The sequence below is a fragment of the Pinus tabuliformis genome, chromosome J, assembly GCF_031772625.1.
Source record: "Pinus tabuliformis cultivar Carrire ecotype Pingquan chromosome J, CPIR1, whole genome shotgun sequence".
Taxonomy (NCBI): domain Eukaryota; kingdom Viridiplantae; phylum Streptophyta; class Pinopsida; order Pinales; family Pinaceae; genus Pinus; species Pinus tabuliformis.
This window is the reverse complement of record NC_142295.1, coordinates 319,250,292-319,394,470: the sequence shown is the minus strand read 5'-3', so window position 1 is coordinate 319,394,470 and position 144,179 is coordinate 319,250,292. Positions and strand designations below refer to the sequence as shown.

At 36.4% G+C, this 144,179-nt stretch overlaps 1 pseudogene; it reads right to left on the bottom strand.

The window, feature by feature from the left end:
• Window positions 1-71,183: 71,183 nt before the first annotated feature.
• LOC149227033 (transcription elongation factor TFIIS pseudogene) lies at window positions 71,184-113,033 on the bottom strand (annotated as a pseudogene).
• Between the last annotated feature and the right edge of the window lie 31,146 nt (window positions 113,034-144,179).

Sequence of the window (144,179 nt, the reverse complement as noted above, 5' to 3'; positions counted from 1 at the left end):
TGATCTATCTTTTCTATCTTTTCTTGAGCTGGTTTCATAACATTTGGTATCAGAGCTTTGGATTCTAGGGTTTCGCTGCTCCAAACAGGTCATCGTGGCATTTTCGCTATTTTTTTTTTCTGTGACGTTTAAGAAGTCACAAAAAAAACCCATTTGAGAAGACATCGTGCTAAATCTTGGGTCCAAATTTCAGATCTTTTTTCACTATATTTACAGAGTTATGATCTGAGGAAGTTGGTCTTTTTGAAGACTCCTGAATTACATTCCAAACAGGTGACCTGGGGAAAATTGTCACAACTTTCTCTCTGGGGATCGGATTGAAATTTCGTAAGAAGGTGCAAAAATAAAATGAACTGTAGTTTCTTGTATGCATTTTTTAGATCCAAACGTTGAAACAGTGACGCGTGGCATGTCGTACAAGTTTTCTCTACTGAACTAGTCTATAATCAAGTCAATATGGGAGATTTCGCATAACTCTTCCTTGGAGAATCCAATTTGGGTCAGACTTGTGGCATTGGAAAGAGGACATAGAGGGCTACTACAGCTCACAAGTTTAGAACTAGATGATTGGAAGGTATAGAGATACATCAGAGGCAATATCGAGCTCCTACAAAGTGAAAAAAGGTGTGTAGATTTTCTTAAATTTTTGCTTAAGCTTGGTTTGAAAATTTATTTTAAAGGAATTAAAAGGGCATAGTAGAGAATTATTATCAGTAACTGATGCCTCGAAAGAAAATGCAAACACCTAGTAAGGAAACTGAAAGCTCTAGCATGACTCATGAAGAAGAGGAAGAAATGCAACATGATATATCAAAATTACAAGACCAAGTGCAACAACTATCCCTTACACAAAAAGGAACAGAATCTAAGATGGATGGTTTAAAGAAAGGTGTAGAAGCTAAGATGGACTATTTAAACAAAGGCATAGAAGCTAAGATGATTGATGTGGAAGCTAAGATGGATGATTTGAAGATAGATTTGAAGACAGACATGGACGAATTGAAGATAAATGTGAATAAGTTGGTACAAGAAATGGGCACTAAGGGTGAAAGGGTACTAAAGAAAACTCATGATGGGAATAAAAAAAATGTTAATCATGATTCCATAGATGCTAACGTTGGATCGAAGACTCACCATATTCCAAAAATCGATATGAGGAAGTTTGATGGCAAGGATCCTGCCACATGGATATTACAGATGGAGCAATTCTTCGATCTCAATAATATGCAAAACACACAAAAGGTACGTATGACAACTTTATATTTGGAACCAAATCAGTTTGTATGGTATCAATGGCTTTGCTCTCGTAAGCAATTTATCACTCAGCAATTTTTACAAAAGAATTGGTAGCACATTATGAGGATACAAAAAGCAACCATTTTTTTAGCCAATTAATAAGTCTCAAACAAAAGGGTTTAATAATGGAGCACATTGAGGAGTTCCAAAAATTGAACATAAGGGTAAAAGATATTCTAGAGGAGCATAGGATTGATGTGTTCATAGGGTCTTTAAAGGATAATATCCAACATGATGTTCGCCTTTGGGAACCTGGTTCATTAGAGAAGGCATTCAGGTTAGCAAGAGAAATGGAAAGCAAAATTATGGCAACCAGGAAGCATACCACTCACAACTATAAAGATGGAAGTGTTGTTGCCCCTAGTCTTCCACAACCTATAAGGTTGACACCACAACAATTGGAAGAAAAAATAGCAAAAGGGCTTTGTTACAGTTGTGATAGCAAATACACTAAAGGTCATAAGTGTGCTGAGAAGAAATTATTCTACATAGATTGTGAAGAGGAAGAAGAAAAGGAGCAAGAAAGGTCAAAAGAAGAGGATATACTCCAGGAACAAAGCCTAGGTGAAGAACAAATAAATCCGACCATATCTTGTAATGCATTGGCGGGAATTACCACTCCTCAAACCATCAAGATAGAAGGACAAATCAAGAAGAAAAAGGTAATAGTTTTGATTGATTCAGGAAGCACCCACAATTTTATTCATTGTAAGGTAGCAAAAGAATTGAATTGCTTCCTATATCCAGCACCAAAGTGTCAAGTGATGATTGCAAATGGAGGAACAATAAATTGCTCTGGAAAGTGCCATAATATCAAGCTATCCATGGGAGAATATGTATTGACTAGCCCAATGCTTTCTATTCCAATGGGAGGTGCTAATGTTGTACTAGGAGTCCAATGGCTACAATCCCTGGGTACAATAGCCTTTAATTTTCAAGAACTTTTCATGAAATTTTCTGCAGAAGGAAAGGAAGTTGAATTAAGGGGTATTGCAGGGAAACCAGGAAATATAATCAGCTCTAATGGTATGACAAAGCTTCTTAAAACGGAGCAAAGAGGTGTAATTGCACAATTATGCTCGCTAGATGTTTCCACATCGGAATCATCTATTTCTCCAGATCTCCAAAAAGTCCTGGACAATCATTCCAAGGTATTTGAGACTCCCAAAGGTCTCCCACCTATGCGTGATCATGATCATGCTATTCATCTAGTTCCAGGAAGTGTTCCTCCAAACATCAGGCCATACAGATATCCCTATGTCCAAAAGAGTGAAATTGAACGTATGGTTGCAGAAATGCTCGAGGCTGGTATAATTCAACCGAGTCAAAGTTCTTTCTCTGCTCCAGTAGTATTGGTGCACAAGAAGGATGGATCATGGCGCATGTGTCCGGATTATAGGGAGCTCAACAAGCTCACTATTAAAGATAAGTTCCCGATTCCTGTCATTGATGAATTACTGGATGAATTGCATGGATCAATTTACTTCACCAAGTTGGATCTTCGTTCAAGATATCATCAAATCAGAATGAAGATTGAAGACATTCCGAAAACAACATTTAGAACTCATGAGGGTCATTATGAATTTTTGGTCATGCCTTTTGGCCTTACCAATGCACCTTCAACATTTCAAGGTTTGATGAATTCAATTTTCAAACCATTCCTTAGAAAATATGTGTTAGTATTTTTTGATGATATACTAATCTACAGCAAGTCTTGGAAGGATCATGTTGAACATGTTGATAGGGTGCTACAACTATTGAAAGAGAAACAATTATATGCAAAAAGATCCAAATGTTTATTTGGAGTCCAGGAAGTGGAATATTTGGGTCATATTGTATCTCATGAAGGAGTTAAGGTAGACCCTAGAAAAATTAAAGCCATTAAGGAATGGAAAATCCCCACATCCATAAAGCATCTTTGAGGATTTCTCAGGTTGACTGGGTATTATCGCAAGTTTGTTAAGAATTATGGGAGAATAGCAGCACCTCTAACAACATTATTGAGGAAAGATGCATTTTCATGGACTCCGGAAGCAACAAAGGCCTTTGAACATCTTAAAGAGGCAATGTGCCAAGCACCGGTCTTAGCTACACCGGACTTCACGAAAACCTTTATTATGGAATGTGATGCTTTAGGAAATGGAATTGGTGTTATTCTAATGCAAGATGAAAGAACCATTGCTTTTGAAAGTCGTCCAATCAAGGGAAAGTTTTTAAGCAAAGCTATTTATGAGAAGGAAATGTTGGCAATACTCCATGCACTTAAGAAATGGCGACCCTACCTAATGGGAAGACACTTCAAGGTAAAAACGGATCATGATAGCCTTAAATACTTTTTAGAACAAATATTATCCTCTGAAGAGCAACAAAAGTGGGTCACAAATATGTTGGGTTATGACTTTGAAATCATCTACAAAAAAGGGAAGCAAAATGTGGTGGCAGATGCACTCTTAAGAAAGGATGAGGATGTGGAAGCATTGTTGTGCGCCATTTCTATTATCCAACCAGATTGGATAAACGAAGCAAGGGAGGAATGGAAGAATGACGAAGAAGTGTGGGCACTTATTCAAAAGTTACAACAAGATTCCAGTACGTCTGATACATTTAGCTGGCAAAATTATTCGTTATGGTACAAAGATCACTTATAACTTTGTAAGAATTCCCAGCTAAAACAAAAGATTCTTATGGAATTGCACGCTTCTCCCTTAGGAGGGCACTCAGGATTTTTTAAAACTTACCACAGGGTTAAGAAGGAATTTTTTTGGGATGGCCTTAAATCAGATATTCAAAAGTTTGTGGCGGAATGTTTGGTTTGCCAACAAAATAAAGTTGAAACAATTAAGACACTAGGTCTATTACAACCTTTATCCGTTCCATGCCAAGTCTGAGGGAAAGAGTGTCATCATGGTGGTAGTTGACAGAATTACCAAGTATGCACACTTTTGTGCATTATCACATCCATTTAAAGCCAGTACAGTTTCTACTGCATTTATGGAAACAATTCAAAAGCTACATGGAAACCCAAAGATTATTGTAAGTGACAGAGATCCCATTTTCACTGGAAACTTTTGGACAGAATTATTTTCTTGTCTTGGTACTCAGTTAGCTCATAGCTCATCTTATCATCCTCAATCTGATGGGAAAACTGAGATAGTAAACAAATGTTTGGAAGGATATCTTCGTTGTTTTGTATCTGATAAACGAACACAATGGGTCAAATGGTTGCCTCTGGCTGAATGGTGGTATAACTCTTCCTTCCATAGAACAACAAAAATTACCCCATTTATGGCACTTTATGGGTATCAACCACCATCCATCACATCATATTTAAGAGAAAATTCTAAGGTTCAAGTAGTGGAACATCACATCGAACATCAACAACAAGTCCTCCAACTCTTAAAGGATAACCTCGTGTTGGCACAGAATAGAATGAAACAACAGGCAGATCAACATCGCAGTGAAAGAATTTTTGATGTAGGTGATTGGGTATTCCTAAGGCTACAACCATATAAGCAAATGTCCCTCAAGCAAGATAAGAAGGATAATAAATTATCACCAAAGTATTATCGTCCGTATAAGGTGTTGCAAAAGATTGGTACTATGGCATACAAATTGGAGCTTCCTGCAGCTTCTCGATTGCACCCAGTTTTCCATGTTTCATGTTTAAAGAAGGTTATATGCGACAAGCTCCCAGTTCAAGCAATATTGCCAGAACTTGACGAGGAAGGAAAAATTATATTGGAACCGGAAGCAGTCACAGAAACAAGAACTTGACAACTACAAAATCGTTCAATTTCAGAGTATCTTATCAAGTGGAAGAACTTATCCACTGAAGATTCCACATGGGAGGATGAGAATTTTATGCAGAAGCATCCAGAACTACTCAAGCGTTGAGGACAACACTTTTTTGAAGGAGAGGGGCATGTTGGGTCCCTATAATACTAGTGATTACGCCATTACTATTGTAGTTATACCCCTTATTAATATTGTTGTGCCCCTATTACCCCTATATTGTTACTACTGTGCCCCATAGAATCCCTCTATTATTATTTTTGTGGCTTTATATTATTATTGTTAGGTCGGCTGGATTATATTGTGACTCCTTAGACTCCTATATATAGAAAGGAGGTTTTGTCATTTGAATCATCCAAGAATTTTTCATTTATGTAATGTAAAGGAGGTTGCCCCCTAGAAGAGGCTGAATTCTAAGGCGTTGATCTATCTTTCCTATCTTTTCTTGAGCTAGTTTCATAACAGAAGTCCATCAGATGGATGTTAAATCTGCCTTCTTACATGGGGACTTGCATGAAGAAATCTATATGGAACAACCTATTGGCTTTATAAAAACAGACTCCAGCCTTGTATGTCAACTTAAGAAATCCCTTTATGGTCTCAAGCAAGCTCTTCGAGCTTGGCATGCCAAAATGGATAGCTTTCATTTAGAATCTGGCTTTTCTAGGTGTCATTCTAACAATACTGTCTACACCAAGAAAGTGGGCAAGTCTCTTATCATTCTTGTTCTTTATGTTGATGATCTTATCCTTACCGTTAGTGATCCCAACCTTATAAACCATGTGAAGTCTAACCTTAAAAAGAAATTTGAAATGACAGACTTAGGACACTTACATTATTTTCTTGATCTTCAAGTCTTACAATCCAAGGAGGGTATTTCCCTTTCCTAGTCCAAGTATGCCTGTTATATTCTACGCCATTTTCACATGGAAGACTGTAAGCCAACCCCTTCGCCCTTTCAGTCTGGAGTCAAACTTTCAGTCACCTGTACTTCTCCTGAAGTTGATGCTACCTTATACCGTCAACTTGTAGGAAAACTTTTGTATCTAACCCATACTCGTCCTGACCTTTCCTTTGCTCTTGGCCTTGTTGCTCAGTTTATGCAAAAACCACATGAAAGTCATTGGAAAGTAGCTAAAAGAATACTTTGTTATGTTCGAGGTACAGTTCAGTTTGGGATTCATTACAGTGCCGAAACAGCTTCTCTATTGGTTGGTTTCACTGATTCTGATTGGGCTGGTGACCCTGATGATCGGAAGTCTACTGCCGGTTATGTGTTCACTCTTGGTTCAGGACCTATTATATGGGCTTGCAAGAAACAGGGTGCCATTTCTCTTTCTTCAGCAGAAACAGAATATCGTGGTGCCGTAGAAGCTAGTAAGGAAGCCTTGTGGCTTCGTCAGATCCTGTCAGAGTTTGGCTTTCAGCAGCAGCATCCTACTACACTTTGGTGTGATAATCAAAGTGCCATTCAACTATGCAAAGATCCAGTCCAACATCAGCGCAGCAAACACATTGAACTGCACATGCACTTCATCAGAAAGCTCATTCACGACCATATTCTTGAAGTGCAATATTGTTCAACAGATGATCAAGTTGTAGACATCTTTACAAAGGCTCTCACAGAGGCGAAGTTCACTAAACTTCGATTCATGGTTGGAGTTCAGGAAGTTGTCACTAAGGGGGGATAGGCTCTAGTGCCTCCTTCCTTCTCCTATTGTTTCATATTTGTAAATCCTTCAATCCTATCCCAAGTTGTTCTTAAGGGGGGATGTTAGGATATTCCGACACATAGGAAATAGTTAAGTACAACTTGGTCTAGTATATGGTTAGGTAAAGTGTGTTTCTTTACTATGTTTATTTTGTAACTTACAATCCAACGGTCATGATATGTAGTGATCCGACGGTTCATTCTCTCCTCGGTATTACCGACACTTGATCCGTGGCTTAACACCCGATTGGTCCACGATTTCTATTTAAAGCGCATGGAGGGTCAATTGTAGAGTAATCCATCTATGAGAGAAGCTTATGTAAATTTTCATTATTTTATTAATAAATTGCTTGAAGTGGCCGTGTTGGCTCAGGCCATGGATTGTTTCCCTCTTTGAGGGTTTTAACCACGTCAAAAATACTGGTGTATTGATCTGTGATCTGGTTGTGAGTGGTGTCCTTTGGTGTTCTGTCTGAGGAACTTACCCTGTAAATTCCTACAACCCCACCCCCCGATGGTAAAGTTCAGATGGTGAGGGGGGGGGGGGGGGGGGGGCGAAATGTATTGTGGGCTGTCAGATGCTTAGAGGTGGGCATGGATGAGGGGAGAAGTGACAGGATTTTAATGTGATATGATAGGGCATATGGTGGGGTCGAGAAATATATTTAATGCATAGCAGGGGAATGATTGGAGTGTATGGCGGGGTAGGGGAGTGGACGAAATAGATAGCGAAGGAATATTTTTGGGTTAATGAAACTTACGAATAGGAAATAATATATCGAATATCACCTGATACATCAAAGTTTAGTGTCAAACTCTAATTCCTATGCTTTTTCTTATACACATGAAAATAATATTTAACATTTGACATAGGATAAAATCTTCATGCTTTTCCTCTAATGCTGCATTTCATTTTGCAAGCATATTTTTTTATTTTTCTTAAGGTTTTGACCTTTTTGGAAATAATTTACAATATGGAATATTATTTGCAATATCCAAAAAACAATAATGATCAGCTACAATCAATAAATCCTATAAAAATTATAGGACCCTAACAATGGCTCCAGCTAGGGATGGTACTTCCTGCTGTAGTGTCAAGAACATCGTAGACTAGTAGCCTGATCCATTGGGTTGATCCCAAATATGCAAGATGCTCTTCCATAAAATCTCTGTTACTAAAAAACTCTCAAACTGAAATCAAAACCATTCTGCACATTGAAATCTGAAATATCCACTGAACTGAAAGTTGTACTGCAATCTGAAACTGAAACTGGAAAGAATGTGTTTGAAAAACAAAAATGCTCAAAGTATTGAGATTATTTTCACTCTTCTACATACTTTAATCTGATAAAATGACTGCCATATCAAGTGATAACAAACATCCAGTGCAACCATTCAATCAAATCAATACTTAACTAGAGTTTGCATTCCACCTCTTTAGGTGGAAAAGTAAATTCAAAAAATGGCAACTCAACTTTTCCACTGGATCCAATAGTTGCATTGATGAATCTATAAAATTCTCCCTTCACCAATGAATGCAATAAACTGACCAAAGGATCTTCAAAAACGTGCAACATAAGATCTTCATCGTGTAAATCTAATTAGTCTTTAATCACTAAAGAAAACACTACTTCTTGAAAATGTTCTTGTGGATCAAGAGGATTAAGCTCTCTTGGTTCTTCTTTCGGATCAAAAGACTGTTGTAAATCAACAAATTAATGTTCAACAATATACTCAATTACCTTTACTTGTTGATTAATACAAGCAATTTGTTCTTTAATTTGATCTTTTGCATTTGAGACAACCATAATGTTAATGTGTTCATCCATGGTATCTAAAGTATCTTGTTGATTTTCATTGTTGTCCTCTTCTTGATTAGGTTCAAGCTGTTGAATTTCTTCCTTTACCTCTGGCTGATCAGTTTGTCGTGGTGCTGCAAGAATTATTTCCTGTGGGGAATCTTCATGAACATATAGACAACATACATCCTCTTTTTCTTCTTGAGGGGAAGACAATTCAAGCAAGACTTCTAGTTTTTGTTCATAATGTTGAAAATTATTTCCATCTAAAGCCTCTAGTATTTCATCATTTTTGAACTAATCACCATCATAGTAATATTCTAGATATTGAAAAAAAAATTCAAAATGATCATAGCAGTTTTGAATCAGCAACAAAGATGGATAATCCCCTATGTATTTCTCACAAAAAACAATATGAAAATGATTTAATGAACATATACTAGTAGCAAACAAAATTTCATACCAAGATCTACCCTTTTCCTCCAAAGTTGACATAAAATTTTTCATAATACAATATTCATGATATTTTATTTTCAGCTTATGGATGTGTATATGAAACCTCAATAAATGTACAACAACATCATCTCCTTTTTTATCTTTAAACAATGGAAGATACGTTAACCAATCACTAATGGGCATGGGATTTGGAAAACCTGGAATTTTTTATCTGTCCATAGGAGCATACCTGCGCTGTATTATTGAACTCATTTTTAAAACAAACAACAATGGAATGGGGTCACCATAAGTTCTTTACATTTCTGGATTCTTTGATAGTGGAATCACCCTGAAAACTTTGAAGCTCTGGATACTTTGAACATGGAGTCGCCAGGTGAATAATTTAGCCTTCTTGTGTCTGATCATTATTCATGATCAATAATCAGATCTGGAACTTGATACACTTTTCTAAGGAAGATAATTTTCCTTCCCCAGTTTGGTCACCATTATGTTATCATTCTGTAATTTCAAGGCTGGAGAATAAGCCATGAAGCCAACATCAAAACCACTTTCGAGTTTAGGATCTATACCTCTTAAACTTAGAGAGAGATCTCTCTGTGAGATTTAGCTTTGTTTACTGGGATTTCCCAGGCTAGTTATTGGGCTGAGAGTTGATTTTGAAAATGGTTTGGTTGGAAGATCAAGAGGAATTCATTGGGAAATGGGGTCAAATAAAGTTGGATGTTGCCTCAAAAGTTCAAAGGAGTAATCACAGGGCAAGCTAGCTACATTTATTGGACCTTTAAATTGAATTATGGAATCGAGAAAAGGTGTGATTCATCGGGGATTGAGAAACATTCAAGAATTTCTCAATTAGACTTCAGAAGAAAACATAAATATTGTAGACACAGTCCAAATAGGGTGTTCAAAAACATATCCTATCTCCTGTTTTACAATTAGATTTCAGATGATAAACATACAAAAAATAACAATGGAAACACAATTACACTAAGGAAAACATCACTAATATATTGCAACACAAGTATCTTGTAAAGAGTCTTTGTATTATTGATCAACTCGTTTGAGCTCAATGAACAAATTTACATTGGATAATAGATTTCTTCATACAAACGCCAACATCTATTACTTCAAATGATGGAGTATTTATACAAATTCTAAACTAAAATATCTTGAGAAAAATCTCAAGATCTTTTTACAAATATCCTAAATTGTTTTACACAAATAGAAATGAAATGTAGAACATTAAAAACTAATGCATCTACTTGGCACTATCATTATGGATTTATGTTGACAAAGAAGAGAAATTCAAATTTGATTGCAACTCTTAGTTGATGAGGTGGCTAACTGTCTTTGAGCATTTTCCTCTTGAAATTCTACAAAATAGGGTCTAGTCATCCATTTGTATATCTCAATCTGATATATCTCTGTAAAACATGAGAGAATTTATTGTAGATAAATATGTTCTTGAGATAAACCTCTCAAAGTGTCCCAAAATGAAGCTCCAATTGTTCCCAATATTCTCTGCAAAACAATGTCTAAAACAGGACTTTGCACAGTTCAAAACATAGGATGTAAAGATGTAAATGTATCTCTCATTATGTAATAGATATGTAAAATATGAAGTAGTTATTTTACTTTTTCATCATAGGAACACAAACCTCCTCCATTTTGTTATAGACATTTTTGTGCCTTATAGCAATAAGCATGAAATGTCCATAATCCAAGGGATCCAAAGTCCCTAAACATGTTGTTCCTACCCCTAGAGGAACAAGGCCAACAAACCACAGCAATTCACAAAAGTTCTCCACCAGAAACTGCTCAAAAACAGGTCAATTCAGGATCAATTCAGAAGCTCCACTAGCTGCCTGCGTTGAAATGCAGAGGTTACACTGGCTAGTTGCATTGCAACGCAGGTAGAAGCACTACCAGGGTGCGCTGAGCGGGAAGTGACAAATGTCAGGGTCTCTTGTGAAAGGTGTCAAGACTGTGGAAGCTTCCAGAATCTTCCTCCATGACACTTGCCTTGATGAGTTCGACTAAGTGATGAGTAAGAGGCTCTTAGCCTCCAAGTGGAAGTAAGAACTGACAGAGAGAGAGGACACTAGTCAGATCACAAGCTGACTCATCTTCACTCCAAACATCTATATATAGATCTCTTCTCCATGGGATCTAGAGGCTGGAATTTTGTTATTGCAAAGAATTGTTGTTGGTTTGAGACTAGAATCATTGGGTGCTTAATGCTTTGAAGGGAGGTGAAGATAGGAATTTCATTTGCTGGGAAGGAGATGCTGGATTGGACCTCTCTGGGTTGTATCTCCTCCTGAACCTTGTTATTCATCAATAAATATATCTTGGTTTCTCCTATATACTGATGTGTCTTTGATGTATGATTGCATTAGTGTATTTGGTTTATTTCTAATCCTGAACTAGTTATGAATGTGAATATCTGTCTTTGTGTAGTGTTCTTCTCTTGTGATCTTGCAGGAACCTGTTGAAGCTGGGCGAGCAAGAAGACAAGTAGCTGTGAACTCCCGAAGAGAAGAGAAACCAGATCGAGGGACAAACGGAAGACACCGGTAAGTCCATCTATTTCTCTTCATTCTCATTTCATAAAGGAAGAATACTAGAATAACTATCGTTGTTTGTTGCTAAGGCACTGTCACACCTTAGGTGGATAGGATCGTCCTGCATAGGCATTTTTCCCCACAACAAATTGGCGACTCCACTGGGGATATTTGTTTAGTCATTTTATTTGTGTTTCTATCATTGTTTGTTTCATAGACTCAACAGCAGCAATCGAACTGCATCTGCTATTCTCAGATGCAAAGTAGACAGCTGCTGCTTTGATCCAATCACTGGATTTGTCTATGATCTGAATGATGGACTCACAAATGATTTGATGATCCTTTGTGATAGATCTTAGTCCTCCCTCAAAGCATCCCTTTGATTGCACCTTGCTTGTTGCTTTTATTTGGCCTGAAACTGTAGATTAAATAGCAAACCGTGACCCAGAACCCAGAGAAACAACTCTCGTTTCTTCAGCGCAGGCTCTGTGAAGAGACTCTGCATTTCAACGCAGTTCCCGTGAAGGCTACCTGCGCTGAAATTCAGTTTCCCTTCTATACAGGTGCGCTGATCCAGTTTTTCCTTGTGCAGCTGGGGTTCTCTGCTCTGTTTTGCCTTGTTTTGATCTCTGATTTTTGCAGCCTGTAACCAGCATAGGTACCAGTCTGATAACCCCTTTTCTCTGCTTAAATTCCGCCTCCTTTTGTACAAAAGACTGTGAGTGTTTTTATGTGTTTGTGGCGTCATTTACAGTCTCCTTTTGCATGAGTGAAATAGTCATCCTGTAGCCCTTGATTCAGATCTGTTGATTGTGATCTTAGGAGAGAGTTCATTGGCTGTTTACAGATTGGTTATACATTCATTTTTGCTTTTGGTTTGAGTTTGTCTCTTTTAAGTGTCAAAACAAGTAGTTCATTTCGAAAATCGTTAAGTATTGTAATCTCTTCTACCCTTTCTGATTTCGAAAAAGTAAACTTGTTTGTAGTGATCTTTTAAAAGCAAATTCAAAGTTGTGCAAAAAGCTTTCTTTTTAGGCATCAATATTAAGAAAGCGGAAAACAAACACTTGCATTGTGCATTTGCATCTTGATAGTTTGCATGTTTGATTTAGGAAAAGTGCATTTTAGAGTGTGTTGATTGCTCTTTGAGAAAAGATGGTGTCTTTCTTTTCCCTTTGTAGCTAGGATTTTCATTGTTGAAAAAGAGATAAAAAATGCTTATCATCTTTTAGATTGCATTTAGGAAGTTGTTTATACATCTCGTGGTGAACCTCAAAAGGCAAACTTCTAAGAAAGATCAACATAAAATAAACTGAATGAACTTAATAACGCTTTGTAACATAACGCACAACATAGAGGTCTAGGATAGAGACGTGTTCCGGCATCGTAAAACCGGGTATCTATTGGCCTCGCTGATGGTGGGTGATTCCTCCTAAGGGACCAAAAGTGCCAGTACGGATTGTGCTCCCACGTACCGTCGCATATATATTGGGAGACCCCTATAGGCTTAAAACCTTTATCCTTAGGAAGCCGTGTCGACCGCCCTACTGATCGCAATGCACCGAACACAGCATTCGGGAAGATCGACTGCCGTACCGTAAAACGTATTCTGCAGTTTTGTGATTGGTTTGGCACACCCTCTCCTAGATCTCCAGAGCAGTTCCTTTTGGCCTTTTTCAGACTCTATAACAGAAAAAGTCCATCCGAACATTTGTCACTTCGGGCTCGTTAAAACATCGAAGGCGACTAGAGTCATCTTTAGCTTTTTCTTGACTCTTTAAAACTGAAAAAGCAGGTTGTGTCTAAAGCGTCATTAAAATTTTTTTTAATGGAATAACCAATCACCCTTATTCCCACGTTGATCTTTCAGTTGAGAAAATGGAGCCCTCCAACCAAGGAATTCCCCTTGGTGGAAATCCTAGTCCCTTCTCCTCTTGGGGAGATGTTGGAGCACCCCATATGGCCACATTGTCGCTTCCAGGACTGACAATAGGCTTGCCTGTCTGGCTCTTCTCAACTAATGTTGTTCAAAACACCACTACTCCTGAACAATCGAATCAGCAGTTAGACCAGTCTAGAGCTGCCCACCAGCCTTCTACTTCCTATAACTCTTCCTCTCCTCCTTCCTCTTCGCATGATGGAGCTGGCAAAGCCAAAAGCCAAGCTCCTAAGGAGAAGAAGGAGAAGAAGAAGAAAGAGAAGAAGAAGAAGGAGCCAAAAGCGACTGGGGGCAAGCGAATGGCATCTAATGAAAATCCACACACTGCACTGACTAGGCCTAAATCGCCATGTGTCATATGCAAGGGAGACCACTTTCACAGAGATTGTCCCTGCATCCCTCGGATACTAAGGGACTGGTCTCCCCGCTTGCACAATTCGGTTGCGTCAACCTCTGATAGCCATGTTGACAGCACACCGTCAACTAGTGAAAGTGAAGCCACAGGACAGAGAGGGAAAGCTAGATTTCCCTGCAAACTGTGTGAAGGCAACCATGCCATCCACCGTTGTCCCTTCTTAGACGAGGCTAAGAGAGTTTTGGAAGATCGCCCGATTTTACGAGCGCAACTTCCTCCTGGATATCAAAAACTCCTGCCAAATCCTTCACCAGTTGAGAATCTGGCTGGCCCGCCCAGGTGGTCAGCCGAAGCACCTATCATTGAGGATGAACCGTCTGAATCCATACCTGACGAAAGTCAAAAGGTTGAGGCGGCAGTTGACCCAGTTTTGCCTTCAGAGGCTCTCTCCTCGAATGATACCATCACATAAGAGAATAAAGACGACACCGTCCAAATTCTCTTCATCAACACAGACTCCGACGAACAAGGGGGCAATGTGCCCATTCCTTTATCGCAGGAAGGAACTTCGTCAGGGTCATACCCGGCCGTATATTCGGTCCCACCACCAAGCAACCTAGTTGTGTCCTTCAACTGGAACCAACTAGGCAAACCCCGGTTGCCAACAGCCATACCATTCAGAATTATAGTCCAAATATACAGAATGGTAATGGTTGGCACTATCATTGATGAAGGGGCATCTGTGAGTATCCTTTCCTCTATTGCTTGGAAAGCGCTTGGTTCGCCAGCGCTTTTGCCTGAAATGAGAAATCTGACAGGCTTCGATAAAGGAACCAGTCGACCTTTAGGGATCCTCCCCAATGTGCCCATAACATTGAAAGGGAAGATCATTCAAATGAACTTGATGGTCGTTCAAGGACCCTTGGATTATAACCTACTCCTTGGACGAGACTATATATATTGCATGAGAGCCATCGTCTCATCACTCTTTAGAGTAATGTGTTTTCCGCATGAAGGAAGAATGGTCAAGCTCGTGGACCAACTTTCATTCCCCGGATCACGCATCGCAAATAGTCATATACCATCCCTAAATGGTCTCTTCACTCAAGAAATGTCTCAACCCACGGTCCGTCCTCCTGATGAGTGCGAGTAATCCAGGAGGATATGACTGGAACCCAGGGGGCATGCGTCCTGGTCTGCTTCGGCAGGAAAACTTTGGGTATAAGGTAGGTTTCCGCGGGAGAATATGACTAGTCTGTACCCCGTCCGTCTAGGAAGAGGGGTTATTCTAGAATAGGATTCTTTTGTCAAAGTTACGTGTTTGGCGCCAAAGTCATTCACCTTTGTCTATCTCGGTAGACACCACCGAAGAAGTGTTTTGTTTGGAAGGCAAACGGAACTATCTTTGGGTAGCCTGAAAGAGGTAAGCCTCTCTCGGTAAAACATTTGTTTTGGCGAAAAGGAAGTAGAGGTAACCTTGAAACTCTGTTTTATACCTGGGGGCATGCAAACCTTTTGGAGTGCAAGCAAGGGCGGCTATTTATTTTTTTAAATTTTTAGGTCCTCCCTTTAAACCTGTAGGTCTAACCCTTTAAACTCGTAGGATTAGTCGTTTCCAAACTTGCATAAAGAAAGGATCTAGATCAAAGCTTCGTAAGATGAAGCTCCATAAAAAATAGAATCTTAATGAGACATTCTTACCTTATGACTGGATAATCGAGCAGTTTTAGCACACAGTTCATGCTCGTTAAAAAATAAACGCAAGATCCGAGCAGTTTTAGCGCATAGTTCATGCTCGTTAAAAAATAAACATAAGATCGAGCAAATGTTTCCACCCGCGTTTAAGCTCGTTAAAAAATGAACTATTCCGGTAAATAACCACCGTGAATGTAGCGACAATCAGCCATTAAAGCCTTGGTCGTGTTTGCCCATCACCTCCACTTTTCCATTGGCCGATCATTCACCTCCATATGATTGTTTACCCATTTTGAGGAACAGCTGCGAAGAGTGATTTCACTAGCCATCCTTGTGACACTGCCATGATTTAGAAATTCCAATCCTTCCCTGGAATCAGCTGCTACCCCTGTTTATCACTCGTTCCTCAAAAGACGAGTCTTCTTTAAGCTCTTTTCATCTGACTCGTAAAATATGAAAAGGTTGCCGAGTTTTGGCCTTCTAGCTCGTTAAAGTGACTGGAAGAGCTATCCCTCCTCTAGATTTTAATCTTTTTGGACCTGAGGGATTATTGCACAAAAAGATCGAGCGCTTGTTTTATTCGGCTCGTTAAAAAAGATCGAAAATTCATCCCTTCTGTATTGTTTTATACTTTTTCGGACTTAAGGGATTAGATGATGAAAAAGGACCTTTGGAGTTAACTTTATGTACCTATTCAGACTCTGTAAAAATGAAAAGGACCGAGTTATCCTTGTCGTTAGACTCGTTAAATGCATTAAATAGCGACAAACTTATCTTTAGACGAGAACGAGTTTCCCTATCGCTAGGCTCGTTAAAACATAGCGATGGGCTTGCACGAAGGGTAGGTTATAGAACAAGCATATGTTATCCTCCTCAAGCTTGACAAAAATAAAGAGGTACTGGTCAGCAATGACTGGGGAAAAATTGGGAGAAACTAAAGAAAACTTTGATGGTAGCAAGTCGCTCTTGAACATGAAACTTTTCCTCCGTACCACAATCGGGTTGGGTTGTTTCATTCACCGGTCACATCACCATGGTCTCGCCATACCATCCATATTTGGGGTAATGCTACCGATCCATTGCATCAGTGTCGCCTTATGTTCAAGAGAAGTCGTTCAGAGAAGTCACCTGTGTCCCATCCACTACCATACATTATACTCTTTCATGACCGCCACCCTGAATCATATATCATCAGATCGTTTTCACCTCCATCAAAATCATTAGCTCCGTTCCGTGTCATTGATGTGGGATTCATTAAGGCCCTCCTTTGACGGATCGCTTCTTGTCGACATCAGTTCATTATCCAAGAAGTTGATCTAGGAACACCCCCTTCAGTACTTTGAAGCTTGCATGCCTCAATGGCAAGTTTCTCACTTCCGGCGACAGGTATACATCAATGACCTTTGACCGAAATATTTTGCGTGGTATTCGACGCCAAGTCCTCTATTCACACCACGTGAATTGTACTGCAATACCTTGAGGGTCATCATCATTATCGGTGATTCCTCTCGCACTTGTTAACAGTTTACATCATTGACTGGTAATCAAGCGATGTCTTTCCATGTTCGACTTCAGAGAAATTCTCACATGGATTGACATGTACTTAGAGTGAAGATCGGACAAGATTGAAGACCTCGGATCTAGTTTCATCTATCCGAGCTGCGATATATATTCGGAAAAAATAAAGACATTGACATGTACAGCATTGCAGCAGATAATCATCCTACTAAAAGGATGATGATTTCATCAAAATCATCAGTCTACCATCAGACGATTGTCTATTCTATGTACAGAAAAATGAATTTATAAAGCTGAGCATGGGAATGCCCGCTTCAGCTAGATCATGAAAAAAGTATGAAAATAATGTATTGTATTGTATTGTATTACAGGTCTCCTCCCAGCATTGAATGAACTTCGGATCCTCCTAATAAAGCATTTCACCCGATAAACGGCCTCATACTTTAGGGGGCAACTGTTATAGACATTTTTGTGCCTTACAGCAATAAGCATGAAATGTCCATAATCCAAGGGATCCAAAGTCCCTAAACATGTTGTTCCTACCCCTAGAGGAACAAGGCCAACAAACCACAGCAATTCACAGAAGTTCTCCACCAGAAACTGCTCAAAAACAGGTCAATTCAGGATCAATTCAGAAGCTCCACTAGCTGTCTGCGTTGAAATGCAGAGGTTACACTGGCCAGTTGCATTGCAATGCAGGTAGAAGCACTACCAAGGTGCTCTGAGCGGGAAGTGACAAATGTCAGGGTCTCTTGTGAAAGGTGTCAAGACTGTAGAAGCTTCCAGAATCTTCCTCCATGACACTTGCCTTGATGAGTTCGACTAAGTGATGAGTAAGAGGCTCTTAGCCTCCAAGTGGAAGTAAGAACTGACAGAGAGAGAGGACACTAGTCAGATCACATGCTGACTCATCTTCACTCCAAACATCTATATATAGATCTCTTCTCCATGGGATCTAGAGGCTGGAATTTTGTTATTGCAAAGAATTGCTGTTGGTTTGAGACTAGAATCATTGGGTGCTTAATGCTTTGAAGGGAGGTGAAGATAGGAATTTCATTTGCTGGGAAAGAGATGCTGGATTGGACCTCTCTGGGTTGTATCTCCTCTTGAACCTTGTTATTCATCAATAAAGCTATCTTGGTTTCTCCTATATACTGATGTGTCTTTGATGTATGATTGCATTAGTGTATTTGGTTTATTTCTAATCCTGAACTAGTTATGAATGTGAATATCTGTCTTTGTGTAGTGTTATTCTCTTGTGATCTTGCAGGAACCTGTTGAAGCTGGGCGAGCAAGAAGACAAGTAGTTGTGAACTCCTGAAGAGAAGAGAAACCGGATCGAGGGACAAACGGAAGACACCGGTAAGTCCATCTATTTCTCTTCATTCTCATTTCATAAAGGAAGAATACTAGAATAGCTGTCTTTGTTTGTTGCTAAGGCACTGTCACACCTTAGGTGGATAGGATCGTCCTGCATAGGCATTTTTCCCCACAACACATTTTCTCAAGAGTCATCTTTGATTGGCCACAATTTGTTCTTTAAAAGTATGACTAAATAGGAAAATTTGGGAAAACATGCTTGCAAATATTTATCCGAATATCCCAAACCATAATAGTTGTTACAAAACAGAGAGAGGTTTTTGTAATTTATTATCTGAGGAACAAAAACCTTCTCAATTTTCCAAAAATTCATCCTTGACTATCCACAATAGTTTCTACAAAAAGGTGACAAAAAATAGGAAATTTCTAGAATATATGCCTTTCAAGAATTATTAGCATCTCCCAAACCATAACCATTGTTACAGAATGGAGAGGGTTGTTTGTGTATAAGGATGTTAGAAAAAAAAACCTCTTTCATTTTATGAAAATATGTTCTCAGTTGTCTCTAAACCACGTTTGAAATTACTGTGTTGTATGGGGAAAAACATATTTTTAATGACCATGAAACGAACGTATGACATGGAGGCGTGAATTTTCATGGAGGCACATGGTTGGTAGAAATGTGATTAGGTGGCCAAATAGGAGTGGAAGATGAGGAGGGACATGGAGAGTGGACGTTGGCATGGGAGTAATGGGCAGAGGATACGTGGCTGAATAGGAGTGGTGGAGGTGATGAAGTGGGGATATGGTAAGCGGATAGGAAAGAGGTATCATTTGGTGGAGAAACCACTTTTTGGAGGGGGGGAGGAGGTTAATGGTTTCGGTCGAGGGGGGTTCGAAATCATGGAATGGTGGCACGTTGTGGTGGGAACAGGTTTGAATACCGCTCATTTTGGACCCCCTCCCCCGACGGTAAAGTTTGGATGGTGAGAGGGGGCTGAAACGTACTTTGGTCTGTCGAATGCTAAGAGGTGGGTGCAGATGAGGGGAGAAGTGACAAGATGTTAATGTGATATGACAGGATGTATGGTGGGGTCGGGAAATATATTTAATGCATAGCGAGGGAATGATTGGAGTGTATGGTGGGGTAGGAGAGTGAACGAAATAGATAGCAAAGGAAGAGTTTCAGGTTAGTGAAACTTAGGAATAGGGAATAATACATCAAATATCACCAGATACATCGAAATTTAGAGTCAAACTCTAATGCCTTTGATTTTTCTTCCGCACATGAAAATAATATTTAACATTTGACTTAGGATAAAATCTTCATGTTTTTCCTCTAATGCTGCATTTCATCTTGCAAGCATAGTTTTTTTAATTTTCTTAAGGTTTTAACCTTTTTGGAAATAATTTACAATATGGAATATTATTTACAATATCTGAAAATAATAATGATCAGTGATAATCAAGCAATCCTATAAAAATTATAGGACCCTAACAATGTTATTTTGGGTTTGTCTATTAGTCTCTAGTAGGGCCGAGATGCTATAGGAAGGCACCCACAAGGTTCAGGTCAGTTAAGGAGATATGTTGGGGCTGCTTTATATGGAATCCATCTTCTTCTAGTGGGCCACAACCCTAGGAGGAAAATCTAGCTAGGTTGCAGGCCTCATTCTTCATGTTTGATGGGTGATATTATTTAGTAGGAAGCCACTATTCTGAAGAGGTTAATCAGAGAAAGTCATAAGGTTGTTTTTATGCCTAGAAGGAGGTTTGATTGCCAAATATTGAAGCATCTTGCAAAGGAAGAAGCACCATTTTTATTGATATCTAACCTAGGCTAACCTGGGATCTATATTCACAAGCCCTAACTACATAAATTTAACTATTGAGTCCCGCATCTCATCAATCTGATTTAACTAATATTTCTTGGACTATTTTGGGCTTATTCTATTCGACAAAGGAGGCCATATTACCTGATCCAAAATCAAGCTCCTTTAGGAGGATATTATGCAGTAACTTTATCTTCTTCTGATCTCTGGTTTGGGCATAATTTGTCCTCTGCTATTTGAAGGCAGATTGAATTCTTTCCTAGGCAGTTTCCTTGACATTTGGACAGTAATAGAAGTCATCACTTTGGAAAGTCATTTCTAACTTTGATTTTACTCTCTCTCTCTTTCTTTGTTGAGCATTCAATTATAATAATAAGAAGAATTAATAAAGGGTTTTCCCCATCGTGGGTCTTTTCCCTGGCTTGAGCCCATTTATGTGTTCTCTTATCTTGGCTTGTCCTCTCGACATGATATTTTATTTCTTCAGTTCTATCAATGTGAAAATAGTTTATGTGATTGCTAAAAAAAAGCATTGGAAATGAAAATGATTTTTTGTAGAATATTGAAGAAATTGACCAAAGAAAAAGATGATGTTATCTTATCCTAAAATTAACATCCCTCTACCTCAAGGAAAAGACCTTGTGGCTCAAAAATACTCTCGAAGATGCTAAAAGACATATTTCTCCAAGAGGGACATTCCATTTTATGAGTATTATTGTTCAATATGAGCCATGTACGTTCCAAGAAGTCATAAAGCACAAAGTCTAGAAGGATGCGATGAATGAGGAATATGAATTTATCATGAAAAATGATGTATGGAATGTGGTGCCTAGACTAAAGGACAATTCCTTAGTCACCTCAAAATGGCTATACAAAATCAAACATGGACCATATGGGGGTGTTGAGAAATTCAAGTCTAGGTTCGTTGCTCAAGGCTTCTCTCAAAAACCTAGAACGAGTGGATTATGATGAGATATTTTCACCGGTTTCCTGATATACCACTATTTGATCTATTTTTTCTCTAGCTGCCACTTAAGGATGAAGCCTACATCAAATGGACGTTAAGACAACTTTCTTGCATGCCTCACTTAAGGAGGAAGTTTACTTGGAACAACCTCAGGGGTTCGAAGTACAATATTGAAGGACACATGTATGTAGGTTGAATAAATATCGTTATGGGTTGAAGCAAGCCCCTAGGGCTTGGTATGAGTGGATTGACAATTATCTTATGAAGCTTGGATTTACGAGGAGCGATGTTGATCCTAACCTATACTTCAAGGTTCAAAAGGACATGCCTCTCATCTTGGTCCTTTATGTAGATGATCTCTTTTTGACAAGTGCAGACCCTCTCATTTATTAATGCAAGAGGGAGTTGGCTTCCGAGTTCGAGATGAAGGACCTAGGATGGGTGCACTACTTCTTAGGCCTAGAGGTCTAGCAAAAGCCAGGTGAGATTTAACTTTCTCAAGGAAAATACATTGTGAAGATACTTGAGAGATATGGTATGGTGGATTGCAAGTTTGTGTCTACTCCAATGGAACTCAACTTCAAGAAGCTATAGCGTAGTGTTGCTGGGCTCACATTGGTAAACCCTTCTCAATATAGACAACTTGTGGGGGCCCTGATGTTCTTGGTAAACTCTCATCCACACATATTCTTCATTGTGAATACATTATTCCAATTAATGGTTGAGCCTCATCACACATATTGGATTGCTACTAAGAATATTTTAAGATATCTCTGTGACAAAATCAATAATGGATTGAGATACAATGTCAGGAATTTGAGGCTACATGGATATATGGATGTTGAATGGGTTACAAGTGTGGTGGATTGAAAGAGAACATCAGGATGTTTCTTCTCATTAGTGTCTGCTTCAATTTCATGGACGGGCAGGGTGTAGAAATCGATTGCTCTAAGCACCATCGAGACTAAAATACATTGCAGATAGTATGACCTGTTGTGAAGCTGTTTCGTTGAGGAAGCTCTTCAATGATCTATTTGACCTGTTAGATACCACCGATATTTTCTGCTGGTATTCTCCTTTCAGAGAATCTCGTGTTCCATGACCACTCCAAGCACATTCATATCAGGTACCACCTTATCCGGGATATGGTACAATAGGGAATAATAAGGATCCAACACATCAGGACTAATGAGCAAGTCGCAAACATCCTCATGAAGCCCTTAGGGAAGGTCATGTTCTTAGCCTTCTGAGAGAAAATTGGAGTCGTGGAAAGAACCTCCCATGAGGGTCTCGCTTGAGTTGGACATTGAGCTCTAGGAACTCTTGGGGACTTAGGGTACTTCTTGGAGCTATGAGCAATCATACGGTGAGTGGTTCACCTTCCCCTATTGGTGCACTTTGTATAGAGTGAGTGGTTCACCTTCACTTGTGACACTTCATGATGGCTGACATGTGTGTAGGGTGAGTGGTTCACCTTCACCTGCGATTGATGGCACATGTGTGTAGGGTGAGTGGTTCACCTTCACCTATGATTGATGACACGTGTGTAGGGTGAGTAATTCACCTTCCCCTACAATTGAAATATGCATAGGATGAGTGGTTCACCTTCTCCTATGGCATATGAGTACGATGAGTGGTTCACCTTCTCCTGCTGGTGCCCCAACATACATCCTACCCATGTACTCCAGAACTCATGGGAAGTACCTCTCATTTGGCCAATGAATTGAGAAAAGTGGTTAGGGACCATAACACTATCGATGGACACATCATGTACTATCATACTCCCTATGAATAGGAAGCATGGTGTTCAAAAACTTGATCTAGGATCAGGTATGATTGAGGTTCTACCTCTGGACTGACTTTTTTCAGTGGAGAGTGGTAAGGTCTTGCAACTCACTCTTGATCGATTCTTCATCATTATTCATATCAGTGTTTAGTAGAGCAGAGATGAGGTGAGATATAAATATGGTTCATGATGACAGGATGGCATGATGATCGATGATGATGGATGGATTGACAGGTGGAATTCTCCCTAATTGAGAGGGAGTGTTAAATTGGCAACTAGGGCCAAATTCCACGTTGGTACAGCTCATTTGATGGAGATGATGATTGAATTTAATTCCTCTTTTCGAGAGGACCAAAATTGATATAAATATCATCTAATTTGGACAAGAATAAGTGTGTTTTTTAATTTATGCCCACACATGTGTAATTGTTCATGTCGACCACATCATCATGTAGGCTCATGAAGCCCAATGGACATGTGCCTTCACACTCAATGACTTATATAAATACAAGTGACCTCTCACCTCATTTGCCATCATCATCACTCACACATTCTTCTCTCTTCTCCTCTCATTAGTTCATACAACTATTGGGCATTCTCTCTCTCTCACACATGTGACACAAGGAGGTCGAATTTCTGGACAAAATTGTAGGGCCGAAAATTTCAGGAGTTGATCAAGTTTGACCAACGTTGATCAGCGACTCTTTGATCAGTTTTGAATGTGATTTTTGGAGGATTATTTTTGTTACTCTAGGCTGCATTGCTGAGCATGGAAATCAAGAAAATATGGCAACTTTGACTAGCATTGAGTTTAGGATTGGCTGCAACTTTCACTGCATAAAATTACAACATACTTTCTCTCTCCTTTGACTGAATTTGATAGGATTTTGAAGGACTGTTGTGGACTGACTTTGACTAGAACAGAAAGCTAAATTTGACTAGGTTTTACCAAGTTCCAAGTGGACTATTTGACTATTGTGTTTCCCATCTTTGACTTTCTAGTTAAGGTTGAGTTTGATTGCAATTGAGTGCATATTTTTCAGGGTTGTTTTGACTTTGATTTGGCAAGTCAACTTTGTCTTTGTACTCTCTCTCTTTGGTAAACGTTTGATATAATAATAAGAATTGATCAAATGGTTTTCCCTACATTGGGGTTTCTCCCTGGCATCCACGAAATCCGGTGTCCTTTTGCCTTGTCTTGTCTTCTGCATTTTTATTGTATGTTCTATCTATAGTTACTGCCAATGTGATTTATGGTTAATGTGATTAGTATTGGAAACTAATTTGGAAATTGCCATTGGGATGCTAAAAAGTACATTGAAGCAATTGTGCTAAGCATATAACATACCATTGTTATCTAAATTTAACACTGTAGCACCTCCCCCCAGCCCTAGAATCAATGTCCCTTGCCTCAACCCTTACTCCTATAATTTTATCTTTCAAATTTTACAGTCTTATATGGTGAAAAAAGATAATTTGGGGTTGTCACATGTAGACTACTTGGTTTGAGTGGGGTTTCTTTCCTACCAGGTCAGAGGTTCAAACCTCATGGGGAGGGGTTGAGGATGGAAGCCACTTTGGGGGAATTAAAATTCCCAAGGGTTGTCAAAGCTTGATCAAGACTCGCACAATCCTGGTGATAAGCATCCCATTGTGGATAGATCAGTCTTCTTCCATCCAATAAATGGGCTAGCCCTATCCTAGGCTTAGCCTAGTCACAAAATAAAATAAAATCATATTCTCTTATTTTCTATTTGTAGACCAATAACTTGAGAATAATCAAACTCATTTCATGACCCTCTTTGTAAGTCATTTTTTTCTTATCCCAAGGGTCTTGATAACAAATTTGGGGTACCTTTCGAATCTCCATCTAGTGCACCACATTTATCTCCTTTTCGACGAGTGGTTGTCATTATGTTATTCTTTCAAGTGAGGGCCAAACTTGAGGTATTTTTTTTCTAATGGTAATCAATCATCACTGACTCTCTTACATTTACTTCCCAAATAAAGGTCTAAATCGTACAACCTAGAGTATATGGATGCTTTGTCTAATCTTGCCACCATCACCCCTCTCCTTGTCTAGTGTCTCTTCCTCATATTTTCTCTTTGTTTTCTATTACCTCTTGAATCTTCACTTTCAATGGTAATTCCATATATTACAATTACAACCTTGGGGGAGCATAGATGGGTTTCCAACTATCACCACATTAGCTCGCTCTCTCATTAGGCCGACTCACATCCAACACAGTGTGGATAATTCTAGAATATAAATGATAAACTTTAGATTGTAAGTCGATGGTGGGTTGTTAAGACCAATGCCAATCTAAGAGTTATGGAGTCAAATAATACAAACAAATAGGGCTTGAAGATATTGGAAAATCAAAGGCAACATAATTATATGTTGATTTCCTTTGCTTGATCATTATTTGTTGGATTTGTTGGCTTCTTATTAATTTCTTTGTGTTCCATTCCTTCATCAAACAATTACAAATATAAACATGAATATCACAAGAGACAATAAACATAAGATATAGGCTCCATGCCAGGGGAAAATCCCACAACTTGGGGAAAAACGGAACAATCCACTTCTTATAGAATTAGATCCAAAACGAGACCTCCAGGACCCAAATACAAAAGTAAAAAACCCTTCCAAGCACCAAGTCAGCCCTGAACAAGATCACTTCCAACAAAATGAAATACTTCGAAAACCAATGATGATCAAACCCTTCTCAAATTTCCCCAAACAAGGTCTGGGTGCTACAACTATGGTCCTGCAATCAAGTCTGCAATCTTTGGTCCTGCAATCTATCTAGAATCCCTAGATTCTTGTATGTGAGAGCATTAATATGCCTAATTTTAGACTTCCTTTCTTCTCTTCACCTTCCGTCTTTCTTCGTAGACCTTTGTACTTCCTTTTCTCACCCTCGTACTTCAAATTGAACTTTAGTGTGTAAGTCTCTGAAATGAGTCAAATTCTTCTTCTATTTATAGTATTTTGGAGGGTTAGATAGGCCTCTACAGGGCTGACTTAATGCTTGGAGGTTTCATTGACTTTCTAAACTCGACAATTAAATCATTTAAATGATATATCTTTCCCAAAAGGTTCATTTACACAATGACATAGTCCTTGACTCATGACAAAAACCTAGAAGCACTGAATGGGTGCTTTGACCTATTGACAAATATCTTTGAGCATGAAAACCATGCTTAATAAATATTTTTCTTTTTCTTTTTTTGACAAATAAATAATAATTATATAATGGCATAAGTACAAAGAGAAATATGAAGACCAAACCTAGCTACTTTTCGAACACTCCCTCTTGACTAGGGAGGTATTCATAATGACTCAACAAGTCCATCTCAAGTGGAAATATTCTCATAATAAGGGATCTAGATTGATAAGCATCAAATCACCAGAGTTGACATTTCTCATTACCAAGGCCTTGATAGGTACACTCTATCTATCACAATATCAGAGCACAATTCTAGGAGGCATTTCACGGGACACCACATCACCTCACCAAGGTACATACTCCACCTAGGATACCTAGAGAATATCTACCACCAGACCATTTTCCTCAAGGAAATTTCTATCCATTGGACCATTCTCATCCAATTCCATGTGACTTAGGATCTCCATCCTAATCCATCGTAGTAAATGACTCAATAATGTTTGTTCAATATGCTCATCAATCAATCATTCTACTTATCCATGTCCATGTACCTGACTTTGGATATCATTCCTAATCCATCACAGTACCTAACACAAGCATAACCTAGCTAAATCAAATCATAATTATCCCTATCCATGATGCATGTAGTAGAATTATGGCTATAAGTACTGGCCTAGTACATGACACAGGGAGAACTAATGTCCAACCATACTCACTCTCAACTTAAACAAGAAATCCTTGCTCACTCCCTCTCAGCTAGGGAGAATTCATAAACAAGCCTTAGTTTGTGTAAATATTACTCTTACCTCTCTTGCATCAACTACTTGTAGTTGTATCTTTCCTCTTACTAGCCCTCTTTCTACTAAATATTGCTCACCTTGCAATTTCAAGGGCTCCAACTCTGCCTCGTAACAAATAATTACCCTAGACTTGAGGTCTTCACCCGCATCATCTTTAAATGTGATCTCCACTAATTCCTGCATTGTATTCAAGCATTGAATACAATCCATTACACAATTATTTCAATACATTGATTATCACAAGGTCATCCAATCCACAACTTGGTTGACCTTTCCAATTAATATTCATCAGTCAACACAAATTCATGGTCATAAATAATCCTACCCTATAGCTTCTGTCCTGCTCCTTCAAGATTTCCAACTCATAGGGTCTTCAACTGGTTGCCCCAAATGACTGATATGCTACTCCAAATCACAGAACTAGGGTTTTTAGTGCTGCCTTCATGCAGTCCAACAATCTAATTGCTTTAAAGGATCTACCCTATAACTTTGATATTTTAAAACAAGGACTTGCAATTGTATCCTTCAACAATACTTATATCGTTACAAGATATATTGTTCATAGGATAGCCTGGAAATGTCTTTACATGGTGACAAGACTACTCCTTTGTCCCACAAATTAAGGCATCATCAATAGCTCATACAATACTAAATAACTTCCACATTCAATGTGCTTAGGGAATTCACACATGTTCCCATACAACAAAGTTGAATTCTAGAAATCAATGTCCTTATGGCTTCATAATAGTTTCCTTATAATAGTGACTTAAGTCTTCAAACATCATTGTACTTGGGCCTTTCAATAGTCCACAAGTGCTTTTCAACAACCATTCATTAACAAACAAACCAATCTATTAGAGAAACATACCTTGTTTCTCAACTTCCTGTTGTCCTTCTTGTTCTTAGTTTTGTGTTCTTGCTTCAAAAACCAGTCCTCTAATTAGGGCATATTGTAACCAGTATTACAATCCTTCCAACTCAGCTTCCACTGCTCAAGGGATTGCGACTACCCTTCTTCTAACAAATCTTTCCATATGTTGGTTTGTAAGACACCTTGTAGCCTACTGTTGCACCCATTTGGTCCTCAAAAGGGTACCTATAGTAGTTTGGTTTCCTACATATATTTGCAAAGATATTCCTCCACAGATTTCAACACAAAAATACTTGTGATGTTTCACACTTTGGATGATATTCAAACTCCTGCTCCAGCTCTTTTAGGAACAATGTTCCAACATAGTAGACTTCCTCTACGAACCAAGCACCCTTGCAACTTTAACAATATCCTTATTTGCCTTCATCCCTCTCTGATAACATCACTCTACCCAGGTATTTATGCAGCCTGCTAACCTGCATTCAAACCAAGCACAAGAACCCTACAACAACCCTATTGCAACTTGGTCCTACACTATATTATCTCTATATTTTCAGCCCTAATTTTAGTCAAGGAACATAGATAAGGATGGCCTAACAACTTGGTGATATGAAAAAAATCATCATTTCATGTTAGAGATATAAACTCAACTTCCTGGTCCAGCAGTTAGGCTCTTAACTCGAATGATTTTCCTCTAACCTGTCCCAAACTAGTATAAAAAAAACAAAGGAATAAAACTCATTCTTACTTCTATTCTTGTTTAGTTCTTCTCATCTGAGGTATGCAAGGTTCTCTTGAGGAGAGATTTACTCTTGTCGGATGTATAATATTATACTCTTCTTATTAGATTGTCTTTTCAAGATTAACCCAAAGATCATTGTTATGGTCTAGCTCAAAGAAATTAATTTGAGTAGTCATGCATATGATTTGTCTTAGAGACATTACATATCAAAGTTTTTTCCTTTGCAACAAGAAAAAGTCTCCAACTTTGGGTCATTGTATAAATGTAGTGTTTCATCATTAATTATTTCTTTCTAGATTTTGCATTTTCGCCATATCTTTGAAGAGTCGTCATATTAAATAAGAAAGCTAACTGTGGTCTTGAATTATAGCTCCACAATTCTCACCTCAAAATTTTTGATTCCAAACCTTGCATATATTTTTATTATCTTTAATCCCTTCAAAGCATTTCTCTTTGGAATGTTTGTAATTTGATCCTTCAATTTGTAGAACAAAAGTAGACCTTTGAAGAATAGAATGTAACTCTTGTGGAGAACCTCATACTACTTCAATCACATTACTTTATTTGAATGCTTTCCAAAATCTTCTATAGTAAGTCATTTTATCTATTTTCCATTGGAGGTATCTTCAACTTATGACAACATCAGTGATCTTCAATCCTTCTTCTGTCAACCTTAGCTATGATACCATGTTGGAAAATCAAAGGCAATGTAATTATATGTTGATTTCCCTCAGCTTGAGAATTATTTGTGAACTTTGTTGACTTCATATTAATTTATTTGTGTTTCTTATCTTCATCAAACAATTACCAATATAAACATGAATATCAAAAGAGACAATAGACACAAGATATGGGCTCCACGCTAGGTAAAAACCCCACATCTTCGAGAAAACCCGAACAATCCACTTCTTATAGAATTAGATCCAAAATGAGACCTCCAAAACCCAAAGACTAAAGTCAAAAACCCTTCCAAGCACCAAGTCAGCCCTCAACAAGATCACTTCCAACCAAGTGAAAGTGTTCCAAAATAAATGATGATCAAACCCTTTTGAAACTGCCACAAACAAGGTCTTGGTCCTGCAACTATGGATCTACAATTAGGTTTGCAATCTTTGGTCCTACAAATTGTCTAGAAACCCTAGATTCTTGTACGTGGGAGCATTAATAAGACTAATTTCATACTTCCTTTCTTCGCTTGACCTTCCTTCTTGTTTCATTGACCTTTGTACTTCCTTTTCTCACCCTCACACTTTATATCAAACTTTAATATGTATGTCCCTCAAATGATTTGAGTTCATTTTTAATTTATAGTCTTTTGGAGGGTCGAATAGGCCTCTATAGGGCCAACTTATTCCAAAAAGGGATGATTTAATGCTTGGAGGTTTCATTGACTTTCTATACTCAACAATTACATTATTTACATGTTATATCGTGTCCAAATGGGTCATTTACAGAATGACATAGTCCTTGACTCATGACAAAAACCTAGAAGCACTCAATGGATGCTTTGACATATTGACAAATATCTTTGGGCATGAAACCCATGCTTAAAAAATATTTTTATTTTCTTCTTTTGAAGAATACATAAGAATTATGTAATGAAATGAGTACAACGACAAAAAAATATGAAGACCAAACCTAGTTACTTTTCCAATAGAAGGTATGTGAATAAGATGTAGTCAAGCCAAACATTGAAGTGACATGACTAGTCCAAATGAATTTTAGGTTATATGAGAGTGAGTAAGCTCCCTAGAAATAGATTCACCATTGTAATGAATATGTTAAAGTCAAAATACTGTGCAACACAAAGAATATGTTAAAGTCAAAATAAAGTACAACCAAAATAGTAAAGGAATAACCATGAGATGACAAAGGAAAGGTCCAAGAAAGACAACCTTAAAATAAATGGACAACCCAAGCAACAAGTCACATTTTCATTAACCATCTCCTAGGATTAAAAGTGTCATTAACCTATGCCTTTTTTTATTAAAACATAAATCTTCCCCAATATAAACATTATAGCAAGGGCTAAGGAAGGACAAAATCAACATAGTTAGTCTCCTCTCATTGGTAAAGACTTGTCTTCAAAGAGGCCATTTCCAACAATAACAACACCAACTACTCGACATAAAACCCAAAATATCCAAGAGAAAATATCCAAACAACAAGTCACATTTTCAATAACCATCTCATAGGAATTAAAGGGCCATTAACATGTGCCCTCTTTTTTCCTTTGTCCCCATATTTATTTCTACTATTTTCTGAGGGGTTGAGCATATTGTTACTAAACACAAAGGAAAGAAGGATGTTGGTGGGTGTATTGGTTGACAGACATGTTTTAATGACACATATTATTTATCAATTATATTATTCTTTTTTGTTCTATAAATCCTTGCAAAATTTGAAAGGTGATGGATATTTTAAACCTATATTGTTTGATTATAGGATGGAGGTGAACAAACATAAGTCGATAGCTTATGTTTTTTCTCTGGATGACAATCTTTTGGCTTAGCTAGAGGTCGTAGTACGCGATGCTCGAGGAAATCCAAAAGAAGGGATAAGATATCTTGGCTTTAATATCCATCCAAATAACTATAAGAAAGATAATTAGCACTAGTTGGTTGGTCAAGTTGGAAAAAGGATTCATTTTCGGTGCAATAAGCAGTCACCTTGACTAGGTAGGTTGGTATTGATCAAATCATTTCTAGAATCTCTACCAATTTATTAGCACCTATTAATGTACATACCGAAAGATATCTTAGAAAAGATAAGGAAGTTATGTTTTAATTATATTTGGAGAGGTAATGAGGAGTATAGAGGGTTTCATTTGGCCAACTAGAAAAGGATTGGCCTTCCAAGAGGATGAGGACTTGGGAGGATGGGACCTAAAGCACGCCCATATTTTCGAAGAGTCACTTATAGCTCGATCCTTTGGAATTTCGTTTTTAAGTCAAGCTTATGGAGGCAGATCATCCAAGTACATTTCCCCTGACTCAATGATTTATTAGGTAAGACAGATGTTACCTACAAAAATGGGTAAACCCCATAGGGGAAATTTATCCCAACCAACAACTTTACACATTGTTCATTAACGATGATATGCCATTTTTCTCCACCATCTGCACCAATCATGTACCTCTCAACATCCAAAATTCCTCTTGAATAATGATGGGCTACCACTCGACAAATACTTTTACCATTATGCAATCGAGTACTTTTACTTCATATTTTGGGCATTTTTACACAGATAAAGGAGTGATAAGGATAATTGGCCACTCTTGACTGTAAACTTGTCCTCTCACCTTACCAAGGGGGTTAATTTTTATCCCTAGTCCAATGAGACCTCTAACGCCTTAGGATCAAGGGGGGGACACTACTTGGGAAACTTGGATTAAATTAGTGTGTCCATTACCCTTTCCATACTTAACACCTTCCATATCACATAATTTCTTTGATAGCATCTCCACCCTTTAGGTTAACTATCATAGGTTCATTGGGATTTGGCACTCCAATATCCACATCCTTGAGTTTGACCAAGACACTTTTCCCTTAAGGTTGATGCAGCTAAAAGAATGAAGAATCACAAGATGGTCAAAAGAAAATGAAAATTTAAAATGAAAAATATGGTCGAGACAAAAGTTAGCATGTGGGAAAAATCCTAACATGATCTCTATCCTCCTTATTATCCATCACCTGGTTTCTGAGCACGTGATGTACCATCTCGTCATAAGGAACTCTTGCATGTCCCAACCCTGATGAGAGAGAAGTTGACTCATCTTAAGGGGTAAAATAAATGATATATCATAAAGAGCAAGCCTTCATCATTGAGCTATGAACCATTAAAAAGCATTATGAAAAAAAGAAAATGTGCACGAAAGGGGTGGAAAAATAATGTCGAGATGGGTAACCCATGCCTCCATGATTTCTCCGTCCATTACATCTATACAATTGGGATGTGGACTCTCACTAGTTGGTCCCTTGATCATGGCACTTTCAAATGAAGTCTTTCTCCGCCATTGCCACCTATTCTCACTAACACATATGGATTTAAGGGTTGACCTTGGAAATGCCACCTCCCCTTAGGGGTTGCAAGCACCTAATAGGGTTGATCACTTAACCACCCCTACAAAGGTAGGAAACACTTTTATGAGGAATTTTTCTTGTTAATTAGATATTTGAAGGTAATCATGATTTGAAGTATTAGTATGCCCTTAACACTTAAGTATGGTCCACCTAGATGCATCTATTTTGTGGTCTCTAATGAATGGTTTCTTTCACTTGAGTTTGAGATGGTTTTGTTAGGTGGTTCCAAAGTAGTTGAGGCCTTTTATGACACATACTCCACATGATGCCCAATCCATACTACACTTCTAGAGAGAATGATAATCTTGTGAATGTATTGTTTTCCTTTTTTAGGAGATAAATGGGCTTTTAGATCATTTTGGAAATTGGTGGACACCCCAAAGCACCCTTAGATGCCAAAACATTGAGCTTCTCTTGCTTAAGTACTCTTGATGATGTACAAGTGGACCCAACATGCCCCCAGTTTGGCCTTAACTCTACTTGATGGGTAGGCATTGATCCAAAGTCGAGATGAGGATTGTTTTCCCCTTAGAATCTTGAGGGGGGCTTGTTGCACCTAATGGAACCCCAAGGCTAGAGAGAGAGTACACTACATTGTCTACTTAGCACTAATAGAGATGACACAAGGCACCCACAACTGGTTGTTGGACACATGGAGATGCTTTGAGGCTTGATTTGAGGACCCTTCCTCAAATTGAGGTTGATCATGATGCTTGGAGACTCTTCAGCCCTTCCAATGACCTTTTGGAGGACCTTGAACCCTAAAAAGGCACAATTTCATGTTTTCTAGAGGCTTATAACTTACACATGTAGGCATTTATTGACATATTTTATTGTTGAGCTAGTGGGTTAACTTGTAACCGAATTTTTCTTTATGTTCACTCAAATTAAAATTGTCTTGTAGTCTTTAGTGGATTATTAGATTTGATAGACTTCATATAAAAAGAGAATCAACTCTTTTCATGTTAGGTCACTATAATACTAGTGTAGCCCCTTTATTGTTATTTTTAGTGTAGCCCCATGAAGTTATTGTTGTGCCCCATAGAAGCCCACTATTGTTATTGTTGTGTCCTTACATTATTATTTTTATGTAGGTGGTGCTCTATTATCCAATTATATTGTGACCAGTCATATATATACCAAGGAGGTCTACTCATTTGTATCATCCAAGAATTGTTCATTTATGTGTTGTAAAGGAGGTTTCTCCCTCGAAGAGGTTAATTTAAAAGCCATTGAACTTTCTTTTCTTCTATTTAGTGATCTAGTTGCATAACATTTGGTATCAGAGAAATTTATAGTTCCTCCATTTGCAACCATCACTTGACACTCTGGTGATGGATATAGAAAGAAATTTGATTCCTTGGTTATATCACAATGAATAAAATTATGGGTACTACTTGAATTAATCAACACTATCACATTTTTCTTCTTGATATATCCTTCTATCTTAAGCATTTGAGGAGTGGTAATTCCCACAAATGCATTACAAGATATGGTCAGATTCATTTCTTCTTTATTTAGGGTTGGTTCCCAGTGTATATCCTCCTCTTTTGATGTTTCTTGTTCCTTTTCTTCCTCATCTTCACAATCTATGTAAACTAATTTTTTCTTAGCACACTTATTACCTTTAGTGTATTTTTTATCACAACTGTAACAAATCCCTTTTGCTCTTTTTTCCTCTAATTGTTGTGGTGTCAACCTTGTAGGTTGTGGAAGGCTAAGGGAAACAACAATTCAATATTTATATTTGTGAGTGGTAGACATCCTTGTTGCCATAATTTTTCTTTCAACATTTCTTGCCACCCTAAATGCCTTCTCCAATGAATCAAGTTCCCAAAGGCGAACCTCATGTTGGTTGTTATCCTTTAATGTCCCTATGAAGACATCTAACCTATGCTCCTCTAGAATATTAGTTACTCTGAATATATCATACATCTAAATCTAGTACAGTTGCTACTGCATTTATGGAAACAATTCAAAAGCCACATTGAAACCCAAAGATTATTGTAAGTGACAGAGATCTCATTTTCACTGGAACTTTCTGGATGGAATTGTTTTCTTGCCTTGGTACTCAATTAGGTCTAATACATCTTATCATCCTCAATCTGATGGGAAAACAAAGATAGTAAACAAATGTTTGGAAGGATATCTTCATTTCTTTACATCTGATAAACAAACACAATGGGTCAAGTGGTTACCTCTCACTAAATGGTGGTATAACACTTCCTTCCACACTACAACAAAAATGGCCTCATTTATGGAAATTTATGGATATTGTCCACCATCCATCACATCATCTTGAAGGGAAAATACTAATATTCAAGTAGTGAAAGATCACATCAAGCATCAACAACAATTTCTCCAACTCTTAAACGATAACCTCACTATAGCATAGAATTGAATGGAACAATAGGCCAATCAGTACCACAGTTAAAGAAGTTTTGATGTAGGTTATTGGGTAATTTTAGGACTACAACCATACAAACAAATTTCACTCAAGAAAGCTAATAAGGATAATAAATTATCACCAAAGTACTATGGTCCTTACAAGGTGTTGCAAAAGATTGGTACTATGACATAAAAATTGGTGTTGCCTACATCTTCCTTAGTACACCCAATTTTCCATGTTTCATGCTTAAACAAGGTTATCAGTGACGACCTCCCAGTTCAAACAATATTGCTAGAACTTGACGAAGAAGGAAAAATCATATTGGATCCTGAATAAGTCATGGGAACAAGAACCCGAAAGCTACAAAATCGATCAATTATTTCAGAGTATCTCATTAGGTGGAAGAACTTACCTACTGAATATTCCAGATGGGGGGATGAGAATTTTATACAGAATCATGTAGAACTACTCAAGGGTTGAGGATAACAATTTTTGGAAGGACAAGGGCATGTTAGGTCCTTATAATATTAGTGTAGCCCCTTTTATTGTTATTGTTAGCGTAGGCCCCTATTATTATTGTTGTGTCCTTATAGCCTCCATATTGCTATTTTTGTGACCCATAAAAACCCATTATTTTTATTGTTGTTTCCTTACATTATTATTTTTATGTAGGCTCTAATTATATTGTCACCCCTTAGACTCCTAAATATATCAAGGAGGTATAGTCATTTGTATCATCCAGGAATTGTTCATTTATGTGTTGTAACAGAGGTTTCCCCCTCGAAGAGGCTATCTTTCAAGTCATTGAACTATTTTTTCTTTTGTTTTATGATCTAGTTGCATAACATTTCACTTTTTATCATCACACTTGTGGATTTTCATCTTTCCAAGAGAGCTTGACTTAGCCTAGCCACACTTCACTACTTGAGGATATGTAACCTTATGCACATTTTGGCTATTGGAGACTAGCTTTTGTTGTGGAGACATCCTTTTGGGATTGAAATAAGGCATGTTCTTAGATAATTTATGACTGTTCTATTGCATGTATTTTATGGTTTACATGTAATGAAATATTTCTAGGGTTTTTATTTTGTTCATTATCTAAATGCAAACATTTATTGGAAATTCTCGATAAATTGATGCATGTTAAATATGTTATCCTTGAACTCCCTATAAAACCTCATAGTGAGCCCTCTTTTACTTTTTTCTCATAAAATGATAACTCAGTTTTTCCCTCTTAATCCATGAAAAAATATTATATCTCTATGGTTAATATTTCTAAGACTCCATTACCCAAGTAGGGAATAGATACTAGTCTGTCTTTTGATGATCAAAACCTTGAAAAATTTACCTTTATCCTCTCTCTTGTACTTATAGTAAGGCATCATTAGATCTCATTGGACATTATTTTACCTTGTTTGACCTCATGACCTAAAAATCTAGCTTTTCCCTTGGTGAAAATTAACTTTTAGCATTGACATCATCAACTTTAGGCAATTTAGGGCCTCTTGAGAACCCTAGTTCAACAAAAAGGCTTTAACTTAGGGCTTGTTAAAGGTTTTCCATTCCATATTGTTCATAATACCCTTAAATAAAACTTTTTCCTTATGCTTGTATGACTAGATGCATTGTTATTGAATCTTGTTTTGAAACCCTGGGCTTCAAGTGCTCTTATCTATGCTTCTTCATTTGTGCATTGTTCCTTTGCATAAAGAATAGTGCCTTACTCCAAGTAATACATACCTTGATCAGTTAATCTTACATCACCTTGATCCTATTGACTTAGTATACCTTTAGGTGATATATACTAGGAAGCCTCTTGTGTGTTAAAATTCCACCAAAGAGCAAGAGGTGGAGTGTTAAGGTGACAGTGGAAACCACCTCATTCTTGCATCATAGTCTATTTATTGCCTTGTAAGGCATCTCACAAGGCTTGTTATATTTTGAGGCAACACAATAAATCACAGGGATTTGAACCTCAAACCTCATACTTTCCATAAGACTTCATATCATTTACATCACCAATCAAGTTGCCCCTTGGGAAAAAGTGAATATTGATACTAATGTCCTACCAAGTTCATAATTTGAGAATGCAAGGGCCTAGGGTCACACATAATTTCCTAATGGGATAATCTAATGAGAGAGAGAGAAATGAAACACCAAAGAGAGCAACAATATAATTTAACTAAAAGAGGTAGCAACAACTATACAATTTAATAGATAGAAAAAGAAAGTGAATACACTTATCAAGTTAGGCTCGGTTAGTTTGGAAGTTGGGATAGTTGTGATATAGCATCCATAACTATATTTTATGCATTATCATATAGGTCAAACCTCTTTCATAGGATACACATGTAAGAAACACATTTTAAACTTATATATGACTTGTAAATGTAATCAAACCTCTATTTTAGGCACTAAAAGAGGCCTCTCCCACATGGGTATTTAGGAATCACATTTTCATGACTTAGTAGCACAAACTAAACTGTGGACAAAATCAAATTAATTGTTGGGCACACGCATGACATATTTAATTATTATTATATGTGAAGGTTAATGGCATGTGATAACTTATTACATGCTTTATGTTTTTGCATAGATTTCCTAGGAAAATCTACAGGGCACTTCCCCCCATTCCAAGGATGGTACTCAAGGTAAATTGGATTCTACAGAAGCTCAAAGTTTTGACATGTCACATATGGGGAAAAAACCCAAGTGGAGAGAATAGCACTCAATCACACAATCACTCAAGCTAAACCCAATTGATTAGTACATGTTGCTATAGCAACTAGTTAGACCCTTAAATACTCTTTTAAAATTTTCAAAAATATTAAGAAAAAAAAATAGAAATTAATGTAAATGACATCACAAAGTATAAAAACAAAATCCAATAATGAAATCTTTAAGAGAATTTATATGTAATGAAAAATGCTAAAGAAATATGCAAATAAAATGTATTAACATGTACAATAAAATATTTTTTCAAATTAATTTTCTATATAAAAACCAACCAATAATTAAACCCTTTAGTGTAACTTTTCATTCATCATCTATAATTTGAGAAAAAATATTAAATGTTTGAACTTTTAAAATAACTAAATATAACTTTTAATAAAATAAAAAATAAAAGATATATTGAATGTATCTCGTAAAGATACACCAAAGTTTCATACTATGTTTAAATTTCTTACATGTACACAAATGTTTCATGCTATATCCAAATATGTGGCTAGTGTAAAGAATTATTTATTACTAATTTTCATTAATAAATAAGTACGTACATGATAATATCCCACCTTAGTCATGTAAGCCCATCACATTAATACTAATAAATAATTAGAGTAGAAAAATAAAATTATTAATCAAATTTACTCTTATGTAAAATAAAATAAATGTTTGGTTATGTGTGGGTGGGGTGGGGTAATGTGTACTTACCATGACGCACTTAGGAGGGATAGAAAAACGATGGTGAGAGGAGTCCCAGACTTGGTTTTGTCTTTCAATTAATTGCATGATTTATCCCACTGCCACACACAAAAATGGTTGAACTACACTGTGGGAAAATAAAATTACATTATATTAATTTAATCTTTAGTATCTAATTTGCAATAGAAAACGTTACAGTTTAAAGTCACATTTAATTCAATTATCAAAACAATAAATTCTTGTAAAATAGTGGAGTCGACATTTGCAGGGGCTACTTTTAATACATCAAACTAAACTATGGGAGAAAAAAGCCATACAAGACTATGAAATGATGTTTGCAATAACAATTCAAACAACATCCAAGGAAGCCAACACGATAAAAATTTAATCAATACCTAAAGAAACCATTAATTAGAAAGGCGTTAAAAAGGCTATTCCATGTGCCACTTTCCCTAGCCTATAAAATGAAACAATTAAAAAAGAATTATTAAAAACAAATCAATATCTTATCATTGGTGTTATAATTTATAATTCATCATACATTAATTTTGAAAGCACTCAAAATATTAGTTACATAGTGTCTACATTCTGATTTCGATAGTGGATTTTATAAGATATATACAACGACAATGTTCTACTTTTGGTGGTGGACCCTATAAGATATATACAATGACAATGTTCAAATCTTGGTGGTGGCATGTCTTATCAGTGTCATAAGCAACAAAGAGCATGAAGGATTGTCTCATGAAAACAAGATAAATGAAGAAATGTGGCATCCTAGAAAAGAAGGAATCGAAAACTATGACTAGACAAAAAATACATAAGGAGGAGTACAATGAATTGTGGACCAAATAGAGGAGAGGATAGTGACAAACATCTTGGAGGTAATATTGTGTCTATTTTGTCAAGGTATTGGTATTAATCATCTAAATATCTATAAGAAGAGATTCAAGGGTTTTACTCTCAGGAGGAGAGGGCTTTCCCTGTCTTGGAGCCAACATCTTGTGTTCTTGTCTCTTTGTTATGATAGCGATTTAATGAGCTAAAGAAGACACTAAGATTAAAATATATGCTAATAACCTAAACATTAATAGTTATCATGCTAGGAATAATCTCATGAGATCAATGCCCTAGATTATTCAACAGGTAGCACAGGCAAGCCTGCAATGACCAACCAAGATAAGAAAACCGACAAACTCAACATTCATTCCAAATCATATTCCCTGAAATAAAAGCTCAAAAAAATACACAATAAATCATATACTGCTATGTATCATTTCTCATTACAGATACAAAAAAACTCATCTCCATGGGAAACTAATCCCCTAACAAATGATATAGTTGACCAAGTCAAAGAACCATTTTAGGTAGAAGCACCTGTTTAAGCATCAAAGCCACTAGCGATAGGAAAGCAAGCACTAGTAGTACCTAGAGTATCAGAACCATGACCTTGCCTTACATCCTTTCCAGATTCTATTGCTTATGGAATTCATGGCTTGGATGTTGCTGGTGCTACTCAATCTCATGTTTTTAGATCCAAATCTCCAATGAATGCAACTAGATATGTTTGCTTGTTGTTATTTTCCCTGGAAAATCTCCCTGTGAGTCTTTGATGATTTGAAACTCCACTGATATTTGAACCTCCTCAAATTCCTCTTTGAAACCCTCCTTTGATAGAAAGTCCCACAATATTTTCTATAGAAAGTATGTAGAGTACCAAACCAAATTTAGCCCAACCTCCTTAAATTCCCAATTCCCATTTCTTTAGACAACATTCTCTAATCTCTTGCCTTGACAAAAAACTCTTGTCCAAACTTTGGTGCTTGGACAGCAGGCTCCTGTAGAAAAGCCACAGAATAACACATGGTACGATCCGCCAAATAACATGTCTTAAATGGATGACCCTGAAGAAACCCACTCTCTAGCTATGTTTCTTAAACTCACGACAACCCAAATTAGCCCACGCCCTCCCAGAATATCTTGGAATTCTCTTTTGAAATCCACAATGTTGTGCCCGTTATCATCCTGCGGCCCCTGTGCATTTCCAAATTCTATCCCCTATGGAATTCATGGCTTCGATGCTGCTAGTGGGACTCGATCTCATGTTGTTTGATTCGGATCTCTAATGAATGAAACTAGATATGTTTGTTTGCTACTATTTTCCTTGGAAAATCTTCCTATGAGTCTCTGATGCTTTGAAAATCCACTAATATTTGAACATCCTCAAATTCCTCTTTAAAAACCTCCTTCGATAGAAAATCCCACAATGTTTTTTGTAGAAAGTTTGTAGAGTACGAGACCGACTTTAGCCCAACCTCCTTAAATTTCCAATTCCCATTGCTTTAGATGACGTTCTAAAATCTCCTACCTTGACAGCAAACTCACGTGCAAACTGTAGTGCTTGGGCAACGGGCTCCTGCAAAAAATCCACAAAATAACACATGGTAAGAGCCACCGAATAACATGTCTTAAATCCATGACCCTGAAGTAACCCACTCTCTAGCTTTGTTTCTTAAACTCGTGACACCCCAAATGATCCCAGGCCCTCCCAAAACTTCTTGGAATTCTCTTTTTAAATCCATGACACCATGCCCTATATCATCCCACGGCCCCTATCGCCATTTCTAGATTCTATTCCTTATGGAATTCATGGCTTGGATGCTGCTAGTGAGACTCTATATCATGTTGTTCAATCCATATTTCCAATTAATGCAACTGGATATGTTTGCTTGCTATTATTTTCCCTAGACAATCTTCCTATGAGTATCTGACGCTTTGAAACTCCACTGATATATGAACATCCTCAAATTCCTCTTTCAAACCCTCCTTTGATAGAAAATCCCACAATATTTTCTGTAGAAAGTTTGCAGAGTACTGGACCAACTTTAGACCAACCTTCTTAAATTCCCAATTCCCATTTCTTCAGATGGCATTCTTTAATCTCCTACCTCGACAACAAACTCATGTGCAAATTGTGGTGCTTGGACAACATGCTCCTGCAGAAAAGACAAAGAATAACACATGGTAAGATCCATTGAATAGTGTCTCAAATCCAAGAACCTGAAGTAGCCTACTCTCTGGATCAGAGGATCTATTTCTTAAACTTGTGACAACCCAAATCAACCCACACCCTCCTAAAATTTCTCAGAATTCTCTTTTTGAATCCACAATTCATGCCATGTATCATCCCACGGCCCCTGTTGCCATTTCCAGACTCTATTGCTTATGGAATTCATGTCTTGGATTCTCATGGTGAGACTCGACCTCATGTTGTTCGATCCGGATCTCCAATGAATGCAATTGGATATGTTTTCTTGCCGTTATTTTCCCTAGACAATCTTCCTATGAGTCTATAATGCTTTGAAACTCCACTGATATTTGAACATCCTCAAATTCCTCTTTCAAACTGTCATTTGATAGAAAATCCCACAATAATTTCTGTATAAAGTATTCAGAGTACCAGAAAAACTTTAGCCCAACCTCCTTAAATTCCCAATTCTCATTTCCTTAAACGATGTTCTCTAATCTCCTACCTCAACTACAAACTCATGTGAAAATTGTGGTGCTTGGACAATAAGCTCCTGTAAAAAATCCACAGAATAACACATGGAAATAGTCACCGAATAACATGTATTAAATCCATGACCCTGAAGCAACCCACTCTCTAGATCAATTTGTTAAACTCACGACAACCCAAATTAGTCTATGCCCTCCCAGAATTTCTCGAAATTCTCTTTTTAAATCCACGACGTCACACCCTTTATCATCCCGCGGCCCCTATCGCCATTTCCATGTTCTTTTCCTTATGGAATTCATGGCTTGGATGCTACTAGTGACACTCAATATCATGATGATTGATACAGATCTCCAATGAATACAAATGGATATGTTTTCTTGTTTTAATTTTCCCTGGACAATCTTCCTGTGAATTTCTAATGCTTTGAAACACCACTGATATTTTAACATCCTAAAATTCATCTTTGAAACACTCCTTCGATAGAAAATCCCTCAATATTTTTTGTAGGAAATTTTTCGAGTACCAGACGGAATTTAGCCCAACCTCCTTAAATTTCCAATTCCCATTTCTTTAGATGACATTCTCTAATCTCCTGTCTCGAAAGAGAGCTCCTGTGCAAACTGTTGTGCCTGGAAAACGGGCTCCTACAGAAAATCCACATAACAACACGTCTTAAATCCACAACCTTGAAGAAACACACTCTTTGGCTCTATTTCTTAAACTCGCGACAACCCAAATAATCCCACACCCTCCAATAATTTCTCAGAATTCTCTTTTTAAATCCATGACGTCGCACCCCGTATCATCCTGCAACCCTTGTCACCATTTCCAAATTCTATTACTTATGGAATTCATGGCTTAGATGTTGTTGGTGAGACTCGATCTCATGATGTTTGATCCAAATCTCCAATGAATTCAACTATATATTTTTGCTTGCTATTATTTTCCCTTGACAATATTCTCGTGACTTTATAACGCTTTGAAACTCCACTAATATTTTAACATTCTCAAATTCCTCTTTCAAACCCTCCTTCTATAGAGTCTATAGAGTACTGGACTGAATTTATCCCAACCTCCTTAAATTCCCAATTCCCATTGCTTCAGACGGCACTCTCTAATCTCTTGCCTCGATAGAAAACTCTTATGCAAACTGTGGTGCTTGGACAAGAGGCTCATGCAAAAAAGCCACAAACTAACACATGGTAAGAGATGTCGAATAACATGTCCTAAATGAAATACCCTAAAGTCGCCCACTCTTTGGCTCTATTTCTTAAACTCACAAAATCCCAAATCAGCCCATGCCCTCCTAGAATTTCTCGTAATTCTCTTTTGAAGTCCATGACGTCATGTCCCGTATCATTCATGGCCACTGTCGCCATTTACAGATACTATTCCTTATGGAATTCATGGCTTGGATGCTACTGGTGAGACTCAATCTCATGTTGTTTGATCGATATCTCGAATGAGCGCAACTGGATATGTTTACTTGCTATTGTTTTCCTTGGACAATCTTCTTGTGAGTCACTAACGCTTTGAAACTCCACTGATATTTGAACATCCTCTAATTCCTCTTTCAATCCCTCCTTCGATAGAAAATCCCACAATATTTTTTGTAGAAAGTTTGTGGAGTACCAAACTAAATTTAGCCCAACCTCCTTAAATTCCCAATTCCCATTGCTTCAGATGACATTCTCTAATCTCCTGCACTAACTAACAAAACCCTATGCTGCTGGACCTTTCGGCAACAACCCGCATAGTGCAGGCTGCAGTCTCGCCCGAAGCAGTATGAGGGGATGCAAGAACCAAGTTTCTACATCTAGAGACTAGTGTGATGTCCTTCAGTGCCTTCGATCTTCTCTCCTATAGATCAATAAAATTCTAGGGCACGTTACTATAACTCAACTAAAGCAGCCTTCAGAACTTCATGAAGGTCCACGATCAATCCTTTCCAACCTTTAACAGTTGATTCACCTACTTATGTGCATCAAAAATAAACCCTAAATTGGAATTCGAAGAGATATACTCAATTCGCTAGAAAACATAAGAGAAATCACTAGAATCTTCACGAATGTGGCTAAACATTCATTTCATACATGATGAAGATAGATTCAAGATAATCGCATAGTATTCAATCAATAATCCTTAAAACATGTCATTCATCAGTCGCATATAACATTAACATATATAAACATAAATACTCAGGAATTATTCAGAAAATCATCTTTATTGATCTCAATTCATAGATTACAGACTCAGTTGCCCCACGAACATAGTTGCAAGGGTCTATGCACTCAACTTCGGACTCTACCTAGGCCTTTGTGCACTCAAATGTAGAGCCTTTCCTTCTATACCTAAGCATAGGAAGCAGCGTCTTCTATCCTTAACCCAATGCTCTATCCAAAATTTTGTCCAAACTTACTTCTTCTAGTTATTTCTTCCTTTTTCTAAGACTTAAATATTTATAAACATTTTCATACAATGCCATGGTCTTGGACCATGGTTGAATCTCAAAAACTGACTCAAAACTTATCCAAAACAAGGGGCTAATCCCCTTTGACTCCTATTCATCTACGAGTTCTACATCCACAAATCATGGATACTTTCCATTTTTTTACAAAATTGTACCAAAATTTTGGTTTATTAACCCCAACTAACCTCGGGAACCCCATCCCAATAGGACCCCAACACAAATATCATGACTCGCCCTCCATTCACTCTATTGGCACCAAAATCTTACTACGAAGATCCCCCAGCTCTTCCTCGATCGCTGCAACTTCAACAAGGCTCTGTGTTGCTACCTGTCGAACCTCCTTAACCAATTTTTCAGTTGCTAGTCCTTCTACTGCCAACCTCATCATACACTGCATCTGATGTGGTCCCTTAAGCTTATCTTGAATGGAGATCGTGAACTGATAAGCCTCCTCAAACCAAGGCTGCAACCTAGCCTTTAGCAAGGCTTCTTTTTTCTGCACTTCCTCTACCTATGCCAGTAGGTGCTTTCCTTCCTATAACATGGCAAGGCGCAACGCTGGTGCTAAGGTGTGTGCAGTAACCATGACCTCATTATAATAGAGTTGTATCTCCCTTACCTCTTTTTTCAATGTTTGTAGGGTTGTATCCTCCTATTGATTAGTTAATAGCTCCATAGCTTGCTCAAACATTTCCGCACAGTCAGTGACTATGGTATCCAATGTAGCCATGCCCTCCTTAATTGTGATTCCATGCTACTCTTAGACCTTAGGCAGAGTCATGGGCTACAACTTCGATTATAGCTTTGAAATCTTCATGTTGAAATCGAAATTTACTCATCCAACTTCTACTCTAGCCTCACACACACCAGCAACTAATTTTCTGATTTTGGCTTCAAGATGTGCATCCTCCGTGATGCAAAGTTTAGGCATTGTCTTACAGGCCTCTACTACTGCTAACTCCAGACTTGAACTATACACCTGTAGTGCCTCCTTTTCCTGTAGAGCCTGTGTATTCTCAACAAACATTTGTTCATTGTTGACTTTTTACTCACTTATGAGGTTGAGGGCACGCTGCTCCCTCATTATCAACTCATCTGTCAGCCCCTTATGAAGCACATGGAGGGTTTTGTGGGAGAGCACCGCTATCTTTAGTGCTATATCTTTGACCATACTAACTACAATATGATCCTCTGTTAATTCTACGCGAAGGGACCCATCTGGCAATGGTATAGTTCTGAGATCCAGGGTCCTGATTAGCTATGCTTCTTGGCTTGTCCCATTGTTAGGCTCACTTTCTTCATGCTTGCTTGTCTAACACCCCCCTATTTTCTACTCGTTTGGATCTACGGTCATGCAGATCCTTCTGGATGCTCCCAGCATCTACATGTATTGTCGCTCAAACTACTGCAACACTTTTGTCATTGTATCACTTACTTTATCGCCGATCTCATCGAGATCACTTTCTGTCAATACCATGGGATCAACCTGGGATTTATCATATTTATGCTTTTTTTGTGCTCCACCCTTCTGCTCCTTGCCACATTTTTTCAAAATAAAGAGTGTGATCTGCCCCTCATCACCCCCTCCACCTTGGTCCAAAATTTCCTCCTCCTCTGTGTTTGATGAAGGTGATTTATCAACTTTCCACGACTCATGCTACTCTTTTTCTGCCCGCTCCTTAGCAATGCACTCTTGCTCAACGCGAGCCTTTTCTGCATCTTCTTTTTTCTATTTTGTTAAAGTATGTGCAACTTTTTGAGTGGCCTCCTTTATTTTCTACGCTACCAAACTTTCCGTGCCCATGCTTATTCCAACACATAATTTTTACAGGGCACATCACGATGTAGGACATAATCCTAAGATCTCCTGCACATCCTTTTCTGACACCAAATCGGGAAACTGGTGCAATTTCTACTCTGGATCCTTCTGTGCTTGGATATAGACTCTGTGGAAGTCAGCCTTGAACAACGTGTAGGCTAAATCTGCGTGAACAAGGTTGGGGACAACCTTCGATGTTGATTGATTGCCATATGGAGATCCATTTCCATAAAAGTCCAAAATATCTTTGTTTCTGTAATCCGCTCGACATCCTTCATAGACCATAAAGAGGTGAATTATGCGGTCTTCAGCAGTCCTTCCTCGAGAGGAATTAATTGGCTATCCTCCAACAATCTCCATGCAATGATCACAATTGATAGTAGCAACCAAGTATAGTGGAACGAATTGGTTTCCTCCTGGACCTCTCGACAGTTCGCTAGGAACTGATGAAAAAGGTACCTGACCCAATTAAATTGTATGTCTTTCGTACACTACACAGTAAGTGAAACTATTGGCACCAGAACTTCATCCACGCAACATTTTCTCATAACCTTTCATGCTAAAATCTGAGTAGCAAATTGAACTGCCTGGTCTGAAATAGAGACAATGGAATACCCTCGCGACTTTTTGAGGAGACCATATTCCTTCTTCATCTTGTTTGCAAGATCTTTCTCCCCAGTCTTCCCTGCAAACTCCTTGGCAAAGTTCTCGCCTTTGTAAGGTATCTGCATAATTTTGTGAATGAACATGTCCGTGATGGGGATCGTCTCTCCTAGCCATAAGCACCCATCATGCACCAGCGTGAGGAGCTGACACACACATGGTATTGATGTTAAAGAGGTGATAATGTGGCACTAGTAGCATGTTCAACAATCCCAACTGCTTAACTCTACGAACCCATTCCATCAGTTCCATCGGGTCCTTCATTACGTTTTCTTTTCCCTTCCACAGAGGGACATACTTTGACAACCTCATCATGGATTCGATCCCCTCGCCATCCACATCCTCAACACTTTGGAATTATTCTTCCACAAGGTCCACCACCTGTTCAGGCTACTTATCCTTTTTCTCTGGGTTCTTTGTTGACAACATCCTCACCGGCACCTTCTTCTGCTTCCCCTTCACGGATTGTTTTGGCTTAGCTAGTTGTTCTTCTCTGGTATGGGTGTTCTTCGGCCTAGGTGACCTCAGCGCCATAGGCACAACAACTGGATCTTCCATACTTACAACTTCTAGGGCTACTCTATCAGAGACAATAGCATCGCCACTAATAGATTCAATAGGGTTTGTTGCAAACCTTTGCTCAAGAATAAGCTTACGGTTTATCTCAGGCAATTCAGAAAACACTGGGCTCGCAACTAAATCATCCCAAAATGCTCAACTCGTAGGCAACAGATAGTGAAATTCAGTGACAAGTCTTAGAGCGCAAAGTGTCCTCTGTTGGACCAGCACATATAATTTATAGGTGGATTTAAATTCAAATTCGACTTTTCCCCCCAAAATCTGATAATAAATGTTGTTTTGGCAACAAATCTTCAAATTTTTTTCCTTAATTTCTGCCACCCCACTCCTCTTATCTATTTTCCAGCCATCCAGTCATGAACAGTAACTCCAACGGTCATTTTTCAGTTTGACTGTGCGGTGCCTTCCTCCATGGCAAACCTCCTGAGCGCAACTTCATTTGGTGCATCTTCATCATTATTTGCGCAGCCTGCCAGCTGCCTTTTCCTTCAAACCGAATAATGTATATTATGGTCTCGCTCTCCCTTCACTAGTATAAAATGATGAAATTAGTGACTAGGTGACTAAAAAAGTTAGTCACTATAGCTTTCCCAAGTGAAATACTACCAAAATTAAGCAATATCAACTGACCCAACTAAAAACGACTAACATAAACGACTAATTTTTTCGCGGATTAAAATATACAACTAGCTAATAAGTAATACAACTAAAAATGACTAAAAAGAATGACTATTTTAGTCTACGAACAAAAATATGACTACCGAACAAGTACTACAATAATGGAAATTAGACATTTAAGTTAGTCATTTTAATTGCATGACTTCTTCAATCTAAAATTATAAGTGATTAGGGATTCAAAGGTTTTTAAAGATTGGTTGAAAGGTTATACTTACTTAAACACCTCTTTATTAGATCACTGGATGGTTACAATTAGGGAGTTGATTAGAATCTTCAAGGTTATATCCTTCGATAACATTCACAAGGAATTAAATTAAAATCATTTGTGAAGAGTGAATGAACATAACGTCCTTGTGAACCCTCAACTTTAACAACAACCTCGCACAAATTCCACACATCATCTATAAATTCTAATAGACAAATATAACAATGCCAACATCCAACAAAAACCCACGTAATGAAGAGGAAACACTAATAAACATACACAAAATCCTCAATCCTTAGTTCTAAATATTACATAGCCCTGCATGATGCTCAAATCAACTAAGAAAAATCTAGGCTATGGGTTATTAATGTGGTAATATGAATGAGAGTGGAAAAAATATTAGCAAAACATTGACCCCAACTTCACTCTCACCCTCCACAATATAGCACCAAGCACAGCATTTTTTCTAAAGCATCTACAATACTAACAAGTAGGAGTAAATAACTATATTCTCATATGCCTATCATAATTCTATTTAGCCTCTCTCACATGCTCTCAGTTTTTTAATGTATTCTATATATGAGTTCACTCTATATATAACTTAACATTATAACAAAAACTAAATAACAATTTTAATTTGCAAAAACTAATACGATATAGTTTACACTCAATGAAAGAAAGCATTAGATTATAACTTACAAGTAAGAACATATTTTATATCAATATAGTAATCAATGTTTTGAAATTGTTTTCAATGATGAATCCATTTAATTTAATAATTGTGTTATCAATGCACCAAATCATTATGATTTTAATTTGAAAAAACTAATAGGATATAATTGACACTCAATTAAAGAAAGCATTGGATTATAACTTACAAGAAACAACATCTTTATATCATAGTAATCAGCATTTTGAAATTTTTTTTCCATGATGAATCCATTTAATTTAATACTTTTTGTTAAGAATGCACCAAATCATTTTTCAATTTACTAATAATGAAATCAATGCACCTTATTGATTTGCATTATATGATTGTATTTTTTTTTCTTAAGTGAATGTGTTTTCACTCCATCAAATCATTATTTTACATCAAAAGAGGTTGAAATATTTCATGGTCTGCCAGTATAGAAACCAGACCAAGCACAAAAGTTCAATTTCCTTAAGAGCCACACAAAAAGTCTACTAATAGTGTACCAAAAAATGAACAAACATGGGCTATAGGTATATATTGAAGCAAAAAAAAATAGTGGTACTTGATATAGTAGATAACTAGAGAACATAATTAATGTTAGTTCCAGTCTTTGCAGCCTGTCACCAGGGATCAACATGAGCTCTTACTATGTCTGGTTTTGTTATATTTTTTGCACATGATGTTCAGCACAAAACATGTCACAAGTGTGTCTATCAAAATAATCTCGGAAAAATATTTCCAATGGTATATCACACTCCCATAACTAGTTCCTGGATTAGAAGAAATGAATGAGTGATTCTTGGTTATGCATGTTTTGAAGTCAGTTGCTGCACACAATGACAAGTTTAGTACAAAATCATTTTTTGAAATAATGGTAAGGCATTTTTCAAAAGTGAAAGAGGTTTTTGTTAACCACATACCAATTAACAAAAACCTCCTTCATTTTATGCATAGGTGCTACTATGTGGGAGATATATAGTGTTATTTGGAGCCTACATTAAAACAAAGCAAATTTTTCATATTTTTTACTGTTTTAGTCATTTTAGTGTGGGCCATTTTACAACATATGGAAAGTAATTTCACAAAACCCAAGGATTTTTTTGTTAAGAACAATCCATAAAACAAAAACCTCTTTCAATTTTTTCACAGGTGTCATGGATTGGGATACGTGACTAGATCTCTACAGCTCATTTTCACAGATTTAAATTTTTAATGATTTTCTGTTTTAGAGATGATTTTGTCGAACCGATTCCGAGCTACTAGACACGAATTTCCACAATTTGAGAGAGGTTTTTCTCCAAAATGACCTTATCTATAAAAATATCTTTCCGTTTTGTAACAGGTGCTATGGTTTAGGAGATACGAGTTCATCTTCAACACCTATTTTCAGAAATTTGGCCCAAGTTTAATGTAATTAATTCTATTTTGAAGAAAATGGTTGAGCTCAATCCCTTAGTACAAGGATGAGAAAATGTATATATTTTATGATTTTCATAGTGTAGGGGTTGGATTTTGGTATAAGGTTGGACACTTGGGATTTCTTGGCACTTCATTGTACATTTGATTTCTGCATTTTTGGCAAAGGAAAGACCAGGGTTTTACAGCACTTGTTGGGATCCTTGTGGCTTTGTGTTTTGATGGTGTTTTTCTTCATGTAATTGTAAGTTAATTGATGCTTTATGTATGCCATTTCCCTTCTCTTTTCTTTTGAAATTAAACAAATTGAGTGAAAAACGTAGAATTCATGAGTTTTTTGTGCTCTGCCTTAAACTTTGTTTAGTTTTACAATGTTTTCATTTGTTTGAAGAGGATTCTTGCAGCCTATTTCCCTGTTCAGCTCCTCAACGGTCATTTCTATCCATTCATTTAATCTAAAGCATCAAAACTACTGCCTACCTTGCCCCAACCAAAACTCTACAAAAATTTGGCCTCATCCCTGGACCCAAATTTGCCTTTCCCTTTTCCAACAAAAAAACCTCCAAAAAATCAAATCAAATCCTTGCACTTCATACCTAGCCTAAGATTAGTTGTTAAATCAATCATCTCAAGCCCCATATGATTATCTTTTGCTGAGATTGACCCGGAGAGAGCCCTCTCCTATCCTCGTAGGGCTAGCTACGAGGTTGAGCATGGTTTGATGTGGACCTAGAATCTTGCCTTTTTAGCCTGAGGTAAATCTAGGCTTTAACAATTAACATTTAATATTTTCTATATTCTAAGGCTTCCATAGGGATAGGATCCCTTTCACTTCCTAGAGAACAACCTAGAGTAGGGGGCAAGTCAAAGTGGGCTTTAATTTTCCCTAGTTTATTGTCCATGAAGCACATTAACACCTACAATTAATACAATTAAAAACCATCTCTTCTTTGGTAGTGTTCTTTTCCATCACCATGCAGCCAAACAATAGCCTGAGGTGCCAATAAATATTGACTATATGTATATAGTGGTTGAGGAAACTTCAGTATTGGGCCATGCTTGCAACCCATCTCTCCACCTTAGTAAGCACCTCAAAGTTAATAATGCATTGTATTTCATCCACAATGTCACATTTATCTTGAAAAATTCCCTCTTGAACACTTCTAGGAGTAAAATCATGATAAGGAGAAGCAAAGATTTCAACTCATTCTTGGGTTTTGGGGCTTCCAAAGTCCCTATAATAAGCAGTTCCATGGAAGACCTGTTCTGTCTTTCTCACCATGGTCTCCATAGGAGAAGGAAAATATAATAAATCCAAAAGAAAGAGTTTATAAGAGGCACAATTCCACAAAGATAGGCTAGTGGGAAGTGGAAGGTGAAAGTGGTGGGGCTTGATGAGGTTAGAGGGCAAGATTGCGTGCCTAAAAAGGGGAGTGGAATTCAAGCTAAGAAAATATAGTGAGGAAGTAATTAGCTAAAGGCCAAGAAAAAATGAGGAAAATTCAGTAGAAGTAGCTCTGATGGATTGGGGGAATGGTCTCACAATAGCAATTTTAGTAAGAAATACCACCAAATTTATAGATAGGGATGAATCACTATAGGGTGAAAAACATAAAATGATACAAAAATGACCAATGTTCCTTCTAAATACCTATGATCAGGCTTGAAACTCACAAAATATACCAGACACCATTGCAACATTACTGCACAATATACAATTGCATACAAACTATTAGCCCGATCCTTATGTATAGAGATGGATCTGGTGTCATCATAATTGTTTACATCCTAGAATGACTAATGTGGAAATTTAGAGTAGGCTTACAAACCATGTTAGTCTTCCATGTACAAGAGGGGTTAAAAGGCTAATGATCCAAGCGAAATATGCTAGTAGACAAACACGGGTGACATGATTAATGGGGTGGTAACATAATTATGGCACACAATGCAATTGTATGTGCATTTTAATTCATTGGGGGCAATGATGGAATGCATCCCTCCTCTTGTAGTGAGTGGGACTATGGTCTCATTCCCCCCATCTGTCTCATGCTAGCTAGCCCATCTAGGGATACATTATATGATTATTGAAATCAATGCAATTACTTGATTTTTCTCAAGCTTATTTGATACATTGCATATATTGAATGAGTGAAAAAATGGATTGTATTTTCACTAAAAATAAATGCATCACATTCATTGGTTAAACATTTTTCATCAAAAAAGTATACTAAAAGATTAGTATTGGATAAACAAAGTGTTGGTCTTTACCTTGTAATAGAATATTTATTTTATAACATTATAATATGTATTTATAAGCTATTTTGCAAGATATTAGTTTTTAAATCACCTAGATATTTTTTAGTATATTAGAGTTGAAATCAATACTTATCAATTTTCCCACTACTATTTCTTAAATCTGTGCATATAATCATTTTTCACTGTATAATTATTTAAATTAATGCACCCAATATAAGTTATGGATTTTTAATGTACTAATATAAATGAAAAAAATATATATTAGCAAATCATAGATTCCAACTTCACTTTCACCCTCCCACATAGCTCCCACATAGCACTAAGCACAACGATTGTTCCAAACCATCTACACTACTAAGAAGTAGGAGAAAATTTGAGCAAATTCAAATACTAATAGTTACACTAATAGTTAAAGATACGAAGCCAAATCCATCCAATTGTAGACCATAATGGAAATGATTGCAACATCAACAACAAAAAGTCACAAAATATGCTAGATCCATCCATTTATAGACTGTAATATTGCAACATCATCTCGCCAATTTGGCACTAATTTTCTTAAATTCAAAGAAGATTTTGAATTTTTGCATTGCATTTTTCTTGAATTACTCTAATGGACAACATTGAAGCTCCTACATTCTCCCTAGGCCTCAATTTTGAATGGAAACGCTGGTCATTCACTCTTGGCTTTGACAATAATAATGGAGAATATGAAAACCCAACCATTTGTAACTAAGATCATGAAATCAAATGCTATCTAGAGATCATTGACATATCAAAATTGTTCCCTGGACCCCAAAGCTTCCAACGATAGGGATCGAGCCCAGGAACTCAAGTTTTCCTAGATTAAGACATGAAGATCTACAGTGTTGCAATGAAGAGTCGATTCCAAGATTTAAGATACTAAGGCGATGACCACTGCTAATGATAATTTGATCCTTGTTGCTAAATCCCATTGTAAAAATTTAGGTCAAGGGATCGTACTTAGAAAACCCCAAATAGATTTCAATGATATTGAATATTTTTCCACAAATGACAAATTTCTCATAGGTTAGTTGAAATTAACCCTCAAGTAAGAGAAATTTTATGTTTTAACTTCTACCTTGAACTCCTAACTGTATACAAATTCCTGATATGTGGGGAAATCTTTAATGCCATCTATAAGTAACATGTTTTTTATTGTTAGTTCATTTTTGTAATTGAAGTATAAACAATTGTTTCATTGGAATTCAGATCTAAATGGTAATATTAAATTTAGATTGTCAATATTAGTCTCATTGTCCTAGGAATGTGTTGCACACACACTGAAGAAAATTGTTAGTGTTGTTGAAGAGATCAAAGATTCAAGATACGACACGACTAAATTCATGTCACATGAAGTTGAACCAAGAATCTTGTGTTCACAGATTATCTATGTGTAAGGGCATGGGGAAAGGTATACAAAGTAGTAGTAGAAACTTAAAAGAGTCTTTAGGATGGATATCAATCTTAATATTTTTTACAATATTTTGTATTTTTTCATTCTACGATATCTTTTTTAGATACCTGGGAGAAAATTTCCAACAAACAACTTTCTTGGAAATGCAAAAAGTAAAAAAATTGACAATATGCATAGTTTTTTATTAGTAAGAGTTGTAATCTATCATCTCAATGTGTTGTCACTGGAGATGCATATAGAAGGATAAATGAAATTTGTATGTATGTAGAGATAACCAAGAGAGTAACATTTGCAGAGTGTGTAAATATGTACAATAAGGAAAACTTGCAGAAAATTGTAGACTATGTTGACAAAGGAGGTAATTATTGTTCAAATGCATTCAAAAAAGCAATGAAGAAAGTTGAAATTAGTGAAGTGATCAACCATGGACATCATGATGGGGATTTTGTTTTGATTCATTGTCCTCCAAGTGTCCAAAAACATTCATTGTAGGCATTAAAAACGTACATACATCTGGGATTTACAGTGATTGTAAATCCTCTCATAAGTTGGCCACTTGGTGAAGATTTTTATGGGGATTTCATTCATGTTTTTTATCCCCAATCTTTAGACTATCAAGCTAAGATTTTGCAGCTTCTAAGTGTGGATCAACAAATGTTTAGTTCCCATTATGGAGAGGCAAAAATAGAACTGAGTGTTGATAATATATACATTGTTGGTTTGTTAGTCATGAGGATATGATCCAATAGTTAGGCGAGGAGGTTAGTTTCCCACAATTGTTAGCAATCCCAAGAAGGATTATGTACACCCTAGAGATACTCTAAATGTTATTTACTCAGTTGAAAGAAAAAAGGTACATTGTTGTTTGCCAAGATTCTATCTAGAAAAATCTATGTTGGATAAAACCACACTGAATCAACTATCATTATGGACTTTTGGAACCTTGCTTGAACTAGCAACCACTAAAGTGCATGATGGAGGGCCATTTTCGATAGCTAGCCAACTTCTTCAAATAGATTTACCTCAGAATTGAACTATGATGAGAATGGGTTTCTCATAAGCAACAATGAAATACTATTATTCAATGGTGATAAAACACAATTGCTAAGTTCTCTAACTGAAATTTTTAATGCAATTGTTAAATGAAAAGGTCTATGAGGGACAATGAATTGTTTGAATTTAGTTCAAAGTTTTTTTGTTGAATTTTTAACCTTAAATGGTTTTAGTGCAGGTTTGGATGATTTGGTTATTTCTCAATGTGTTTCTCGGAGAAAGATATCTACAGAAGAGCTAGGAAATGGACTTACTAAAATTTATAGGCTTAGGAAGCATGTGAGGGGAGGAAGATATGATAATGCCATCATTTCCTAAGTGGAGAAGCAACTACCTAGAGTGCCGGAAATTGTTACCAAGGCTATTTATTCTTCAAGTTCCTTTTTTCTAATGGTTAACAGTGGAAATGCTAGATCTTCTAAGAAAGTGGTTCAACAACTTGTCTTCTTAGGGCTTCAAATGTTTTGAGGAAAATGTTTCCTAGATATTGGCTTAAAAATAATTTTTCACATCTTCCATTCAATGGTTCTCATCCTTTGGATCCACGCAAGAAATATGATTCACCTATAAGTTTGTGGACTCATTAAATCATCCTATGTTTATGGATTAAATCACCGTGAGGCATTTATCCATTCTATCTCCCCCAGAGAAGGTTTTTTCTATCAAAAGATGGGAATGAAAGAACTAGGAATTCTCTTTAAGAATCTAATGGCCTTTCTACTTGATTTGATGATTTTCTATGATGGGATGGTAAAAAATGCTTGTGGAAAATTTCTCATTTAGTTTGAATATGGGAACATAAACCCTTTAGTCGCATGTAATTCCTCAAACAAGATGGATTCTAGGAGTAGTTTGGATCATTCATCTCCAGGAGAACACGTAGGGACTCTGGCTGCTACAACAATTGCAAACTCATCTTACAAAGAACTTGTTGATTCCTATTTCCTCTTTGGACATCCTTAAGGTAGTTGAGATCATGTTCCTTACCTGTCATTAATGTTCTATGTCAATATGATTTCCATTTTTACAGTGGGAGGGTTGAATTTGAAGCCAATGGCAACAAGAAACGTTAATGAGTAGATGTAATTCTACCTTACAACCAAATGATAGATGGGTAATTATTCAAATGAGAAGATGTTGTGTTGATGAAACACATTTTGAGGAGAAATCTGCAAGAATTCAAGAATCTTTGAAGAGGATTCCTTTGAAATATTTGTCTCTCCAATTTTTTGTTGAGTAAGTGGATCTCTATGTTGCACCTTTTGTTTTAGTTCTGTTACACATAATCATAAAGGTGTCTTACTCTCCACGTTAATCATCTAACCAATCTGATTCATAATGCATTTTTGTATTTGAAGGTTGACCCTAATAAAAAATTGTGAATGAATTGCTTATTGTTTCAAAGTTGCTAGTTGATAATTGTCTTCAACATTAATATTAAAGAAAAATATACCCTAGAATATTTGATATGCAATGTTCTCATATTTAATGAGATCTCTTTTAAAAATTTGCAGTTTGAAATTTCAAACTAAAGATGAATATCAAATCCATGATAATTGACACAAAATGTAGCAATTTATGTTTTGACTCTCTTTTTTCTTTTATCTTTTATCTTTTAATGCAAATGAAATAGAAAATGCATGCATTATAAACTAGTTTGATCTTCTACATGCAAAAAAAAGGACTTATCCATGGTAGACGTGAGTTTCCTTCACACAACATTCACGCTAGTATAAGAAATAAGAATTTCACCTTTGACCTTTTGAGAATGTTTCATTAAGAAATTGAGTTGCTCAACCACATCCCTCTTCAAGTCACAAACACCTTTGCATCTAAAGTACAAGGTTGAAAATATATTATTATTTTTGGATGTTTAGTGCAAGAATTTATTGTCAGTCTGAACCCAATTTGAAAATCCCAATATCAAATCCATGATAATTGATAAAAAAAAAATCATTAGTTTACGGTTTGATTCTCTCTATTCTTTTATATTTTAAATTTTAAAGCAAACACAATAGAAAATAACAATGTAAACTTTGAAATGGGAACTCATAATGTTACGCATTTTGTAGAGATAGCAAAAAAGTGACCTGATTTTGAAAAGGGGTGATGCATAACACGTGTTTTTTAGAGCATAGTTTTTGGTGCTATAATTTTTTTTATGTACATTGCGTTTTAGAATGGTAGTGTTTTTTTATGCTAATTTAAAAACATGGTAATTCTACACCAGGCTCTTTTTTTAAAAGGCCTTTTTTTTCTAATGTATGAAATGTAAATAATTATTTTGTAAATTTAATCATTTTTTAAGTGGTCTTTTTCTTCATATTTTCTTGTTTTTATTTTTATTTTTATTTTTTTTGTAGTGAGGTTTTTATTGTTTTTCATATTTAAAGAAGAAGGTCGATATTTTGAATTTTCAATATTCTACATATTTATACATTGTTAATTAATTTTTCAATCCATAAGAAATAATTGTTTCTAAAAAACAATATTTTTTAACAATGGACATAAAAATAGCCATTTTTAACATAAATATAACTAAAAAACTACACGTTTTGATAAATTTTTTTCTAAAATTGACATGTGAAAATCACAATTTTTATATGAAAATTTTAACTAAAAATGGTTAAATAATAGTTTTTTTTATGAATTTCATGTCAAAATAATAATAATAATCAGTTTTTTTTCAAAAAATAATGATTAACTTAAAAATTAATGCGAAAATCACATATTACAAATATTGAATGCATAACAACCTTAATTGAGTGTATATTCTTCTCATAAAATGTCAAAGTCAAAACATTACAAGTATAACTACTTAGTAGTTACAAAAAATGAGCTTGATTTCCAAGCATAACTTAAATTTAATCAACAATGTCATGTAATCCAAACTCTTCGCCCTCTAGAGTTTCATCATTGTCTTCTTCCAGAATATTTTCTACTTCGTTTTGCTCATTTTCGCCTTCTAATGGATCTTTGATGGCAGCAAATCTCCCAATGTATGTCTTTCCAAACATCCCATGTAATGGTGATTGGGGTTCCTTTGCCTTTTTTGCCACACGTGATTCACTAAAGTCCCCTTTCTTCAACCCTATTTCTTGCATTGCATCTGGAAGAAATTGAAGAGCATTAATTCTTTGATGAATGAAATTGCACTGTATTGGATATTTTTCAATTGCAATGCAATTTATTCCTATTTGAAGGCAACATGCTAGTGTTGTATCTAATTATCAAGCACAAAAGAAATAATGAAGTAAATTAGTTCAATGACATATTAATTAAAAAATAACATATTGAAATTCAATTCCATACAATAAAACTTACTTGAGCCAGAAAATAAATCCAGAACCCAATCTCCTTCATTTGAACATATGTCTATAAGATAGTTAATCAATAATTATGGTTTTTGGTAAATTTAACTATCTCTCTTTTTTCTTCTTTGTCTTCATATGTTAGTTTTCTCAGAACAGCATCATAAGTCAGTATTTGGCTATGACTCTTTCCATCTACCTGATTAAAAATCATAGACATATAGCTATCATCTTTTGCCCAACAATCAATATGAATGAACTCACAATAATTTATAAATAGTTGATCTTCACAGTTAATAAGATTTGACTTTTTCCTGTAACATGAAATAGTAAAAGTTCAATTAACTTGTACATAAATTAATTTTTTGACATTAATCAAATATACATTTTAAACTTCCTACCATGTAAGCTGCATCCTTGAATTTGTTTTCCCCTTGAAGCTTGACAATATCATTGCTAATTGTGTGTCTGAATGAAATGTCACAAATCTCCATAACGATGATGAAGTGACTTCTAAAAATCCCACAACCACTTTACTAAGAGCTTGATAAGTATAAGGGTCACTATCATAGTCAATGTTTGGAATATTGAAACCATGGGGAATATCTGCAATAACTAGGGCATAATCCCTTTTAGGTATGAATTTAGAAATGTCTTCACAGTCACCTTGTATTACTTGATATTGAATAATGTCTAGCCCATTCCAAAAGAAATGAGTAAGAGTTGGATCAAGTTCAACATTCTTAATACGTTGCTTCCTCAGTCTTTTGATCTTTATTTTTTCACAAAAGGTTCTGAAGCTATCTGGTGCTCCATTATCATACTTCTTCATCTTTTATAAAATAAACAAATATATGTGTAAGATATAAATTAAAAATAGTACACAGATGAATAAAAATGAATGTATAAATCAAGATACATTTTTAAATGAAAGATAAAAAGCTTTTAATGTTGATGTAGAACTTGAATTTGGATACTTGCGTACAACCACATCCCAACTATCTTCATTCAACAATTTAACCATTTGTTCTTGAATTTTCATGTAAACTTTGTGACTGCATAGATAAAGTAATAAAAAGTTAATATAATGTTATGTATAACAAATACTACCAAGAACAACATGTTTTATTTAAAAGAAAATTATAATCTAGAAATAAATAAAAATAATTCAACAAACTTACTTTTGAAATTCCTCAGACATTTCCTCCAACGATAATTCCCCTGACCTCACATGAGATAATATTGTTTTGACAATGTTTTCATCTTTCACTACTTACATTGTTCTCCAAGTGTGATAGTCATATCTTCTGGAAGCTGTTTCATTTCAGGAGCTGATTTACTGCTACTACATATCAATGGCTTAGACTTTTTGACCTTTTGGTTTTTAATGTCAATGTTTTCCCACATGCTAAAAATCTCATCAATCAACTTCCAAACATCTCCAGTTCTAAATGCCAATTGAAAAATGTTATTAACACCTTTGAATAAATCACTAATTTTTTTGCCTTTTCCACCTTTTGAAGTGGTTTTCTCTTCAATTTAATAGCCTATTTCCATACAACATTCCTTTAGGAAATCTACAGTAACATTTATCCTATCCCCACCACATTTTCCTTGAAATTCACTATGAATAAATCTAACCCTTTGGATGAAAGTCATAGACATCCTATATTCATTATTTGAATTATGATCCCATGCCACTAACTTTGCTTTTGTATCTGATAAACTAGCATAAATGATACATTTCATTGTTTCAAAATGTGGGTTATTAGGATATTCCTCCACCAATTGTCTTTGAGCTTCTACATAATGGTTGCCCCCAAACACATAATAGTTGTATTCAAAACATTTTTACTTATCAAATGCTTCTTTGTTGGGAACTTGAAGTGGATCAACAAGAAGCACATAACTGACCACATGAGCATATGGATTGTACCTCATCAATGTCTTCAAGTTGTGAACATGCAGATGATGTGGCTTTCTGACTTCATATTGACATTTTCCTTCATTTTCCTTATAGGTTTGTCTGACATTAAGCTGAAATGTATGACCACCATCAATTAAGTTTCTCTTTGTCAAATTCTGTCGAATTTCATTTTGTTTTGTTTCGATACTGCCATCCTCTAAATCAACTCCTGATGTAACAATTTCTCTGCTTTCTTTTGAAGTTTCACTAAGTTCTTAACTGTTAGTAATGACTACTTCAAAATCTTCAACTTTACTTTTCTTCGTCATAAGATTCTCAACAAATTTATTCTTGGGCATTGTTACTTTTGGTCTTTTAAAGCACTTCTTAGTTCTAATATCATCTTCAGTAGTGCCAACATATGCTTCATGGTCAGTTTCAACTTCAGCGTCTTCAAAAGTAACTTGTCTACTCTTACTAGATTTATCCACTAGAGGCCTTTTTTCTGATCCTTTGGATGTAGTTTTGTAGCATCATCAATTTCTATATTTTGCTTGTTTTCCATATCTTCTTCTAACACTGAATAAAAATTGCTGACAACTTTCATGATATCATGCTTTATGAAATGAATGCCTCCCAACCTAATTGAATAACTTTCAACAAAATTTTTCCAAACAAAATATCATATGTCAATAAAAACAAAGTTAAGAAAATATAGTGAAACACTTTCAAGAACGCAAAATACAAATATAAATAACAATACTTATGATGTTTTGTTTCATCTCATTTATGATTTGTTTACAAAACTTTGTAGATACCTCTCTCGTCTCACACAATGAATATGATCGTCGGTATTTAATCCTTTCATGTGACTTGGGAGATTTTGTAAGTATGTAAACGACTTAAGTGTCCAGTACCAAACACATATCTATGACTCTTCCCATCACCTCATAAATTCCATTATCATTCGGTATATCAATATATAGATATATATATTCACATTTTGGCTTTCTCTTTCTTTCACATACTAGATTCTTGATGGAAATTTCTCCTCTTTTGAATTCTTCTAGTATGAAATCATCTTCTTATCATTTGAGGCACTTGAAAGATTTGTAGCCATGAGCTCAGGTGGAGTTCGTTCACCAATGTTTTTTTGAAGATGCACCTTTAAGAGTCTTTGGTCCAGAAAGATTCACAGAATCTTCTTTGATGCCATTTTCCTAAAAAACAAAAACACATAAATCAATAAATAACAAAAACATATTAACTTAAATCCACAATGAAAATATATCATAAATTTTTAATTTGTATAATCAAATAATTGAAATTAAAAAAATATTATCACTAAGAAATTTGCTCGCCACCGTGAGGGCATGTAGGCCGTCGGGGTGGGTGGACGGGTGGGCGAGCAGGTGGGTGGGCTCCGGGTGGCGAGCGGGTGGGCTCTGGGTGGGCGGCCGGGTGGGTGGGTGGGCACCGTGTGGGCAGGCAAGAAGGTGAGCACCGTGTGGGCGGGTGGACGCCTTGTGTGCGGGCGGGCAAGTGGGTGCTGGGTGGGTGGGCAAGTGGGTCGGCGTAGAGTGGGCAGGCGGGCGATAGGTGGGCAGGTGGGTGGGCGCTTGGGCGGCGGGTGTCAAGTGGGAGGGCCGGGGGGTGGACGTCGAGTGGGCCCGGCATGCTCATGACGTACGTATTGGCTAATTTGGCTCACAAAAAGTATTAATTTAAAAAATAATAATAATAAAATAAAAAATAAAAGATAAAAACAAAAATCTACTTCATTAAACTTATTTAATATGAAAATTTTCAAGGAAAAAAATTTAACTAACCTTTTAATTGCGAGAAGTTTTTGTTGAATATGTTGTTGATAACAATGTAGTTGCTCCACAAATTCGCTCCAAGTATTTCAACGAACCTCCAAAAACCTTGATGTAATGTGAGTAATAGTGATAATGGAATTTAGTAGATAGGTGAAATTACGGAGATGTTTTACCGTACAGTGAATGCAGGATTAATTAGTTTTAAAAAATTTCAACATGTTAATTTTTTTATGGCGATGAAAGAAAATATGATAAAGCGAGGGGTGAATGTGGGATTTATCAAAATTAAAAAATAACATTCAATTGTTTAGTAAATATTATATACTTTGACTATTAAAATAATTTAGGTAGAAGTTGTAGTTTACAATTTTAACTTTAATGATTTATTTCATAAAAAAAATTATTTTACATTTTTCATTAAATTGTAGAATAAAATAATGAAGAGGAATAAATCTCACAAACTTTTAGGAGGGAAATATTTTCGCGAAACTTTTTGGGGGAGGGGGAATTTTTGGAGGGAAAATTTCATTCTCTAAGCTATATAATATCTTTAGGAGACTCTCCATTTGTATCATTCAACATCTTCTATTTGAAAGGGATGGATTGTCTTGATAGTGAAGTTTTGATTTATACAGCATCAACATTCCACTATGAATACAGCGAGAATTCTTCCACTATGAATAGAAAGTTAATTCTTCCACTTAGTCCTGATCCTAAGGACTATGAGAGCATCACTGATGAAGGAGGGGATGGAGAATTTCAAATAAATAAAGAGTCACATATTCCACATAGCCTGAATTCGAAGGACTATGAAAGCAACAGTGATGATGAGCTTGATGACAAATTTCAAAAGAATGGAGTGTCACGGTGTCCACTTAGTCCTAATTCTAAGGACTATGAGAGCAACATTGATGAAGAGCATGATGGTGAATTTCAAAAGAATGGAGTGTCACAATGTCCACTTAGTCCTAATTCTAAGGACTATGAAAGTAGCAGTGTTGAAGAGCATGATGACAAATTTCAAAACAATGGAGTGTCACGGTGTCCACTTAGTCCTAATTCTAAGGACTATGAGAGCAGCAGTAATGAAGAGAGTGATAATGAATTTCAAAAGAATGGAGTGTCAAAGTGTCCACTTAGTTCTAATTCTAAGGACTACGAAAGCAGCAGTGATGAAGAGCGTGATAACGAATTTCAAAAGAATGGAGTGTCAAAGTGTCCACATAGTTTTAATTCTAAGGACTATGAGAGCAGTAGTGATGAAGAGCGTGATGATGAATTTCAAAAGTATAGAGCGTCACGGTGTCCAGTTAGTCCTAATTCTAAGGACTATGAGAGCATCAGTGATGAAGAGCAGGATGATGAATTTCAAAAGTATGGAGTGTAACGGTGTCCAGTTAGTCCTAATTATAAGGACTATGAGAGTAATAGTGGCAAAGAGCGAGATGATGAATTTCAAAAGAATGGAGTGTCATGGTGTCCACTTAGTCCTAATTCTAAGGACTATGAGAGGAACAATGATGAAGAGTGTGATGATGAATTTCAAAAGAATGGAGTGTCACAATGTCCTCTTAGTCCTAATTCGAAGGACTATGAGAGCAGTAGTGATGAAGGATAGGATGATGCACTTAGTCCTATTTCTAATGAGTATAAAGGTAGCAGTGATGAAGGACAGGATGATGCACTTAGTCCTAGTTCTATGGACTATGAGAGCAGCACTGAAAATGCACATGAGGAAGAATATCCAATAAACATCGAGTCAAATTTTCCATTAAGTCCGAATTCTAAGGACTATGACAATAGCACTGAAGAAGGGGAAGATGAAGAATATCCTCCAAGTCAGTATTTGAAAGGCACAGCTGATCATAGTGTGGATAACATTCCTCTTAATGATGATGAAAATCCTTATACAAATGATGATGCAATGATGGAGATGTTGCCAAGAAATATTGTATCGAGGGGTAGGAGCAGAGATTTTCGTATCAATGCAAGATGTTCTAGTTATACAAGGGGTAGAGCAGAATATCTAACGAGAAGAACTTCTATCAGCACACTCATTTCAAGTGAATGTTGCCAAAAAGATTGCTTGAAACATATGGATTTCAAATTTGCATTAGAGAGCAGGAAGAGATATTTGTCAATGAATAAAATCATGCAAAATTCATATTTAGTTGGGTACATGCAATCTACATTGTCAGGTTATGATTATCATATTAGGACTTTATTTACTTGTAGAAAAGCTTTCAAAATGTTTCATTCAATTGGGAATTTTCATCTCTCGAGAATTCAAAAAAAAATTGGAAAAGGATCCCACATTTTATTCAGAAGTACGTCATAAAAGACAGTTTGGGCCATTATCAAATACTGCAATGTCATTGATGAAAGATTTATTTTCAAAGCATGGAGAGTGTATGCTAAATAGAGAGACAATACATATTCTAGATAATTTTTCAAGACGAGAAATCTACAACTTATACAAAGAATATGCAGAAGGTGTTGAGCGACATGGATGATTTATTACATATCAATATTTTGTGAAGGTATGGAAGAAAGAATTCAACAATGCCTATATTCCTAAGAAGACAAGGATGGGTATTTGCAGTACATGTGCTTCTCTTAAATCAAAAAGGGACAAATGTGAAGGGTTATAAAGAGGTAAGCATTCATAACTTTAACTTTTAAAATTGTATATTCATCAAGTATGAAAACATATTTCTTAATGGCTTTCTTTTATGTTGTGTAGATTCAATTGTCAAAGAACTTCAGGAGCATCACGAACAACAAACAAATGAAAGGAAGAAGTTGTACAAGCACCGAAAGAAGTGTCATGATAATCTGAATAAACATTTGAGTATGATAATTGATGGTATGGACCAGAAGAAAACACTTTTACCACATTTTGTTTGTACACCCAAAAGTTTACAGGAGGAAAATTTTATTCATTTTCACTTTCTCAGTTGTATGGTATTCGATGGGAAAATGTTTCCAAGGGTGTACTTCACAACTCCAAATATTCATAATGATGCAAATCTGACCATAACCATAATTCATGATGTGCTTTCTCATTGGTCTGGTAATCTTCCTGAAGTTTTGTATCTACAATTGGACAACACTTGCTATGAAAACAAAAATTAGGTTGTTTTTGGATCTCTAAACATGCTTTTTGAATTAAGAACTTTTCAAAAGGTAAAGGTTGGTTTCCTTATTGTTGGGCACACTCATGAGTATATTGATCAGATCTTCATTCATTTTTCAGTCACATTGATGAAGAAGGGAGTTGGGAGCTTGCCATCACTAATTGAATGTATTAAGAAATCATACATGTCAAAGCCTACTTTTGATGTGCTAGAAGAAACTGTTGACATGCGAAGGTTTATTCTAGGATCATATGGTGAGGGGAAATGCATTGACTAACTTAATGACATTAGCTTCCAACATCAATTTCGTATAAAAAAAATTGATGGGAAAACACTAATATGGTGCAAGAAGTATTCATCTACTGCAGAATGGGCACCGTCATCATGTTTGAAATTTTTGAATTTCATTCCAGATCATCCAATATATGCATCAAAAATAGTGTTATTATAATCAGTTGGTGAAGTTCATAATGCACGCGGACAAAATAGAGATATAAATTATTCTTATTTCCTAGAAGAAATTAAAAAATGTATTAGATATACATATGAGTACTTTGGCATTGCTAATTCAGTTTCGTGGGAGTCATTTTTCAATAATCAAAGTGATATCATTTCAACAACAACAAATGAAGATATACCTTTGAAAGATCCACTTATTTGGCCACAAAATGTGTCGAATGAACATGAGGAAATAAACATTGTTAAATAGAAACAACCTCAAGGTATTATTAATTCTTCAAAGGCAGAGGAAAGAGAGATGTATATTAGTTCCAGAAGATCTCGTGCACAACGTGAAGCCATGGAAGACCTTTACAGGGGTTCAGTACAGAATATTAAGGAGGGTTGCATGATCATAGTGCTAGCAAATGGAGATCCCAATGGCTATCCATTCTGGGTTGCTAAAGTTATAAAGGTCTTTACAGAAAATGAGGATGTTACAAGTGTTGAAGTACATTGGTATGCCAAAAATACACACCCATTCAATGTGGTGTATAAGACAGAGATGGTAGTTGAAAAAAAATGGCGGAAAGAGAAAAAGAAAGGGTACAAATATAAATCCCCGCCGCACAGACATATTAAAATTGGAGGATGTTGACATACTTGTTTATGACTTCAATTTAACAAAGAGAGGAACTCTTTGCTTCAAGACAATAGAGATTCTAAAAAAAGTTGTTACCAGAAGAAACAGTGTTGAGATGGGAGTCTGCTGAAACCAGTCATAGATCTAGAATAATTTTGAACCTTGAAATGATGGTCATGCATGTGGACTCGGATGGGGCACTAGTTGATGAAAGAGAAGAATATGGAACGTCTTCGTCAGCATCCAGTCACTCATCTGAAGATGTGAATTCTGTGCAAGAAAATATGAGTGATTTCGAATAATTGTTTAAGACAGTTTATATAACCGATGTATGCATCATATCTTGAAATGAAATTTATGATTTCCATATGGTGTTAAATGAGAAGTTATGAGGCATTTTTATGTTGTTGGATTATATGTCTTAGTTATGATAATTTTTATTGTTTAAAATATCTACAATGCAATATTAAATTAGAGATATAATGTATGTTTTATTCAATATACAAATAATGACTTTTGAATTCATTTAGTGATGTAATTTGTTCATAACGTCATGGTTTATTAATTTTATAGTTGAAAAAATTTCAATTTCTTTTGTATCTAACATGTTATGGTTGAGAGCATGTTGAATTTATACTTAGGAAAGAAAAATGATATTCTACCAAAAACATTAATGTGTTTTTTCCTCATAAACAACTTTGTTTGCACATAAAAAATTGGTTTTACTAGCATTTTTTTTAAATTTTGAAGATTGACCCTAAAAAAAAATCATCATTCCAGTATCATCACTTTTTCTTTTTCAAGCTATATTTTGCACGAAAATTTTGTTTTCACTTCCATTTTTAAAACATGTTCAAAATTGACCCTAAAAAAAAAATCATCGTTCTAGTATACACACTTTTCTTTTTTACACTATTTTTGATGTTTCTTCAGGGTTTTTTGGCCAGAGTTCCCATTTTGAGTTTATAGTTCCCATTTCAAAGTTTACATTGTTAAATGCATATGTCATAAACTATTTTTCATCTTCTATAAGAAAAAGGAAGATTTATTCATGGTAGACATGGACTTCTTTCACATAGCATTCACCGGTATAATAAACAATCATTTTACCTTCTACCTATTGAAAATGTTTCATGAAGAAGAAATCGCTTTTTTCAGCAACATCTTCCTTTAAGTTACAAGTGCCTTTTCATTTTTTGTACAAGACTACAAATTGATTTTTGTTCTCAGAAGTTTAGTGCAAGAACCTATTGTCAACCTAAATCCAATTTGATTTCAATTATGACGTTAGCTGGAAATAAATTTAAGCTCATTATATATTTTGATAATCATGATTCATTTGATGCTACAACAAGAATCTGTTACAATGGCGGAACATCTCTATTTGGATAAGAATACTTCCAAAATACCATTGAGGCTTATTGAAATATTCAAGCAATATGCAATACCCTTTTATGTTAGTTTTAGTCAATTGTCCATTTGCTTCATGTTCATGGTTATAGGAAAGTACGTGGATGAGAATCTTTTTAGTAGTGGTACCAAGGAACTGCTTTTCAATGATATTCCTTATAGTGCAGTTGCAACTGTCACAACTGAGTTATTTTATGCTGTAGTGAGAAAGTATTGGTTTCAAGAGGATCTTATATTCTTCAAGGATGTACCTCCAAGATACCACTGAGGCTTCTTGAAACATCCAAGTAATATGGGTTCCCTTCTATGTAAATTAGATTATTCATTCCTCTATCTGCATTATATTCCTTTCATTGTTTGAAAAAAGTAGATGGACAAGGTGGAAGTTTTATAATGTTAGCAAGCTACAACATTTTGATTATTGTCCTTGTAGCTCAACAACTATAATAGTTGAGTCCCTTTGAGATTTAGTGTTAAAAGTTTAGTGTTTAAGAGTTGTAATATATCATCTCGATGTGTTGTCATTGGACATTCATATATAAGGATAATTGAAATTTGTATATCTATAGAAATAGCCAAGAGAGGAACATTTTTGGAGCATGTAAATGTTTACAATAGGGAAAAATTGCAGAAAAATGTACAAAAGGGATAGTGTAGAACCTATGTTGACTAAGGAGGTAAGTTTTGTTCAAATGCATTTGGAAAAACAACGAATAAAGTTGAAATCGGTGAAGTGATTAACCGTGGACTTCATAATGGGGATTTTGTTTTGGTTAATCCTCCTCTAAGTGTCCACAAACATTCATTGGATTCATTAAAAGAATATGTACATCTAGGATCTACAATGATTATTAACCCTCTGATATGTTGGCCACTTGGTGCAGATTTTGATGGGGATGGCATTCATGTTTTTTATCCCCAATCTTTAAAATCTCAAGCTGAACTTTCTCATCTTCTATGCATGGATCAAAAACATTTTAGTTCCCATTGTGGAGAGGCAAACAACATTGAGTGTTGATAGTAGATACATTGTTGGGTTCCAAGCTTCTATCTAGAAAATCTATTCTGGATAAAACCACACTGAATCAACTATGAATGTAGAATTCAAAAAAAATTCCTGAACTAGCAGTCACTAAAGTGCATGATGGAGGGCCTTTTTGGACAGCTAGACAACTTCTTCATATGGGTTTACCTTCAAAATTGAACTGTGAGAAGAATGGGCTTCTCATAAGAAATAGTGAAATAATATTATTCAATGGTGATAAAACCCGATTACTGAGTTCTTTGACTAAAATTTTTCATGCAACTGTTAAGTGTAAAGGCCTACGAGCGACAGTGAACTGCTTGAATTTAGTTGAACATTTTTTTTATCCTTAGATGGTTTTAGTGCAGGTTTGGATAATTTGGTTCTTTCTCACTGTGTTCCTCAGAGAAAGATATTTATGGAAGATCTAGGAAATGAACTTACTGAAATTTCTAGGCTTATGAAGCATGTAAGGGGAGGAAGATATGATAATTCCATCATTTCCCAAGTGGATAAGAATCTACTTGGAGTGTGGGGAAATTTTACCAAGGCTATTTCTTCTTCAAGTTCCTTTTTTCTAATGGTTGATAGTGGAAATGCAAGATCTTCTAATAAAGTGGTTCAACAACTTGGCTTCTTAGGGCTTCATATGTTTCCAGGGAGGAAAAAGTTTCCTAGAGATTGGCTTAAAAATATTTTTTCACATCTTCCATTCAATGGTTCTCATCCTTTGGAGCTACACAAGAAATATGATTTCCCTGAAGTTTGTGGACTTGTTAAATCATCCTATGTTTTTTAATTAAATCACTGCGAGGCATTTATTCATTCTATCTCTTCCAAATAAGCTAATTTCTGTCAGAAGATGGGAATGAAAGAATAAGGAACACCTTTTAAGAATCTAATGACCTTTCTACTTGATCTGGCTATCTACTATGAGGGGACGGTGAGAGATGCTTGTTAAAAATTTCTCATTCAATTTGAATATGGGAACATAAATTGTTCAGTAGCATGTAATTCCTCAAACAAGAGGGAGTCTGGGAGTAGCTTGGATCATTCATATCCAAGAGAATAAGTAGGGACTCTGATTGCTACAACAATTGCAAAATCATCTTAAAAATCACTTATTGATTCCTTTCAAGAATTTATTTCCCCTTGAGACATCCTTAAGGTAGTTGAGATCACGTTCCTTACCTATCATTAATGTTCTATTTTAGTATGATTTCCTTTTGTGTGGTGCTAGAGTGCTGAATTTGAAGCCAATGAAAACAAGAAACATTAATGAGTAGATATAATTCTACCTTACAACCAAATGATCGATGGGTAATTCTTCACATGAGAATTTTTTGTGCCGATGAAACACATTTTGAGGAGAAAGCTACAAGAATTCAAGAATATCTGAAGAGGATTCCTTTGAAATATTTATCTCTCCAAATTATTGTAGAGTAAGTGGGTTTCTATGTTGCACCTTTTGTTTCAGTTGTGTTACACATAATCATAAAGGTGTCTTACTCTCCAGGTCAATCATCTAACCAATCTGATTAAGAATGCATTTTTGTATGTGAATTTTGACCCTGATAAAAAATTACGAATGAACTACTTGTTGTTTCAAGCTCTCTAGTTGATGTCTGTCTTCAATTTTAATATTAAATAAAACTACACCCTATAAGCTTTGATATTCAATGTTCTCATGTTTAATGGGATCTCTAAAAATTGTGTAGTTATAAATTTCAAACTAAATGTGAATATCAAATCCATGATAATTGTAACAACTGAACCTAAGGCTCAAAACACTTACAGGCCTTTTATTCCATGATGCCAAACTGTCAAGAAGGGCATCTAATGCATACACAACAATTATTTTTATTACCATCATGGATAACATACCAATTTCATTCATATAAATGAATAGAAAGAATATAATTAGGTACTTTTCCTTATAATGTTATAGTTAATTTCGTTTACGTTCCTAAAAATCCATTGTCTAACTTTAGACCATGATATGCAGTTACTACAAAGACCTTGACAAACCTAACCAATAATTTATACCTACTATCAAGTAAATATGTAACAAATATCAATTTTCAATCAAGGGTGCCATTAAGAGTTTTAGCCAACAAGGGGTAGGCAATGAATCTTTAGATCTCACTAAGCTAATTCTACTCTACCTACCAAGCTACCAATCTGACTTGAAATTAGCAGAACTTCCAATGGTTATTACAATTTACACAAGCTAACAAATGTATTCATAGGTTCATCTACACTTCTTGTTTGCAATTAATAGTAAGTACACTTCCATTGGCCACATTTACCATACTTGAATTGGTATGTTGTAGCTTTAAGCTTTATCCCACACTCACACTAAAAAAATTCCTTGTCTTTGATTTGTTTGTTCTCGAGATTTCTTTGATCACTAGCCATTTCTTCCATTATCATGACAATAAGTTTCTCTGGCTTAATTTCTCCAAGAAGAACTCTCCTCAAATCTGGATTGTTTGCATCTTTCAGGTTGAACATGATGGACCTATATTTCAACTTTTGGGTTCCAATAGACAACCCTAACTTTTCAAACATCAGTGTCTCAACAGAAAGTGAAACTCATACTAGATCACGTGCATTTACTCTCACCAAGTTGTCACTCTCGGCTTCATTACCTACTTTGGAAAAATCTGCATGAAGAAGCTCACAGATCCTGTACCATACTGTGTTATTACACTTAATCATACTTTTTAGCTTTGGAGGGCCATTTGAAGAGGATGATACCTTCTTATTGCCGATAGATGCTTCTTCTTCCTTGAGTTTCTTCTCAACCTTTATAGACTCTTGCTTAACAAAATTGACCTCCACTTTAATAATCTTGGATGTTGGGCATTATGACACAGGTGTTGTCCTTGATGGCAACTCTCTGAGATGATAGATCATAATACAGTAGGTTAACAGCTCAGAGTTACAAATCAAACTTCACAAAATGAAGAAAGAGAGGTATATGCAAGTTCACCATTGGCCAAGCCGCGTATATACGTGGCTTCACTGTATACAAGTCACATATATGTACACATGCACTTTCACAAAAGGAAAATCACATATACCTTGGAAAACTAAGTTTTTGGTCTGAAGTATTTGGTCCATGGTATTTTGATCCATGGTATTGGTCTAAGATATCGGGTCTGAGGTATTGACCCTAAGTATTTGGTCCAAGGTATTGGTCCTAAGTGGTTTTGGTCCACGGTATTCAGAAAGGCCTAAAACTACAAAACGAGGAGAAGATCATTAGGCCACTACTCTCAAGAACTGAATATTTGATGAAGTGTGAGATCTAGTATGCAGGTTATTGGGTTATGGTGCATTACTGGATCTGAACCATGGAGGAACCTTAGCGGTTGTTGGAGGATAAGATCTAATGATGGATCAGGATCTTAAGACGTAAAATGAACTATCATTATGTGTTTTTTCTCATGAATATTCTAGATTTAAATCCTCACTCATATATTATTCTGTAAATGATATGATCTTGGTATGACTGAAGTCTAGTGTAGCTGAAAAATTATGAATTAATATTTGTAGATGTATATGCTGGTTGGCTTTGAGGAAAGCACATATGAATGCAGGTTTGGCACATGAAAGTAGTGTATACCTTATAATCTATGTTTCATTTGTTGTTGTTTGTTGTTGCAGTGTTCTAGGTTCTGGCTTGGGTTCTAGTTACTATATTCTGGTGGCAGCATTCTGAAAGATCATATTGATGGGTTGTCAAAGTGATTGATTGATTTGGTTGGGATATTGGTTGATGCAGATATATTTTGTGATGTTGTTGATGGGTCCAGTCTGAAAATGTATGAAACGTGGTCCCTGGAAGAAAGGAGAAGGTTGTAACCTTCTGTAGGCCAGCTCCTACATACTAGTAAATAGATCAACTAGTACAAGAGCTAGGGGGTTATATCTCCCTTCCAGTAGTAGCTGGAGAATGAGAGAAGGTTGTAGCCTTCTGCAGGTAGAAGCCTGCGTACTAGTATAAGGCTTCACAAGTACAAAAATTGTAAACAGAATTTTCTTATTATTAAAAGAATATAAAGACAATTACAGTAAGTGGTTTTCATCGACATTGGGTTTCCACCTTATATCTTGGTGTTTATGTCTGTTTCTTATGTGTGATGCTTTATTCTGCACTGTCTAATGGTTCCTGATATACTAATTAAAGTTCACTACATGATAATTTGGGTAAATCAAAAGATATCTGCATTTACGTTGGTTTCATTAAGTATAGTTGCGTATATAGGCTAGTTCACTGAGCTGAAGTAGCATATACAAATTACTTTTGAAAATTAAATTATTGATCTAATAATACTGATTCACCCCCCCCCTCCCAGCATTATTTTCAACAATTGGTATCAGAGCAGGTCCTTCAGAAGAAGCTTGATCGCTTGAAGGTAGATCCATCATCATGAGTAACCAAGAAAGCGGGGGATCCATTAGACTACCAATATTTGATGGGAGAAACTTCGTTTATTGGAAGGTAAGAACCACAACCTATCTTCAATCTCTTGGAATAGATGTCTGGGAAATCGTGGAAGGAGGATATACATTTCCATCAACAATTCCTACAGATACAGAAGGTAAAAGGCAATATGAAACCAATGCCAAGGCTATCAATACATTATTGGGAAGTCTGTCACAATCTGAGTTTGTCAAAGTTATGCAGCTCAAATCAACCAAAGAAATATGGGACAAAATCATTCTAAGCTACGAAGGAGACTCTCAGGTAAAACGTGCTAAACTGCAAGCTCTCATAATTCAATATGAAACTCTAAAGATGAACAATAATGAAAGTATAGCTAGTTACTTCTTACGTATAGATGAGGTTGTTAATTTCATGAAGAATCTAGGTGAAGAGATAAAGGGAGTTACCTTAGTTGAAAATTTTTTAAGATCATTATCTACTAAATTTGAATCAAAAGCATCTGCGATAGAAGAAAAGCAGGATCTATAGACTATTACTATGACACAGCTTCACGAAATCTTAACTGCCTTTGAGATGAGAAAAGGAGGTCCATCAGATATGAGAGAAGCCGCATTTAAAGCTTCAGCAAAAGGAAAGAAGAACTCAATGAATCAGGACATATTTCAGAAGAAGAAGAGGAAGTAAACTTTGTCAAGAACCTTCAACGGGGTTTCAGAAGATTCAGAGGTAAACTTCCTTTCAAATGTTTTACTTGTGGTAGAGTCAGTCATTATGCTGCCAAATGTACTCATAAAGATAAATATGATAAAGGAAATGAATCTGCAAAATGGAATAGAAAACAAAGTGTAAGTAAAAAGAGCTAATATACTCATGAAGATAGTGACAGTCTATCAAATAGTGATGAAGATGAAAATAATAATGACTATAGACTTCTGATGGCTTATGAAGATGATGACCTTTTGGATGCTTTAGATGAATATGACCTTTATGAAGAAATCTCTAAACTCAAAATCTGTTTAGAAGAAAAGAATATGATTATAGATACCTTGACATACCAACTTGCTGAAAGAGAAAAATACAATGAAAAACTAGAATGTGAAGTTGTGGGTCTAAGAAAGGATCTTAAGAAAAAAAAAGCTCTCAATCTTATATTTGCTAAAGGATCAAAAAACTTAAATGAAATTATCAAAGTGCAGCATTATCCTCTAATAAAGACAGGTCTTGCATATACTAAAGAAGCACCTCAATCACAGAAGCTGTCAACCTCCACCAAAAGCTATCTTGATGCAACAAAGAGCAATGAATAGTTTGACAATCATCAACAAAGGCATAAAGAAGATCACCAGGTAAATCAGGCTCAATTTACTTCAAGGATGAACAGAAGCCTGAATCAACCATAGGTAAATCATACTCAATTTTCTTCAAAGACAAATATCAATAGAAACTACAATCACCAGGTCAGTAGATTCGATAATCGCAAGAACTTCTTTAATGGTCAATGTTTCTCATGTCATAATTTTGGGCACAAAGCTACTCAATGTGTTGCTTACAAAACCATCATGACTAGAGAAGCACGAAATCAAAAGAATGTGACAGCGATCAAGAAAATTTCCTGAATCCTATCCTTTAAAACCAACTTGGTGGAAGCGTTTTGAGAAGAAGGCCTTGGAATCCTATCCTTTAAAACCAACTTGGTGGAAGCGTTTTGTAGATGACACTAATATAAAATGGACCCATGGAAAAACAGAACTCGACAAGTTTTTTAAGCACCTTAACTCCATCTCCCCTGATATTAAATTCACTATGGAGCTTGAAGAAAATATGAGTATTCCTTTCTTGGACATTCTTATCATCAGAAGAGAGGATGGCTCTCTTGGCCACAAGGTTTTCAGGAAGTCAACTCACACTGAGAGCTACCTTCATGCAGATTCCCACCATCACCCAGCCCAAAAGCTTGGCGTTCTGAACACTCTTGCCATTAGAGCCCTCCGAATATCTGACTCAGATCATTTAAATGAAGAAAAGAGGCATCTGGTTTCAACTTTCAAAAATATAGGCTACAATGATCATGAGATTAAGAAAGCCATAAAGAAAGCTGAAATAAGGTTGTCCTCTCCCAAATCCAAAGAGGAGAATAAACCTCAGGATGGGAAGGTTTTTCTACCTTATATCCATGGGGTCACAGATAAAATGGCAAAAATCCTAAGAAAGAAAAACATTATAACTCAATTCTCAGCTCTCGGTACCATCAGACAAAGTTTAAAATCTGTTAAGGATGATATTGACAAGAAGCAACTTAAAGGAGTTTATAAAATAGACTGTTCATGTGGAAAATGCTACATAGGTGAAACTGGTCGCTCCCTCCAGACAAGACTGAAAGAACATGGCGCTGACATCAGAAATGGAAGATCTCGTACCTCAGCCCTGGCAGAGCACTCCTCGAAGACTAAACACCACATCTGCTTAGAAGAGGCATCAATTATCGCAAGAGAAGAGCAGCATCAGAGACAGAAAATCAGAGAAGCCCTCGAAATCCTGAAGCATCCTTGTAATCTGAACAGAGACAGCGGTTTGGAAATTAGCGGAAGTTGGCTTCCACTAATCAGTGAGATCAGGAAGCGTATGCCAGGCCCCAGGTAAGTTGTCAAACAGGTAAGATTATTAATATATATAGATCTAAATAAAAATAAAAGTCTTCATATAAAACTATAGAATAAACCTTATTGAAACAAATTTATTATAGAATAGGCTTTATTGATAAAAATTCTTTTTATATTCTAAGTTAGATTGATTCTAGGTTAGATTATTATTAAGGTTCTAGTGATCTTGTGTTTTAAAACATTTAGTTTCATAAACATTGGATTATTTAAAACTTTAATGTGATATAAGTATTAGTTTTTTGTTATTATTATTGTAATATATATTAGTGTTGAGTTAGTAACATTGATTGAGTTTAATATAGTAAAGATTAATATGGTTGAATATTAATATAGTGTAACATATATAGTGTAATATATATAGTTTAATATTAAAATAGTGTTATATAAAGTTTAATATTAATATAGTGTAATATATAGCTTTATGCTAATATTAGTGTTGAGTAAGTAATATTTATACAATAGTTAATTATATTAATAGTATATACATATTTTAGTTTCTTGAGTTTTTGATTTAATTCCTAGTCTTATTGTTGTTAATTCTATTATATATATTAGGTTATATAAAATCTAGGTTTATTAATATTAAAGTTTTTATAGTGGAATCAGGTTTCTTATTATTAGGTTAAATTAGTATTAATGATACATAGATTTTATAAAAAAATTTGACCTTAGCATTCTTTCTAGTTTCTAGTTTTTTAATTTTAATATAATGTTTAGTTTTTTTTTAGGTTTATGATATTAACATTAACTTATATGTTAGTCTTTTAGATATTAATTCTTAAATATTGGTTTTTGTTTTATGTCTTTGTTTTATAGATTTTTAATATGTGTTAGTAATTCATAAATATTATTTACTTGATATTAATTTATAAAGATTAATTATTTGATTGAAATTTATAAAGATTAACTAATTGATATTAATTTATATAAATAAAAATAATGAATATTAATTCATAATTATATAAATAAAAATAATAAAAATAATAAAAATTTTAATTCATAATTATTAACATCAATTTTAGGTTTCTTTTAAAAATCTCGCCTGCCGACCTTTGCTGTTCCTTTATAAATTTCCCTCATTAGTATTTATTTCTTCCTTCTGGCTCTTCTTTTTATCATATTCGATCATCTTTCTCTTGCCCTGATGATGGATCCCATTTGGGATTCGAAACGTTGGTGTAAAAATTCCATTACTGTGGGTTCTCCGGTCAAAAATTCAAAAACCTCAAACCACAGATCTCTGAAATCCAACCTTTCTCTTCTTGAAAATGAAATATAATGCTCAATAAGTAACAACTTTGGCCATGAAGAATTTGAATGCAGGAGTAAATTTAAGCAAATATCTCAAAAGGAGCAAACTCCATTAAATCCCAAAATATGGAGAAAGAAATAACGTGAACAAAAAGGTGTGGTATAGCCTTGTATGCAGAAGGACAAGAAAACCAGTGGTACATCAACAGTGGATGTTCAAAACACATGGTAGGTGACAAAGAAAAACTACACTCATATAATGCCTTAGAAAAGGAAAAGAGTGTCTCATTTGGAAATGACACTCCTACTTTCATAGAAGGTAAAGGCTCTGTTTTCTTGAGAGAAGAAGTTAAAGTTGGGAATGTTATGTATGTTTATGGCTTAAAGCATAACCTGTTGAGCGTGATTCAAATGTGTGATCAAGGAAATGAAGTAGTGTTTCAATCAAATGGATGTGTTGTTCTTGTGCTTGATACAGGAGAAACTGTGATCAAAGGCACATGAACTCCAAACAACCTATACATACTCAAGGGAAGACAACAATAGTTATATCTAAGAAAAAATGATGAAAACTGGCTATGGCACAGAAGATTGGGGCATCTAAGCTTTTCTCAAATAAGAAAAGCATGCAGATTCCAAGTTGTTCGTGATCCTCCAGGTATCAACATTCCTGAAAATACTATATGCAAATCATGTCAATTCGATATGCAAACCAGATCTCACTTCATCGAATAGGAAGGGTTAGCTAGTAAGCCTCTTGAACTTGTTCATACTGATTTATGTGGACCATCAAGGAAAAATTCACCTCATAGAGAAGAATACCTTATATTATTCATTGATGATTTTTCCAGAATGTGTTGGATAGGTATTCTAAAGCATAAAGATGAAGCATTTGAAAAGTTCAAAGCCTTCAACGCTTTGATTGAAAATGAATTAGATCACAAAATCAAATGCCTCAGATCTGATCGAGGAGAGGAATCTACCTCAGATGAATTCTTTGACTTTTGTGAACAAAATGGAATAAAAAGGCAATTCTCCACTACAAGGACTCCTCAACAAAATGGAGTGGTAGAAAGGATGAACAAAACTGTTCAACAAATGGCTCGTGCTATGCTAGATGAATCTGGAACTCCTGCAACCTTCTGGGGCGAAGCTTCATTCGCCGCTGTCACTATTCTCAACCAAGAAAATGTTCGGGTAAACAGCACTCAAACTCCACATGAACTTTGGTATGGTAAGACTTCCACTATAAAATAATTCAAAGTTTTTGGAAGCAAATGTTACATCAAAAGCACTGATGAAAAACTTGGAAAGTTTGAACCCAGAGCAGATGAAGGTATTCTTCTTGGCTACTGTTCCCGAAGTAAAGGATATAAATGTTATAATAAAAGACTTGGAAAAATTACTGAAAGTATTGATGTTGTGGTTGATGAAGCATGCAAAAATCCAAAACAGATAAAGATCAAAGGTTATGGCAATGAAGAAGATGAGGAACATTTTCCCACATCAAATCACGCTGATTCTGAAGAAGAAACCAATGAAGCACCAGAAGAAGAGATAATGATAGAAGAAAAGACTTCATCCAGGTATGTTCAGAAAAATCATCCAAAAACTCAAATTTTAGGGGAAAAAGGGGCAGATGTGTAGACAAGAAGAACCATTTCCGAAGCCTCAAGCTATCTAGCATTACTATCTTCCACCAAACCTCGAAATTTAAATGAAGCATGCAAAGATGAATGTTGGGTCAAGGCCATGAATGAAGAACTTGAGCAAATTGAAAAGAATAATACTTGGGAATTGGTTCCTAGACCACATGATAAGAATATCATAGGAACTAAATGGATATTCAAAAACAAGTTGAACGAAAATGGAGAAGTTATTAAAAACGAGGCTAGACTTGTTTGTAAAGGATATGCTCAATAAGAAGGTATAGATTTTGAAGAAACTTTTGCACCTGTTGCTAGACTTGAAGCCATAAGAATGTTTCTTGCCCTTTCTAGTTTTCAGAAATTTAAAGTATACCAAATGGATGTAAAATCTATCTTTCTTAATGGGGACTTAGAAGAAGAAGTCTATATTGAATAGCTAGAAGGATTCATACTTGGAAATGATGCAAAACTTGTATGAAAACTCAGAAAATCTCTCTATGGTCTAAAACAAGCTCTAAGGGCATGGTATTACTGTCTTCACAAATATCTCCACCAATAGGGTTTTTCAAAAGGGTCAGCAGATAGCAATCTATATACAAATATGGACATTGATAAATTGCTAATAATTGTTTTGTATGTTGATGATATCATTTTTTGGTAGCAATGAAGAATCCATGAGTCAGAATTTTGCCTCAGTAATGCAGTAAGAATTTGAAATGTCCTTGCTTAGTGAGCTTACCTACTTTCTTGGTCTACAAGTTCAACAAAATAAATATGGTATTTTTTTCTCACAAACCAAATACCTCAAACAGATCCTGAAAAAGTACAACATGGAAGACTCTAAACCAGTATGTACCCCAATGGTAACAAGATGCAATCTTAGCTCAAATGATGAATCAGCAATAGTACATCAACCAAATTACAGATCCATGATTGGCATTTTGCTTTATCTAATAGGTACCCGACTAGACATCATGCATGCAGTGGGAATAGTTGGAAGATTTTAAGAAAATCCTAAGGAAACACACCTTGAGGTAGTCAAAAGGATTTTCAAATATCTTCAAGGAACACATAATTTTGGTTTATGGTATCCTAGAGAAATGGATCTTACACTTCATGCACATACAGATGTAGATTGGGCAGGAAGTGTTGATGACAGAAAAAGCACTAGTGGTGGTGCGTTCTATATGGGTTCCAAGTAAGTGTCTTGGTTCAACAAGAAACAAAGTTAAATTGCATTATCTACAGCTGAACCATAATACGTGGCTGTTGCATCTTGCTGCACACAACTACTTTGGATGATGCAAACATTGCAAGACATTCAGATCACATGTACCCCACCCATCTCCATTCTACGTGATAATACAAGCACCATCAATATTTCAAAAAATCCAGTCATGCACTCGAAGACCAAGCACATACCGATCAAATAACATTGTCTACGTGAACAAGTGCTTGAAAAAAAGGTAAAATTGGAGTATGTTCCCTCCAAAGAACAGGTTGCTGATATATTCACTAAACCACTACCCAGAGAGACATTTGAATATCTCAAACAAAATCTGGGAGTAGTTGCTGCATCATCCTATTGTTAAACCCTATCTTCTTCAGAGAAAGGTTGTTATACACAAGTTTCATGAAGCGTAGTCACATATATACATTGGTTTCTGTGCGTATAGTCACGTATATGTTGGTTTGAGGAAAAGAAAAGGGCCATACTCGAGAGAAAGGAGTCTGATATGGTTTAGTGAACTATCTACTCTGCTTGATGATGGTTACAGTTTGTTTATGACATGTGGAAATATGTTGGCTCTCATAAGTTGTTGATAACTTATATCTGATTGGTGATGATGCGTTGATAACTCTTCTGATATCTGAAATGATCAGATCTGACAGTGAACATATAACACAAGTTTAGGGGGAGCATATGCTTCTAATAAAGCATTGTTGGCATTATCTTAGAAGATCTCTGTACAGATTCACATAGTTGTTTTTTATTCAGGTGGAACAGGTTCAGGGGGAGAACACGGTTGTTGGTCTGGATGCTGATTGATAGATGCTACGGATGATAGATGTTAATGATTATCATGGTCTTGATTTAAGATATTTGGTCTCTGTTATATATGTCATGTATATCTTTTAATGTAACGGTCATGAAAAGACCTAATTTATAACCCCACTATGCATAGGATGGATAATGTAATGTTTCTTGTTTTTGACATGTATAAACAATTGATATATCCCCACTTGGTTGGGTGGAGAGTCAAACTTGTTATATCCCCACTTGGTTGGGAGATGGATGTATGTATGAACCATTGGTGATAGGAGGTCATTTGTGATGTATGTATAGAGTAATGTTCTTATTTTAGAACATCTTTTTGTAGACTTTGCTTATGCTCAAGCGGAGCATGAACTCGATCATGGGAGCTCAATCAACACACTTCAGCATATCAGAGAATTCAGCATGCACTCAAGGGGAGCATGACCCTTTTCCCTTAATGTCAAAGGAGGAGAGTGACTTGGTGTGGTTTTTGCCATCAATTCCAAATGGGGGGATTGTTGGGCATTATGAAACAGGTGTTGTCCTTGATAGCAACTCTCTTAGATGATAGATCACAATACAGCAAGTTAACAACTTAGAGTTACATATCAGACTTCACAGAATGAAGAAAGAGAGTTATACGTAGGTTCACCATTGGCCAATCCACGTATATACCCAAGTTCACTGTATACAAGTCATGTATATGTACACATGCACTTTCACAAAATAAAAGTGCATATACCTTGGAAAACTAAGTTTTTGGTCTGAAGTATTTGGTCTATGGTATTTTGATCCATGGTATTTGTCCAAGGTATCGAGTTTGAGGTATTGACCCTAAGTATTTGGTCCAAGGTATTGGTCCTAAGTGGTTTTGCTCCATGGTATTGAGAAAGGCCTAAAACTATAAAAGGAGGAGAAGATCATTAGGCCACTACTCTCAAGCATTGAATATCTGATGAAGTGTGAGATCTAGTATGTAGGTTATTGGGTTATGGTGCATTGCTGGATCTGAACCAAGGAGGAACCTTAGTGGTTGATGGAGGATAAGATCTAATGATGGATTAATATCTTAAGACATAAAATGAACTATCATTATGTTTTTTTCTCATGAATATTCGAGATCTGAATATTGACGCATATATTATTCTGTAAATGATATGATCTCGGTATGACTAAAGTCTAGTATAGCTGCAGAATTATGATTTAATATTTGTAGATGTATATGCTAGTTGGCTTTGAGGAAAGCATGTATACACGCAGGTTCGGCACATGAAATTAGTGTATACCTTATAATCTATGTTTCAGTTGTTACTGTTTGTTGTTGTAGTGTTCTAGGTTCTGGCTTGGGTTCTGGTTACTGTATTCTGGCGACAGCATTCTGAAAGATCATATTGATGGGTTGTCAAAGTGATTGATTGATTTGGTTTGGATATTGGTTGATGCAAATATATTTGATGATGTTGTTGATGGGTCCAGTCTGAAAATTTATGAAACGTGGTCCCTGGAAGAAAGGAGAAGGTTGTAACCTTCTGTAGGCTGGCACCTACGTACTAGTAAACAGATCAACTAGTCCAAGAGCTAGGGGGTTATAGCTCCCTTCCAGTAGTAGCTGGAGAATGAGAGAAGGTTGTAGCCTTCTGCAGGTAGAAGCCTGCATACTAGTATAAGGCTTCACAAGTACAAAAATTGTAAACAGAATTTTCTTATTATTAAAATAAGATAGAGACAATTACAGCAGGTGGTTTTCACCCACATTGGTTTTCCACCTTATATCTTAGTGTTTATGTGTGTTTCTTATGTGTGATTCTTTATTCTACACTATCTAATGAATTCCTGATATACTAATTAAAGTTCACTACATGATAATTTGGGTAAATCAAAAGATCTCTGCATAAATGTTGGTTTCATTAAGTATAGTTGTGTATACAGGCTAGTTCACTGAGATGAAGTAGCATATACAAATCAGTTTTGAAAATTAAATTATTGATATAATAATATTGATTCAACCCCCCCCCCCCCCCCCCCCCACATATTATTCTCAACATTGGACTGCGTATCTTTTGACATTGTAGCTTTGTTTCCATTGTTAGCAAGAGTTTCTATTGTCACAACCTTCTTCCAAGAATCAAGTAAGTCAGTGACTAACACAAATACTTTCTTGAGGATGATTTGTGAGATGTCAGGGATGTTTTCCAACCTGATAATCAAAGTATCATAACAAAATGAAGTTACTAGCATCCATAAGAAAACAGTCCTATGAAAAAAGTTGCACACTCATGAACTAAATAATTTACCTTGGCTACTGTAAATTAGAGAAAAGGGTACCTTTAAAAAGCCCATTAAACTTAGAGAGAGACATTAACAAAATCAGTGGACTTCAAAAGAGAATAAGACTAAACTTTCAAGATAGAGGTAAATTTTTAAGACCACTATTCAAAGATAAAGGAAAAGAGCAAATAAAATGAATGAAAAAATAAAATTATACAAGTGATACTAATACTTTTCTTTTAGATATGTTCTCCATGGAACAAATCCTAATGAAGTACCCACAGTAAATGAAAATTTACATTATAGTTCACAATAGCCATCCAGATAGGCATGTGCAAAACATCCATCTTCACGAAGTAAATTTGGACTTACATTCTTCAATTTATGTCATAACATAAACGTATTTCAGTGTAAGAAAAATATTGAAAGAAAATGTCATGCACCGCAAGTTAAATTTACAATTCAAATCAATAAAAATGTGTGCCAACACAATACTTTTAAATTTTCATGTTCTTGACTTGTACACCACAAAATGCAGCAATCAAAAGAAGGCGTTTGCATAAGGTACGAACAAACAATCTAAAGCTTACACATCCAACTCTGTTTATAACTTACAAGTTACAAATTTACTGATAATAGCCTCTACAATACACTCACTAGCTGCACAAGATGATACCACTGTACTGGGGAATCTGATAACACAAATCTTAAATCATACAAAAAAGATTGTTAAAAAAGTTGTAATGAGACATGGTGAATATGGAGTGGCTAGAAGTAACCCTGGCAAAACAAAGCTGGAGAGGCCTTTTTATCACTTCAAAATTATAGAACTTCTAGTAAACACTAATAACACAATGGAAATGTTATCTCTAGAAATTAATTAAACAAAAAACAAAAAAACCAAAAAAATCTGGATTTAGTCATGGAATAATGCTACGGGGATTACAAGATCACCCTAGGCTCATAGAAAATTTTGTTTGTAGTAGCACATAGTCCATTAGCATTAGGAAACTAAAGGCACTAGTTGATTGGAAAACAATTTTTTTTACAGGATTGCATTCTCACCCACCAAGCATTTGTATAAGATGACTCGCATTTTGCAAATAAGGGGGTTGATCTCGCTTCAAATTCATTGAAAGTAAAGACAGTCTGATATGACTCCCCTCTTTATAAGCTAATATGGAAAGGATTTGAAAGCATTCAAATTGAAAAAAGTGGTTAGAGAGAGGTCTCTTTCTCATTCATTTCCACCACTCAAATACTTCCCTAAGAATAATGGTTGCAAAATACGAGAGAAACCAATTAGTAATTATTCTAGAGAAAGTATTAGCTCTAAAAGACAAGGTTTCTGTGCTTGAATATTGAATTTCATACGTGAAAATCAGGAGCATGAGTTTTAAGAAAACCTGTAAGTTCTGACTGCAAACGAAAACTCAAATATTGACTTGCATATTCAGGGTCTCGGGATTCAAAGTCATGAGTCTAAATCTCATAACTTCGAAGAGAATAAAATATGAATGGGAATCGAAAGCTAGGAAAGAGGAAGATGGATGCAACACCTAAAAGATAACCAATTCAAGTAACTAGTCAATAAAGTTGATTACAAGCATTGCTGCTTCCAATGCAGGTAGAGTGGAAGTACTGAAAACTAAATATCAGATTCCTTACATTTTTTCCCTGTATAACACCCACTTCATTATCAATATTCTCTATAATTTTCCTTGAATTTCATGTATCAGTTAGTGAATCTACAGTGGAAAGACTAATAGAGAGTTTGAAAAATGGAACGACTTCAACCCAAATACAGGAGCAATGTTGAAATGTCTCAGAGGGATCAGGTTAGCACTTGCTAACCCATTTGAAATAGTTCCAGAATGTATGCAAAAAGTAATTTCAGACAGATAGATAAATATGAAAACCCAAAAGTTAAATAGCCTCCACTAATGTGGAATCAAACTAGATACAACAAGATCATAACATGGTCAAACTTGATACAGAAAACAAAATAGGAAAAGATTAACATAGAATCAAAGCCAATAGAAGGAACAAGATAATTACTACATCTATTAGATCTGTTGCTGATAAATACAAGGGGAATCCCTCTATTTATAGCAACTTGGAAGGAGTCCAACATTTAAGAAGGATAGTTGGAAAGTATACCAGTATTTAATGATTTACCCAAGTTAACTTACAACTATTTGTACACTAACAAACCCCTTAAGTGAAACTTAGGCAAGTATTAAAAAGGAGGCTAAATTCCAAAAATGGGTCCAGGCTACATGGCCACGATAGGTACCCATGTACAAAATTCTTATAACAGTTGAAAAAGAGAGGGAGGATCATTTTGTTGTGGACATTAGAGCACCATATGTTGCAATTGAATACAATCAATGCAAATAGTGTACAAATTTGAGGTTGACATATTCAATACCATTATGTCTCTAATTCTCTGCAAACATTTGATAAACATTTCCAGAATACTTCAAGAAAATTATCAAAAGCCTCACTTTTGTTCTTTAAAAAGTAGACCGAAGTTTGTTTAGAGTTGTCATCAATGGATGTAAGCAAATAGCAGGCCCTTTGAAATGACAAGGTAGGAATAAGACCTGCAACTTCATTATGAACAAATTTAAGACCTTTAGAAGCTCTCCAAGATTTGTCCTTAAAGAAATTACCTTGAGGATTCTTGCCAAGAAAACACCTAGTACAAACACCATAAAAAAAGAGAAATAAACATAAGATTAGTGACCAACGTTTACTTAGTTGATAATCATAGCAAGACTTCAAGTAACATAAGGTTAGTGACCAACGTTTACTTAGTTGATAATCATAGCAAGAGTTCAAGTGACCAAATCTCATGTCATAATTTAGTTAACTCATTTGAGTGACCAAAATGAGAAAATAAGTTTAACTATGCATGATGATCCACTTTCCCTATGGAAACAATTTGTGAAGGGTCCTCAATTTCATGAAACAAAAATAAAGAGTAAACAAGATTGTTTTGCTTGAAATAAAATTTGTATTCTGATTCATTGAGAGCAAATTAGTTGAAAGATTAGAAACATATAGAACATTGTTGATCATTTCATCTATCATCTCAATGGAACATTTCCCTTGAAGAGGTAAAGGTGAAGAGTTGCCCATAACGATATGCTTTGTATTGCATGAATTAATGGAAGCAAACAAATTCTTAGGTGCAACCATGTGATGGATTGCTCCATAATCAATTATCCATTTAGTTAAAAGGAAACTTGAAATAGCAGAGATCAGTTTAGCATTTCTTGTATTATTTCCAAAAGAAGATAGATTGAGAATTAAATTGTGTTTCTTCATTTATGATGCGAAGGCAACCAATTTCTACAAACAAGATTTTGAATTACCTCTCCATAAAAATCACATTTAAGAGGTCTATTCTTTCCTTTAAAATCTTGTTTCAGTGAGGGATTTCAAAAGTTAACACTCCTTTATACTTTTCATTTCTTTCCCTTAAATGCCTTTTTATGTTGTATCCTTGAATTTGAAGGAGAGATAGCTATAAAAATTCAATAGCCAAGAGCACCCATTTCGATGAGTTTATCTTACTCGCAAGTAGTTGCTCAATAAAAGCATCAAAAGCAGATAGACTCACAAAAGCTTGGCCCAAGGCATGTCAAGTTCAATATAAATATGGAAACAAATACCGAATAAACTCACCTAACTTAGAGAGCACTACCAAAATGAGTTGTTCATCAGTTTTCTCAAATTCACAATCTTTTAATTGAAGCCAGAGAGATAGAACTTGGAAACGAAACCTTAAGTAGTATCAAAATTACTAGGATTGAGATTAATTAATTCATTTTCCAATTGATGACCACAAATTGCATCCATTTTTCCATGATGCTTCCATCATTGTGTCTATCATTTAGAACTAGCATACAATACATTCATCTATTTGAAATTTGAGTGCCCTTAGAGCTAGAACCTTATAGCAGTACTTTCAAGAGTATCGAACTTGAGGGCTTCCTATGAAGACACAAAGAAAGAGGAGTTTGTATAGGGAAGTGCAGGACACGTGGTTGATACTTCCACACATTTTGAGGGCATGCCAATAGAAATGTTGTTGTTGTTTTAATACAATGTCGTTCATTAGTTTCAGAAAAGTTCTCTGTCAAATATGTTGTTTTCATGAAGTAATATTTCCAACCAAGAGGATAAAGACTTGGCATTCCTAGGAGATAGTGGTGTTATTTCTTTCATGTATTTGTGATTTATTATATTCCACCACTAAGAACTTCGTTATGCAGCTTCTCGTTTAGTAATATATTACAATAGTGATTTGTTAAAGGAGAAATATTTCGTCTTGTTTGAGTGCCATAAACTGGAAGGAAATTTAGTTTTGAATTAGAAAAATGGAATATCTTTTGAAAAATATGTTTTTTTATCAAATATTATACAGGCCCGTTTCCCATAAAGATATGCTCTATATTGACAGAATTAATGGAAGAAAACAAATTCTTAACTGCAGCCATGTGATGGATTTCTCCGTAATCAATTATCCATTTAGGTAAGAAGAAACTTGCAATAGCGGAGATCGATTTAGCATTTCTTGCATGAATTCCAAAACAAGATAGACTGACAATTAAATTGTGTTTCTTCATTTCTAAAGCAAAGGCAACCAATTTCTACAAACAATATTTTGAATTACCTTTCCATAAAAATCACATTTAAGAGGTCTATTCTTTCCTTTAAAATCTTGTTTCAGTGAGGGATTTGAAAATTTAACACTCCTTTGTACTTTTCATTTGTTTCCCTTGATGCCTTTTTATGTTGTATCCTTGAATTTGAAGGCACGATAGCTATAAAAATTCCACAGCCAAGAGCACCCATTTCAATGAGTTTATCTTGCTCGCAAGTAGTTGTTCAATAAAAGAATCAAAAAAAGGTAGACTCACAAAAGCTTGGCCCAAGGCATCTTGAGTTCAATATAAATGTGGAAACAAACACTGAATAAAACTCACTTGACTTAGAGAGCACTGCCAAAATGAGTTGCTCATCACTTTTCATGATTTTACAATCTTTTAATTGAGGCCAGAGAGATAGAACTTGGAAATGAAATATTAAGCCAAAATGAGTTGTTCATCACTTTTCTCAATTTTACAATCTTTTAGTTGAGGCCAGAGAGATAGAACTTGGAAATGAAATCTTAAATAGTATAAAAATTATTAAGACTGATAGTGATTAATTCATTTTCCAATTGATGACCACAAATTGCATCCATTTTTCCATGATGCTTCCATCATTATGTCTACAATTTAGAACCAAGATACAATACATTCATCTATTTGAAATCTGAGTGCCATTAGAGCTAGAACTTTGTAGCAGTAGTTGCAAGAGTATCAAACTTGAGGGCTTCCTGTGAAGACACGAAGAAACATGAGTGTGTATAGGGAAGTGCATGACACGTGGTTGATACTTCCACACATTTTGAGGGCATGCCAATAGAAATTTTGTTGTTGTTGGATACACTGGCATTGGTTAGTTTTAGAAAAGTTCTCTGTCAAATATGTTGTTTTCATGAAGTAATATTTCCAACCAAGAGGATAAGGACATCACATGCCTAGGACATAGTAGTGTTATTTCTTGCATGTATTTGTGATTTGTTAGTATTCCGCCACTAATAACTTCATTAGGTAGCTTCTTGTTTAGTAATATATTACAACAGTGACTTGTTAAAGGAAAAATATTTTGGTTTGTTTGAACACCATAAACTGGAAGGAAATTTATCTTTGAATTAGAAAAATGGAATATATTTTGAAAACTATGTTTTTGATCAAATATTATATAGGCCCATTTCGCATAAAGATATGCTCTATATTGCATGAATTAATGGAAGCAAACAAATTCTTAGGTGCAACCACGTGATGGGTTGCTCCATAATCAATTATCCACTTAGGTAAGAAGAAACTTGCAATAACAATGATTGGCTTAGAATTTCTTGTATGATTTCCAAAAGAACATAGATTGACAATTAAATTGTGCTTCTTCATTTATGAAGCAAAGGAAACCAATTTCTACAAACAAGATTTTGAATTACCTTTCCATAAAAAGCACATTTAAGAGGTCTATTCTTTCCTTTAAAGTCTTGTTTCAGTGAGGGATTTGAAAAGTTAACACTCCTTTGTACTTTCCATTTGTTTCCCTTAGATGCCTTTTTATGTTGTATCCTTGAATTTGAAGGTGAGATAGCTATAAAAATTCAACAACCAAAAGCACCCATTTCGATGAGTTTATCTTGCTCGCAAGTAGTTGTTCAATAAAAGCATCAAAAGCAGGCAGACTCACAAAAGCTTGGCCCAAGGCATCTTCAGTTAAATATAAATATGGAAATGAACACTAAATAAAGCTTGCCTAACTTAGACAACACTGCAAAAATGTGTTGTTCATCACTTTTCTCAAATTTACAATCTTTTAATTGAGGCTAGAGAGATAGAACTTGGAAATGAAATCTTAAGTAGTATCAAAATTACTAGGATTGAGATTAATTAATTCATTTTCCAATTGATGACAACAAATTGCATTGATTTTTCCATGATGCTTCCATCACTTTGTCTATCATTTAGAACCAAGATACAATGCATTGATCTATTTGAAATTTGAGTGCCTTTAGAGATAGAATTTTGTAGCAATACTTGCAAGAGTATCGAACTTGAGGGTTTCCTATGAAGACATGAAGAAAGAGAAGTGTGTATAGGGAAGTGCAAGACACATGTTTGATACTTCCACACATTTTGAGGGCATGCCAATAGAAATGGCATTTTTGTTGGATACACTGGCATTCGTTAGTTTCATAAAAGTTCTCTATCAAATATGTTGTTTTCATGAAGTAATATTTCCAACCAAGAGGATAAATACTTGGCATGCCAAGAACATAGTGGTGTTATTTCTTGCATGTATTTGTGCTTTATTAGTATTCAAACACTAATAAATTCATTATGTAGCTGCTCATTTGGTAATATATTACAACAGTGAATTGTTAAAGGAAAAATGTTTTGGTTTGTTTGAACACCAAAAGATGGAAGGAAATTTAGCTTTGAATTAGAAAAATGGAATATACTTTGAAAAATATGTCTGTTTATCAAATATTATATAGGCCCATTGAATGATCATTAAAAAAAACAGTCATGACAATAAGCAATGATTTTGGACACAATGAATTACATAACTCTCAAGCTCAAAAACATGTTAGCATATTTAGTTTTGTCTGCATTATAGAAAAATGAATGAGTAACATTAAGTTTTCTTTGAATATTTATCGAATCATTTCAAAGATTCTAAATGGAAATTGCATGTGCTAATATTGTTCAATTAATTACAGGAAAAACTAGGGGCATACATAATTTGTTCTCTTCTGGGAATTGGATTCCTTTTCTCTTGGAATGGTACGCTGACAATTGAATATTACTATGTTGAAGCTATATTCGCAGTTAGTATCACAATTTACAATGTTTTGTCTTATTATTTTCTAGTTTATTATTGTAATCTTGTGTCAACAATACTTTGCTCCACCCATTAGATTTCTGCCGACAAATTTTATTTTTGAAGTGTCATTGCTTCTTAAAGATAACTAGAGGAAATGATAAAACTACAAAAGTGAAGCATGAAACATTCTTAATATAAATTGCTAGCTCTCATGTGTTTTATTATGTTGGACAAAATCAAAATGGCAATGTACCATAAGCATGGGAATTCAAAATATTGGGATAGAAATGTGTGCGTCTGTTTGCATTTATTACTTTAGTTGAAGATAACATTTCATGAACACATGTTGTACACTGAGAACATAGTAGGTACAAAATTTATTTTATGGTGATGTTTTATTTGCTTTGTTTATATAGGTCATCTGGCCACATAGTGGCCACTATTGCCTAACTAAAGAAAATTTGTTCGAGTTTCTTAATTTTATGGGGAAAAATGACATTAACAATATTGTTGATGTTCAGGTATATATTGTATAAATCTTTTATAGTCTACTTTAGTTTATATTCCAATGTTCATGGAATTTCATGTCTTAGACTTTACATTGTATCTATTTTTTCAGGAAAGGAACTCAATATTGATGGTAAGAAGAAAGAATTGAAGAAAGAGGAGAACAATAACACTAGAGCGACAAAATGCAAATTAAAGAGAAAGAGAAGAGAACTGGTCTAGTGGTACCCATAGAGCCAATATCTCGCATAAGACAAAAATAAAGACTAATGGTCAAATCTTCGGAGTTGGTGAATTCACTTGCAATGCCTTGGCAACACAATGATAAGGTTTTGAATAGATGAAACACTATTTCATGTGTAAATTGTACTCCAACCAATATTAAGTTGGAAACTCATATTGTGATACTTGACATTTTATATAATATAATTTATGTTGTTGGAATTATTTATAGTTGCACTTGATATTATTTAATATTTTAATTAACATGTGTAACTTTGTGTTTTCATATTATATGAACATGTAGATTGTATGCCATTTTTTTTTTTAATTTAGTTGCAAAATCATACTAATTAATTTATGCTGATTAATAATGAAAACATAAAATCAATCTAAAACTACTAAATTAGTAGTTTATGTTTATTAATGATGAACACATAAAATGAATATACAAATAAATTAGTTGCTTATAATGATTGTTAATGAAAATAAATGAAATGAATATAAACTACTAAAGTAGTAATTTATATAATGAATATGATACTACCAAAAAATATAAATGACTAATGCAAATGATAAATTTGTGATTACAAATGACAACTAAATTTTGCATATATACAACTATTAGTAGTATATATGACTATTAGCATCTAATTTATAGTATCTTATAACACGACCAACATTTTGGTCATATTTATTAGGTCATTAATTGGTTTTCTCAGGTGATCTTTTAGTAATATATTTGTTGTAAATTTGGACATTAATTTTGACAATTAATGACCAAATCAATGACTAAATCAATGACCAAGTCAATGACTAAATTAATGTCTAAATCAATGACTAAATATACTACTAGACAATAAAATTGATAAAACCAATTAATGACTAAGCTAAAAATGTCTAAAAGTTGGTCGCGTTATAAGATACTGTAAATTAGCTACTATTGGTCACCGACCAAAAAATAGTCGTTTATATGCAAATTTTAGTCCTTTTTTTAGTAATTAATTAATCATTTTCAACTAGCATTTGAAACTACATGGAGCACTAAGATTTTCTTGCTGTCATATACTCATTATGCAAGATCCCCTGTATACAACTTCAACCTACTCCTACTCACCCGTAGCTGGAAGGGTTCCGCATTCAGTTTCATGAGTTGAACTATGCCTCCATCTGTAATTTCTTTGACAATATATGGCCCTAACCAATGCATCTTGAATTTACCAGGAAATTTAGTGAATTTACTATCATATAATAGGATAATATCATTTACCTTGAATGTGAGAAGCTTGATATGGCAATCATGCCATGATTTTTCACATTCCTTATGTACTTGTTGCTAGAATCCTGTGAAAAATCGATCTTCTTCTAGCTGCATGATATGTGCGAGCCATTCCTCGAATTCCTCTCGATCCACCATGTCTATCAAGGCTACTATGCACATACTAGGCACAATGTATTCCATCGACATTACAACTTCAAACCCATAGACCAATCTAAACGTCATTTGTCCTGTCATCTTCTTATAAGCAGTCTTATAAGCCCATAGCACTTCAAGTATGTGCACATCCCAATCATTCCATTGCGCATTATATATCTTTGTCAACGCGTTCTCCAAAATCTTGTTAAAGGCTTCAACAATTATGTTTTCCTGTGGGTGATATGGTGTACTCTTCTGATGGTAGACCTAGAATTCCTCGGTCAATGCACTAATTGTTTCATTCAGAAAGTGTGTACCCCTATCACTCATCAACACTTTTAGGCAGCCAAACTTGTTTAAGACATAATAAAACAAGAATTTTGCTACTATAGCCCCTGTACAATCCTTAAACGGCTATGCTTCCACCCATCTTGTGAGATATTCCATCGCGGTGATAATATAGTGTGTACCCATTTTCTTTCCAAGGGGCTAAGTTGGCCCAATAAAATCAATCACCCACTTCTCAAATTCCTGCAAAGGCACATGAGGATGTAGTGGTAACTCATCCCTTCGCAATGTTCTATTAGTTTTTTGACATGCATTGCACACCTTAAAGTATGCCTTGGAAACCTTGTGCAATGTTGGCCACAATCGACCTACAGACAAAATATTATGCGCAATTGCTTTGCCTACATAATGGCCTCCCATGGCTCCTACATGAGCTTCGGTGAGAATGCTATCACACTCAAAGTCTGGCACATATCTTCACAGTATCTCATCCGCCCCAATCTTGTACAATTGTCCTGCAATGACTGAAAATTCAACTGTGCAAACAACCAATTCCTTCTTCTGTTAATTGGTATATCCTTTAGGTGCCATTCTAGTAGTTAGGAATTGAATAATATATGCAAAGTGGTCATCAACTACATGCACCACAAAACAGTTGCACATCCAGTAACCCTTCCTCTAAATTTTTGGGTTCTTTGCCTGCTTCGATTCTCAACATATGGTCAGGTCCAATGTTCAACCTCCCCGGCTTCACAATTACTTCGAATTCATACTCCTAAAATAATAGCAGCCATCTACAGATCCCCCCCCCCCCCACCAACACAAGCTTGTTGACTAGGTACTTTATGGTAGAATGACCTGTATACATCTTGAAATGCCCTCCTAAGAGGTAATTCTTGAATTTTTTTAGTGCATAGACCATGGACAACCCCTTGCACTCAGTCCTTGAATAGTTTTCTCAGCCCTTGACAATTTCCTACTTGCGAAAGCTATCAGATGGTTCATGTCCCCCTCGCCTGCCTGTATTACCACTACACCCACTGCAATGAAAGAAGCGTCCATGTGTACATGGAACTCCTTTTTCCAATCTAGAAATACCAAGATTGGCATAGTCACCATATTTTCTTTCAATACATCTAAGCTGCACTGACATTATTTGTTCCAACATATTTTCGCATCCTTATGTAGCAATTTTTCCATGGGCATGGTAATCTGAGCATATGCTTTGATAAATTTTCTGTAGTACCCCATATGTCCCAGCATTGCACACAGTTTCTTAACATTCCTTGTGGCCTCCAAGTTCACAATCACTACAATATTTGTAGGGTCCACCATCAATCCTTGCTTGCACACAACATGACCCAACATGATGCCAAAATTAACACAAAAGATGCACTTTTTCAAATTTAGTGCAATCTGGTACCTTCGACATGTATCCAACATCAGGCGCAGACTCACTACATGGCACTTCACTAATCCAAACACCATCCAGTCATCAAAGTACACTTCCAGGCACTTATGAATGAACTCTTTGAATGTTTCTATGACTACATCGGAGAATATCGTAGGCACATTCTTAAGTCCAAATGGCATCACAGTATACTGAAACAACCCCACTCCATCATGAAGGTTGTTTTTCTTCTATCTTCTAGCACGATATTGATTTGATGATATCCTGAGAACCCTTCAGTAAAGGAGTAGGCCTCCTACCCTCCAACATTTTCTAACACTTCCTCTATAAATGGCGTTGGAAATGGATCGTGAATGCAAACATCGCTAAGCCTCTGTAGATATACGCAAATCCTGATTTCATCCTTTTGTTTCTTCTCTTAGACAACCATTGGGCTCACCCAGTTAGATTCTTCAACAGGTTCCATGATGCCTTCCTCCAACTCTAGGTGGACCTTTTCCTTATACTTAGGATTAAGGCGATACATCCTCTATTTAACAGGCTTCGCGTTTGGATTCAATGTGATTCTTCATAATGCCCAAATCATCAATGATTCCCTTTAATCCAAAAATTTTGTAGGAAAAAGTTTTTGGTACTCGCGAAGTAGTTCAACAAACTTGTCTACAATAGCTTTATCCCAATAATCCCCAACCTTCACGAACTTCGATTCAGCCTCAGTGCCAATGTTCACTTGTCTTGTCTTCAAAGGTTGTGAGATATTTGGGTTCTCAAATCATATGCATCCTCTTCAGCAGTCACATTATAGCATTCCAATGCATGGCACAACTAGATGCTCCAATCCAAGTTGGTCAACTCCTTAGGTTCCTTCGGCGTCCTGAAAATAACTTCTTTAATCTCTTAAAGCACTTCATCAATTATTTCAAACCCCTCTTCGAAGATGAAGGTCAACAAGGATCCTTCTCTCAATATATCCCATTCTAAGGTACTGTGGCGGAGTTCTATCTCAAGATACCAGTTCATAGTTATGGTATCTAAGGTGTGACAAAAGAGATGCACCCGTTTAGGTTGCGGTTTTGTCCCCCATAACTTGGTCCATTTCGCTAGGTGATCATGTGGATCATCCTTCCCACTATACCTCTTATACATTATTGTATTAGGATGCCCAAATCGTAACTTCATCATGCACATGTAATCCCTCCATCTTGCAAAACTATCTTTGTGTGTAAGTGCTTTAAACTAATGGTCTTCAGGGACTTCATGCTCAAATTCGTCCATAAATAGATATACATTAGTTAAACCATCATACTAAGGTAATTTTCTTACCTTCGACGAAACACAACGCAACAATTTCATCATCATATTGCATCGCAAGGTATAAACTTCATGTAAGCGATTATGTCAATGCTCTAATTCTTCATCCAATTCAGAGGCGTAGGAGATTTCCTGCCCCCATGCAAGTTACCCATCTGTCGTCAGATTGATCCAATCCTGATCTCATGCAGTAATTTTGTAGATCTGATCTAGCTCATCATCACTTTCCTCATAATCGTAGACCAGTTCAGTATAGCATGCTCCTTCCGCGAGATCTAATGGAACTATAAACCTTAGCAACTTTTTCTTGAATGACATAGTCATTTTCTTCATGTTAATAACCCCACTCATGCCAACAACCCAATCAACTCCCAGGAGCACAGGGTAGGGGTTACTGTCATCAATGGTTTCTATAACATCGAAGTCCACCATTGCACTTGCACCATTAATATGAACCGTGACACCATACGGATGTCCTATAGGAATGATTTTCTATTGGTTTTCCATTCTAACCTAAATCGGAGACCACTGTAGTGTAGGTCTCCACATTATTTCCCATGTTAGTTTCGGAAAGACATTGCATCGGACCCCAACTCCAGGATGACCTAGTCCATTTCATAGTCACCAATCTGCATTGTTAGCTCTATTTCTTAAACTCAAGACAACAAAAATAAGCCCACACCCTCCCAGAATTTCTCAAAATTCTCTTTTTAAATTGACGACATCGCTCCCTGTATCATACCGCAGCCCCTATCATCTTTTCTAGATTCTATTCCTTATGGAATTCATGGCTTGGATGATGTTGGTGATACTCGATCTCATGTTGTTCGATCTGGATCTCCAATGAATGCAACTGGATTTGTTTACCTGCTGTTATTTTCCCTAGAGAATCTTCATGTTAGTCATGGGTGCTTTGAAACTCCACCGATATTTGAACATCCTCAAATTCTCGTTTCAAACCCTCCTTCAATAGAAAATCCCACAATATTTTTTGTAGAAATTCAGCAGAGTACTAGACCAACTTTAGCCCAACCTCCTTAAATTCCCAAGTACTTGTTTTTCACATAAGAGAATTTTAATCCTAGAATTCAACAATCTTAAATACTTACCTCGTGGTCCATTGAATAATCTTCACTATACTTCATTATCACTGATTGAGGTATCAACTGCAAATTCTATAACAAACCCTCCCAGGATCAGGTCTAGCTAGTGATCGACAGCCCGCACGATCTTGTGTTCAAAGGCTTCTAGTCATTGCACTAAATTTGGAGTCCACACGGTAGGACTATCAAGCTTCCACCTTCCTTGATTGTCTGTCAACTTAGCTAACCACTTGTATAATTCAATTGGAAAGTTGCAGAAGAAGGTCTTGTGTATCTCCATATACAAATACCTCTTCAGTCACTCCTCCTTTGACAGGCATGGATTCATGTTTTCTTGCACCGCGAACTCATGAATCTTTCGACCCAACCACTTTTCAATTTCTTTCTTGGTCAAGTTCCAATGATGCAACATCACACAGCCCTCTCAAGAAGATCTTGGTCCCAGCAACAGAACCATTTTGGCTTAGGGGGTCCTGACCTAGGTTTAGAGTTACACTGTTGGACCTTTCGGAAACACCCCGCGTAGCGCAGGCTGCATTCTCACCCGAAATAGTATGAGGGGATGCAAGAACCAAGTTTCTGCATCCAGAGACTAGTGTGATGTCTTTTAGCACCTTGGATCTACCCTCACGTAGATCGATAAACTTCTAGGGCACATTACTACAACTCAACTAAAGTGGCCTTCAAACCTTCGCGAAGGTCCACGATCAGTCCTTAAGGATGTTTAATAGTCAATTCACCTACTTACACACATCAAAAAGTAGCCCTAAATTGGAATTTTCACAGATCTACTTAATTCGCTAGAAAACATAAGATAAATCACCAAAATCTTCACAGAAGTGGATAAACATTCTTTACATACACTATTAAGATAGATTCAAGATATTCACATAGTATTCAATCAGTAATCCTTAAAACATGTCATTCATCAGTCACATATAACATTAACAGATATAAACATAAATACTCAAGAATTCTTCAGAAACTTGTCTTGATTGATCTCAATTCGCAGATTACATACTCAAACTTCCTGCGCACACAGCTATAGGGGATCGCGCACTCAGTTGTAGACTCTACCTAGGCCTCCACGCACTCCGCTGTGAAGCCTTTCCTTCTCTATCTAAGCGCAGGAAGTAGAGCCTTCCTGCCTTAACCCAATGCTCTATCCAAACTTCTGTCCAAACTTACTTCTTCTAGTTGCTTCTTCCTTTCGTTAAGACTCAAATATTTATAGACCTTTTTCATATAATGCCATGGTCTGCGGACCATGGGTGACTCTCAAAAACTGACTTAAAACTTATCCAAAACAAGGAGCTAATCCCCTTTTACTCCTATTCATCTATGTGCTCCACATCCATAAATCACGGAGACTTTACATTTCTTTACAAAATTGTACCAAAATTTGGGTTTATTCACCCCAACTGACCTAGGGGACCCCATCCCAACATCTCCAATGAATGCAATTGGATATGTTTTCTTGTTGTTATTTTCCCTGGACAATCTTCCTGTGAGTCTCTGATGCTTTGAAACTCCACGAACTTCCTTAAATTCTTCTTTCAAACCCTCCTTCGATAGAAAATCCCACAATATTTTCTGTAGAAATTTTGGAGCCTACTGAACTGACTTTAGCCCAACCTCCTTAAATTCCCAATTCCCACTTCTTTACATGACGTTCTCTAATCTCCTACCTCGACAACAAACTCCTATGCAAATTTTGGTGCTTGGATGATAGACCCCTAAAGAAAAGCCACAGAATAACACATGGTAAGAGCCGCTAAATAACATATCTTAGATCCACAACTCTGAAGTAACCCACTCTTTCGCTCTATTTCTTAAACTCATGACAACCCAAATCAGCACATGCCCTCCCAGAATTTCTCAGAATTTTGTTTTTAAATCCACGACGTCATGCACCATATCATATTGCGGCCCTTTTGCCATCTCTAGATACTATTTCTTATGGAATTTATGGCTTGGATGCTACTGGTGAGACTCGATCTCATGATGTTCGATCCAGATCTCTAATGAATGAAACTAGATATGTTTGTTTGTTGTTATTTCCCCTATACAATCTTCCTATGAGTCTCTAACTCTTTGAAACTCCACTAATATTTCAACATCCTCAAATTCCTCCTTTAAACCCTCCTTCAATAGAAAATTTGACAATATTTTATGTAGAAAGTCTGCAGAGTACTCGACCAACTTTAGCCCAACCTTAACAAATTCCCAATTCCCATTGCTTCAGACGACGTTCTCTAATCTCCTGCCTTGACAGCAAACTCTTGTGCAAATTGTGGCGCTTGGATAGCAGGATCCTAAAGAAAAGCCACATAATAACACATCGTAAGAGCCGCCGAATAAAATATTTTAAATCCATGACCCTGAAGCAGCCCACTGTTTAGCTCTGGTTTTTAAACTCATGACAGCCAAAATCAGTCCAGGACCTCCCAGAATTTCCTAGAATTCTCTTTTTAAATCCATGATGCCACCCTCGTATCATCCCGTGGCCCCTGTTGCCATTTCTAGATTCTATTCCTTATTGAATTCATGGCCTAGATGTTGCCAGTGAGACTTGATCTCATGTTGTTTGATATGGATTTCTAATGAATGCAACTGGGTATATTTTCTTGCTTTTATTTTCCCTAGACAATCTTCATGTGAGTCTCTAATGCTTTAAACTCCAATGATATTTGAACATACTCAAACTCCTCTTTCATACCCTCCTTCGATTGAAAATCCCAAAATAATTTCTATGGAAAGTCTGGAGAGTACCAAACTGAATTTAGCGCAACCTCCTTAAATTCCCAATCCCATTTCTTCAGATGGTGTTCTCTAATCTCTTGCCTTGAAAAAAAAACTCTTATACAAACAGTGGTGCTTGGACAACAGGCTCCTGGAGAAAAGCCACAGAATAAAACATCATAAGAGTCGTTGAATAACATGTCTTAAATCCACGACCCTGAAGCAACCCACTCTCTGACTCTGTTTCTTAAACTTACGACAACCCAAATCAACCCACGCCCTCCTAGAATTTCTTGAAATTATTTTTTTAAAACCATGACATTGTGCCCCGTATCATCCCACAGAACTTATCTCCATTTTCATATTCTATTTCTTATGGAATTCATGGCTTGGATGTTGTTAATGAAACTCGATCTCATGTTGTTCGATCCAGATCTCCAATGAATGCAATTGGATATATTTGCTTGTTCTTATTTTCCTTGGACAATCTTCCTATGAGTCTCTGACACTTTTAAAATCCATTGATATTTGAACATCCTCAAATTCCTCTTTCAAACCCTCCCTTGATAGAAAATCCCACAATATTTTGTGCAGAAAGTCTGTAGAGTACCGGACCGAATTTAGCCCAACTTCCTTAAATTCCCAATTCATATTGCTTGAGATGATGTTCTAAAATCTCCTTCCTTGACAAATAACTCTTGTGCAAACTATGGTGTTTGCACAGTAGGCTCCTAGAGAAAAGCCACAGAATAACACATGGTAAGAGCCGCCAACTAAAGTGTCTTAAATTCACGACCCTGAAGAAGCCCACTCTCTGGCTCTATTTCTTAAACTCAAGAAAACATAAATAAGCCCATGCCCTCCCAGAATTTCTTGGAATTCCCTTTTTAAATCCATGACATCGCACCCTATATCATCCCACAACCCCTATCATCCTTTCCAGATTCTATTCCTTATGGAATTCATGGCTTGGATGTTGTTGGTGAGACTCAATCTCATGTTGTTTGATCTGGATCTCCAATGAATGCAACTAGATATGTTTACCTATTGTTATTTTCCTTGGACAATCTTCCTGTGAGTCTTGGACACTTTGAAACTCCACCGATATTTGAACATCCTCAAATTCCTCTTTCAAACCCTCCTTCAATAGAAAATCCCACAATAATTTTTGTAGAAAGTCTATAAAGTACTAGACCGACTTTAGCCCAACCTCCTTAAATTCCCAATTCCCATTGCTTCAAATGATATTCTCTAATCTCCTACCTCGATAGAAAACTCCTGTGCAAACCATGGTGCTTCGACAACATGTTCCTACAGAAAAGCCATGGAGTAACACATGGTAAGAGTCATCAAATAACATGTTTTAAATCCATGAACCTAAAGCAGCCCAATGTTTGGCTCAGTTTCTTAAATTCGCAACAACCCAAATCAGCCCATGCCCTCCCAAAATTTGTCAGAATTCTCTTTTTAAATCCATGACACCACGCCCCATATCTTTTCGCGACCCCTGTTATCATCGCCAGATTCTATTCCTTATGGAATTCATGGCTTAAATGTTGCTGGTGAGACTCGATCTCATGTTGTACAACCCATATCTCCAATGAATGCAGCTAGATATGTTTTCTAGCTGTTATTTTCCTCCGACAATCCTCATGTGAGTCTCTGACACTTTTAAACTCCACTGATATTTGAACATCCTCAAATTCTTCTTTCAAACCCTCTTTTGATAGAAAATCCCACAATATTTTCTATAGAAAGTATGCAAAGTACCAAACTGACTTTAGCCCAAGCTCCTTAGATTCCCGATTCCCATTTCTTCTGACGACATTCTCTAATCCCCTCCCTCAATAGCAAACTCTTGTGAAAACTATGGTTCATGTACAGTAGGCTCCTGCAAAAAGGCCATAGAATAACACATGGTAAGAGCCGCAAAATAACATCTTAAATCCATGACCCTAAAGCAACACACTCTCTGGCTCTATTTCTTAAACTCGTGATAACCCAAGTCAACCCACGCCCTCCTAGAATTTCTCAGAATTCTCTTTTTAAATCCACGATTTCGTGCCTCATATCCTCCCACAGCCCCTGTTTCCATTTCTAGATTCTATTCCTTATGGAATTCATGGCATGGATGCTGATGGTCAGACTTGATCTCTTGATGTTCAATCCAGATCTCCAATGAATGCAACTAGATATGTTTACTTGTTGTTATTTTCCTTGAATAATCTTCCTGTGAGTCTGTGACTCTTTGAAACTCCACTGCTATTTGAACATCCTCAAATTCCTCTTTCAAACCCTCCTTCTATGTAAAATACCACAATATTTTCTTTAGAACATTTGTAGAGTACCTGACCGACTTTAGACCAATTTTCTTAAATTCCGAATTTCCATTGCTTCAAATGGCATTCTATAATCTCCTACCTCAACAACAAACTCTTGTGAAAATTGTGGTGCTTGGACAGCATGCTCCTGCAGAAATGCCATAGAATAACACATAGTAAGAGCCGCCAAATAACATGTCTTAAATCCATGACCCTGAATTAGCCCATTCTAGTTCTTTGTTTCTTAAACTCGCAACAACCCAAATCAACCCACACCCTCCTAGAATTTCTCGGAATTCTCTTTTTAAATCCACAACGTTGCACCCCGTATCATCCTGCAACCTCTTTCGACATTTCCAAATTCTATTCCTTATGGAATTCATGGCTTGGATGCTCATGGTGAGACTTGGCCTCATGTTTTTCAAACTGAATCTCCAATGAATGCAACTCGATATGTTTTCTTGTTGTTATTTTCCCTGGAAAATCCTCCTATGAGTCTTTGATGCTTTGAAACTCCACTGATATTTGAACATCCTCAAATTCCTCTTTCAAACCCTCCCTTGATAGAAAATCACACAATATTTTTTATTGAAATTCAGGAGAGTACCGGAACAACTTTAGCCCAACCTCCTTAAACTCCCAATTCCCATTGCTTTAGATGACGTTCTCTAATCTCCTGCCTCAACTGCAACATCCTTTGAAAACTCTAGTTCTTGGACAACAGGCTCCTACATAAAATCCACTAAATAACACATGGTAAGAGCCATCAAATAACATGTCTTAAATCCACAACCCTAAAGCATCCCACTCTCTAGATCTGTTTCTTAAACTCACGACAACCCAAATTAGCCCACTCCTTCCCAGAATTACTTGGAATTCTCTTTTTAAATGCATTACATCACGCCTTGTATCATCCCACGACCCCTATCAACATTTCCATTGTTAGGGTCCCACCCTAACCCCCTTATTTATGTCATGGGATCACGTCATAGTCAAGAGTCAATAAAGCCCATATTAATATTTGTAAGTGGTTAACCCGCAATTAATGACGGGACCACAGTTAGTTGCAAATGGGCCATAGTATTAGATAGATGGTATTAATAAAACCCACGGTATTGATTCGTGGTATTGCATGTATGAGTCATATATAAAGGATAGAGACTCCCTGCGAGGAGCATCGTGTCTTATTTTGTAATCGAGCTCTGCTCTATTGGAGGTTGCCCCCTCGAAGAGGCAAGTGAACATTACTCTCTGAATAATAAAATCATTGTTGTTCTGTGTTCTGGGTATCTTTTCTTCACATATTCTGTATTTGGGTATCATTTTGCAGGTTAAGAGCATAACAAGTGGTATCAAAGCACTTTCCAGGGCCGGTGGGATCTCCAATTCTTAGCAAAAAAAAATTTGGCTAGACACGTGTTCCGGCATCTTTAAACCACGGGATCTGTCGTTGAGCGCATAAACCTGTGGATTTGGGGAGGCATGCATGCAGGAAACACAAGAGGTGGTCACGTCTGTTGGACTCCCTTGTAACCCCTGTGGGTACCCCTTCGAGTAGTAGCGCATTAGACAAAATGCGCACGGACTGTCTTCAACGTACCCTCTAGGTATATCGGAAGCCCCCTAGGCTCCCTTGAAACCTCGCCATAGATAAACTGTCGGCCGTCTTGTGGCTACAGTACACCGAGAACAGCACTTGGAGAGATTACTCGCCCATACGATAGGGTAGTCGGATTATACAGCTAAGGGTATGGTCGATCCTCCTTAGTTAGAGCCCTAAAACATTGGGCCGAGTACTACTGCTAGACCCTTATGTATATTACGATCTGTAGCACCTGACACTCCTCAAGACCATAGTTCCCTTTTCTATCGGGGGATCACACATCATCTATTCCAGATCCACTTGAGCAAAGGGGTGCAGCAGCAGCAGACATCAGTCCCGCAGTCTCGAGTTTGCAGATCAGTCATTCTGATCTATTAGATCCATCAAATCCGCAGCAACAATCTATTCCGCCGCCCAGAGCTATCCGATCCGCCATTCAGATCTCTCAGATCTACCAGATCGAAGTTGTTGTGAAGGGTTCCTATACCTGGGTATAATTTTCGCAGGACTTTTGGCCGCATTGACATTTTGAGGATTTAGCGACTGCAGTATTGATCTAGCCCATCAGAATCAGGACGACGAGCTGAGCACGGTGGTACCATTCAATTATTAGTGAAAATTTTTTAGGCGGTCCCAATTTTTCATCAGGTTGGTGTATGGTAGAAACTAGAGCTCAAGCGATGGCCAATGAAAGGATGGACAAACTTGAAGAATCCATGCAAACCCTCCTCATTTAGCTTAACGAACTATGTAGCCAGGTCGAGAAAATAATCCCGAAGGACAAGGAGCAAGCCCAAGAGGAGGCGTATAATGGCAATGGATACAATGAGGGTGAGTCTAGCCACTCTCCTCACATCTGGCACACCCACCAACAACCCAGTCAGCGACCTCCCAAGTTGGATATGCATAAATTTGACGGTTCTCATCCGTCGACATGGATAGCACAAATGGAGCAGTATTTCAAACTGAATCGCATCTTAGATGATGTGACTCAGCTTATGTTGGGGAGCATGTACTTGGACAATGAAAGGTGGCAATGGTGGGAATGGCATCAACGTTGCACTGGACCTTTTAGAACTTGGACCCAATTTACAAAAGCTCTTCAAGACCGCTTTGACCAGGAATCCTCTTTTTTGGGTCGTCTTACTAAGCTCCGACAGACTGGTACAGTGGATGAATATATTACAGTTTTTGAAGCCTTAGCCTTCCGCACTTGGGGTCTCTCAGATGTGTTCTACACGGAATGTTTTATCAGCGGTCTTAAAGAAGCCATCAAAGCTCAAGTCCTACTGCACCACCCTCCCACATGGACGGAGGCTTGCAAGGTAGATCGCAACGTGGAACGTGCATTAGTAGCCCAATACAGTCGCCCAAATTTCTCCGCTAAAGGTCATCCCCCACAAGCTCACAACACGACTCAAACACTTAAGGTCCAAAAGGTGTCACCTGCGGAAATGGCTGAAAGAAGAAAGCAAGGACTATGTTACTACTGTGATGAAAAATACTCCCCAGGTCATAAACGCAAGGAGCCCAAATTTTTTCAAATAGATGCCACTAACTATAGCTCAATAGAGGAAGATCCACCACTTGAGGAACATGAGGCGCTAGAAGAAGAAAACCAAAAGGACAATGTCTCTGACGAACCAGTTATTTCACTGCATGCGTTGGCAGGGATTTCTTCCCCTCAAACTCTCAAAATCAGAGGTTTTCTTAAACATCACCTAGTAGTAGTCTTGATTGATAGTGGAAGTACACATAATTTCATCCATCAAAAAGTCGCAGAAGCAGTGCATTGTTTTGTATGAGCAGTTTCTAACTTCCAAGTCCAAATTGCGGATGGGGGCACAATGAAATGTGAAGGCCACTATGAAAATGTCAAACTTCAAATGGGGGATTATCAGTTGAAAACCCGCATGTTTGCCATACACATGGGGGGTTGCGACATTGTCCTCGACGTTGAATGGCTCCGCACTCTTGGGCCAATCACAATGGATTTCCAGGAGTTATATATGAGTTTTAAGCAGAAAAACTACACACATACCCTCTGTGGACTCCAGGCGGGAGCCCCCTCTATCATCAGCTCACATAGGATGGAAAAATTGTTAAAAAATGGCAATCATGGAGTGGTAGCTCAATTTAATGCCATCCAGGTAGTCGAAACCAAGTCTCTGCCAATTCATCCTGAGATGCAACAGATTTTAAATAACCATCTGTCGGTCTTTGACAAGCCTCATGAGCTTCCACCCTCGCGAGGGGAACATGATCATAGCATCACCTTGGTTTCAGGGGCCCAACCCCCAAATGTGCGCCCATACAGATATCCGTTCACCCAAAAGAATGAAATAGAAAAAATAATCAAGGAACTTTTGGAAGCAGGTGTCATTCGTCCCAGAATTAGTCCTTATTCATCCCTAGTGGTCATGGTGCTCAAGAAAGATGGGGAGTGGCGGATGTGTCCCGACTTTAGGGCCCTCAATAAGTTGACAGTTAAAGATAAATTTCCCATCCCAGTGGTTGACGATTTGCTGGATGAACTCAATGGGGCTCAATTCTTCATTAAGCTGGATCTTCGCTCAGGCTACCACCAAATTCGCATGAAGGAAGTCGACATTCCCAAAACTTCTTTCAGAACTCATGAAGGCCATTATGAGTTCCGGATCATGCCATTTGGTCTTTGTAATGCCCACTCTACTTTTCAGAGCCTTGTGAACCACATTCTCAAACCATATCTCAGGAAATTTGTCCTTGTCTTCTTCGATGACATCCTCATCTATAGTGGCACTTGGGCTGCACATCTTCAGCATGTAGATCTACTCTTGCAACTGCTCCGCAAGCATAAATTATTTTTCAAGATGTCCAAATGTTCGGTTGGCATGGAAGAAGTTGAGTATTTGTGCCACATTGTGGGGCGTGAAGGTGTCAAGGTGGACCCCAAAAAGATCCAGGCAATGCAAGAATGGCCTCAACCTAAGGCCTTGAAGAGCTTGAGAGGATTTTTGGGTCTCACAGGCTATTATCGTAAATTTGTCCACAACTATGGTCGCATAGCGAAGCCCCTCACTCAACTCCTAAATAAAAATTCATTCTTCTGGAACGAGGAAGCACAACAGGCATTTACCGCTCTCGAAAATGCCATGTGTTCCACTCCAGTCTTAGCACTACCTGACTTCACCAAATCTTTTGTCATTGAATGTGATGCTTCGGGGACAGGTATTGGGGCGGTCTTAATGTAGGAAGGGCGACCTTTGGCCTTCACAAGCCAACAACTAAGTGGGAGGAATCTAGGCCAATCTACCTATGAAAAGGAAATGATGGCCATCTTACATGCAATCGAGACCTGGCGACCTTACTTATTAGGGCGACGTTTCCAAATCTGCACAGATCATCACAGTCTCAAATATTTTTTGGAGGAGCGCCCATCCTCCACACAAAAAAATAAATGGCTCGCCAAAATGCTGGGATATGATTATGAGATCAATTACAAGAAAGGGAAAGACAATAGTGTAGCAGATGCAATATCTCGCCAATTTGAGGAAGAAAGTACTATGCTAGCAATTTCCCTCCCCATTCCAAAATGGATTGAAGAGGCTCGTAGGGAATGGTTTTCACACCCCGGGCTATCCCAACTCATTTCTCAATTGCAGGTAGATCCAAATTCCACCAAGGGCTACTCATGGTAGGATGATATTCTTTGCTACAGGGACATAGTCGTAATATCACCAACATCCACCCTCAAAAGTCACATTTTGGAAGAATTGCACTCATCTCCCATTGCAGGACATTCAGGCTTTCAGAAGATGTATGCTCGCACCAGAAGATCATTTTTTTGGACAGGCATGAAAAAGGACTTCCTTACTTTCGTAGCAGAATGCGATGTCTGTCAATGCCACAAAGGGGAAACCGTCAACACACCAGGCACATTACAACCATTGCCCACTCCGACATTAATTTGGACGGAGGTTTCTATGGATTTCATTACAGGTCTTCCAACGTCAGGGAACAAGTCAGTGATCATGGTGGTTGTGGACTGACTGTCGAAGTATGCTCATTTCTGCACCCTACCCCACTCGTTCACACCAACTTTGGTCGCTCAATCTTTCATGGATCAGATTTTCAAATTGCATGGCATGCCCACTTCTATTGTGTCCGATCGCGACCTGATCTTCACCAGTAAGTTTTTGGCAGGAACTCTTTAGGATACAAGGCACTCAACTAAAACTCAGTACTTCCTATCATCTGCAAATGGATGGTCAAACCGAAGCCATCAACAAATGTCTAGAAACCTACCTTAGGTGTTTCACTTCAGAAAAGCAACACCTTTGGGTACAGTGGTTACCTCTGGCTGAATGGTGGTATAACACCAACTATCATTCCACCACCAAAATGACTCCCTATGAAGCAGTATATGGTCAACTTCCTTCTTCCCCTACTTCTTATCTCAAAGGGTGCTCCAAAGTACAAGCAGTGGATCAACTCCTACAACACCGCGCAACCATGCTTGCCCATCTTAGAGAGAATCTTTATCAAGCTCAGAACTGCATGAAGCAACACGTCAACCAGCATCGCTCAGAGCGCCAATTTCAAGAAGGGGATCAGGTCTTTTTGAGGCTGCAACCATATAAGCAAACATCACTCAAAGACAAGGGTTGTCAGAAGTTATCTCCAAAATTCCACGGACCACACCAAGTACTTCAGCGCATTGGAGAAGTGGATTACAAGTTGGCTTTGCCACCTACTGCAAAAATCCATCCAGTTTTCCATGTATCATGCCTCAAGAAAGTGATTGGGAACAATTGCCAAGTTCAAACCAGTCTACCTGAATTGGACGAAGAAGGGTCAATCTGGCTTCAACCCGAACAGGTCCTAGACACACGAGACAAGCACCTGTGCTGCCGCATGATTAAGGAAGTCCTCGTCAAATGGAAAGACACCTCTTTGGAAGATGCAACTTGGGAACCAACCACTATTCTTCAGCAGTTTCCACAGCTTCAACCTTGAGGACAAGGCTAGTCTTAAGGGGGAGGGCATGTTAGGGTCCCACCCTAACCCCCTTATTTATGTCATGGGATCACGTCATAGTCAAGAGTCAATAAAGCCCATATTAATAATTGTAAGTGGTTAACCCATAATTAATGACGGGACCACAGTTAGTTGCAAATGGGCCGTAGTATTAGATAGATGGTATTAATAAAACCCATGGTATTGATTCGTGGTATTGCATGTATGAGTCATATATAAAGGATAGAGACTCCCTACGAGGAGCATCATGTCTTATTTTGTAATCGAGCTCTGCTCTATTGGAGGTTTCCCCCTCGAAGAGGCAAGTGAAAATTACTCCCTGAATAATAAAATCATTGTTGTTCTGTGTTCTGGGTATCTTTTCTTCGCATATTCTATATTTGGGTATCATTTTGCAGGTTAAGAGCATAACATCCATATTATATTCCTTATGGAGTTCATGGCTTGGATGTTGTTGGTGAGACTTGACCTCATGTTGTTTGATCTAGATCTCTAATGAATGCAACTGGATATGTTTTCTTGTTGTTATTTTCCTTGGACAATCTTCTTGTGAGTTTTTGATGCTTTGAAACTCCACTAATATTTGAACATCCTCAAATTCCTCTTTCAAACATTCCTTCGATAGAAAATCCCACAATATTTTATGTAGAAAATTTGCAGATTACCAGACCGACTTTAGCCCAACCTTCTTAAATTCCCAATTCCCATTTCTTCACACAACGTTCTCTAATATCCTTCCTAAATAGAAAGCTCATGTGCAAATTTTCGTGCTTGGAAAATAGGCTCCTGCAAAAAATCCACAAAATAACACATGTTAAGAGCCAGCGAATAACATGTCTTAAATCCATGACCCTAAAGTAGCCCACTCTCTGGCTTTGTTTCTTAACCTCGTGACAACCCAAATAAGCCCACACCCTCCCATATATTCTTGGAATAATCCACGATGTCACGCCCTGTATCATCCCACGGCCTCTGTCGCCATTTCTAGATTCTATTCCTTTTGGAATTCATGGCTTGGATGTTGCTAGTGAGACTCGATCTTAGGGTATTTGATTCATATCTCCAATTAATGCAACTAGATATGTTTGCTTGCTATAATTTTCCCTGTACAATCTTCCTGTGAATCTCTGATGCTTTGAAACTCCATTGATATTTGAACATCCTCAAATTCCTCTTTCAAACCCTCCTTCAATAGAAAATCCCACAATATTTTATGTAGAAAGTTTGCAGAGTACCGTACCAACTTTATCCCAACCTCCTTAAATTCCCAATTCCCATTACTTTAGATGACATCCCTTAATCTCTTGCCTCAACAACAAAATCCTATGCAAATTGTGGTGCTTGGATAGCAGGCTCCTACAGAAAGGCCACATAATAACACATGGTAAGAGTCATCAAATAACATGTCTGAAATCCACGACCCTAAAGCAGCCCACTCTCTGGCCCTGTTTCTTGAACACATGAAAAACCAAATCAGCCCACACCCTCCCTTAATTCCTTAGAATTCTCTTTTCAAATCCATGACGTTGTGCCCCGTATCATCTTGCGGCCCTTATGGCCATTTCCAGATTCTATTCCTTATGGAATTCATGGCTTGGATGTTGCTGGTGAGACTCGATCTCATGATGTTTTATCTGGATCTCTAGTTAATGCAATTGGATATGTTTGCTTACTATTATTTTCCTTGGACAATCTTACTCTAAATCTTTGATGCTTTGAAACTCCACTGATATTTTAACATCCTCAAATTCCTCTTTCAAACACTCCTTCGATAAAAAATCCCACAATATTTTTTGTAGAAAATGTACAGAGTACCAGACTAGATTTACCCCAACCTCCTCAAATTCCCAATTCCCATTGATTCAGATGGTGTTCTATAATCTCCTACCTCGACAACAAACTCTTGTGAAAAATGTGGTGCTTGGACAGTAGGCCTCTGCAAAAAATCCACAGAATAGCACATGGTAAGAGTTGCCAAATAACATGTCTTAAATCCATGACCCTAAATCAAACCACTCTTTGGATCTGTTTCTTAAACTCGTGACAATCCAGATCAGCCCACACCCTCCTAGAATTTCTCGGAATTCTCTTTTTAAATCCATGATGTCACGCCCTGTATCATTGCACAGCCCCTATCGCCATTTCTAGATTCTATTCCTTATGGAATTCATGGCTTGGATGTTACTGGTGAGACTCGATCTCATTCTGTTTGATCCATATTTCCAATGAATGCAACTAGATATGTTTTCTTGCTATTATTTTCCCTGGACAATCTTCTTGTAACTCTTTGATGCTTTGAAACTCCATTAATATTTGAACATCCTCAAATTCCTCTTCCAAACCCTCCTTCAATAGAAAATATCACAATATTTTTTATAGAATATATATAGAGTACCAGACAAACTTTAGCCCAACCTCCTCAAATTCACAATTCCTATTTCTTTAGATGATGTTCTCTAATCTCCTACCTCGACAAAAAACTCAGTGAAAACTATGGTTCTTGGACAGCAGGTTCCGCAGAAAAGCCATAGAATAAAACATGCTAAGAGCCATCGAATAACATGTCTCAAATCCACGACCCTGAATCATACCACTCTCTAGCTCTATTTCTTAAACTCACGACAACCAAAATCAGGCCATGGCCTCCCAAAATCTCTCTTAGTTCTCTTTTTAAATCAGTGACATCATGCCCCATATCATCTAGTGTTCCCTATCATTATTTTCTGATTCTATTTCTTATGGAATTCATAGCTTGGATGCCGTTGGTGAGACCCAATCCCATGGTGTTCGATCAGATATCCAATGAATGCAACTGGATATGTTTGTATGCTATTATTTTCCCTAGACAATCTTCCTGTGAGTCTCAGATGCTTTGAAACTCCATTGGTATTGGAACATCCTCAAATTCCTCTTTCAAACCCTCCTTCGATAGAAAATCCCACAATATTTTCTTTAGAAAGTTTACAGATTGCCCGACCGAATTTAGCCCAACCTCCTTAAATTCCCAATTCCCAATGCTTTAGATGACGTTCTCTAATCTCCTGCCTCGACAACAAACGCCTATGCAAACTGTGGTGCTCGGATAATAGGCTCTTGTAGAAAAGTCACAAACTAACACATGGTAAGAACCATCGAATAACATGTCTTAAATCCATCACCCTAAAGCATCCCACTCTCTAGATTTGTTTCTTAAAATCGTGGAAACCCAAATCAGCCCATGCCGTCTCATAATTTCTCAGAATTCTCTTTTTAAATCCACAACGCCATGCCCCGTATCATCCCGCGGCCCCTGTCACCATTTCCATATTATATTCCTTATGTAATTCATGGCTTGGATGCTACTAGTGAGACTCAATATCATGTTGTTTGATCTGAATCTTCAATGAATGAAACTGGATATGTTTACTCACTTTTATTTTCCTTGGGCATTCTTCCTGTGAGTCTCTGTTGGACACCTAATCCTAAATGGGTTAGTGTGGAAGTCGAATGGACAAAAGCAGTCCAAGAGACCTTGGGATCTGAAACCCAAGAGTCACGTATTGTACTATAAATGTATATCTCATGTTAATAAAAAATGTATTGCATGTTTTATCTTTCATATTTTGTCTTGCTGCCCATGTGTGTTTAACATGGTATAAGAGCAAGCGTATTCCTGCCCTGCAAATTAATTTGAGCCATTTGTTTTATGGCCTCTCTATGCAGTTTATTTCTGCCATAAATTTCATGAATATTTATTCAGCTCAATTTTAGCTGCAACCTGATTACACTGCTGCTAGTGTCTGCTCTCCATATAGAAGCGCCTCCATACCCCTGACAATGTCTGCGCTGCTACTCCATATAATTAGCCGCTACACTGCATGCGCTCTGTCCTGAGATAACCTGGCCAGCACTACACATCTGTCCTTGTAACTCCTGGTCTGCTCCACTGCTCAGAGCGCAGGTCCCAGGTTCCTTTTTTGGCGTGCTCCTTATTCTGCCTATATGCTGCCTTTCATAAAAGCATTGCTTCTCCTGGTTCTGGCAATCTAATAACGCTCCTCTCTCATACCTGCAATTTAGGGTAACAGTCTTCACTGCTATGGTCAGTCATCTGCGCATCTTTGCCATCATTTTCTGTGCATTTTATTCTACCGTTGAAGAATCGATTCGTTGCATTGAGGCAATTTTCGCTATGTCGAATGGTGTGGCCGCTGGAAAACGATGTGGTTTTACATTGTCTTGAATCTGTTGTGGTATACATTGTGGTTTTACAATGTTTTGAGTCTGCGTACCTCCACTTCGCCAATTCCATCCTGCACATTGTAGCCAGCACGCATGCCATTTTCCGAATCTGGTGGTATGAATCCCCTTCGCTATGCCTCCACCCAATGGCTCTGTTGGTATACTATAACGCCTTACCACCATATCTCTGCTCGGTCATATCTCTGAGTAGCCATACCACCATATCTCTCACGATGTTGACATGAGGAAAGCTCCTCACTTATTTCTTTAATGTGTTGTTGATGAGACTCCAAGGCACCAGTAACAACCATGAGTTGCCCCTCCAGTCTTTTCACATTTGCCCGTAGCACCTCAACGTCTTCAAAATCAGGGCTGCGTGGACGCTGTGAGTATGTTTGCTGAGTCGACTCTGAAACAGACTAGAAGTAGAGCCTGTGAATGTCTTTGTTCGAACATTGGTGTTTGCATACAGGACAAGTAGCCTTCTTATTTGGCGGACAGTATTCTAGCCATTGTTGCAAGCATAGATCGTGAAATACGTGGCCGCAGAGGGACATGGACTGGAGATCCTCAATAACGGGCTTGACATCTTCATAGCAGATTGCACAAATGACCTTGGTCGCATTTCCAGTATCTCTGATTTCACCGACCATTCTCTCCGTTGTTTTTTAATCGCATGTCTTGTGTGTGTCATTTCAATTTCCTCAGCCAGTGGTATTGCATTGGCACTGTAACGTTTTTGCTCAGCGCTTTACAACATGTTTGAGTGCCGAATGTGAGCTCTTTGGGCGCTATGTGAGTGGAATGTGAGCGAGCTCCATTTCGAAGATTGTGATTTGTATTGTACGTTGAGTTTATTGATGCATCAAGTTTTGAATGTCTTGAATTTATTCAAACGCCCTGTGATTGGTCATTCAAGTTAATTGGTATGGCGTTGGGCTGGTCATTGAACTAAATAGTTAAATTCTGTGAATTACATTCATCTGTGCGTAGACAACTTTGTGTGTTGATTCTCTATGCGTTGAACAATGTGAATGCATCGTGGGAATTATGTGTTGAGTGGTGCGTAACAGTTCAGACTCTTGTCCTTGGCTATCAGTCTGTTGGCCTATCTTCTGGTCTACGCTTTCTCTTATCTGCAATGTTACTTATGTCGCTTGTATATCTTCCCCACGAAAGACTTCAGCACAAGCTGCAAGATTTATTCTCTTGAGCCTTGATGGAAGAAATGAGCTCCTTATAACTAGTACGCTCATATTCCAGAAAAACATCCTGAATTCCAAGATCCCTATATACAGCCTTAACGTCTGCATCACAAGAAGGATTTCTCTTCCCATAATTGGCATATAATCATTGAAGTTGGCTCTCGTTGGCCCGTTCAAGGGCTTGCACCACCAACGCCCATGGATTCTGGACCCAATACCGAGAAACTTGTTTCAAACTCATGACTTGAATGAAACCTTTTGGTAGCTAACCATGATTTGAACTATCTCTCCTGGTTATGTTCTTTTATGAATTCACTGGAACAGTATGGATATAACCATGAGTCTGAGTGCATGTTTGGGAGTTGGAAGACTTGGCATAATGCGATGTCGATTTTCTACATTGTGATGGTTCGCTAGAACAGTTTGACTCTAGGGTCTCGGTGGTTCATTATACAGTATTAAAGTTGGAATTTTATTACAAAATTCTCATTGGCATTTGATTTTTTTGGCATTCAAACATTGTTTCCCTCATCACAACAGCCTGATTGTGGACCATTCATCTGTACTACTTATAGACTTGCTGCAAGGACTTCTCAAGTTTGAGCCTTCGGAACGTGTGAAAGCTTCAGAAGCTTTGAGTCGTCCATTCTTCTTAGAGGGCACCAAATTTCATAAATATGGTGCAAACAAATAATGAGAATTCTGATTCACTGCTCGAGACAATGTTGAATTGTTATCAACTTCGTTGGTATTACAATGGCTATTGAAGAGAATCGACCGCATTAGGGGATCTCGGCATTATCTGCAAGCTGGAATCCAATGGCATTGAGTGTGTAGCTATATGTCATTGAGTGTCTTTATTACTCTTGGTGTCTTCGGGCCCGTGCATTGACAATTTTAGACATTGAGCTTATACATAAACGGGTTCAGGTTTCTGTGTGGAGACTTTGGAGAGGAGGAAGTCACGAGGTGATTTGTTTCTGGCTGAAGTTTTGGTATAGCCGCATATGGAAACATATATTTCTTTTGGATTTTCGTTATGCTGCTGGAAAACACCCTATGCATGAACAAAGTTGAATGTCTCAATTTGTCTTCCACTATTGATCAACACTTCTACAACATTTGCCATTTTATTATTCAAGTCCAAGGGAATGACAAAGTTCATGTTTCTATCTGCAACGGTACTGCGGACAGACTTTCAGATTTGATATTTTGAAAAGCTTCTCTGAGTAGTATAATATCGATGCTCTTCTTCTAAGTTACCACAAGTTCAGTAAGTATTGAAGAGAAAGAAATCAATTTTGTATATCGCTCATTGATTTATTTGTGTGCTGAGCTGGAGCTGTATTGAATGCATCGAAAACTGTGATTAAAGCTGCCTGAATACGTTATGATGCTGCCTGAAATACGTTGAAGCTGTTGTTTTAAATAAGTTTGTATGAGGCCTGAAAGGTATACGATCCAATGGTATGGTGATTGGTTTCAAATACACTTTGAATAGTTCGAATTCCATTTGCAACCGAGATTCTGTGCTTCTGTTCCTATAGTTGGATCCGATTTGATTGCTGGTGCCATTCATATGTTTAATGCTTTGCTGAAGTTGACCGCTGTAAATTACAGTTCAAAGAATGCCCATGACATGGTGTTATAATTATTGAAGTTTTGATAACCATCATTTTTGAAGGAGTACTTGAAGGATCCAAACAAGTTTGCAGTTGCTGCTGCCCCAATTGTGGCATTGTATTTAAAACTCATTATAGTGCATTGATTCCTTGATTCCACTGCTGCATAAAGATTTTGGTGAGCTGATTGTAATCCTTTATATTGCACACTAATCATTTGCTGACATGTATAAAGGATATTGCTGTGTACTGTGAGTAGATATTACTTTTCTGCATTGAGTAGTAGTTGTGATCAGTTTTTTAAGGTGTAAATCAGACATTGAAGAAAAAATGGCCAGAACCAGTGAAGTATTGCAGCTCCTTAAAACTCTGATATTATCTACTGTTGATGACACATTACAAATCAGCAAAGGATCTCTCTCATAAATTCAGACATGTCTACAAAATGCACAGGAAAAGATCGATTTTTTCAGCTTGAATCACAGCTACAGCAAGAAGAGCTACATCAAAATAGACACCATTCTGAACCTGTTTTTGTTCAGAACATTGAGACAACCACCCATCAGCAGCATGTTAATAATGGTACAGTTCATTCAAATAAAGCAGCAGTTGTATATGCAGATGTAGAAACTCAGTCTGCACTTCCCAAGCCCATCGTCAGACCTTGGGAACAGCTTGTCCACAACAAGCAAAAAATTGGTCTTGGATATGACAAGGACTTGTCCTTTCATATTCCGGACTATGCCAAGCCCATTCAGTTTCAGAGTGCTGGATTCATTCATAACAGTTCACTTGCTCCTCATGACAGTTCAGCTTCAGCTGTTCCAAATTCTGCCCCTCTTCCACAGCAACAACAAAAACAACAGATTGTGAAATGCCAACACTGTGACCGAGTTGGCCATCTGAAAGATCACTATTTTGATCTTCATCCATGTAAGCACTGTCATAAAACCAGTCATTCTTCACACAGATGCTTTAGAAATAAACATCCTGGAAGAACAAAGATTCATCTTGGATGGATCGCTTCTTGGCAATGGGCATCAACAGCCAAGAAGATATTCCAATCACATGTCAGAACTTGTTCTAGAGTATTGAACAGTCTTGCAGTTGAGTTTTCTCCATCATCTCACCTTGTATTTGACAGGGGGGGAAATGATGGTCATCTACAAGCTTTAAAGTCACATCAAGCGAGCCTGAGCCACAACCTGCCACACCAGTTTCAGAGTTGTAGCCAGCGACAAAGATGCCCCTAAACATGCCTTCAGTTGGCAATCTGGGACACTTCCTCTAGCAGAAGACTTCAGCTTCTTGCCAGTTTCGGAAGCATTCCAGGAACAAAATTGAGAACACTTCCTCTAGCAGAAGACTCTAGCTTCTTGCCAGTTTTGGAAGAGTTCCAGGAATTGCATTAAGCATTCCAGAGTTGTTGGTTATCCTTAAACCATCACAGGTTGAGACTTCCCTTTTCAGGTTGAAATGTGGGGTGAGACCTCCCTTTTATGGTTGAAGGTTTCCCTCTTTAAAACAATAGGATCACTTCCTCTAGCAGAAAACTTCAGTTTCTTGCCAATTTTGGAAGAGTTCCGGGAACTGCACTAAGTGTTCCAGTGTTGGTGGTCATCCTTAAACCACCGCCCTTTATACCAACATTTCATAGAGCACATTCAGCCTAGTGCTGCCATGCATTTTTTTCACATTTTGTATTACAGCTCTCTTCTTGGACTCATACATAACCCTTCGGATTAAGGGGGGGAATGTTGGACACCTAATCCTAAATGGGTTAGTGTGGAACTCGAATGGACAAAAGCAGTCCAAGAGACCTTGGGATCTAAAACCCAAGAGTCACGTATTGTACTATAAATGTATATCTCATGTTAATAAAAAATGTATTGCATGTTTTATCTTTCATATTTTGTCTTGCTGCCCATGTGTGTTTAAAAGTCTCTAACACTTTGAAAGTCCACTGATATTTGAACATCCTCAAATTCCTCTTTCAAACCTTCTTCGATAGAAAATCCCACAATATTTTATGTAGAAAGTCTACAGGGTACTAGACTAACTTTAGCCCAACCTCCTTAAATTCCTAATTCCCATTGCTTCAGATGATGTTCTCTAATCTCCTACCTCAACAAAAAACTCCTGTGCAAACTGTGGTGCTTGGACAACAAGCTCCTATAAAAAAGCCACAGAATAACACATGGTAAGAGCCGTCAAATAACATGTCTTAAATCCACAACCCTAAAGCAACCCACTCTTTGGCTTTTTTTCTTGAACTCGCGACAACCTAAATCATGCCACTCCCTCCTAGAATTTCTCGGAATTCTTTTTAAATCCACGATGTCACGCCCTCTATCTTCGCACGGCCCCTATCGCCATTTCTAGATTCTATTCCTTATGGAATTATGGCTTGGATGTTACTGGTGAGATTTGATCTCATGATGTTCAGTCTCGATCTCTAATGAATGCAACTAGATCATTTTTCTTGATGGTGTTTTCCATGGACAATCTTCTTGTGAGTCTTTGACCCTGTGAAACTCCACTGATATTTGAACATCCTCAAATTCCTCTTTCAAACCCTGCTTCGATAGAAAATCCCACAATATTTTATGTAGAAAGTCTCCGGAGTACCAGACTGAATTTAGCATAACCTCCTTAAATTCCCAATTCCCATTTCCTTAGTCGACATTCTCTAATCTCCTGCCTCAACAACAACTCCTGTGCAAATTGTGGTGCTTGGGCAACAGGCTCCTGCAAAAAAGCCACAAAATAACACATGGCAAGAGTCACTGAATAACATGTCTTAAATATATAACCCTGAATCAACCCACTCTCTGGCTCTCTTTATTAAACTTGCGACAACCCAAATCACCCCACGCCCTCCCATAATTTCTTAGAATCCTATTTTTAATCCACAATGCTGCGCCTTGTATCATCTTGCAGCCCCTGTCACCATTTGCAAATTAAATTCCTTATGGAATTCAGGTCCCCATATGTTGCTAGTGTGTTATGAAACCAGCTCACAAAAAGAATTCAGCCTCCTTGAGGGGGCAACCTCCTTTACATTACATAAATGAACAATTCTTTGATGATACAAATGACAAAACTTCATTTCTATATACATTACAACAAAACCCTGTGATTAGTGTCCCATTTTTCTTCCTTTTTTGCATCTAGAACCCATTTTTGGTGCTATTTGTGTCCAATTATCAAATATGGTGCAAAAATTGATGCAAAGTTTGCACCTATTTTTTCACCAAGTCTTACACCAAGTTTAGCACCAGGTATTATAATAGGTTTTACATCAAGTTTTACACCAGGTTTTATGTCAGGTTTTATGCAAATTTTTGTGCCATCCATTGCACCATGTTTTGCATCAAATTTGGCACCTAATTTTGTTTCACCAACTTTTGTATCATTTATTGCATCCACTTTTTGCGGCTACACTTGCATCAACTTTTTCATCATCTCTTGCATCCTCTTTTGCATCATTTTTTAAATCATTTTTTGCATCCATTTTTACAACATTTTTTGCATCCCCTTTGCGTCAAGATTTGCATCAACTTTTGTGTCTCATATTGCATCTACTTTTGCATGGAATTTTGTTGCACCAACTTTTGCATCATATTTTTCATCCATTGTTGCACCCATGTTTACGTCTACTTTTACATCCCTTTTTGCATCTTATTTTTCATCTTAATTTGCTTCTTTTTTTCCATCTATCATTACATCCACTTTTTTTGTGACACTATTTGTACCATGTTTTGTACTTACTGTTGTACCCACGTTTGCTTCCAATTTTGCATCCATCTTTGCATCCACTTTTGCATCAAAATACTGCATCTATTTTTGCATCCACTTTTGTGTTGGGTTTTGCATCTCATTTTGTATCATCTTTTGCATCTACTTCCATTGCATCCATATTTTTCATCCAATTTTGTTTCTGATATTGCACCCATGTTTACATCCACTTTTGCATCCCTTATTGCATATTGTCTTGCATCCAAGTTTGCATCTTTTTTTGTGTTTTTTATTACATCCACTTTTGTTGTGCCATATCTTGTGCATACCATTGAAACCCACATTTTCTTCCAATTTTGCATCCACATTTGCATCCTCTTTTGTGTCCAAGTTCGCATCAAATAATTTTTATGTTTTTTGCATCCCATTTTGCATCTACTTTTACATCCACTTCTGATGCATCCAATTTTGAATCTAATTTTGTGTCCACTATTGCACCCATGTTTGGTCCATGTTTACATCCATTTTTTAATCCAATTTTTCCTCCTTTTTGCATCCAAGTTTGTGTCTTCTTTTTTTTTTCATTGTTGTATCCACATTTATGTCACAACAATTCATGCTAAGTTTTATAACTACTATTACACCCATGTTTTCTTCCACTTTTTCATCCATGTTTTCATCCTATTTTGTGTCCAATTTTGCGTCAACTATTGCATCTACTTTTTCATCCACTTTTGTGTCAATTTTTCTGTCTTGTTTTGCATCTACTTATGTCGTGTCCACTCTTCATCCAATTTTACGTCTATTGTTGCCCCCATTTTTTTTTTACTTTTGCATCCATTTTGAAACACTCATATATTTTTTGCATTGAAGATATTTCTTATGACATTAACAATTATGAACAACTGATGACAATGTCAATAATTATGATGATGATGATAATGAAGATGATGACGATGACATGAATTGTGATTATTATTATAATCAAAATGATGATAAAGATGATGAAGATTATAATGACAATGATGATGGCGGTGCTAATGACCTTGGACAATCTTCCCAATTTTTAAATGTTGTCATGGTCATAATCATAATCATTATCTTTAGAGTCATCTTCCAAGTCATCATCATTTGATCATCATTATCATTATTCTCATCTTGGTCATCATCAACAACAATAATGGCATGAATGATGATTATGATGTTCATGACAAAGTTGACAACAATGATGATAGAAATTACATTAATTATGATGATGGGGATGATGAAAATTATATTGACGATGATAATGGTAGTGATGATGATGATCATCGATCATTTCTAAAAAATAAAGTTGTCATTTCAGTTGCATATATCATATGTCCTAACAACCCTTTTTGAGCACTCTAAATATTTTTTGGGTTGATGATATTTCTTATGACACTTATAATTATGAACAATTGATGACAATGTCCATAATCATGATGATGATGATGATGATGATGACGACGACATGAATGGTGATTATGACAATAATGCAATGATGAGATTGATGGTGGTGATGATGATGATAATGAAGATGATGACACTCCCTCTAACTAGGGAGATACTCATAATGAGACAAAAAAGTACTCTCAAGTTGAAATATTCATATAAGAAGGGATCTGGATTGATAAGCATCAACAATAATTTACATCATCATAGCCAACATTGTTAAAATAGAAAGGCCTTGACTAACAAGTTATATCTCTCCATTAGATCATAGCACAATGTTGGGAGGCATAAATTTGGACACCGATGCCTCTTTAGGCACTTACCACTTTAGGATGTTCATCAGGCATGTCCTCGCATGATCATTTCCTAATCCACTGTCATAATATTTGACACCAGGAAATGTAGATCCTCATGACTATTCTTATCTTGGATTAATGTACTTGACTTATGGTGGTTAGTCCTAGTCAAAGCACAAATTCTCAAAGAATATTGGTCCCAGATGTTTATATAATCCACCATTCTCCCTACTGGTGTCTTTAGTAGGCTTAAGACTACTAGCCTCAGCCATAGTACATGAAAAATGGATAATATGGTGTCAATGTTGGCTCCTTCTTAACTAGGGAGGAGACATCCACAAGCATAAACGTTTCTCAAGAATACCCATCATTTTAATAGGGAATAACATCATTAATTCGTTTTCATCACATGACGCCTTTATGATTAAGCATTCATAGATTTGTGGCAAAATATTTCCCCTTTTGTCATTTGTGATGAAAGAAAATAAAAAAGTGAAAGCCAAAAACATTAAAGATACACTATAATTATTTATCTAAGTCTAAACTCTAAGGTTAAAGTGAAAATTTTTGTAAATATTATATCTATGAGTTGTTCAAAACTTATGAAAACCTTATTCCCTAAGTCCTATATATAAGGAAATCAAAAGAAAGAAAAATAAGGCCCAATGAATGGTAACTCATGTATTCACACCCTCTTTGGAAAACATATGAATATATACACTCCCAGTCACACTTGATCACATGTTTGTGATGGTTAAATCATGAAGTCCTCTTTCCCCTTTCATTTTAACTTCGTCATTTAAGCATCTAATTGAGGATCTAGGGAATTTTTCTTGCCTAAGGGTTTCATGTCTACTCTTGGTTTACTTATGTCACACTACAGTCAATCATGTGACAGAGTGAAATACTTAAGTTTGTGGAGTTATTAGAAAAATGTATTAAGTTAGTCACAACACACACATGTATTACATGTCATTGATCCACATGCGTGGGTTGGAGACTCATTGCTTGAGAACTTTAATGGATACTACTTTAGGCCCTTGATGGTATATCTTACAAAATATCTTGGTAAACATTGTGATTCATCCTTTCTTTTCCTCGAGACACTTGATAATATTGAAGTCACTCCCAATAATCCACGGAGATGGGGAGTATAAATTACTTGTGCTGGAAATAGAATTGAGAAATAGAGGTTTTCCATTTCCAATATTGGAGTCAAAGACATTGGATACATGGTAGTAGTCCTCAATGTCAATTAACTAAAATTATATTGTCATAATGTGAAAAGAGGTAAACATATTGGTAATCTTGATGTCCTAATCATTCCAAATAATAGCCATTCCACCCAAGTATATCTATTCATCAATCACTAGTACTTGGAAATTCCTCCCCCATTTTCTAATTATATGAGGTAGAACCTCACTTGATATTTGTATTTCTTATATCAACATTATTGATGAGTGGTTTGCATACCATTTTTCTTTTAGGAGTATTTTTTTTCCTGTACTATCGTGGTCCCTCATGTTCCATGAGACTATTTTCATGGAGAATTTACACAGAAAGGAAGTATAATGTGACTAAAAAAAAAATGTTCCAAGATTTAAGTTATTAGACAATGGCACTTCATGACTCCTATATTTCCTTAACCTGGGACTGAATGGTGAACTTGATAGCCTTAAGGGAAATATACCAATGAAAATCTCAAAAAGAGGTGACTTTTGACTTTATCACATACAAGTTAATATACTAAAAAAAATATCCATAAAAATTTCATCAATCAATGAATCTTTAAAAAAAATATCCAAAACAATTTCATCAAGCAATGAAGCATTACATTATAAATTACAATCTATAAAACTTTTGGGAACTTTTTGATAAACCATGTTCAAAACCAACATATTTAATATTAATATTTAACAATAATATGGAAAATAACACATTTTCATAAATTAAATAACATGTTATCAATCCTAAGAAATGTCACTAACATAAAACTAAAAAGCATGCAACTAATGGGAGTGACCACTCAAGGCCACCATAAGACAATTAATCTATTAAGACAAGGATTAATGGAGAAAGAAATCTACAAAGGACAAAGGCAAACCTATTTTAACTTTATTGTTTTATTAGGTGCAAGTTGAACATCTCAAGATATAATAAAGAGAAGAATTAATTTTATTTCATTAAGAAAACCCAAGCACATTCTATAACTTAGCAAGGAAGAGATGTATAATACCCATCTCAGTGACACAACACATGGCATTAAGTTACTTTTTTATATATAATTTAAATTTATATCATAAAATCACAAATTTAGAATGAATGGATGTTTAAAATCCATTTTTATAAAAAGAAAATATAATTTTTATTATTTAAAAAAAAACAGAAACTAAATATATTTTTTTAGAAAGTTTACTAAACTGAATATATATTAAAAAAAAAGAAAACTAAACTTAAGCAAATAATTTTTATTTTTATTTTTTAATTTAAAATATTTTTTAGAATTTTTTAAAACACTTCCCTCCTTTCTAAGAAGCAAAAATAATAATAGAAATAAGGATGGACCAAAAATATTCCTTTCCTTGGTAAGTGTTTCCCACCCTTCATTCCACTCACTTGAGCTATTTCATAAAATAGAGATAAGTGTTATTTCACACTCTTTTGGCAAAGCCTATTGAGCTTCTCTTATGATATATCTATTCCTTGATGGAGTCCTTGCTATATTGATCAAGTTTTGATTCCTTGGAGATTAATTAAAGCAAAGAAAACATGAGTACTCTTAATTCCAAGTTCAATGCCTCTAATGGTGGACACAAAGTAAGAGAGGGGTTATTATTGTGGTCATAACACCAAGTTCATTGTCTCTGATGGTGGACAAGGCAAGGGAGGGGGTTGCAGTGATGGTCATGGTCATGGAGTTTTCTCTTTTACATTATATTTAGGGAGTTCAAAGCAATTTGAATGGAATCATTGTCGTCACTAGGTATAATGGATTAAGTGTGATAATGGATAAAATGAAGTAATTATTTGTGAGCATTTGTTCTTGAAAGAACATTAAGATCCATCTTATTATAGAGAAAAGTACATGCATTAAAAACAACTTAATATTTCATGTGACATTCATATTGTATGCAACTTACTTTTCATTAAAAACAATTTACTTTTTAATGTGACATTCTTTTTTTGTTAAAATTTCTTCTATTTCTAATTTGAATTACAATTGTAATTTGAAATAAAGCTTCCAGTAAATATTAATTTACCAATTCTACAAGGAAATCATAAGAAACATTCACAATATAATATGAAGAACAAATGGGTACCTACTTCATATGGATTAAAAAATGCTTCTACTACTTAATGTGAATTACAAGTGTAACCTTAGTCAGATCTCTAGTATATCTTAAGCCATATTTTCATTTTATTTTTAGTACTATTAAATGTTATATGTCCTACCTCATTTTATTTTTAGCACTGTAATAAAATTATGCATTTTTTTATAGAATTAGTACTAACATGTAATATTGTTTTTTTTTCCAGAACACTAGAGGTAATCACCACAAAGATGATGATATAGACTACGTTTAGATTACATCATATATCAAAGATGATGATGATGAGGATGGTGATGGCATTGGTGATGATTATGTGGATGATATTATCAGGATGGTCATGATGATGATCATGAAAATGATCATGAGGATGAGCCTGACTATGATTTTTGTGGTGCTAGCTAGCCATGCATTATTTTTTATATTTAGTTGGATGTCTTAATATGCTAATCATACATTTGAATTTTAGTTTATTTGAATAATTATGATGATACTATCGGTACTATCTTGTTACCTTATGAATATTTTGAAAAATTTTTACAATTTTTTTATGAAGAATTATTGTGTATGATGAGATTCCTATTTTTTATGGATGTTGTGAATTTACCTTAGCATAATGATATCTATGAAACATTTTTATTTGGTAATCATACATTGACTTTTAGTTGATTTGATTAAATATGATGATGATATTATCATTTTTATCTTGTTATTTTATGTATATATTGAAAATTATCAACATTATTTTGATGGAGAATTATTATGTATGATGATATTACTATCTTTTGATGGATGTTGTGAATTTACCTTAAAACAATGGTGTTCATGAAATATTTTGATATGATAATCACACATTTGAATCTTAAGTGATTTGATTAAAGTTGATGAGGATATTATTAGTATTATCTTGTTACTTTATATATGTGTTGAAACCTGTCAATGCTTTTTTATGGAGAATGATTATGTATGATGATATTACTATTTTTGGATGTAATGTTGTGAATTTACCTTGGAATAATGATATTCACGATAACTATTGATTTAGTAGTAATATATGTATATTGAAAATTGTCAATGAATTTTTGATGGAGAATTGTTATATATGAGGATACTACTATATTTTTTATGAATGTTATCAATTACCCTTAAATTTGTTTACAAATACTAAGTTATGAATTTGAATTGTGATATATTCTTAAATGTGTTATACATGAAAATACCTCCTCATCATCTTGGAGGAGAATACTATGTTGTTGGTTGAAATACCCCTTTCTCCTAAACTATATAATTCTATAATACAAGTTATATACCATGAGGACCACGGCATCCTACTCTATAAAAAGTTGTCCCCTTCATCTAGCGTTTGTTACCAAAATTCTCACATTAGAGGAATTTTCAACTCAAAAAATAACCACCTAAGAAAAAATTAAGAAACTAATAAAATAATGCCGTGTAGACAATTTTTTAATATATCATTTTCTATTACTCTTTTACCAAAATTACCCGAATACATCTCACATTTATCGAAATAACTGTATATGTATTTTATATTTAAATTAATATATTCGCACAAGATTTAATAAATTTTTAAATTTTAAATTAAAAAAGAAAATTTAAAAAAAACAAATTCAAAATTTAAAGGAAATTTAAATTTAAATTACCCAAATAAGCATCACCTTTATCAAAAATAATGACCTACATGTATTTTATATTGAAATTAATTTATTAACACGAGATTTAAGAAAATTTAAATTTAAAATGAAAATTTAAAATATAAATTTAAGTTAAATTTAAATTTAAGTTACTCAAATCAATGCACTTTTATCAAAATAACGATATATTTATATTTTATATTTACATTAATTTATCAATACAAGATTTAGTAAAATTTAAATTAAGAAAGTAAATTTAAAATTTAAATTAAATTTATGATTTAGGATTTTATATTTAAATCTATTTATTTAACACACCATGATTTACCCTTCATTAAAAATATTTTCAATATTCTAACTTTTATAGATTAAGATATTAATTTATTTTTAATATTTAATATAGTTTTGGGTCACTTGGGCACCATTCATAGTTAAATTAAATAAGTTATATTATTAAAAAAAATCCACTGTCTAGTCACACCTATATATCTTTTAAATTTTAAAGGATTTTGATTGGCTTACACATTATGACATGGAAATTCAATGTTAACATTTTAAAATGAAAATTCCTCTAATGCGAGGGAAAAAGCTCGAGTTAACTAGAATTTGACACTCCTATTCACTTTCGGAAACTCATATGGTGGAATGTGATCTCTTTATCCTCATCTTTAGATGTTTCATAAAAAAATAAAAGCATACAAAAGCGGGAAAGAACCATAAATCATGGGGAAGCTTTTTCCTGAGCACAAAAGCATCTAAAAAGTGCAAAATGCCCTTTTATATGAGGAAACATTATTCACCCGAAATATTTTGCCAAAATTGAACTAATGAGGAATTTGGGAGATCTTCATAGCCTTCACTTTCCTATATATTGGAGGCTTGGCCATTGAGGAAATGATTGAAATTTGTGTGTTGTCACGCTGTTGAGATCTATCTTGAGAGGGAGAGTTTCGGAGCTAAGAGTTGGGGATCTATCTTGAGAGGGAGAGTTTTGGAGCTAAGAGTTTGGGGAGGTGTTGTTGCAACTGCATTTGATGGTTGTAACTTTCCTCCAACTCCTTTATTAATATAGATTAGTTATTTTTCCTTCCATATGCTACTATTCATTCTTTACTTATCCTATTTAACTAATGAATGTATGGGATTTTGATTTTTATTTATTTATTTAGTATTATTTATATGTTTATAATAGTTTCAATTATCAAGATATTATGTTGTGAAGTTTTCTTTGTTCTCTCTCTTGTGTGTAGGACCAAGATTTGGAGCTATCTAGCAGCGCTTCCCAACTACACTAAAAACTTCAAAAAGCCCTGCATGCGAGGACTCACATGAATTCATTCTTCTTTTCTTAATCTATACTCTACATCTTGATCTACTAAGAATCCTGAGCCTTAGAACAACCTATCTATTAACCAATCTATCTTAGGTTTCTAGGATAAACTGAGAGGGTTTTATGTTCATCTAACTGTGCATTAAATCCAACAGAAAAATGATATTTATAAACTATAATATATTTCACTATGTAATAAAATTCGTAAAATGGAAGTAAAAGTAAAACTCTAAACAAGACGCCAAAAGTGGATGTAACCATCGATGCAAAATTGGAAGTAGAATTGAATGTTAAACTATCCATCAAAACAAGGCAAACAATGAGACAAAAAGGGTTTTAAAGTAGAATTAAAAAAGGGTGCAAAACTAGACGCAAAGAAGGGAACAAAAAAGGGCATACAAAAAAATACCAAATTGGGCGCAAACAAGGATGCAAAAATGGACACCAAAATGAGGATGCAAAGAATGGTGTAAAATTAGGATGCAAAATTGGGTGCAAAAAGCATGTAAGAAAAGACACAAAACAAGAAGAAAAATGGGACTAAAAAATGGTGAAACTAAGGATGTCAAAAATGATGTATAACTAGATGAAAATTCAAACTAAAATCTAGGTGCAAAATGAGATGCAAATGTGGACATAAAATGTGGTAGAAAAAATGATGCAAAATTGGGTTCCAAAAAGGATTCAAAATTAGACACCAAAAAAGATACAAAATTCGACATAAAAAATGGTGAAAAATTGGACACAAAAGTAGAAAAAATGCTACAAAAATGGGCATAAAAATGGCTCAAATTTAGATGCAACATTGGATACAAAATGAGGTGCAACAATGATTCAAAACTTGGTGCAAAAACAAATGCAAAAGTAGATGAAAAAAATCTCAAAATTTAACGTAACATTAGACACAAAATGGGATTCAAAGGTGGACGCAACACATGGTCCAACATAGGGTGAAAATTTAGATGCTTAAAAGGATGCAAAATTGGATGCAAGAAATGTTGTTAAAGATTGTGCTAAATTGGATGCAAAAAATGATGCAAATTTAGATGCAAAATAGGATGCAATGAAATAAAAAAGTGGATGAAAAAAATGGTGCAAAAATGGATGAAAAATTTGGCACTAAATCAGATTCAACATATGGTGCAAAATTAGATGCAAAAAATGATGTAAAAAAAGGTAGAAAATTTGGTGCGAAAATAGATGTAAAAATAAGTACAAAATTAGAAGCAAAAAATGGCATAAGACTAGATGCAAAAACTGGCACAAATTCCACACAAAAAAAGCACTAAATCAGATGCAAACGATGGTGTAAAACTCAATGCAAATTATGACACAAAAATAGAAGCAAAGAATGGCACAAAATAAGAAGCAAAAAATGATGCAAAAAATGGCACAAAATTAGAAGCAAAACCTGTTGTAAAACCAAATGCAAATCTTGGTGCAAAATATGATGCAAAAAATGATGCAAAATTTGGTGTAAAAAAAAGATGCAAATGTTGGCGCAAAAAAGGATGCTTTAAAAATTGTAAAATAGAGCCAAATTTAGCGGCAGGCTGCTCATCCCAATGGAGATAAAAATACACTAAAATCTGTTGCTAAATCTGGCGTAAATTGCCTATTTTGTTGTAGTGATATAGAAGTCTAAGGGGTCATAATATAATCAAAGCCAACATAACAATAATAATGTAAGGGCACAATAATAACAATAGTGTGCTTCTATGGGGCACAATAATAACAATATGGGACTACATGGGTACAACCTTATAATAAGGGGGTTGTACTAATAACAATAAGGGGTTACACTAGTAGTATAGGGGCCTAACATGCCCCTCTCCTTCAAAAATTGTTGTCGTCAATGCTTGAGTAGTTCTTATACAGTGATATGGGGTTTAACGGTAAGTTTCGCTGGGTGAAACCCACAAGATGGAGGTTCAAATCTCATTGAGTATATGGGCTGTTGTGTCTTGGCTAGAAGAGTAGGCGACCCCCAAGTGGATGGCTCTTGTTGAGGCATAAGTTAATTGCTATTGTGTGCAGCTTGCAGGCTGTTGCACCTAGCCCAGGTTTATAGTGGCAACCAGTTGGATTTGATCCTGGGCCTGTTCAGGATAATTCTCACCAGTTACCAATTATCCTAGATTAAAAAAACGCTTGAGTAGTTCTTGATGCTTCTGTATAAAATTCTTGTCCTTCCATGTGAAATCTTCAACAAGTAAATTCTTCCACTTGATGAGATGCTTTGAAATTGATCAATTTCATAGCTATGGACTTCTCGGTTCTGTAAATGCTTTAGGTTCCAATATGCTTTTTCCTTCCTTGTCAAGTTTTGGCAATATTGTTGGAACTAGGATATTCGGCAACTTTTGAATGAGTTCCCACCCTACTTCACCATTCTTCCATTCATACCTTCCTTCGTTTATCAAATTTGGTTGGATAACTGTACTCTACCATTTCTGCAACCATATGTTCAATTTCACTCCTTTGGGCATATGGATATCTATAAGGCTTGACGTTTGGAGGAACACATCCTGGAACAAAATGAATAGCATGATTATGATCACGAAGACATGGGAGACCTTTGGGAGTCTCAAATACCTTGGAATGATTGTCCAAGACTTTTGGAGATCTAGAGAAATACATGATTTCGATGTGTGAATAGTTAGCGAACATAATTGTGCAATTACGCCTCGTTGTTCTTTCTTTAGAAGCTTTGTCATTCCGTCAGAGTTGATTATCTTTCCTGGTTTCCTTGTGATACCCCTTAATTAAACTTTCTTTCCTTCCAAAGAAAATTTCATAAAATGCTCTTGAAAATTAAAAGTTGTTCTACCCAATGATTGTAGCCATTGAACTCCTAGTACAACATCAGCACCACCCATTGGAACGGAAAACATTGGGCTATTCAATACATATTCTCCCATGGATAGCTTGATATTATTGCAATTTCCAAAGAAATTTATGGTTCCTCCACTTACAATCGTCACTTAACAGTCTAGTGTTGGATCTAGGAAGCAATTCAAGCCCTTGGCTATCTTACAATTAATAAAATTATGGGTACTACCTGTATCAATCAACACTATTACCTTTTTCTTCTTGATATGTCCTTTTATCTTTACAGTTTGAGGAATGGTAATTCTGACGAATGCATTACAAGATATGGTTGGATTCATTTCTTCTTTCAATGGGGTTTGTTCCTAGTGAGTATCCTTTTCTTTTGATGTTTCTTGATACTTTTCTTCCTGATATTTCACTGTTTGAACCTTCTTCTTCTTGATATGTCCTTCTATCTTAAGGGTTTGGGGAGTGGTAATTTCTTCCAATGCTTTACAAGATATGGTGGGATTCATTTCTTGATGCTCGATGTGATCTTTCACTTCTTGAACATTTTCCTTCTTGATATGTCCTTCTATCTTGAGAGTTTGAGGAGTGGTAATTCTTGCCAATGCTTTAGAAGATATGGTCGGATTCATTTCTTCTTTTTATAGGGTTGGTTCATGGCATATATCCTCTTATTTTGATGTTTCTTGGTCCTTTTCTTCCTCCTCTTCATACTCTATGTAAAATGATTTCTTCTCAGCACACTTATGGCCTTTAGTGCATTTGCTATTACAATTGTAACAAAGCCCTTTTTCTCTGTTTTCTTCCAATTTTTGTGGTGTAACCCTTGTAGGTTGTGGAAGGTTAGGAGAAACAATACTTCCATCTTTATAGTTGTGAGGGGTAGAATTTCTTGTTGCCATAATTTTTCTTTCCACTTTGTAACAAAGCCCTTTTTCTCTTTTTCTTCCAATTATTGTGGTGTTGCTCTAAAGAAGGTGTTGCTCTTTGTATTCTCATAATGTGCTATAATTTCCTCCATGAAAAGTGACCACGTAACAAGTTGTTTACGAGAACAAAGCCATTTATACCATAAAAATTGATCTTGTTCTAAATATGAAGATGCAATACATACCTTTTGTAATATTGGTACACCATGTAAATCAAAATATTTCTCCATATGTAGTATCCAATTTACATGATCCTTGCCATCAAACTTCCTCATCTTGTTTTTTCTTGATTTTAGGAGCTCGACCTTGAAATGGCTGTAATGTTGTACTTTCAGATATTTAAGTTTTGAAACCGCGACCTGCAATATCCCTCTGCGTCCTCTTTCTATTGCCACTAGTCTGATCAAAATTGGATTCTCCAAGAGAGAGTTATGCACAATCTCCCAAGATGACCTGATTATATACCTTTTCAGAAGAGTGAACTTGTATGAAGTGCCACGTGTCACTGTTTTGACCTTCAGATCTGAAAAATATAAACAGGAAACTACAATCTGTCCTCTTTCTGTAACTTCTTACGAAATATAAATCTGATGCCCAGAGAGATAGTTATGACAATTTTCCCTAGGTCACATGTTTGTAATGTAATTTGGAAGTCTGCAAAAAGGCCAAATTCCTTAGATCATATCTACGCAAATATAGCGCAAAAAGCTCTGAAATTTGGACCCGAGGTTTACAACAATTTCAAACCAAATGGGTTTTCTTTTTAGTGTCTGAAACGTCGCAGAAAAAAAAGTTATAGTGAAAATTCCACGATGACTTGTTTGGAGCAGCGAAACACTAGAATCCAAAGCTCTTATACCAAATGTTGTGGAACCAGCTCACAAAAAGATAGAAAAGATAGATCAATGCCTTAGAAATAAGCCTCTTCGAGGGGGAAACCTCCTTTATATTACATAAATGAACAATTCTTTGATGATACAAATGACAAGACTTTCTTTCTATATATAGGAGTCTAAGGGGTCATAATATAAACAGAGCCGACATAACAATAATAATGTAAGGGCACAATAATAAAAATAGTGTGCTTCTATGGGACACAATAATAACAATATTGGGGACTACATGGGTACAACCATATAATAAGGGGGTTGTACTAATAACAATAAGGGGTTACACTAATAGGATAGGTACCTAACATGGTGAGACTCGATATCATGTTGTTCAATCCAGATATCCAATGAATGCAACTGGATATGTTTCCTTGCTGATATTTTCCCTAGACAATCTTCATGTGACTCTTTGATGCTTTGAAACTCCACTGATATTCGAACATCCACAAATTCATCTTTCAAACTCTCCTTCAATAGAAAATCCCACAATATTTTTTATAGAAATTTTGTAGAGTACCAGACCAACTTTAGCCCAACCTCATTAAATTCCCAATTCCCATTGCTTCAGATGGTGTTCTCTAATCTCCTACCTCGACAACAAACTGTTGTGCAAACTGTGGTGCTTGGACAATAGGCTCCTGCAGAAAAACCACATAATAACACATGGTAAGAGCCACCAAATAACATGTCTTAAATCCACGCCCCTGAAGTAGCCCACTCTCTCCCTCTGTTTCTTAAACTCGCGACAACCCAGATTAGTCCACACCCTCCCATAATCTCTCGTAATTCCCTTTTTAAATCCACAACATCGTACCTATATCATCCCGCGGCCCCTCTCGCCATTTCCATATTCTATTCCTTATGGAATTCATGGCTTGGATGTTGCTGCTGAGACTCAATTTCATGTTGTTGAATAAGTATTTCTAATGAATGCAATTGGATATGTTTTCTTGCTTTTATTTTCCCTGTACAATCTTCCTGTGATTCTCTGATTCTTTGAAACTCCATTGATATTTGAACATCCTCAAATATCTTTATCAAACCCTCCTTTGATAGAAAATCCCACAATGTTTTCCATGGAAAGTCTACACAGTACCAGACCGACTTTAGCCACTCCTTAAATTCCCAATTCCCATTTCTTTAGATGGTCTTCTCTAATCTCCTGCCTCGACAACGAACTCCTATACAAACTGTAGTGCTTGGAAAATAGGCTCCTGCAGAAAAGCCACATAATAACACATGGTAAGAGTCATCGAATAACATGTCTTAAATCCATGACCCTAAAGCAGCCCACTCTCTAGCCATGTTTCTTAAACTTGGGACAACCCAAATCAACCCACACCCTCCCATAATTTCTCATAATTATCTTTTTAAATCCACAACGTCGCATCCTGTAGCACCACGCAGCCTCTATCGCCATTTCCAGATTCTATTCCTTATTGAATTCATGGCTTGGATGTTGCTGGCAAGGCTCGATCTCATGTTGGTCGATCCAGATCTTGAATGAATGCAACTAGATATGTTTTCTTATTGTTATTTTCCTTGGACAATCTTCCTGTGAGTCTCTGATGCTTTGACAGCCCACTGATATTTGAACATCCTCAAATTCCTCTTTCAAACCCTCCTTTGATAGAAAATCCCACAATATTTTCTTTAGAATGTCTATAGAGTACTGGACCGACTTTAGCCCAATCTCCTTAAATTCTGAATTCCCATTGCTTTAGACGACGTTCTATAATCTCTTGCCTCAATAATAAAGTCGTGTGCAAACTATGGTTCTTGGAAAACAAGCTCCTGTAGAAAAGCCACAAAATAGCACATGGTAAGAGCCGCCGAATAACATGTCTTAAATCCATGACCCTGAAGAAGCCCACTCTCTGGCTCTGTTTCTTAAAGTCGCGACAACCCAAATCAACCCATGCCCTCCCAGAATTTCTCAAAATTCTCCTTTTAAATCCACGAAGTCGTGCCCCGTATCATCCTGTGGTCCTTGTCAATGTTTCCATATTTTATTCCTTGTGGAATTCATGGCTTGGATTTTGTGGGAGAGACTTGATCTCATGTTGTTTGATCTAGATCTCCAATGAATGAAACTGGATATGTTTGCTTGTTGTTATTTTCCTTGGACATTCTTCCTGTGAGTCTTTAACGCGTTGAAACTCCACTAATATTTGAACATCCTCAAATTCCTCTTTCAAACAATGCTTCGATAGAAAATCCCACAATAATTTCCATAGAAAGTATGTAGAGTACTAGACCAACTTTAGCCCAACCTCCTTAAATTCCCTATTCCCATTGCTTCGGATGTCATTCTCTAATCTTCTGCCTCGACAACAAACTGCAATGCAAACTATGTTTCTTGGACAACAGACTCCTGTAGAAAAGCCATAGAATAACACATGGTAAGACCCTCCGAATAACATGTCTTAAATCCACAACCTTGAAGCAACCCACTCTCTGGCTCTGTTTCTTAAACTTCTGACAACCCAAATCATCCCACGCCCTCCCAAAATTTCTCAGAATTCTCTTTTTAAATCCACGATGTCGCACCCCGTATCATCCCGTGGCCCCTGTCACCATTTCCATATTCTATTCCTTATGGAATTCATGGCTTAGATGTTATTGCTGAGACTCGATCCCATGTTGTTTGATCTGGATCTCCAATGAATGCACCTGGATATGTTTTCTTGCTGTTATTTTCCCTAGACAATATTCTTGTGAGTCTCTGACACTTTGAAGCTCCATTGATATTTGAACATCCTCAAATTCTTCTTTCAAACCCTCCTTCGATAGAAAATCCCACAATATTTTCTATAGAAATTCTGCAGACTACCAGATCGACTTTAGCCCAACCTCCTTAAATTCCCAATTTCCGTTGCTTTAGACAACATTCTCTAATCTCTTGCTTCGACAACAAACTTCTGTGAAAACTGTCGTGCTCAGACAATAGGCTACTACAAAAAAGTCACATAATAACACATGGTAAGAGCCATCGAATAACATGTCTTAAATCCACAACACTAAAGCAGCCCACTCTTTGGTTACGCTTCTTAAACTTGTGACAAGCTAAGTTAGCCCATGCCCACCAGAAATTTCTTGGAATTATTTTTTTAAATTGCAACATCGTGCCCCATATCACCCTGCGGCCCCTGTTGCCATTTCCAGATTCTATTCCTTATGGAATTCATGGCTTGGACGCTGCTAGTGAGACTTGATCTCATGTTGTTCAATCCAAATCTCTAATGAATGAAACCAGATATGTTTTCTCGTTGATATTTTTCTTGGACAATATTCCTATGAGTCTCTGATGCTTTGAAGCTCCACTGGTATTTGAACATCCTCAAATTCCTCTTTCAAACCCTCCTGCGATAGAAAATCCTACAATATTTATTGTAGAAAGTCTGCAAAGTATCAGACTGACTTTAATCCAACCTGCCTAAATTCCCAATTCCCATTGGTTTAGACAACGTTCTCTAATCTCCTACCTCGACAACAAACTCCTAATCAAACTTTGGTGCTTGGACAACAGGCTCCTGCAGAAAAGCCACATAATAACACATAGTAAGAGCCACCAAAGAAAATGTCTTAAATCCATGACCCTATAGAATCCCACTCTTTGGCTCTATTTCTTAAACCTGCGACAACCTAAATCAGCCCACGCCCTCCCAGAATTTCTCAGAATTCTATTTTTAAATCCACGACGTCGTGCCTTGTATCATCTTGCGGCCCCTATTGCCATTTCCATATTCTATTCCTTATGGAATTCATTTGGATGATGCTGGTGAGACTTGATCTCATAATGTTGAATCCAGATCTCCAATGAATGCAACTGGATATGTTCGCTTGTTGTTATTTTCCCTGGACAATCTTCGTATGAGTCTTTGACGCTTTGAGACTCCACTGATATCTGAACATCCTCAAATTCCTCTTTCAAACCCTCCTTCAATAGAAAATCCCACAATATTTTATGTAGAAAGTCTGCAGAGTACCAGACCGAATTTAGCCCAACCTCCTTAAATTCTCAATTCCCATTGCTTCAGACGGCGTTCTCTAATCTACTGTCTTGACCACAAACTCTTGTGCAAACTGTGGTGCTTGGACAACAAGCTCCTGCAGAAAAGCCACATAATAACACATGGTAAGAGTCACCGAATAACATGTCTTAAATCCACAACCCTGAAGCAACCCACTCTCTCGCTCTATTTCTTAAACTCGCGACAACCCAAATCAGCTCACATCGTCCCAAAATTTCTCGGAATTCTCTTTTTAAATCCATGATGTTGTGCCCCATATCATCCTGTGGCCCCCATCTCCATTTCCATAGTCTATTCCTTATGGAATTCATGGCTTGGATGTTGCTGGTGAGAATCAATCTCATGTTGTTCAATCCGAATCTCCAACAAATGCAACTAGATATGTTTGCATACTGTTATTTTCCCTGGGTAATCTCCCTATGAGTCTCAGATGCTTTGAAACTCCACTAATATTTGAACATCCTCAAATTCCTCTTTCAAACCCTCGTTCGAAAGGAAATATTGTATGTAGAAAGTTTGTAGAGTAGTGGATTGACTTTATCCAAACCTCCTTAAATTTCCAATTCCCATTGCTTTAAACGACGTTCTCTAATCTCCTGCCTCGACAACAAACTCTTGTGCAGACTATGGTGCATGGACAACAAAGCCTTGCAAAAAAACCACATAATAACACATGGTAAGAATCGCCGAATAACATGTCTTAAATCCAAGACCCTTAAGCAACCCACTCTCTATTGGGGATTTTTCTGTTAAAATCCCAAAAACAAACAAACAAACTGAACACAGAACAATGCTCTGTTTTCTCCACAGGATCTTTAACACAGCGGAAACTTATTTAAAAATTTATTTGCAGCTGACAGAGTATACACACACACCACAAATTTCTATTCATTAATAAAAATTGTTGTTACAAAAATTGGTCTTCCTCTCTCTCATAGGGATTCACAAGGAACTTCCAGTTCCATACAAAGGAAATTTACTCTGTCTTCTCACTGCAAGGATTTACACTGCTGTGTATAAATTTTCATTACATTCACATGCTGCTGCATTTCACATTTCAACAACAACAAAAACTCACTGCACTGCTGTGCATTTCAATTCATTTACACTGCTGTGTATGTTTTCATACGCACTGCTGCGTTCTATTTTTACTTTGCACTGCTGTGCATTTCAATTCAATTACACTGCTATGTATGTTTTCATACGCGCTGCTGTGTTCTATTTTTACTACGCACTATTTTGCATTTCAATTCAAATTACACTATCAACAAAAAAAATTACATATATATATATAACAACAATAAGAACTTACTTCACGTTTTCACTTCCCATGCTTCCGTAAAAGAAATAATAGAGATTAAATGGTTTTACCAACTTTTACTTGTGCCCATACTCCCGCTGAAATAAAATTAAAGTTTTTACCAAAACTTACCAACCCACAGTAAATTGCATTTACTATTTTACTGACATTTTCTGGCGGTAAAGAAACTTTTACTTCACGTCAAATTCATTTGCTGCTGGCCTGTACTTCAACCATTGACTTCATTTAGATCGCATCGCAAAAGGTTATCGGGAGGCTGAGACAAGTTGAGAGATGAGCGATCAGCGATGTGCGATAATATCGCATCGCTAAAATAAATCGCATTATGAGAGACAGAAACATAACGTGCGTAAGGAAAAAACTTGTGATCTGCGATTTGCGATCGGATCGCCTCGCACTATCGCAATCGGAGCAAACATAGGTTGTAACAAAAGGCAATCAGGCTGAGGATGCGATTTGCGATATGCGATAAGATCGCATCACAAAAGAAGGAAAATTCTGCAGTTTGAAATTATTATTTCAACACTCCGCTTTAATTTCAACTGTTGGGTTTTCAGTCATACCCAGGCGCTTCCTTAAAAACTCAAAAATTTTCTGTCCCAAAGGCTTGGTCAGAATGTCCGCAACCTGTTCCTGAGTGCTGCAATGTTGTAAAATAATTTCTCCGTTGTTCACCAATTCTCTGATGTAGTGGAACCTTGTACCAATGTGTTTCGTTCGCTTGTGAAACACAGAATTCTTGGACAACGCAATAGCTGAACTATTGTTGCAGAAAATCACTGTTGCTTTTGCCTGCTCTTGGCCTAAGCTCCTCAACATTCTCCTCATCCACACTGCTTGACATGCTGCTGCTGTAGCTGCCACGTACTCTGCTTCTGCTGTAGACAACGCCACGATTGGCTGTTTCTTGGAAGCCCATGAAATTGCTCCCGAACCCATGTGAAAAACGTAACCAGATGTGCTTTTCCGATCATCCATACTTCCAGCCCAATCGCTATCAGTGTAGCCAACTAAATCTGAACTTTCTGAAAAAGTATACAAAATGCCAAATCTTTTTGTACCTTTGACATACCTCAGAATTCTTTTTGCTGCCTGCCAATGTGCCTCTTTTGGCCTCTCCATGAATCTGGAAATCAAACTAACAGCATGCATTATATCCGGCCTAGTTGCAGTTAAATACATAAGGCTACCAACTATGCTCTTGTACACGCTAGGATCAAAATCCTTGTTGTTGTCCTCTTTGCTGAGTTTTAATCCCATTACTGTGGGAGTGATTGCTACTTTGCACTCTTGCATATGGAATCTTTCCAACACTTCTTTTACATATTTTTCCTGTGAGATAAAAATCCCATTTTCATTTTGATCTACTTCTATTCCTAAGAAGTATCTCAGCAAACCCATGTCAGTCATCTCAAATTCTTCTTTCATGACTGATTTGAAGTTTTCAATGAGGTAGTCATCATTACCTGTAAAAATCACATCATCAACATACAAGACTACAATTAAAATCTTGCCATCCTTTTCTTTGATGTAGACGGTGGGTTCTCCCTCACATTTGTCAAATTCATTTTCCAGTAGATAGGAATCTATTCTACTGTACCACGCTCTTGGTGCTTGTCTTCAACCCATAAAGAGCTTTTTTTAGTCTGCACACTTTGTGTTCTTGGCCTTTCTTCTCATACCCTAGAGGTTGCTCAATATAAACCTCTTCCTTTAACACTCCATTTAGGAATGCCGACTTCACATCCATCTGGTAAACTTTCCATTTGTTTTGTGCTGCTATGGACAGCACTGCTCTCACGGTTTCCATTCTTGCAACCAGTGCGAAAGTCTCCTCATAATCTCTCCCATACTACTGCTTGTATCCCTTGACAACTAGCCTTGCCTTGTGTCTTTCAATTTTGCCTTCAGCATTGCACTTGGTCTTATAGACCCATTTAACTCCAATAACTTCTTTACCTTTTGGTAGCTCAACCAAATCCCATGTCTTGTTTCTTTCTATGGCATTCATTTCCTCATCCATAGCTTCTATCCATTTCTTATCTTTAATTGCATCTTCGAAATGAATAGGATCATCAACATGACAATACAAGGCAAATAAGGAATTCATTCCTTCATTATAAATGTCACTTAAGTTTCTAAACTTCTTACCTCGTTCATTCGGTGTGCAAGTGCTTGAAGATGCACTTGAATCTCCTCCTTTTGGTGTGCTTGGAGAAGCACTCTCATTTCTCCTCAAGGGTGTTCCTTGTTGTCCTTGTGTTGGCGCTGCTGTTTGGGAATGTATCAGCGATCTCCTCATCATCTTCATCATGAGACAAACAATTTTTAACATTAACTGTTTTCTCTATGCTTCCATCCCAAGCTTCCTCCTCAATGAACTGAACGTCTCTACTCACAAAGAACTTCTTGGTGGATGGGATATACAACCTGTAAGCTTTGGATTCCTCACTGTATCCAATGAAGATACATTTCTCCCCTTTGCTGTCCAACTTCTTCCTTAGCTGATCTGGAATGTGTGCATAGGCCACACATCCAAAAACTTTCATGTGGGTGACTCCTTGCTTTCTCCCACTCCATGCTTCTTCCGGCACTTTGTTCATCACAGCTTTTGTAGGACACCTATTTAAAATATATATTGCACAGTTTACAGCTTCAGCCCAATAATCATTTGGCAAACGCTTTGCCTTCAACATGCTCCTCGCCATATCCATAATGGTCCTGTTCTTCCTTTCAGCAACTCCATTTTGCTGTGGGGTGTACCTAGCTGTGAATTGCTTATGTATTCCATTTTCTCTGCAAAAACATAAAAATTCTTTGGAGATATACTCACCTCCTCTGTCTGTTCTCAAAACTTTGATGCGCAGCCCACTTTGATTTTCCACAAGTACTTTGAAATTTCGGAATTTTTCAAACACTTCTGATTTGTTCTTCAATAAATAAACCCAAGCCTTTCTTGTAAAATCATCAATAAATGTTAGAAAATATTGGCTACCAGCTAAAGATGGGGTTTGCATTGGTCCACATAAATCTGAGTGGACAATTTCTAAGGGTGGTTTTTCCCTGATGCTTTTCCCTGATGGAAAACTTTCTCTGTGTTGTTTTCCCAATATGCAGCCTTCACAAAGGCTGTTCGGTTTCTCTATCAATGGTAATCCTCTTACCATCCCTTTTCTGCTCAGCAAGTTAAGACCTCCAAAGTTGAGATGTCCAAATCTCAAGTGCCACAACCAATTTTCATCCTTTGGTTGGCTTTGGAAAGCCTCTTGTGTAACTGCTGCCATTGCATCTTTGTTTTTCAAATCTGCTCTTATTCTGAGAGGGAACATTCTGTTCCTTGTCATCTTCACTTCAGCAATGCATCGCTTGCTGGGTGCTATGTCCATGATGGTGCATACATCATTCTCAAAGAGAACATTGTAACCCTTTTGAACAAGCTGTCCAATACTCAAGAGGTTACATCTCATTCCAGGAACATAATAGACATCTGCTATGGTTTTCTTTTCACCTTGCTTTGTAAATATTTTAACTTCACCTTTACCCATAACAGAAATTTTGCTATCAGTCCCAAGTGTGACTTGTGACTTCACACTTTGATCTAAAATAGAAAACAAAGCTATGTTTCCTGTCATATGGTTGCTGCAATCGGAGTCTAGAAACCATATGTCTTCACTATTTGTTTCAGCCATATTACAAACTAACATCACATTATCTTGGCTGACGTTTTCTCTAGTAATATTTGCACTAGATCTATTGTTCATATCATGCTGCTTCTTTCTACATTCACTGGCATAATGCCCATTTTTTTTATAATAATAACATTGGACATCGGATTTTTCATACCTTTGTCCTTGAGCATGATGTTTTCCACTTTGTTCACTGCTGCCTTGGCCTTGGTTCTGATTTGGATTGTTGCCTCTTCCTTGAGCATTCGCTGGACTGTTCCTTCCTCCTCTGTTTTGGCTTCTGCCTCTTCCTCTCTTGTTTCCTCTGCCTTGACCTCTTCCTCTTCCAAAGGACATCTGGGTCTTGAAGTCTTACTCTAGAGATGAGTTTTCATTTCTTCTTAACCTCTGCTCATGTGTGATCAGTGATGCATGAAGTTCATCAACTGAAAATTTTGAGAGATCCTTTGTCTCTTCTATGGTGGCGACAATCACATGGAACTTTGAGGGTAGGCACCTCAATAGTTTCTCCACAATCCTCCTTTCTTAAAGTATCTCTCCATGAGATCTTATTTGTGTGACCAGGCCAATTACTTGAGTGAAGAATGAGTCAATATTGTCTGACTCCTTCATGCACAGGTTATCAAAATCTTTCCTCAGCATCTGTAGCTTTGTTGTCTTCACTCTCTCCATGCCTTGATAGGTTGTTTTAAGAGTTTTCCATGCTTCTTTGGATGTCTTAGTTGCTGCTAACCTTGGAAACACGCTTCCATGCATTGCTTGATACAAGAAGAAGAGGGCTTTTGAGTCCTTCTTCTTGTAGCTTTTCAACAAATCTTTCTCTCCCTGAGTTAATGTATTAAACTCATTTTCATCTGCTGGTTGTTCAAAACCATCCTCAACTATTTCCCATAAGTCTTGGGAAGCAAACAAGGCTTTCATTGTTATTGCCTAATAGTCATAGTTTTTGCCATCAAATAGTGGGAGCTGCATACCCATGCTATTGCTGGTGCTGGTGCCAGCCATTCTTGACTTGATTCAAATACTTCACTGTGTATTTAAAATGACAGACTGTCTTCAACAGCAACAAAAAAAACTTGAGAAATACCTTGGATTATTTTGCCTGAGTCTTCACACTGCTGGAGAAGTTGTTGCAGTAAGAATCCTTCCTTCAGCTTCTTTGACATCTTCAAAGAGCCTGGATCTGCTCTGATACCACTATTTGGGATTTTTCTGTTAAAATCCCAAAAACAAACAAACAAACTGAACACAGAAAAATGCTCTGTTTTCTCCACAAGATATTTAACACAGCGGAAACTTATTTAAAAATTTATTTGCAGCTGACAGAGTATACACACACACCACAAATTTCTATTCATTAATAAAAACTGTTGTTACAAAAATTGGTCTTCCTCTCTCTCAGAGGGATTCACAAGGAACCTCCAGTTCCATACAAAAGAAATTTACTCTGTCTTCTCACTGCAAGGATTTACACTGCTGTGTGTAAATTTTCATTACATTCACATGCTGCTGCATTTCACATTTCAACAACAACAAAAACTCACTACACTGTTGTGCATTTCAATTCATTTATACTGCTGTGTATGTTTTCATACGCACTGCAGCGTTCTATTTTTACTTCGCACTACTGTGCATTTCAATTCAATTACAATGCTGTGTATGTTTTCATACGCGCTGCTGCGTTCTATTTTTACTTCGCACTGCTGTGCATTTCAATTCAAATTACACTATCAACAAAAAAAATTACAAATATATATAACAACAATAAGAACTTACTTCACATTTTCACTTCCCATGCTTCCGTAAAAGAAATAATAGATATTAAATGGTTTTACCAACTTTTACTTGTGCCCATACTCCCGCTGAAATAAAATTAAAGTTTTTACCAAAACTTACCAACCCACAGTAAATTGCATTTACTGTTTTACTGACATTTACTGGCGATAAAGAAACTTTTACTTCACGTCAAATTCCTTTGCTGCTGGCCTGTACTTCAACCATTGACTTCATTTAGATTGCATCGTAGAAGGCTATCGGGAGGCTGAGACAAGTTGAGAGATGAGCGATTAGCGATGTGCGATAATATCGCATCGCTAAAATAAATTGCATTATGAGAGACAAAAGCATAACGCACGTAAGGAAAAAACTTGCGATCTGTGATTTGCGATCGGATCGCATCGCACTATCGCAATCGGAGAAAACATAGGTTGTAACAAAAGGCAATCAGGCTGAGGATGCGATTTGCGATATGCGATAAGATCGCATCGCAAAAGAAGGAAAATTCTGCAGTTGAAATTATTATTTCAACACTCTCTGGATCTGTTTCTTAAACTCGTGACAACCCAAATCATCCCACGTCCTCCCAAAATTTCTCAGAATTCTGTTTTTAAAGCCACACCCCGTATCATCCCGGGTCCCCTAACGCCATTTTCCGGGGTCGGAGTCACATTATTATTTTTATCACTATTTTTAATATTTTAAAACTTTTTTCGACCTAACAATTTTTTTTTTATAAAAACGTCATTATTAATACTTTTAAAATTTAATGAAAACAATGGATATTAACCATACTTTTTAAATTTAAATTTAACGAAAACGTTCAATAACTACCAATGTACACGTCAACGAAATGAAAACGATGGATAAACGACTAACGTACATGTCAGCTTATCGCATTGGTGTTCCAACATTTAAGTTTCAAAGAATCTTCAAGGAAATGTAAACGATGGATAACGCACTAACGTACACATCAGCTTATCGCATTGGTGTTCCAACGTTTAAGTTTCAAAGAATCTTCTCACTATATTTTTTGAGTGATTATTGATCATTTTTAACCACACTTCAACATTTTCAATAACATCCTCCAATAAAGTACGAACAGAAAAAGACTATGTCCTCGACCT